Genomic DNA, 144,179 nt, shown 5'->3' with positions numbered 1-144,179 from the left:
CAAGATTTAGAAAAGAAATGACTGTAATTTAGGCAGGTAAAAGATCAGTTTACCACTAAATATACAAACATAAGTATGTATAACTTTCTCATGAGAAGACTCAGTCAAGTTCATGGGTAAAATACATTCCTTCAACATGCTGGTGTGTAATGACTGCTTTCCAGAAGTCCCAGTGTCACTAAAATTCATATTTTGGGCAAGATTAAATTTTTTATTGCTCTGGCTACTGTGGAGATGCTGCCAAGAGAATGAAATCTTATGAAAATGTTTATTTTTTTCAAGAAATATATTGTGTATTTAATTATGATCATAACCCTTTGTTTAGAATGTATTTATAGAAAAGGGAGAAAAACAGACTCTGTAATTAGTTTTCTTGTATCTAGGACAAGCTTGTTATAACAGTCAAGGGACACATTTGACGGGTGCTATTTCAGCATTGACTATTTTGAAAACCAGGAGAAAGATGCTTTAAAGTCAATATTATCCAATTTAAAAACACTAAGTTGGACCATATACCATAACATATATTTAACCATATCAAATCTTCTGTGAATCAGGTATGTGCACCGACTTTCCATTTTAGAGGTGGCTCAGTTATCTTAGTGTTCTTACATTTTTTACAAATCATGTCTAAAAAGATTACAGTACTATTTTTTCCCTCTCTCTTGGGAAGCCTACTGGAGTTAGTGACTAAATCTTAAATGTTCTTTGTGTTCCCCATCCTGCTTATGATAATAGTGACTCCTTAGGGGATACTAATCAGCTTTAGTGATTGGACTGGCCGTCCTCCAGGCCATCACATGTCAGTAACTCTCTTCCTTTCCCAGTTTCCTTTCCTCCCTCTGTCTTTCTCAAAAGTTGGGATATCTCTAAAGATAATATACAGATAATACACAGAAAATGGTAGATGACATGAGAGGTACAGGTAAGTACTATGGGAGGTCCGATGACACACCTGGGTTGGGGGAAACTGGGGAGACTTGCTGCATGAGGTGGCATCAAGTTAAATGATGGAGGCACACAGAGTTTAGAGGAAGGCTTTCCAGTACATGAAAGACATGCGGTCTACTATTTAAGTATTTGTTAAGTGGAAAAAAGGATATTTCAAAAAATGAAATAAGCACATATTCAATGAAAGTGAAAAAACTACCAGGTTCCTTGAGTGACTTTGATTCTTGGCTAGATATTCTTAGACTGGAACCATTCCCTATACATGGGCCTCTGGTAGACGAGTTCCTTGAAGGAAAACATTATTTTCCCTTCAGCTCTTTCCCAGAGGCTCATGGTCCTATCAATAAGGCCCTTTGGAAGCAGCTGTAACTGACAAGAGAGATGAGGAGGTAGGACGTTAACTGGCTGTCACAGCCCAGTTAGATCTGTCATTGTCTGTCCTCATAGCAATTTGAGAAACTTGCAGCACATATCACAAAGACAACAATGAATTATTTATTTAATTACTGTTTTATTGTCTGTCTTTATTGCATATCTATTGAGCTTTGTGTAGTAAAGGACCTGATTGGTTTTGTTTAGCACAGTGCCTGGCACACAGCTGGTGCTCAGTAAATAACTGTGGAATGAATGGCTTGCCTTCACCCATTCATAACCGAGAACGTTGAAAGAATGAAAGTACAGAAGTTGTTCTATTTGTCTAAAAAATAAGTTATGTAGTAGGAGTAATGAGTGATTATGTTGGGAAGACACTGCCAGGACTCTCAGAGGTGAGTTCTTTTTAGGAGTAGGGTTGCAAGCCCCACCAGTGACATCTAGAGCCATATATCTAGGAAGAGTTCACTAGTTCATTCATTCATTAAATAGCAGTGATTGAGCGCCAACCATTTGCTAGGTACCCTAAAAATATCAAAATGAATATATATAGAATATATATTGAATGAAGTTCCCATTCGCAAGATGCTTACAGTCTAGTGGGACATGGAGCTAAATACCAAGTCAGTATGGGGCACTAAAATGAGGATAAGCCCGGAAATTCTGTGGGCCCATCACCTCCATTGGCCTTGGAAAAGCCACGGGGAGACATTCTGGGAGATGTATCACCTAAGTCGTGTCTTGAAGGATAGGGAGAGCTGACTAGACAAAGAAATGAGAGGGAGGGGAAAGGAAGATTATTCTAGGTAGAAAAACAGCATGTTCAAAGGCACAGAACTGAGGGCCCCATTAGTGAGCCTCAGTACACTGGAGTGCCTTGAATAGGTCATCTCAGTGCAGATACTGATGCCTCCTGGTCCCTGCAGCAACTTCTGCTGTTTATCTCAATGTTTCATGGTGGGTAAAAGGTGGAAAGTGCTGATCTAGAAGCTAGAAAGAGCATGATACATTTAGGGAATTGCACAAATGTTGGACTATTTGAGGCATGGGAAGGGATGGTGGCCAAGTGTTGGTTTTCCCATCACACTTACATGCATATACAACAGTATTGTCATCAGTACTATAATCTTCAAGCTAGCAAGGTCAGAAACTACAAAAATCGGGATAGGATTTACTGAGTGAGTATTACAAACTTCCAGTATCCCAACCAGTATTTATATATGAAAAAATAATTTTACTTTTGTCTCCTTTGTCTGTCTACTTCCCTGGACTTCAAGGAACATTTGGTTGTGTGTGCTTGGTTCTTGGACTCTTAGAGGTGCAGAATTAGGGGGCTACTGAGAGAGGGACAGGATTAGAAGGACCAAAAGAAAGGGGAAAGGGGACAAGTGGCAACAACTGTACTGACTCTGAGCAGGAAGAGTCTTGAGGGCACAAGAGAAAACAGGAGTTGGTGTGGCTGTAGAGTGTAAACTGAAACTGAGTAAATCTCCTTTAAGATTGGCAGGTGCACATGTTGGAATACTTTAAAAAATTACTTTGGAATACTGGACTCTTCTTCAAATGTGACACTGAAGAGAGACGGGGCTGTATGAAGCACCAAGATTTATTTGAGTTGCATGCTTCTAGAGAGAAGGAGGTTTAGTGGAAAGTGGGAAATAACCTCTGGGCTTGGAACCTGAATATATGATTCCTGCTTTTGACCTTCAGTCATGGCTTGACTTTGGATAAGCCTCTGTCATTTCTTGGAGGCTTTCTATACCTCAGTCTCCTCATAAGTGAATGGGGATATAGTACCTTTCTGTATATACCTAATTATATAGGATATATACTCATATCATATAGTACCTCATTGGGTCAATGTGAATAATAAATAAGACATGAAAGGGCTATGCAGATTATGAAGAGTCACCGAGAGTTTCATGAAAGCGGTAATAATAGTGAGGTTAATGCTAACAGGAGTATCTTTTAATTTTTTTAAACAGTATAGAATTACACCCTTTGTGGCTTTTGAGAAATGATAGTTGGTGGTGCTAACAATAAAAAGATAACTTCCCTCAATTTGGGAAGGCAGTGGCTTCAATTTAGAGAAAACTAATGGCTCCTAAGGGATGACTCTGAACTTGTGAAGAGTGCAGTTTAAAATCATCGCTGTTTCCTTTTTAACATTCTTCTTGTACATATACGAATTCTTATTGTTCTTCTGGAATTGCCACAATACAGTCCCTGTGTTCTCTGGTTCTGGCATGCTGCAAAATCTTGTGATAGCAGGGTAGCTAATAAATTATTTGACAGGAAATACAGAAAAAAAGTCTTCATAATTCACAGTTCTGACATAATGAAAAGCTTATAATTCACTAGTGTGACCTCACAGCTGTGAATTACAAGTTTCACTGGACTCGTTCACAATTTGTCTTTGAATTTATACTATGAAAAGTGAGAACCATATTGTCAAACTGTCACTCCATATTGATATATTACTGCTGAAGATTAAGAAACATTTTGTCAAAGAGCAGGAAAATAAAACTACCCTAAAAGAAGATGAAGTTTTTTCTTTTTTTAATTGAAGTATAGTTGACTTACAATCTTATATTAGTTTCAGTTGTATAGCATAGTGATTTGATATTTTTTATACATTATACACCATACGAAGTTATCACAATATTATCAACTATGTCTCCTGTGCTGTACATTATATCTCTGTGACTTATTTGTTTCATAACTGGTAGTTTGTACCTCTTAATCCCCTTTACATATTTCACATTCCTCCCATCTCCCACCCCTCTAGGAACCACTAGCTCTCTGTATCTACAAGGCTGTTTCTGTTTTGTTATAATTGTTTTGTTGTTTTAGATTTTACATATGTATAAGTGAAAACATACAGTATTTGTCCTTCTCTGTCTGACTTACTTCACTTAGCATAATACCCTCTAGGTCCGTCCATGTTGTTGCCAATGACAAGATTTCATTCTTTTGTATGGCTGAATAATATTTCATTATATATATATATATATATATATATATATATATACACCACATCTTCTTTATTCATTCATCTTTCAATGGACATTTAGGTTGCTTCCATATCTTGGCTATTGTAAATAATGCTGCAATGAACATGGAGTGTATATATCTTTTTGAATTAGTGTTTTTGTTTTCTTCAGATAAATACCCAGAAGAGGAATTGCTGGATACTGTGGTAGTTTTGTTTTTAATTTTCTGAGAAACTTCCATACTGTTTTCCATAGTGGCTATATCAATTTACATACAGCACTGCACGAGGGCTGCCTTTTCTCCACATCCTTGCCAGTACCATACTGTTTTGATTACTATAATAGTATAATTTGAAGTCAGCATGATACCTCCAGCTGTTCTTCATTCTTTTTTTTTTTTTTTTTTTTTGTGATACGCGGGCCTCTCACTGTTGTGGCCTCTCCCGTTGCGGAGCACAGGCTCTGGACGCGCAGGCTCAGCGGCCATGGCTCACGGGCCCAGCCGCTCCGCGGCATGTGGGATCTTCCCAGACCGGGGCATGAACCTGTGTCCCCTGCATCGGCAGGCGGACTCTCAACCGCTGCGCCACCAGGGAAGCCCTGTTCTTCATTCTTAGTACTGCTTTGGCTATTAAGAGTCTTTTGTGGTTCTATACAAATTTTAGAGTTGTTTGTTCTAGTTCAGTGAAAAATGCCATGGGCATTTTGATAGGGATTTTATTGAATCTGTAGATTGCTTTTGGTAGTATGGATAGTTTAACAATATTAATTCTTCCGATCCATGAACAGGGGATATCTTTCCATTTATTTCTGTCTTCTTTAATTTCCTTCATCAGTGTCTTATAGTTTTTAGAGTAGAAATCTTTCACCTCCTTGGTTAAATTTATTCCTAGGTATTTTATTCTTTTCGATGCAATTGTAAATGGGATTTTTTTTTCTTAATTTCTCTTTCTGGTGGTTTGTTATTAATGTATAGACATGCGACAGATTTCTGTATATTGATTTTATATTCAGCAACTTTACTGAATTCATTTGTTCAAATAGTTTTTTGGTGAAATCTTTATGGTTTTCTATATGTGATATCATGGTATCTGTAAATAGTGACAGTTCTATTTATTTCCTTTCAATTTGGATACCTTTCATTTATTTTTCTTATCTGATTTCTATGGCTAGGACTTCCAATACTGTGTTGAATAAAAGTGGCAAGAGTGGGCATCCTTGTCTTGTTCCTGATTTTACAGGAAAAGCTTTCAAGTTCTCACCATTGAGTATGATGTTAGATGTAGGTTTGTGGTATATGGCCTTTATTATATTGAGGTATGCTCCCCCCTACCCATTTTGTTGAGAATGATTGTCATGAATAGATGTTGGATTTTGTCAAATGCCTTTTATTCATCTATTGAGATGATCATGTGATTTTTATCCTTCATTTTGTTGTTGCGATGTATCATGTAGATTGATTTGTGAATATTGTATCATCCTTTTATCCCTGAGATAAATCCCACTTGATCATGATGTATGATCCTTTTAATGTATTGTTGAATTTGTTGAGGACTTTTGCATCTCTGTTCATCAGGGATATTGGCCTGTAATTTTTTTTTCTTTTCTCTTTTCTCTCTCTCCTTTTTTTTTTTGCAGTGTCTTTGTCTAGTTTTGATATCAAGACAATGCTGGCCTTAAAGAATGAGTTTGGAAGTATTTCTTCCTCTTCAGTTTTGTTTTTTGGAACAGTTTGTGAAGTGTAGGTATTAACTCTTCTTAAATGTTTGGTAGAATTCTCCTGTGAAGCCATCTGGTCCTGGAGTTATGTTTGTTGAGAATTTTTTGATTACTGATTTTTTTTTCACTAGTCATCTATCTGTTAATATTTTCTATTGATTCCTGATTCAGTTTTGGAAGACTGTATATTTTAGGAATTTATCCATTTCTTCTAGATTGTCCAATTTTTTGGAGTGTAATTATAATAGTCTCTTATGATTGTTTTTTCTTTATTTTTTTTAACATCCTTATTGGAGTATAATTGCTTTACAATGGTGTGTTAGTTTCTGCTGTATAACAAAGTGTATTTCTGTGATATCAGTAGTAACTTCACTTTCATTTCTAATTTTATTTATTTTGGCCCTCTTTTTTTCTTGGAGCATGGCTAAAGGTTTTTTGATTTTGTTTATCTTTTAAAGAATCAGCTCTTAGTTTCATTGATCTTTTCTGTTGTTTTCTTTTGGTCTCTATTTCATCTATTTCTGCTCTGATCTTAATTATTTTCTTTCTCCTATTAACTTTAGGCTTTTGTTTTTCTTTTTCTGATTCCTTTAGGTGTAAAGTTAGGTTGTTTATTTGAGATTTATTTTCTTGAGGTAGGCCTGAGTATCTATGAACTTACCCCTTAGAACCGCTTTTGCTGCATCCCATAGATTTTGGAAAGTTGTGTTTCTATTTTTTATTCATATCAAGGTATTTTTTTGATTTCCCCTTAGATTTCTTTACTGACCTCTTGGTTTTTTAGTAGCATGTTGTTTAGTCTCCATGCTGTGTGTGTGTGTGTGTGTGTGTGTGTGTGTGTTTTCCCAGTTTTATTCCTGTAATTGATTTCTAGTTCTATACTGTTGTGGTCAGAAAAGATACTTGGTATGATTTCAATCTTCTTAAATTTATTGAGACTTGTTTTGTGGCCTGGCATATGATCATGCTTGGAGAACATAACATGTACACCTGAAAAGAATGTATATTCTGCTGTTTTGAGGTGAAATGTTCTGCATATATCTATTAAGTCAGTTGGTCTAATGTGTCATTTAAGACAGTGTTCCCTTACTGATTTTCTTTCTGGATGATCTATCCACTGATGTAAGTGGTAAAAGTATATGAAGTTTAATACAAATTTGAAGGGGTTTATGAGGCAAAGAAAAAATGCCTAGAAAAAAGGAGCATTCAGTTTTTGTATCCGTCCAGGGACTTGTTTTTAATTCTCTCATTTAATAACCATAAAGTCCTGTATAAAACTCAATATATGCCAGACACTCTTCTAACCATTTTAGATAAAAACATATTTTAAACTCAAGAAATCCCTTAGAAGTAGATATTGTTTTATTATTTTTTTCGTTCTCTTTTTCCTTCCCCCTTCATCCCTGCCTCTATTCCTCCCTCCCTCCCCATCTCCTCCTCTGCTTCCTATCTCCCTTCTTTCCTTTCTCCCTCCCTCCCTCCCTCCCTTCCTTCCTTCCTTCCTCTCTTTCTCTCTTTCTTTCACAGAATCTGAAGCACAGGGAGGTCAACCAACTTGCCTAAGGTCACACAACTAGAAGCGGTGGAGCTAGGATTCAAACCCAAGCCTCATGGGTCCAGAGGTCAGACCCCCAAGCCTCTGTGCCACATGGTCTTTGTGAGGATGTTGTTGTCAAAGATAAAGTTGGCTGATCGTATACTAATCTTTTATTTTTAACATCATTTAAAAAATCTCTTTGATCAGATCTTTATCTTGGTAGTAGTACCTCAAAAAAATGGAGGGCAAGAAAGAGAAAGCTAGTACTACATTTTACTGGTTTAGATTTAGGATAGATAAATGATCTCTATACTGGGCACACATCTAATATTCTTTTCAACTTTTCAAGAATCTTTAAGTAAAATATGCAAAGGGGATTGTCCTTCTGATAGTACTTTTCTTTGTAATCTTTAATTTTAATATAATTTCAAACGTACAGAAAAGTTTTAAGGATAGTACTACGAACTGTTGTATACCTTTAGTCAGGTTTATAAATTGTTTAAATTTTGCCTCATTTGCTTTCTCTCTCTCCAGAACCAGTTGAAATTAAATGGTTCTTCGTCCCTAAATATTTCAGTGTGCATTTCCTAAAAACAAGAACACTGTCTTACATAATCAGAGTAAAATTATCAAAATTTCACATTGAGAGTTCACATTGACACAAAACCAACATCTGACCTATAGTCCATATTAAAAATTTTCAATTTCCCCAGTAATGTTCTTTATTAAGTATTTTTTTCTTCATTGGAAGGTCCTTTTCCCCTTCTATACACAAATGTTTATGGGAACTATATTTCTTTTTCTTTAAATAATTTATTATTTTTGGCTGCGTCGGGTCTTAGTTGTGGCATGAGGGATCTTTTCACTGTGGTGTGCAGGCTCTTCACTGCAGCGCGTGGGCTTCTCTCTAGTTGTGGCATGCAGGCTTGTCTCTAGTTGTGGCGCATGGGCTCCAGAGTGCATGGGCTCTGTAGTTGTGGTGCGCGGGCTCCAGAGCATGTGAGCTCTGTAGTTGCAGCATGCAGGCGCTCTAATTGTGGCGTGGGCTCAGTTGCCCCACAGCATGTGGGATCTTAGTTCCCCGACCAGGAATCGACCCCATGTCCCCTGCATTGGAAGGCAGATTCTTAACCACTAGACCACCAGGGAAGTCCTGGGAACTTATTTGTAAAGTCTAAGTTGGAAACAACCAAAATGTCCTGCAGTAGGCAAATAGTTAACAAATATTGGTACATTTGTTTATTTGTGACAAAATGGAATAGTATTATACACACAGATTTTACCAGTGTCAATTTTCAGGTTTTGATATTGTACCACAGGTATATAAGAGGTAATCATTGGAGGAAATTGGGTAAAGGATGCATGAGATGATTCGGTATTGTTTTTGCAGCTTCCTATGAATCTATAATTATTTCAAAATGGAAATTTAAAATGGAAGCATTTTGTGACAGATACAGCACATGAATTATGTAAGAGAGGTCTTTAATACAAATTAATTCTTCAGAGGACTGAAAATTATGCATACCAGGCAGAGTGATTTTGTGTGTGTGTATGCACTGTCTACTTACAGTTACTTTATACTATGTTGTATCTTAGAAGAGTTATTAATTGCAAGTGTTATAAATAGCTGGGTATAAAAGTAACATCAGAACAAATAAATGGACAGAATACCAACATCATGATGACTCTTCAGTTATAGTGAAATCAGGTTCCTATCAGCTCAAAGAGTTCCCAGAGTGTGTCTCATGTGGGTTCATAAGCTACTCATTTTGTTTTCAGCAGAGCATCTAACTTTTTCTCTGGCTTGCTCTGGCTTACTCCAGTGTTCTTTCTATGTTCATGCGTTATTGCTGCAATTGGCCAGCTATCTGTAAAACAGATTTCAAGATCTGAGGTGGTGTTCTCTTTGACTCTTCTTTAGCCTAGATATATGCTGGTTGGCTCCATTGCTCCAGCTGCTGACTCTGTTCTCTTCTCCTGACGTACCAATAGCAGCTGCACTTTGGAGGTATCCTTTGCCTCCACTTTAATATACATCATTATATATTTTAAAAAGCAACCTGTTTGGGGCTCCAAATAGTTTATAGAAATTTCAGTAAGAGCCCATGTAGTCTGTAATGGTTTTTTATAGAAACTCTCTCCCATGATTCAAAGTTGAGCCATGGATCAATGAGAAATATGAGTAACAGACACCATACTGTACCTCACCTTGACCCTCCTCAAACTCCACTCTCTCCTCTTTCTAATGTCTCCTCAAAATTGTTGCCAATTATTCATTCATTGAGGACTATTGAATGCTTTATCTTCTTAAAACTCATCTTTGATAGTGGTTCCTAAACAAAATTACACACATCTGTAATTTATAGTGTGATCTAATTTCTACCTTTATCTGCTACAGTGTTATTCTATGCATTCTGTTCGTCCATAAACTTGGAATTCTTGTTCTACCCTAAAGAAGCCTCACACATCCCTCTTCTTTGGCTTTGCTCAAGGTTTTTTGTTCATCTGGATTTTGCTCTCCAGAGCATCTGTAAAATACCACTCATCCCTGGTTGCCAACCTGTAAAATTATCTTATCCAATGATGCTTCCCTGATGTCTTTAGCTAGATAGTCTCTCTCTTTGGAACCTCTGTTGCTGTATCCCTGCTTCTTTTGGCATATGCATTTTGGTTTTATAATTGCTGTTTGTAAGCTCTGGAAGGGCAGGGACTGTGTCTTATTTCTCTTTGTACCTAGTCTGTCCTCACTATAGCCTTGCAGTCCTCAGCCTTGTGTAGGCCTTCATTGTTTCTCACTTAGACTCTTTATTAAACTTACTCAGTATGGGCAATTAAAAAATAACTTAAAAATTCAACCAATGTTTTCAAATTTTCACCAGGTATATTTGGCCCATAATTAGAGTCAAGTAGACATTAATTAATGTGAGCTGTTTGGGGATGATTATTCAACTAGCTATGATTATACTTAGCTGTAGTGTTCATTATAAGAGTTGAGAGGATGGGGTTTGTAGATAGTTCTGAGTTTGAATTTCCACTCTTCCAGTTAGTAGTTACATGATTTAGGGCATGTTATTTAATTTTTTAAAGCTCCATTTTCTTCATGTGAAAAAATGGCTATAGGGAATAACAATATTTACCTCCTAGACTGGTCATGAGCATTACACACTTGACATCACATCTGTCACATAATAAGAGCACAATAAATAGCAGTCCATTATGTTGATCATTATCTTTTTAACCAAGATATTGTAAAGAGTTTGTAAAATATATCCTGCTTAAAAAAAAGATACATTATCAACTTCAGACAGCTTCTCTTGTAATCTGTCTGGTTCCCTAAGAAAATAGGAAATAAGATAGTTTGATGTACTTGTTCATAGTGGATCTATGCTAAATCCTAGTGAAACCTTTGCCTTTTCTAAAGAATAACTCATTCACCAATCCATTTAGGAATGGGGCCATTGGGGATTAATACATTTAATGGGAAGGGCCAGGGATAGCATTTTCCCTGTTTGGTGATAATGGGTATTTTCCCTTGTGCAATCTCTGGCCTCTTTCCCATCTTCTATAATTCTTTGAAAATTACCAATTGTGGTTCTCTGATGCACATGGAAAGTTCATATGTGCTCTGGAATACACCCCAACCAGGTTTGAAGTCTTTAAGCTCTTAAAGTGGTTATATCCTATCTCAATATGTTTTCTTTTCTTTTAGGGTTCAATTCTCTCTACTTTTATTCTACACATTTTAGTTAACAGGCATATTTATCCCCCCCATTAAACTTCTTAGTTTTTTACTTGTACATTTATTTGTTGTTTATTTACGTACATGGGTATAGACTCATGGATTCCTGTTACTATTGAATGAGTTAAAAATTCATTACTACTGTCTTGATGTTCAGATTGCCTCAAGTTTGGCCAGCAGGAGCCCCTTCAAGCTGTCGCTGTGTCCTTTCGACATGTCTGTATCATCTTTCGAGCAGTTCCTTTCCGGCACACCCAAAAAGTTTCAGCTCGTTCTGTAATACCCTCTCCCAGCTCTGGAATCTGCCATTTCTGCAAAGAGTCCTGATTCTTTTAATTGAAAAATTGCATTTACAAATGAAGATCAGGGCACTAGGTGTGCTCACTGCTGTTGGGGTACACTCCTTTCAGGCCTTCTCATTGGACTGGCCCAGGTAACCTGTGCGTATGTCTGCACACACACACACACACACATTTGTATCTGTGTGTATTTCTATACGTGTCTAAATATGTTTAGAACCACGAATTCATACTGACAGTTTGAATTCCAATCGAATACCACACAGCTCATGCTTGTTTTCTCCTTTTCTGTGTTTGCAGTTCTTTTCTTTGACAGTGAGAAATCTGACTCCCGTTTGTCCCTAACACATTCGCTTATTTGATCAATCCCTGACTGTAGCCAAAGTCCTGTCACTGCCCCCTCCGTTCCAATCCCTCATGGACGCCCTGCTCTGTCTCTGACTCCCTTTGCTGGGTTTCCCCTCATGCCCTGTTTGGGCAACATGTTACCCAGCTCAGATACCAGTGTGATGTCACCTTTCTCTAGTACACCACCTTATCCCACTTGGGCTCCAAAATTCCATGCTGTACCACTGCCACCATTGCCCCCCACCCCATGAACCCTCCCCCTCCCCCTTTCACTCTGCTCAGGTTCTGACAGGTGGCATTAGGATGCCCTCCTGGGATCCAGTCTCCTCTCCCTGCTTGAACTCAGACAGTTGGCTCTGGGTCAGCCCCCGTGTTGGACACTCTCTTTACCCCGCTGAGCTCTGACGGCCCCTGACGGCCACCACCACCGTCTCCTGTCCCCTTTCTCTCTAGATGCCCTCTCCTCCCCGTTAGGGCTGTGATATGCTGTACGAGGCCATCCTTTCATGTGGATGCTTCAGCCCTGCGCGGTCCCGACACCCCTGCTGGGCTGCTCATTGCCCCCTCCTCCCAATCTGGGCACACTCCTCATCCTGCTGAGGCTCTGACACCCCATTATGGAACCCTCCACCGAAACATCCTCACCATGCAGCTGGGGCTCAGACACCTGGGCTCAGGTGCCCTCTTCAGGATACCTGCCTCTTCCTTCTGGGGCTCTGGCATCTTATGCCGGCCACGGCTGCCTTCCCCTCCATGCGTGGAGACCTCGTCAAGCCTCTCAAGCTCCCCCTCGGTATCCTCATCACAGACATCTCAGGCTCCAGCACCCTGGGCTGGGTCACCTTCCTCCTCCTGGGTGCCATTCTCACCTGGCTTGGGCTCTACTATGCTACTCTGGGCCACCATGACCTGTGCCCTTCTTCCCCTCTGCTGATACCTACCTTGCTCAGCTCTGGCTAATGGCTTTCAAGCTCTAAATTGCTCTGGAAAGGAAGGGAAGGCAGGGGAGGGAAAGGGAGGGAGAGAAAAGACTGGAAATGGCGTTTGACAGAGCTTACTCGGACCAAGCTACAAACCCAAGGACATCGTTCCTATTTTCCTTTTGTTTTCAGAGGTATTCATTCTTTGAACAGTTTGAACATTTAGCCAACATTTCAATATTCCGTGCCTTCCTCAGGCTACTGGAGAGGCTTATTCTCTGCAAACAGCTGTTCAGTATGATACCACCAGGGGCCTCCAGTATATTTATAGCTTTGGAATTCACAACTACCTATAATTTATACATGCATAGTTCTTCAAAAAAAATGCAAAAATTAAATCCTTCTAACTTATAGGCAGTATGCAATCCCATCCGTTTTAGCAAGCTTTCCTGTATATTAATTATCATTTATTTGAATGCTGTTTTTAAAAACCATAAATCTGTAAAAACTTACATTTTGTAACCTTGATCCAACATTATTTCTAAGCTCCTCTTGCAATTTGGGATTTTGGAAGTCCTGGAACAAAGAACGAATTGTCATAATGAAACTAGTTTTTATGATGAAATGGCGGTTATAATATAACTATTGTAATTAATGCTGAAATCTGGCCATAATTCAACATGTTTGACCATGACACTTCTACAGTGACTCCGGTTGTCACAGATTTACTCCCAAATAATGTGATCAGCGGTGGCTGGATGTTCTCCTTCATGTAGGCAGTGTAATGGTTTATTATAACAATTAGAGGGCTACGGGGGCAAAGCTTTCCGACCATTGTGTTTCCTCCTAGGAAATAATCGGAAAAGAATACACTACTTTGTGTATCAACTTTTAGTGTTTCTCATAACCAAGATTCCCTGAAAAGTGAGGACCAGCTGCAGTAAGACCTATGCTTCAATATAAGAAGCTGCCATAAGCTAGAAACTGATGACCGATGTTCTGTTTATCGCGATAGGCTGAAGAACAATTTTGCACGTTCACCAGGCAGGAAATACAACTGTGATTCCTATTATTGACAAAAGACAATATAGGCAGGATTCCATAGCTTCATTGCTTCAGTCTGTGACATTAAGGTTCAACCTCTGCATGAGACACATAAATATTCCTTGGATTTTCTTCAGTAAGCACCCACTAGAGGTTAATAATGTGGGGATGTTTGATTCCCTGCTGTTTTAAATAATTTCATGGAAAATCTAATGCAGTAGGACACTAGTTTAGAGAGGTTATTACCCTCATCAAATGATAGCACTTCTTTCCTATTATTTTCTACCAATTTCTTGCCCTTACAGCTCCTCTCTCTTCATTTACCGCAAATGATTCTTCAAAACGGCACTCTGTGGTTGGGTGGAGACGGGATTGGAGAAAGCTTAATCCCTAACCAGGGCCCTGTCAGAGCTGGTAGGACTGTGGATCTTTCTTCCGTCTTCTGCTTGCTAGAGCTTAGACAAGATGGAGATGCACACTCATTGGAAGGGTGTCAATGGAACCCAGTCCTTGTCCCCTTGCTGGGGCCATTTTACACGGGACCCTGGGATCCAGAGCCCACAGGGAGCTTCCAGGCAGTTACCGTTTTAATAGCCCACCCCAGCTTTTCTCATCTAAATGGTGCTCTGAATTGCTAAATTCTTGAGTCATTATCACCTCTGTTGTGGCAGGTACTGAGAATTGAACCCTACGAATGCTCCTGGGCTCAGAATAGAGTTTTAGGGTTAAGGAACACTATGGGGTTCCAAGGACTGTGCCATTCCAGGCTCACTAAGTGTGAAAGAGACTACCTGTTCCTCTTTTGTTTACCAGGACACAGTGTTTTGTTAGGTGGCCATGTGCATTTCCCACCCTTCCTTGCAAATGGATACCATGTGACTAAGTTATAGCCAGTGAGGTTTGAGCAGAAGTTTTTAGGGTAGGACCTTTGGGAAAGATCCTTAAAACAGTGAGACAGACCCAGCTGGCTATTGCCCTCTGTTTGGGGTGAACAGTTGTCCTGGTTTGCCTGGAATTGTGGGAGTTTCAGAGGCATGAGACTTGCAGTCTTTTTTAATTTTTTTAACACCTTTATTAGAGTATAATTGCTTTACAATGGTGTGTTAGTTTCTGCTTTGTAACAAAGTGAATCAGCTACATATACATATAACCCCATATCTCCTCCCTCTTGTGTCTCCCTCCCACCCTCCCTATCCCACCCCTCTAGGTGGTCACAAAGCACTGAGCTGATCTCCCTGTGCTATGCGGCTGCTTCCCACTAGCTATCTGTTTTACATTTGGTAGTGTATATATGTCCATGCCACTCTCTCACTTGGTCCCAGCTTACCCTTCCCCCTCCCCGTGTCCTCAAGTCCATGCTCTACATCTGCGTCTTTATTCCTGTCCTGCCCCTAGGTTCATCAGAACCATTTTTATTTATTTATTTTCAGATTCCATATATATGTGTTAGCATACAGTATTTATTTTTCTCTTTCTGGCTTACTTCACTCTGTATGACAGACTCTAGGTCCATCCACCTCACTGCAAATAACTCAGTTTCTTTTTATGTCTGAGTAATATTCCATGTATATATGTGCCACAGCTTCTTTATCCATTCATCTGTCGATGGACACTTAGGTTGCTTCCCTCTCCTGGCTATTGTAAATAGAGCTGCAGTGAACATGGTGGTACATGACTCTTTTTGAATTATGGTTTTCTCAGGGTATATGCACAGTAGTGGAATTGCTGGGTCGTATGGTAGTTCTATTTTTAGTTTTTTGAGGAACCTCCATACTGTTCTCCATAGTGGCTGTATCAATTTACATTCCCACCAGCAGTGCAAGAGGGTTCCCTTTTCTCCACACCTTCTCCAGAATTTATTGTTTGTAGATTTTTGGATGCTGGCCATTCTGACAGGTGTGAGGTGATACCTCATGGTAGTTTTGATTTGCATTTCTCTAATGATTAGTGATGGTGAGCATCCTTTCATGTGTTTGTTGGCAACCTGTATATCTTCTTTGGAGAAATATCTGTTTAGGTCTTCTGCCCATTTTGGATTGGGTTGTTTGTTTTTTTTTTGATATTGAGCTGCATGAGCTGATTGTAAATTTTGGAGATTAATCCTTTGTCAGTTGCTTCATTTGCAAATATTTTCTCCCATTCCGAGGGCTGTCTTTTCATCTTGTGTATATTTTCCTTTGCTGTGCAAAAGCTTTTAAGTTTCATTAGGTCCCATTTGTTTATTTTTGTTTTTATTTCCATTTCTCTAGGAGGTGGGTCAAAAAGGATCTTGCTGTGATTTATGTCATAGCATGTTCGGCCTATGTTTTCCTCTAAGAGTTTTATAGTGTCTGGCTTTACTTATAGGTCTTTAATGCATTTTGAGTTTATTATTGTGTATGGTGTTAGGGAGTGTTCTAATTTAATTCTTTTACATGTAGCTGTCCAATTTTCCCAGCACCACTTATTGAAGAGGCTGTCTTTTCTCCATAGTATACTCTTGCCTCCTTTATCAAAGATAAGGTGACCATATGTGCGTGGGTTTATCTCTGGGCTTTCTATCCTGTTCCACTGACCTATATTTCTGTTTTTGTGCCAGTACCATACTGTCTTGATTACTGTAGCTTTGTAGTATAGTCTGAAGTCTGGGAGCCTGATTCCTCCAGCTCTGTTTTTCTTTCTCAAGACTGCTTTGGCTATTCGGGGTCTTTTGTGTTTCCATACAAATTGTGAAATTTTTTCATCTACTTCTATGAAAAATGTCATTGGTAGTTTGATAGGGATTGCACTGAAACTGTAGATTGCTTTGGGTAGTATAGTCATTTTCACAATGTTGATGCTTCCAATCCAAGAACATGGTATATCTCTCCATCTGTTTGTATCATCTTTAATTTCTTTCATCAGTGTCTTGTAGTTCTCTGCATACAGGTCTTTTGTCTCCTTAGGTAGGTTTATTCCTAGGTATTTTATTCTTTTTGTTGCAGTGGTAAATGGGAGTGTTTCCTTAATTTCTCTTTCAGATTTTTCATCCTTAGTGTGTAGGAATGCAAGAGATTTCTGTGCATTAATTTTGTATCCTGCTACTTTACCAAATTCATTGATTAGCTCTAGTAGTTTTCTGGTAGCATCTTTAGGATTCTCTATGTATAGTATGTCATCTGCAAACAGTGGCAGCTTTACTTCTTCTTTTCTGATTTGGATTCCTTTTGTTTCTTTTTATTCTCTGATTGCTATGGGTAAAACTTCCAAAACTATGTTGAATAATAGTGATGAGAGTGGGCATCTTGTCTTGTTCCTGATTTTAGAGGAAATGGTTTCAGTTTTTCACCATTGAGAATGATGTTGGCTGTGGGTTTGTCATATATGGCCTTTATTATGCTGAGGTAAGTTCCATCTATGCCTACTTTCTGGAGGGTTTTTATCATAAATGGGTGTTGAATTCTGTCGAAAGCTTTTTCTGCATCTGTTGAGATGATCATATGGTTTTTCTCCTACAGTTTGTTAATATGGTGTATCACATTGATTGATTTGTGTATATTGAAGAATCCTTGCATTCCTGGGATAAACCCCACTTGATCATGGTGTATGATCCTTTCAATGTGCTGTTGCATTCTGTTTGCTAGTATTTTGTTGAGGATTTTTGCATCTATGTTCCTCAGTGATATTGGCCTGTAGTTTTCTTTTTTTGTGACATCTTTGTCTGATTTTGGTATCAGGGTGACGGTGGCCTCGTAGAATGAGTTTGGGAGTGTCCTTCCCTGTGCTATATTTTGGAAGAGTTTGACAAAGGTAGGTGTTAACTATTCTCTAAATGTTTGATAGAATTCGTCTGTGAAGCCATCTGGTCCTGGGCTTTTATTTGTTGGAAAATTTTTAATCACTGTCTCAATGTCAGTGCTTGTGATTGGTCTGTTTATATTTTCTATTTCTTCCAGTTTGTTCATTTTATTGGCATATAGTTTTTTGTAGTAATCTCTCATGATCCTTTGTATTTCTGCAATGTCAGTTGTTACTTCTCGTTTTTCATTCCTAATTCTGTTGATTTGAGTCTTTTCCCTTTTTTTCTTGATGAGTCTGGCTAATGGTTTATCAATTTTGTTTATCTTCTCAAAGAACCAGTTTTTAGTTTTATTGATCTAAGCTATTGTTTCCTTCATTTTTTATTCATTTATTTCTTTTTTTTAAAATTTATTTTATTTATTTTTGGCTGCATTGGGTCTTCGCTGCTGAGCACAGGCCTTCTCTAATTGCGGCGAGTGGGGGCTACTCTTTGTTGCGGTGCGCAGACTTCTCATTGCGGTGGCTTCTCCTGTTGTGGAGCAAGGCCTCCAGGCGCGCAAGCCTCAGTAGTTGTGGCATGCGGGCTCAGTAGTTGTGGCTCACGGGTTCAGTAGTTGTGGCTCACGGGCGTAGTTGCTCCGCGGCATGTGGTATCCTCCCGGACCAGGGCTCGAACCCGTGTCCCCTGCATTGGCAGGCGGATTCTTAACCACTGCGCCACCAGGGAAGCCCCTTATTCATTTATTTCTGATCTGATTTTTATGATTTCTTTCCTTCTGCTAACTTTGGGTTTTTTTGGTTCTTCTTCCTCTAATTGCTTTAGGTATAAGGTTAGGTTGTTTGAGATGTTTCTTTTTTCTTGAGGTAGGATTGTATTGCTATAAACTTCCCTCTTAGAACTGCTTTTGCTGCATCCCATAGGTTTTGAGTAGTCCTGTTTTCATTGTCATTTGCTTCTCAGTTTTTTTTTGATTTCCTCTTTGGTTTCTTCAGTGATCTTTTGGTTATTTAGTAGCGTATTGTTTAGCCTCCATGTGTTTGTATTTTTTAAGATTTTTTCCTGTAATTGATTCCTAGTCTTATAACATTGTGGTCAGAAAAGGTACTTGATACGATTTCAATTTTCTTATATTTACCAAGACTTGATTTGTGACCCAAGGTATGATCTATCCTGGAGAATGTTCCATGAGCACCTGAGAAGAAAGTGTATTCTCTTGTTTTTGGATGGATCTCCTATAAATATCAATTAAGTCCATCTTGTTTAATGTGTCATTTAAAGCTTGTGTTTCCTTATTTATTTTAATTTTGGATAACATGTCCATTGGTGAAAGTGGGATGTTAAAGTCTCCTACTATAATTGTGTTACCGTCGATTTCCCCTTTTATGGCTGTTATCATTTGCCTTATGTATTGAGGTGCTCCTGTGTTGGGTGCACAAATATTTACAATTGTTATATCTTCTTGGATTGATCCCTTGATCATTATGTAGCATCCTTCTTTGTCTCTTGTAAGAGTCTTTATTTTAAAGTCTATGTTGTCTGATATGAGAATTGCTACTCCAGCTTTCTTTTCATTTCCATTTGCGTGGAGCATCTTTTTCCGTCTCCTCACTTTCAGTCTGTATGTGTCCCTAGGTCTGAAGTGGGTCTCTTGTAGACAGCATACATATGGGTCTCTTTTTTGTATCCATTCAGCCAGTCTATGTGTTTTGGTTGGAGTATTTAATCCATTTACATTGAAGGTAATTATCAATATGTATGTTCCTAATACCATTGTCTTAAGTGTTTGGGGTTTGTTATTGTAGGTCTTTTCCTTCTCTTGTGTTTCCTGCCTAGAGAAGTTCCTTTAGCATTTGTTGTAAAGCTGGTTTGGTGGTGCTGAATTCTCTTAGCTTTTGCTTGTCTGTAAAGGTTTTAATTTCTCTGTCGAACCTGAATGAGATTCTCGCTGGGTAGAGTAATCTCGGTTGTAGGTTTTTCCCTTTCATCACTTTAAATATGTCCTGCCACTCCCTTCTGGCTTGCAGAGTTTCTGCTGAAAGATCAGCATCAACCGTATGGGGATTCCCTTGTATGTTAGTTGTTGCTTTTAATATTTTCTCTTTGTATTTAATTTTTGATAGTTTAATTAATATGTGTCTTGGCGTGTTCCTCCTTGGATTTATCGTGTATGGGGCTCTCTGTGCTTCATGGACTTGACTATTTCCTTTCCCATATTAGGGAACTTTTCAACTATAATCTCTTCAAATATTTTCTCAGTCCCTTTCTTTTTCTCTTCTTCTTCTGGGACCCCTATAGTTCGAATGTTGGTGCATTTAATGTTGTCCCAGGGGTCTCTGAGACAGTCCTCAATTCTTTCATTCTTTTTTCTTTATTTTGCTCTGCAGTAGTTATTTCCACTATTTTATCTTTCAGGTCACCTATCCATTCTTCTGCCTCAGTTATTCTGCTATTGATTCCTTCTAGAGATTTTTTATTTCATTTATTGTGTTGTTCATCATTGTTTGTTTGCTCTTTAGGTCTTCTAGTTCCTTGTTAAATGTTTCTTGTATTTTCTCCATTCTATTTCCAAGATTTTGGATCATCTTTACTATCATTACTCTGAGTTCTTTTTCAGGTAGACTGCCTATTTCCTCTTCATTTGTTTAGTCTGGTGGGTTTTCACTTTGCTCCTTAATCTGCTGTGTATTTCTCTGTCTTCTCATTTTGCTTAACTTACTGTGTTTGGGGTCTCCTTTTACAGGCTGCGGGTTCTTAGTTCCCGTTGTTTTTGGTGTCTCCTCCCAGTGGGTAAGGTTGCTTCAGTGGCTTGTATAGCCTTCCTGGTGGAGGGGACTGGTGCCTGTGTTCTGGTGGATGAGGCTGGATCTTGTCTTTCTGGTGGGCAGGACCGCATCTCATGGTGTGTTTTGGGGTGTCTGTGAACTTAAAATGATTTTAGGCAGCCTGTCTGCTAATGGGTGGGGTTGTGTTCCTGCCTTGCTAGTTGTTTGGTGTAGGGTGTCCAGCTGTGTAGCTTGCTGGTTGTTGAGTGGAGCTGGATCTTAGCATTTGAGATGGAGATCTCTGGGAGAGCTCTCGCCAACTGATATCATGTGGGGCTTAGAGTTCTCTGGTGGTCCAATGTCCTGGGCTCGGTTCTCCCACCTCAGAGGCTGAGGCCTGACACCCAGCCGGAACACCAGGACCCTGTCAGCCACATGGCTGGTCACTGTGTGATTCTTCAACGAAGGCCGAGTGGTGGCCTACTCCATGGCCACAGGTCCTAGGTCCAAGCAGTGACCTTGGACCTCTACTTTGATTAGGTGAGTGGGCGGCAACAGCCTGTACTGAGGAGGTGGAGTGGAGAGGAGGAGGAGGTCCTTGAAGGTTTGCGCAGAGGCTGAAGGCCTTCTCCCCTCAGCCCAAGGTGGATTCTTTTGCCGGGTCCTATAATCCCGGTCTCTCCCGTCCTGCAGTGCAGAGCGGCGGCAGGGCCGATTGGCCTCTACTGAGGAGACAAGTGCTTGGGACTCTCCAGCTCCAATCCGGACCCGGAGCTGGGTTTCCGCCTCACACTGGAAGGCATTTGTGAGTGGGGCTCAAGCAGTGCTTTAAAACTGATTCATTTTAGAGGCATAGGGAGAAGGGAATTAACATTTATTGAATGCATACTTTGTGGCTTTCAATAAACTATTTAAAAAAATTTTCTCTCTTTATTTATTTTTGGCTGCGGTGGGTCTTCGTGGCTGTGTGCAGGGTTTCTCAAGTTGCGGCAAGCAGAGGCTACTCTTCATTGTGGTGTGCGGGCTTCTCATTGTGGTGGCTTCTCTTGTTGCGGAGCATGGGCTCTAAGTGCATGGGCTTCAGAAGTTGTGGCTCGCGGGCTGTAGAGCGCAGGCTCAGTAGCTGTGGCACACAGGCTTAGTTGCTCCACGGTATGTGGGATCTTCCCGGACCAGGGATCAAACCCATGTCCCCTGCACTGGCAGCCCAACTCGTAACGACTGCACCACCAGGGAAGCCCCTCAATATATTATTTGTATCACTTTTTATTTAATATTTACTCAAACCCTGTGATATGGATGGTACCATCCCTATTAATTTTTCATACCCATTTTATAGATGAAGAAATTGAGCTTCGGAGAGAGTAAGAACCTTACCTACAGTCACAGTGCTAAAAATATAGGCTCCAAGAAAAATTTAACTTGAGTCCATGCTCTGAACCACTGCACTGTATTGCCTTTTATTCATAGTAGTCTGCAACTTTTTTCTCACTTAGCCTATGTGTTTCATGGATTTTTTCAGGTTAATAAATTAATGATTCATTATAAAATACATAACTTGCCATAGTATAAGTATACTCAATATGTTCAGCTGTTTACTCCGCCTGTACCTGCATGTCACTAATGATGCTGCAAACAAAAATTTTTTTTTACATATATTCTTATATACCAGTGTATTGATTTCTGTTGGTTAGATTCCCAAAGGTGGAGAGGTGGAGATGAGCCAATGATTTTGGATATACTTAATTGTAGTAGCTACTGCTAAGTTGTTATTTATTATTATTAAAATGGTTAATTGTGATAAAATACACATAAGGTAAAATTTGCTAGATTATTTTTTATGAAACATTTGTAGCAATTCACACTTCCACCACCAATGTATGAGAAGGGGTGTCTGTCCACTTTCTTACACCAGCACAGCATGTTCGTAATTTTGTAAACTTTATCAAGGCGGTAGGTGAATATGGGTACTTCTTCGTTGCTTTAATTTGTATCACCCAGACTTCTAGTGAGATTAAGCACCAAATCATCTATTTATTGGTCATTCATAGACAAGAAAGCTGAATTTTCAATCTGAAGGGTTCAGAACTTTAAGCTAAAAGAATACATTTCCATTTAAGACTTTGGGCATTAAAAGCAGATAAAGGGGGTATGAATGTGTGAGTGTATGTTTAAAGTGACAGCTTTCTTGGGAATTCCCTGGTGGTCCAGTGGTTAGGACCAAGTGCTTTCACTGCTGTGGCCTGGGTTCCATCCCTGGTTGGGGGACTAAGATCCCATGGCCATTCAGTGAGTCAATCAGTAAAGTGACAGGTTTCTTGCCCACCTTTCCATGGCCCTGAAATAATTTATCCTGCTTATAAATTAGCCTGTAACAGTGGGTGCTTTAACGGTGAAAGGAATTATCTTCCATGTGGATTTGGAAGCTGTAGAAGAAGTGGAAAATGAAAGTGGTTTTGGGATCAGTCACTGTCCACATTGTGTAGACGGAACATAGTTGAGTGTTGTCCTCCGTCGTTGAAGATTGTAATCTATGAGATGTTCCAGAATGCATTTCAGCACACTATGTAAAGAGCCTTCCGCTGATGAATTAGGTGGAAGATGATTTTACACTTTGTAGATGTGAAAAGAGAAAGGCTGAAGGGCTCAGGGCCCATTTGCAGCGGGGATGTGGCTGTCTGCTAGGATGACATGGGAGCTGCTCTCCTTCATGAGGACCGCTAGGAAAGAACTCCTCCAGAAAGTGAAATGAGCTGAATTTTATATGAAGTTCTGGTCAACAAGGTAGAAGAGAGTTGGGCCAAACTAAAGAGTCATTCCCAGGAGACGTTAAGACTGGAAAGAGAGGGAGCATCCCTTCCCACCATGCTCCACAAAGGCAGCTTCCATTGGATCATGGGTGAGTGTTTGGAGTAGGTGGACTTTGCCACTGGGAGCCCCTTACACGAAAACGACATTCCATCAGCCCACCAGTGAAGATTTTTATTTGCATGGAGAGTCAGTGCCCTACCTATGAACCACATTTTAAAATGCATTTTGAGGTTTGAGCTAATAATGTGACTGACATTCAGTGAGATTGCCAAATGCTGGTAATTTACTCTCATTTTCACATTAATGTGGGCCCACCTGTGATGAATTGGAAACTAAATAAGCACATCAGTTTTAATTAGATATTTCAGAGACTGGATCTAGTTAAACAGCAGTATTCATTCTTATCTATTAAATAGTGAAAGAGTTTAGCACAGTCTTCAGAAAAAGTTTACGCCCCTCCCCCCAGCATTTGTCCTTCCCTTTTGTTTTGCAGATATTCTTTTCTATTGGAAACTTTGAGTTAAAAAGTGCCTAGCTTGGTGCAAATAGGGAGGTCTTTTTAAGTCTTAAAAAGCTAAGCAGATGATCTAATTCATTACTTGTTTGTCTTACATTAAGAAACATGAATTTGGGAACCTTTAAAAAAGACAAATCTAAGATTGTGGTTGCCTGGAAGATACTGACTCAGGGACTAAGAATTCTGTGTTCCTCAAACACTGATCTACAAATCAGGATCTAAAAATACCACTAGGTTAGGGCTAATGGGGTATGGCTGAGTGACCTTCTATCAGAGAAAGGAGCCATTTTTCAAAATTCAAGACAAGATATTACAATCCTAACAAAGGCAAAATGTTCTCTGATGCCTATAGGGTCTAAGATCTAATGAAAGAAACAGTATAGATGTGGGGGTATCTTACATTAGTGAAAGATGAGGAATTAGTAGTAGACAATAAGGCTTAAAAATCTGTAGCCCTGAAAAAAAATTATTTATAGGTGCAATTTTTGCGTTGGTACTAACATCATTCTCCAGTGTCATTTCTCTAACTGTTTCTACCCGGTTAGGTTGTGAACTCAGGGAGTGTGAGGCTGTCTATCTTGCTGTGGTTATACTCCCAGCACTTAGCATGGCTTTCCATGGTAGGTATTTAATAAACATTTGTATCTTTCTATGTATTGCGAATCCCTAATTCTAAAATATTCTCTCCCTGAAGATTTTAGGCATTGACTGTGTCCTCACTATCCTTTCACCAAAAAGGATCATGGCTAACTTTTAAAAAATATTCTGGATACATAAGAAAGAAAAAAAAATGAAAAAGGAGTCCATTTATTCTCAGAAAATCGAAGATGCTTAAAATGTTTTTTATTATAGTATTAATTATGGTATCAAAAAAAAGCAAAAGCAAAAAGAAAGAACCAATACTAGAAGATTAATAAACTATGTTAAGAAAATTATAGTACTTTCATACAGTGGACTTCTATGCAGTCATTAAAACAATGTTTTAGGGCTTCCCTGGTGGCGCAGTGGTTGAGAGTCTGCCTGCCGATGCAGGGGACACGGGTTCGTGCCCCGATCCGGGAGGATCCCACATGCCGCGGAGCGGCTGGGCCCGTGAGCCATGGCCGCTGAGCCTGCACGTCCGGAGCCTGTGCTCCGCAACGGGAGAGGCCACAACAGTGAGAGGCCCGCGTACCGCAAAAAACAAACAAACAAAAAAAACACAATGTTTTAGAATAATATTTAAGGACGAAATAATTCTCCTACTGTATTGTTTTAAAAAAGGAGGTAACAAAAAAGCATTAGAGTATAACCACATTTTTAGAAGGGCTCTTTCTTATAGAAAAAAATGAAAGAATTTACATCAAAACTTCTTTCTATTTTTCCAAATTTTTGACTGTGAAATATATTACTTTTGTACGCAGAAGACATGTTATAGGAAGTATAGGATTTCTTGAAGTAGAAATGTCTTTTGCTGGATTTAAAGTGTGACATGGTTTCCCAGGAGTCTAGCTCTGTAGGAAGTTGATTGGGTCTATGGGAGGGGAGGTTGTGGTTTGAATAAAGTAAAGACGATAGTGTGGGGGAAGATCTTGTGCTCTTGGGTATTGGACTATTTTGAGACCTGCTGTGCCAGTTTCCAGATCTCCCTGGAGCATTGCCACAACGCCCTATGGAGAAAAAAATGTGCCTTCAGATTGTCCCTATACAATTACCACAAAGAATCCACAAACTGAGACTGAAAGAGGAAGTAGCATTTAACAGTTCTTCATACCAGCGTCTATGGCTTAATTTTATACATAGAGCTTTCTTTCACCCCTGAGTGAATGGCTTGGAAATTATTTTCAAGTTTACTGTTTTAGTTCTTCCCTATCTGCTTCATGAGTGATCTTTTAAGAAAGAAAATCTGATGCCAGCTCTGCTTAACATCCTTTAATAGATTCTGTTTGCCTTTGAGGTCGCATCCAGACTCTTTATTACGATGCACACACATGATGTTGGTGAACCATCTCCTGCCTTCCTCTTCTGCTCATCTCCCATCACTTCCTCAGATGTGTCCTAGACTTCATCACACCTGACATCTCACAGCCTTTGTGTGTATCATCCCCATTATTCAGGCTGCACTTCCTTCTAGAAGTGTCCTTAGAACCCCCTTCTCCATGTGGCTTCTTCTTCCTCCCTGCCCTCATACCTACCTTCACCACACACTCACCACATGGCATTGTGGTTGGTTGACTTTCTTGTCTGTCACCTTACTGCCAGCTTCTGCAGTTCAGGGACCAGCACTTGGCCATCTTTTATTTTATTACTTACCATGAGACCTTCGGTCCACAATGGTTTTTCAATAACCTTTGTTCAGTGACCATGTGAGTGAATACCTGAGACACTTTAATGGCATGTGCACACAGATACCAGTAAATTCACTCCTAGTCTTGTCTGAAGCTTTGTTTCCTAGCTGATATCTTTCCAGTAGGCAGAGAAGAGGGGCCTATTGGATGTACACTGTGGCCTCTGTCTAGTGAAGGTAGGTGTGGTTGGCAGAATAAGGGTCTCCAAAGATGTACATCCCCTAATATCTCATCCCCTAACTCCTGTGAATATGTTGTTGCACTTGTCAAAGGAAGTTTGAGATGGAATTAAGTTTATAGATCTTAAAATAAGGAGCTTATTCCAGTGTATCTGGGGTCCTTAACAGTGGATGTGGCAGGCAGAGGAAGACAGACACAATGGGAAGAACAGGCAGGAGAGATCTGAAGTGTGACAGGGGCTTGACCCACCACTGCTGGCTGTCAAAATGGGGGAAGGGGACCATGATTCAAAGAGTGTAGGCAGCTCCTAGAACCGGGGAGCAGGCTTCACTTGATATCTGTCAGGAAAACAGGGACCTCAGTCCTACAACTTCAGGGAACTGAATTCTTCCAACACCCTAAGTAAACAGCATGGATTCTCCCTGGAGCCTCCAGAAAGGGGCAACAGTGCTTGACACCTTGATTTTAGCCCAGGGAGACCCATGTTGGACTTTCGACCTACAGAACTGCAAGATAAATGCATTGCTGTAATCAATTAAGTTTGTGGTAATTTGTTACAACAGCAATAGAAAACAAATACAGAGTTTAGAGCTGTTTTAGAGCGTGTGTGATCACCTTGCTCCTTGGCTGCCCACTGGCTTCACCTCTTCTTAGCAGAGCAACCCAACAAAAAGAAGCAAGAATAGACCATCACTAATCATTAGAGAAATGCAAGTCAAAACTACAATGAGGTATCACCTCACACCTGTCAGAATGACCATCATCAGAAAACCTACAAACAATAAGTGCTGGAGACGGTGTGGAGAAAAGGGAACCCTCTTGCACTGCTGGTGGGAATGTAAATTGATACAGCCACTATGGAGAACAGTATGGAGGTTCCTTAAAAAACTAAAAATAGAATTACCATATGACCCAGCAATCCCAGTATTGGGCATATACCCTGAGAAAGCCATAATTCAAAAAGAGTCATGTACCATAATGTTCACTGCAGCTGTATTTACAATAGCCAGGGCATGGAAGCAACCTAAATGCCCGTTGACAGACAAATGGATGAAGAAGATGTGGTACATATATACAATGGAATATTACTCAGCCATAAAAAGGAATGAAATTGGGTCATTTGTAGAGACGTGGATGGACCTAGAGACTGTCATACAGAGCGAAGTAAGTCAGAAAGAGAAAAATAAATATCATATATTCACGCATATATGTGGAATCTAGAAAAATGGTACAGATGAACCAGTTTGCAAGGCAGAAATAGAGACAGAGATGGAGAGGACAAATGTATGGACACCAAGGGGGGAAAGCAGGGGTGTGGTGGGGTGGTGGTGGTGGGATAAACTGGGAGATTGGGATTGACATGTATACACTAATGTGTATAAAATAGGTAACTAATAAGAACCTGCTGTATAAAATAATAAAATAAAATAAAATTCAAAAAAATTTTTTTTCTCAATATATTAAAAAAAAAAAAGACCAACAAGAATAGAGGACCCTTCACAGTTGATAAAAAAGGGGGTGGGACTAAGTACCCTTTGTTAATATGCATATCTTGAGTTCTGCCATTAATATCATTTTAAAAGCTTAGTTTGGCTGTTCATCTAAACTCCTGTCCTCTGTCCCTCTACCTTCTCCCACCACCTACATACATTCCCTCTACCTTCACGTGGTTTTCTCTCTCCGTCGTCCCACTGTCACTCTCATGCTCATTCTCAGCTACAACTGGGCCATTTACCCAGATAACCCTTAAGAAGTACAATCGATATAATGCACATTAAGAGTTCTGAATAGCAGATGAAATTCATACTTTACTCTTGACGGTGACTACCTAGAACTGCCTGCCATCTTTTCACAAAGCCTAATAGGTATAAATTGGTATTTCTAAATACAAATTTCCTGCTTTTGTTCTTTTCTTAATCACATTTTTGAATTTTCATTGCTCGATTTCAGCAGGTGTACAAGTGATACACAATCTCTAAGGGAGCCTCTGATAACCTGATTGAATTTAAGTGGCACTACTCCGCTTCTCTTACGATCTGTGTTACTTTAGAAGATGGCATTCTCTTTCTCATGGTTGTTGCCCCAAATGTTCCAAGATTGCCATCTGTGCTAAAACATGCTACAGGGTACAGAAGAAAGAGCGTTGACCTGGATGGGATCAGACAATCAATTTCATCTCTGACCAAGGCCATCTGACTTCAGAAAAACATCCATTCATTTTATTTCATTGTATATTCACTGAACTCCAACTATACACCAATACTGTACTGGTCATGGAGGTTACAAAGACAAATTAGATGTAGTTTCCCTTTCTTCAAGTTACTCATAGTTTAGTGATGGGGAGAGATAAGTAAAGAAACATTTACAACACTGTGTGATACATGCCATTATGGAAGCAGACAGTTTACAGTGGGGCTTCGGAGGAGGTGGTGATTCTTTTACTTTGCTCAGGGTCAGGGACAGAAGATGAGCAGCATCTTGAAGGATGAGTTGAAGTCACACAGTGTCACCAATCCACGGCCCTGCATAGCCAATTACTACCCACCTGGAGACAGCAAGTTGTTGGTCTGTATGCTCTGGCCCATATGTTGATATATATGCTAAACAGACATTTGAAAGAACAGAGGCATGAGACTAAACAAATGCCCAGAAGGATGAAATCAGGGAAAATGACTTTTGAAGGATTGGCTTTTCTTAGTTATGAAATGTTATTTGCATGGGCCCTTCTAGAGGTAACATTATACAGATCAAATTATGATTATTTCCTATTGTGAATTATACTTTATAATTGCATGATACTGAAAGAATTCCCATGCATAATCTTGTGACATAGGTTGCTGTGGAACTGAGATTTGTGTATGAGATATATGGAAACTAAGACACAAAGACATTGTATGTTTAAGGTCCCATACTCCTTGGATTCAGACTTAGAGTCATTTGATTTATTCTTTCAGCATGAGAAAACACTAAAACAAAACAAAACTCCAACCAATTAATGTAGCCTTATTTAAGGGTCAAATTCTCCAAAACAGGGCTTATCAACTATAATGTATGCATGAATTACCTTAGGGACATATTAGAATGTAGACTTGAATTCTGTAGGTGTGAAGTCCGAGATTATGCATTTCTAAGAGGCTCCCAGATGATGCTGGTACTTCTGGGATTTGAGACCACACTTTGAGTAGCACAGCTCTAGAGCTTCACTGACCAACATGGTAGCCACTAGCCACTTGTGGCTACTTAAATTTAAATGTATTAAATAAAATTCGGGAGTTCTCTGGTGGCCTAGTGGTTAGGATTCCAGGCTTTCACTGCCATGGCCTGGGTTCAGTCCCTGGTCGGGGAACTGAGATCCAGCAAGCCGTGTGGTGTGCCAAAAAATAAGTACATAAAATTTAAAAGTCAGTGTCTCAGTTGCACCAACCACTGTTCAAGTGCTCAGTAAACATATATGGCTAATGGATGTCATATTGGACAGTGTAGGTAAATAAAACTTCCATCTTTGTGCAAAATTCCCTTGGACAGTGCTGCTCTTGAGAATATTATGAACAACCATTTAGTAATGTAAGCTTTCCCAAAGAACTCCTTATCAACAGTGACTATTTTAGGAAATATTTGGAGTGATGTTACCAAGATGGCAAAATAGGAGACGTCAGCCTCTCTCCCCCAACCAAGATCAACAGTTAGACAGCTGTCCACAAGCAAAAACAGCTCTGGGAGAGCTTAGGTGTCTACTTAAGAAACTTCTGCAACACAATGGAACAAAACACCTGAGAATAACCACACAAAAAGGGAAAGAAGAACAGATGCATTTTGCTTGCATCATCCCATCAACCAGGCCAGCACTGCTCAGCACCAAGGGAGACTTTCTCAGCTAGGAAGACTTCCTCTTGCCAGGAAAGGGAGAGTGGGGTGAGCAACCAGCTTCTCTACTCCTGCAACTTTTGGGACACGGTATGAAGGACCTGCTTTGGTTTCACCCCATCTAGAAACGGTTAAAGCTGAGATGTGTAGAGGTGGCTAGGAACAAGGAGGAAGGGCAGGGGCTACCAGTGTTAGCCACACAGTGGAAGTGGTTTCCAGTGACCTGCTCTGCAGAGGACCCCGATGGCCAGCACAGCTGCAGTGGACCTCCTGCAGATTCCACTGTTTTTTGCCCTACATGTATTCACCTTCACCAGTGCCAGCTGCCTGATTCCCTCACCACTCATTTTTCTCCTCCAAGCCCAACTGGAGCCTGATATTCACACCAGCAGCCAGTCCAAGACTCTGTGGCTGCATGAGTGCAAGATGCTAACCTAGATGCTGACCCCTCCTGCTGGGTGTGTGCTTAAGGTTAAGCCCCTCCAGCTGTGCATCTGCATGCTGCCACCCTGACTCTTGCCATGGCCTTCTGTCTGTATGTGTCCTTGGTGAGATCCTACAGCAACAGAAATACATGCTAACAACCAAGGCCCCCACAGTTGGCCTAGTTTTGGCCCCATCTTTAATCACTGGCTTATACCACTGGGCTCACTTGCAGCTAGCACTTCTTTCAGCTGTGCACCTACATGCCCCTGAACTGACCCCCATCAGTGACCTCGAATGCTGCACGTATGCTCAAGGGGAGAAACTTCAGGAACAGGAATGCCAACATCCAGGGGCCTTGTAGCTGGTGAGCTCAGATCCAACCCTAGCTCCTATCACTGGTCTGCACCACTGAGCTAGCCCCTCCAGGTATGCATCAGCATCCCACTGGCCCAGCTCATGTCACTGGCCTCCAGTGCTGGGTGCATGCCCAAAGTGAGACCTTGCACCATAGGAGTGCACACTGGCATGCAAGGCCCCTGCAGCTGGCTCTGGCCCTTGCTGCTGACCCTGGCCCCCACCACTACATGTGTGTCTGCAACCACCCCTGCCACTATACAGGCACCTGCTGCTGGTTCTCGCAGCTGTGTGCACTGGTTCTCACAGCTGGCCACTGCTACTACCTTCCCTGGTCCCTATCCACTGGACCTGGAAGCACCACCGCAAACCTTAACAGCTCTTGTAGCTATTGAAACTCCCCACAGTACTTGCTAAAGACCATGCAGTTGTTGACGTTGTGGGCTTCAGTGTCTTGAGCTGATGAAACATCCCACACCCCTGGACCCAGAGATGCCACATGGCCCTATCACTAGACTTAGGGTAACAACATGCTCCAGCATGCCTCCATCCACAGTTGAACATCTTTCCTTACCAAAGTCTGTCCATAAAGTCTAGAAGAGGTGACTCTTCTTCAAATATGCAGACACCTATGCAAGGCTACAGGAATCATGAAGAATCAGGAAAACATGATACCACCAAAGAAACACAGTAAACTTCAAATAACTGACTTCAGAGAAATGGAGAAACATGAATTGCCTAGCAAAGAATTAAAAATAATTGTTCTAAAGATGCCCAGAGAGTTACAAGAGAACACAGATAAACAATTTAACAAAACCAGGAAAAAAATTAAAAGTTTAATAAAGAGATAGAAAACATTAAAAAAAGGACCAAACAGAAATTTTGGAGCTGAAGAATATAACGACTGAACTGAAGATTTCAGTGGAGAGCTTCAACAGCAGACTAGACCAAGCAGGAGACAGAAGCAGGGGAGCTTGAAGACAGACATTTGAAATTATCCGGTCAGAGGAGCAAAAAGAAAAAGAAGGAAAAGGAAGGAAGGAAGCCTATGGGATTTATGAGACACCGTTAAGAAAAACGATCTATGTATTATTGAAGGTTTAGAAAAAGAAGAGAGGGAGAAGGTGCAGAAAGCTTCTTTAAAGAAATAATGTCTGAGAACTTCCCAAACCTGGGGAAAGATGAGGACATCCAAGTTCATGAAGCGAATATGTCACTCCATGATTTCAATTCAAAACAAACTTCTCTGAGGCACATAACAATAAAATTGTCTAAAATCAAAGAGTGAATTTTAAAAGCACAAAGAGAAAAAATTTCTGTCACACAAGGGAACCACCATAAGGTTTCCAGTGGATTTCTTGTCAGAAACCTTGTGTCTAGGAGAGAGTGAGATGATATATGCAAGTGCTGAAAGAAAAAACTGCCATCCAGAATACTTTACCCAGCAAAATTGCCTTTCAGAAATGAAGGCAAGATAAACACTTTCCCCAAAACAAAAGCTGAGGGTATTCATCACCACTAGACCTACTTACTGTGAAAGAAATGCTGAAAGGAATTCTTCAAGCTGAAATGAAAGGACACTAATTAGTAACATGAAAATATACAACACACTGGTAAAGGTAGGTATATAGTCAAATTCAGAATACTCTAATACTATAATATGGTGGAGTGTTAACTACTTTACTATGAAGGTTAAAGAACAAAAGTATTAAGAATAGCTATAGCTAAATATAATAATTTGTTAATTATTATATTAACAATACACAATACACAATAGAAAAGGATGTAAATTGTGACATGAAAAACATAAAATACAGGGGAGTAAAAGGTTAGATTTTTGTGTGCAATTGAAGTTGTTGTCAGCTTAAAATAGACTGTTATATCAATAAGATGTTTCAAGGAAGCCTCAAGGTAACCACAAAGCAAAAATTTATAGTAGATACACACAAGACAAAGAGAAGGGAATCAAGTGTACTACTATGGAAAGGCATCATTCATAAAAGAAGGCAACAAGAGAGGAGCAAAGGAACTATAAAACAGCCAGAAAACAATTAACAAGATAACAATAATAAATCCTTACCTATCAATAATTACTTTAAATGTAAATGGATTTAATTCTCTAATCAAAAGGCATAGAATAGCTGAATGGATGAAAAAAAGGACCGAACTATGTGTTGCCTGTAAGAGATTCACTTCAGCTTTAAGGACATACATAGGCTCAAAGTAAAGGGATGGAAAAAAGATTCCATGCAAATAGAAACCAAAAGAGAGCATGCGTAGCTATACCTATATCAGACAAAATAGACTTTAAGTTAAAAAAAGGTAGCAAGAGACAAAGAGGGTCATTATATAATGATAAAGGTGTCCATTCAGCAAGAGGATATAACAATTTTAAATATATACCTACCAATATCAGACCACCTAAATGTATTAAACAAATGCTAACAGGTCTGAAGGGAGTAATAGACAATAATACAATAGTAGCAAGGGATTTCAATACCCCACTTTCAACAGTGGATCATCCACAGAAAATCAGTAAGGGAACACTGGACATGAACTATACTTTAGATCAATGGACCTAACAGACATATACAGAACACTGGGCTTCAATGGTGATGTTAATATGCACTCAACAGGGCAACCCTAACCTACTAGCTGACTGTTGATTATTTTGGGAGGGTGGTCCTTGGAGGCTTCACATACTTCCTTCAAGAAAATCAATGCAGCAAAGACTGTGTCCTCTCTAGAATGTATTCATTCTGCTGCAGGAGTATCCTCAGAGCATCTAACATGCCATAATGCTAGAAACAAAAATTGCTAGCTTTTAAAAAATATCTATTTTCTTAAACAATTAGAACATTTATTACCTAACTTAAGAAGTCTATAGTAGGCAGTTCCAGGGTTGGTTCTGTAGCTCACTGGTACCTTAAGGACCTTTTCTGTCTTTTGAGTTGATCATCCATTTATTAAGAATATATCTTTCACAGTTACCAGATGGCTGAAGAAGTTCCAAGTATCTTATATTCATGCAACAAAACCCTTCCTGGTGTTCTCCATTTCTACCTGTCATTCTGTATTTCTATCTGGAATTATCTTCTATTACCTTAAATAACTCTTCTTAGTTTATTATTGTAAGACATATCTGCTTGTGATTAATAGCATATTTTCATTTTTTATGAAAAATATTTATTTTATTTTAATTTTTAAAAGATGTTTTTGGCTTGGTGTAAAGTTCTAGCCTGATGGATTTTTCTTTCTGTATTTTGAAGATTTTTCACTTTGCTTTGGATTTCATAGTTTCTGACAAAAAAGTCAGTCAGCATTCAGTCAATGTTGCTCCTTTGCAGGCTCATTTGGAGAATTTTCTCTGACTGCTTTTAAGATTTTTCTCTTTGATTTTCAGCATTTGACTAAGATGTGACCTTGTGTGGTTTAATTTATATTTATCCTGCTTGAGGTTCATTGGGCTTCTTGATGTCCTTGGAATGTTCTCAGCAATTATTTCTTCAAATATTGCTTCTGATTCTTTCTTTATCTTCTCTTGTTTTGAGACTCCAGTTGCACACGTTAGAACTCTTAAGCATGTTTCTCACATATTATGTTTTCTCCCTTTAATCTTTTTTAACCTGTGCTTCAATTGGAATATTTTCTATTATTATGTCTTTAAGCATATTAATCCTGTCTTCTGATGTGTCCAGTTTGATGATAAGCTCACCCAGTGAGGTTTTGATTACAGATGCTGTATTTTTTTTGTCCCTTAGTTTTACATAATTTCAAACTCGTTCAATGTCAGATTGCATTCCTAAATTATGGCCCTCTATTGAGAAAATGCATTTCATCAAGCTCAATAAGGTCTGATCTAGTGTTTATCATTATGAAAATTAGAAAAAACAAATAAATAATGTGCAACGTTAACCTTTATATAGGACTTTACATTTTACAAACTACCCTCATATTACTGTGCCATTTGAAAGTCACCATGTAAGGAATGTAGGGAAAAGTATTGTTTTTAGTTCCATTATAATTATAAAGAAGCTGATTTCGAAACTGGTAGAGCAAAGGCCCTATATTCTTTGACTAAAAATTTCTTGCTTTCATCTTTCACATCAGGCTGCTTCGAAGCACATATCCTGAGAATGGGGAAAGAAGGGAATAATAATGTCAAATTAAAAGGATAGTGCATTTTCTTCTAACGATTATTACCCAAATATATAGTCATAGAGCTGGAAGAAACCTCCTCAGGAGATTACCTAATCTGTGTCTTCATAATATTATATTGTCTTAGTCAAATATTATCTCCTTAGCTGGGGACCCTGTATCTAGAGCTTGCAAGATAGGGGAAATCCTTTGTCATCTTTCACTTACCTGTTTATCTAAAACCATGCGGTAAGTTACTAAGCAGATTTTTGTGTGTGTATGTGTGTGTGGTATGCGGGCCTCTCACTGTTGTGGCCTCTCCCGCTGTGGAGCACAGGCTCCGGACGCACAGGCTCCGTGGCCATGGCTCACGGGCCTAGCCTCTCTGCGGCATGTGGGATCCTCCCAGACTGGGGCACGAACCCGTGTCCCCTGCATCGGCAGGTGGACTCTCAACCACTGGCGCCAACCAGGGAAGCCCACTAAGCAGATTTTAATTAGTATTTACTCTTGATTAACATTAGAAGTGGTCAGTTAGTGATAGTGACACAATATTTAAAATCTGGAGATACTGTTTGTACTGAGTTCTTAAGAAAACTAAAACTAAAGTTATTTGAAACCTAGAGTTCAAAAGAGATGGTGACATAGCTGTGTAGTTCATTGTTTTTCAAAATGAATGCCGAGTAGTTCATTCTAACTTTATTTAATTTTATTTAGTTTTTATAACTTAACTATATAAGTTTGTACCTATATTTGTTTTCTAGTTCTGTACTAGTTTTTGGTCTAAAGCAGCAAAATTAGAACTTATAAACTTCTCGGAGAAGAGTTCATTGGTTCTCTTTATAATTCTATTTAATTACCATCCACATGTAAGGAATTCTTCTTTACAATCATTCTTATTTTAATACTAATTTACTGAAAATAACATTTTACCTTAACCAATTTAATTTACATACAGGATATAATGTACATAATGTGCTTCCTTGCTTTATAGTGTAGCATACAACATTTTTAAAAACCTCAGTCTATAGGCTATGCAGATTTTGTTAGTAGTAAAAAAAAATCAACCTTGATAGTAATAATAATCCACAAACTTTAACCTATTTTGCTATAATGGCCCCAATTCTGGCTAACTATGTAACAAATGGCGATATTTGTCACCAGCAATAAGAAATGAAAGCATTTCAGCAGCCATGTGTGACCTCATTACCACTGCTGGAGAGATGATCCAAAGAGAAAACTCTGTCACGGGATCTAACAATAACATCATCTTTGGACATAAGATATACATTTGCTGCACCGTAATAACTTCCACTGTGCATATATGTAATTGGTGAATGGATTATCTTTATAATTCATTTGAGGCTGAGACAATTAAGGCTTTCATTTCAGCAAGGTTATTTACTGTGAGATGCTTAACTCATTGTGGTGCGTGGATATGGCTAGCTACATGGGTACAGAAGAGAATACTGCCGTTTGCTTCATCTGGGAACCTTCTGCCTTCATCATGATCTTGAAGACATCACTGTAAGAACTTGTAAAAACTCAGTGATCGGAGTCCCAGATCCAGATCTCTTCTGAAGGCAGAACGTTAGGAACATGCAAACGCTGGCGATGGGGCGGAAAAGGAGGTGTTGTCAGGCTCGTCCGTTTGCCATACGGAGAGAGCACCCAGTGCTCATTTTTCTACTTACTAAGCCGTATCAGTTTCGATCCAGCATGCGAAAGCAACTATCTGTGGAGCACTTCTGAGTATTCAATGCCAGGTTCTAGTTTTGGCAAACCCTAAGGAAAAGAGGAAATATTATTCATTCATCTCTCCCTCCCTTTCCTTCACCTTGCTTGGGGCCCTGCCAGAACCAGGGTTAGATTGCCAGCCCAGGAGGCGCACTTCACACTCTGAGAGGTGCTACTCGTAAGCATCTTATCCTCTTCTACGACTGCAGACTAAATCCACAGCTGAACAGTAGGAAGCTCCTTGCTGGTGTTGATCATTCTGGCAAAACAGACTGTCAGTTCTGCAAATCAATATAAGTAGTAAATCTTGTTTGCAGCGGAAACACCTAAATTAAACTGATAGTCTTATGTATGGTATACAGTGGTTTCTATTCCTGTCCTTTTCTACTTTTCCCTTCAGTCTTTGTCCCTTCTTTCTTCCTACCCAAAGACTCATTTCTTCGTACTGAAATGAGAACATAGCTGAAAGTATTCTTATCAGAAAAACAAGCTGTAGTGGTTGACGTAGATGCAGTTTAGATGTGTCTAGATGATTAGTCTGTTATTTGTTTTTAAATTTCCAGCAAAAGGAAATTAACTGACTCTCCATTGTTTAACATTGGCTAAGTCTAAATGAAATCATGATCATTTTCTCCAGCAGATTTACCTTCCTAATTATGCTTGGCTAATGTTTACACTGCCTGATGGAAAAGGATGGAGCCTGGGAGGATGCCAAATGGCAGAAGGAAGTCTGACCTGAGACTAAAAATGTCCAAGGGTAAATTACTGAGTGGACGGTCTGCAGCAAGACAATAAAAAAGAGCTGATGATCTGAATATCATTATACCTTCAACTCTGTGTCCACTTCTCCCTTGATTTTGAAACAAATTTTTTGGCTGAGATACAAGCAGTGCCCTTTAACCTTGGTGATATCTGAGAGGAATAAAGAGATTTCCTGTGCCTCCAGAGCTTTAGCACAAGACTATGAAAAGGAGAAATGTTTGCAAATGCTGCTAGTATCCCAGCCTGTCAGGGAATGGCCTGATTTCCACGTTCTATAGCTCTTATCTCTTCACATCTAAGTCACTTGACCCCTGACTGCAGTCTCCATGGTCTCAGAGGCCCTGGGTCTAATCCTGACTATGGACAGAAAGAATTACAGGGACTTACAGTCTAGTCTCTTGGGCCTCAGTGCATTTATCAAAACAGGGCCACAGCAGGGAGGAAAAAAAGGGGAGGAGTCTGGTAATCTGGAACTAGATCCTTATGAGTATGGGCTGGGCAGTGGGAGACAGATTCAATTGTAGGTAATTAGGCACTGAAATTTACTACAAGAAAAGAAGGGAGACCAGCCACTCTTTCTGAACACAGTTTTCAAAAGTGACTTATAGCCAGTGCTTTTAAAGACTATGATTAAAATAACGTCAGAGGAGGCAGTATGAATTGAGTGGTTGAAAAATCAGTGATTAGACCATGAGATGTAGAAAAACTAGTGTGATGTTGGCAGCGTTTGTGTGTTTGCTCCCATGCCAGTCAAAGGCACAGGTTCTGCTCCCAGACCTGCTTCCCCTGGTGGTAGAACCTCCTCTGTCTTTGGGTGAAGTCTAGTCTGAAAGGAAGACGTGTGATCTGGAGACCATGGCTGCGGACAACAGGTTGCTGAGGCGTAGTTTTTGGGTGGGATAGTCAGAAAGAAGTGGATACAACATGAAGTAACCGGTGTCCTCAGCACCTCGATTTTAACATGTTCCAAACTGAGCTCAATCCTTTCCCTCAAGCTTGAACCTCCTCCATAGTCACCATGCATTTAATTGTTAATTACATACATACATACGTACATACATACACACATACATACACACATACAGTAAATTGCTAACCAAGTCCAGGCAGTCTTATTCCAGAGATGCCCCCTGTCATTGCTTTAGTCTAAGTTCTCATTGTTTGTCATCTGGACTCTAGGGACAGCATCCTTCCTGACTTTTTCCTCATCCCCAGCCATCTTCCAGCAGGTGCACTAGTATGGCCTTCCTTAAAATACATTTGATTATGTCATCCCCCCGCCACCTGCCAGTGAGCTCCAGTATTTCCTCCTTGTCCACAGGACTCTTTAATCAGTATGACAAACAAGACTTCACACTTTGGCTTTCACTTACCCGTCCAGCCTCATTTCTTGCCTCTCTGCCGTCCTTACACTGTGCACCACGGCTACACTGACCTTCCGCCCTTTTCCAAACTGGCCACGCCCGATTGTCACTGCACAATTCTGTCTGTCCCTTCCTCCAGCTCTCCTTATCTACCAAGTAAAAGTGAGACAGCATGGCTTTTTCCTCATGGTAAAAGGATGATTTAGGATGAAAATAACCACCGTACCATAGTAAGGTACCCCTTACTAATGCCGAAGGAATTACTAGTAAATCACAAGATAAATCCCAGGTTATGTTGAGATATTGATTTGCCTCAATTCGGTAGAACCATTAGAAGAATAAAGAGTGAAGAGAAGTTTAATTCTCTGCTCTCAGGAGTTCTGTCTGTGATACCTTTAGTTTGTCAGATTTTAAAAGGTTTCACAATCCAATGTCCAAGTACTAAACATAAAACTACTGGTAAACTAATTCTCAGGCAGTATGCTATTAAAAAAATTCATATGGTCTGAATAGACCAGTTGGGTAGCTTCTTGTACCTAGAGTCTTTATCTGAAGAAAGAATGCTTAGACTTGAAGCCTAACAAGAATAAAATTTAGACAAATAATATGGTATTAACATCTGTAACTCTAAAAATAATATATGTATTTCTTCAAAAGTATTCACTTTTCACATTTTGTTTCCCATTTCTGATAAAGGATCCTAAACATGGAACTAAAATCAACACCCTAGCAGTTTATCTTAAGGAATAAATGAAAGAAAAAGGACTGGAATGCCCCCGAAAGCAGTTTTCAAGGCAAAAGTTACGCTCCTGATGCCAGTAGGGTTGTGACATGCTCTCTGCAGAGCCCATTGCTCCTGGTTTTTCAGTTACAACTTTGAATCATAGTCCTTGATTAGTAACAAGCAATCAATCATAATTAATTAGTTAAAATGTTCAACCGTTAAAATCATTACCATTAATTAAAATAATTATCTCTATTTTGGCTGCACTTCATTACCATTTCTGGGAAACGCGTTGCTTTACCGTACTGCCGTTCTTACTGCAGATTCTCGGTGAATGCAGTGCATATAATAGATAATCTATGAACTGCTTTAAAAATGACTACTGCAGTAAGGTTTTGGACTTTTTTTTTTTTTTTTTTTTTTTTTACTGTTGTTGCATCTGGGGAAAACATTTTACTATAGCGTCATGAGCTTTATGAACAAAGCTGTTTGAAATGAACGTTAGCTTATCACAGGATGCTGGGAAGTGAGAATTTTTGAAAGAACTTATATGCCTTGGAAGGAAATGTTTGCCTTGTAGGTTAAACAGTAGTCTAGATACACAGGAGGAGAGGACTTGTGAAGTAAAGCAGATAGTAGTGTTGCAGGAAATGACCTGGAAATCACTACTGAGACATAAGGAGTTGGAGAAAATGAAGGTAAGTTAAGAGACATGGAAGATAAGAAGATACAATGAGAAATGACAACTTTTTCTATTAGGGATATAGAACAATAAAATAAAAAGAATAGGAAAGAGAGTACGGAAGAAGTAACGATGGAGAGTTTTCTAGAATGGGAAAAATACATGTGTCCCAAGCAAGGTAAATGGAAGCAAATCTATCTCTAGACACATAATAGTTAAATTGCAGAACTTTAAGAAAAAAGAGGGAAAACATTTATTTAAAGACACCAGGGAGAAAAGACAGGTTACTCTCAAACTTAGAAACAAATGACAATTAAAATTATAGGAGTTAATTACCAGGAACAATAGATGCTAGAAAATACTGGAATCCTGTACCTAAGCACTGAGGGAAAATAACTTGAACCTAAAAGTGTACTAAGTAAGAGTGATGATGACATTTCCAGATATACACAGATGAAGCACATTCCTATTTTCAGACCCTCATTGAAAGAAATACTCATGCAGACACTTCAGCAATGAGGAAAATGAGCTCAAATGCAAGAAGAAATCATGACCAAAGAAATCAACCAAACATGTTGGTCAGCCCAAATACATAGTGGCTAATAAACAGTGACACTGGGGCTTCCCTGGTAGCGCAGTGGTTGAGAGTCTGCCTGCCGATGCAGGGGACACGGGTTCGTGCCCCGGTCCGGGAGGATCCCACATGCTGCGGAGCGGCTGGGCCCGTGAGCCATGGCCGCTGAGCCTGCGCGTCCGGAGCCTGTGCTCCGCAACGGGAGAGGCCACAACAGTGAGAGGCCCGCGTACCGGAAAAAAAAAACAAAAAAACAGTGGCACTATTAGCTGATTTGGGGAGGAAAATGGTTAAAATGATGGTTAAGATACTAGACATCAATTACATGAAAGGTGTGAACATGGGATGCTATTTGGAGAGAAGTTAAGACATTTTAAGATTCTTACCTTGTTTGGGAGAGGGTGGAGATATGTTAACGTGTTAGAAAAACGTAAAATTAAGGATGCATGTTATGTAGCGTAACTTCTAAAAGAAACATGGATTTGTGATGGTGCTGCCTGTGTGAAGAGGGGCTGGGAAGGGGAGACTGGGTGTCAGAAGGTGTGTGATGGGATTTCACTGTTATCAGAGGCAGCTGTGTTGTGGACAACAAGGTCACAGCTTCTTGGGAATGAATGCCAGCTCTGCCTCTGTTATGTGCTGGCTCGTGTCCCCCGAAATTCATATGTTGAAGTCCTAAGTCCCCATACCTCAGAATGTGTCTGTATGTGGAGACAGGACCTTTAAAAAAATGGTAATTAAATTAAAAATGAGGTCATTAGAGTCTGTCCTAATCCAGTATGCTGGTGTCCTTATAAGAAGAGGAAATTAGGATACAGGCACACACAGAGGGAAGACCATGTGAGGACACAGGGAGCAAACAGCTGTCTACAAGCCAAGGATAGAGGCTTCAGTAGAAACCAATTTGGTAGACACTTTGCTTTCAGATTCTAGCCTCCAGAATTATGAGATAATAAATTTCTGTGGTTTAAGCCACCTAATCTTTGGTACTATGTTATGGCAGCTCTAGTGAACTAATATGTCCTCTTAAATCTCTGTGACTTGGCATGATCTTAAAATTCTATACCTCAGTTTCTTCTCTGTAAAACTGAGATAATAACCCTATCTCATAGGGTTTTTGTAAGATTTAATCAAATTAATGTATGTAAAGAACCTGGAATACTAACCACACATGGTTAACCCTCAATAAATGTTAGTTATTATTTCTTTTATCAAAAAATGTTAAGTGTGACAAACTAGTAACATTGATTAATTTTGAGTGGTGGGAATATGGATATTTGTTGTACTCTGTATTTTTAGGCAAATTTAAAAATTATTCTGAATAAAAAGGTAAATCTATTCTCTATTCTCTATATCATATAAGAACTTGATAGAAAATAGAAGAATATTGCAACTGATGTCATGGTAGAGGGTTTATTAACAGCATTTTTTACTTGGGAAATATTTTTAGAGCATTATTACCTGCCAGGTGCCAAGCAGACCCTTTGAGTATTATATCTTGACCAATTGCCTTTCCTTTCTGAGAGTGTGTTTACTACCAATAAAATAGTTTTCAGAACTTGTGATTGTTCTATAATTCCATGTCTGCCCACAACTTGGCACATGGGTATTTGCCTAGAGGAGCTTATTACAGACAGACAGCCCAAATCCTCTGTAGCCTTGCTTAGAGGATTTGATGCATCTGCAGTAATAATAATTTTAAAAAGTTACCTGAGAAGAATTAAATATTTTGCTAATCAGCCTATTAGTTGGAGTTATCAGGTCTCCAGAAACAAAGGCAAACAGAGTAGGTGACAGTGAGACCAGAAACATCTCGGGATGTTAGAATTCATGATGTACAAACCCCGGTCCTTTTGTGGTTCTCATCCAGATGCCCCCAGCTATAAAACAATAATGCAAGAACTCATTAATTGGTAATTCTGTACAACTTCAAAAACAGATCTCCACCACAAGTGTGAGTTTTCTGACCACCTCCTAATGCCTCAAAGTTGTGAGGGAAGGCTTTGTCAAACCCATGACTCACCATGATAGCTCAAAGAAACACCCAGTAGGGCCTGGGAAGAGCTCGTCTCGTTGAAAAACGTGTCCATCGTTAAAACCCTTCGCTCGGTTTTGCTAGAGTCACTCTCCAGTCCTTGTTTCATTCAGCTGCTGCCTCACAGTTAACTCCAGTGACCTTTCTTCTTCTTTTGACCATAGTCACATGGAGACCCAGTAACGACTGTAAGGTGTCGGCTGCCCATGAAGGTGGGGCAATATTGACACCAGGCTTTCCAGCCTCTTCCCCACCCTGTCTGCTGCCCACTAGGACAGAAACTTTAAGTCACTAATGTGAGTGGGTGCTATTAAATTATAATCACGTGAAAAGACGTTAAAATATAAACCATGGTTGACGTGGTGTTATTCTTACTGTGTATGAACCTTTCTACAGGGAGCAGAGAGCAGTGTAGACACCTCTGATGTGAAGAGAGACCTCCCATTTTAATGGGAAGATGTGGATTTTGACCCTGGCCCTTCACTTCCTAGTTATGTGTTTTTGGATGATGGTCCCTTCATCCTTTCTGAGCCTTGGACTACTCATTTGTACGCTGACAGCGATAACGCTTACTCTTTATGTTGGGGTGAGGATCAAAGGAGATTGTGTATGTAAAAGTGCACAGTACAGTTCCTGGCTTAAAGAAGATCTCTTTTTTTTTTTTCTTTTCTTTTAAATTAATTAATTAATTAATTTTGGGCTGCATTGGGTCTTCATTGCTGCATGTGGTCTTCTCTTCATTGTGGTGCATGGGCTTCTCATTGCAGTGGCTTCTCTTGCTGAGGAGCACAGGCTCTAGGCGCACGGGCTTCAGTAGTTGCACTGTGTGGGCTCAGTAGTTGTGGCTCATGGGCTCAGTAGTTGTGGCTCGCAGGCTCAGTAGTTGTGGCGCACGGGCTTAGTTGCTCTGCGGCATGTGAGATCTTCCTGGACCAGGGCTCGAACCCGTGTCCCCTGCATTGTTAGGCGGTTTCTTAACCACTGCACCACCAGGGAAGTCCTTAGAGGATGTCTTAACAGAAACACTTTGGGGCTTTTCTAACAGAAAGATTAAACTGTTTCTATTTTGCCAATTTCTATAAATCCACTTCAAAAACAGCTATGAGAGCCTATTCTTAGCCAGGTACTGTCTTAAGAGCTGGAAATGCAGAGATGTGTAAGGTGTAGTTTTCAGTCTGGTGGGGAAATAAAGTCAAATACAAATACCCTCTGAGTTCTACCACAGAGAAATAGGCAAGATGCAAGCAAGTGAATGATCAGCTTTGCCTAAGAGGCTGGTGAGCCTTCATAGGTGGAGAGGCTTGGGTTAGATCTTTTAGAATAGAGTTTATCAAGTGGACAAGAGGATAAAGGCTCCTTCAGACACAACTGCAGGGCAAAGGCATGGGGGTGCAGCCCAGAATGTCACCTCTGGGGAACCAGAAGTGGTCAAGCAGTGCAGGGTGCCATGAGCCTCTGGTGTCAGGGAGGGTGGGGAACCGGCTGTAAAGTTAGGCAGGATCAGATCAGAAGGTGCATGTGTGCGCCCATGCACGCGTGTCTGCCTGCACGCGTGTGCCTCTGTACCGGCCTCTGTTGCAAGGGAACCCTCTGGCACCAGCCGCTGAACTCATGGTCTGTTCCCTGGTGGTCGGGGAGGGCCTGGGGCTTCTCCTGCCGGCTCGGCCCACTGCCCACCCCGCCTCCCGGGGTTTACCTTGACTCCCTTCAGTCCCCAGCCTGGTCATCTTCCCCATCAGTATCCCCCAGCCCTCGTCAGGCAGTGCCATCTGCTGACTTCTGACCACCTCCAAAGGCTATGCAGGAGCTGAGGACAACCACGGGAGGGAAACCAGGCCTCCCTGAGATTCTGTTCACCCCATGGGACCATCTCCTCTCAGAGTCCTAAACAGAAGACAGGGAAATCCTCTCTGCTTTTGGTTTTCACCTGGGGAACAGAGGTGGCCTTGAGGCGGGCTGAGTCAGGACACTCTGACCCTCCCTTCTCCATCTCTCCCTCCTTCCTCCACCCTCCTGGGCTGGAAGGAGTGAGATTTCCTTCCACTTGTTCTCTCTGGAGGTGAGTCCTGAGTCACAGCCTCTTCTCAACCCCAGCCTCACAGGGGATGGGTCTTCCTGGGGGATGGGCTGGGTGGGTGGGCAGAAAATGCCTTACCAGTAAAGTCACATCAATGAGGAATTGTCTTGAAAAATACCATAGCCATTAAGATTCTGTTAGAGAATCCGTGTCATTCCTCAGTGAACGGAGGGCACATGCGGGCTCAGCGCCATCACTCAGCACAGCTAGCAGGGCGTGCTCAGGGCTAACTTGGCTCTAGGAGTTCCCCCAGCTGTCCCCTCCCCAGTGAAGAGGCTATTTGGCTGACTCCTTGCAGAGGCTATGGTTTCAGGCACTCCAACATTTTGATTGCTGCTCCCTCAGGAAGCGGGTGAGGGAGATAAATTTGCACAGGGGCCTAAAAAGGAGGACATCTCTGTTGACCCATCTTGCAATTTGAAAAAGGCAAAATGTGTGAGGTGTGTTGGGGATGGCGATTCCGACATTTTTGTGGTGGGAGACAGTAATTTAAGCTTGGATGACCCAAGTATATGTGGGTCATGTAGGCAGTTAGTACCATTGAGAAATGAGCCCATTTAGGTTTTATTATATGTTGTTTTTGCTGTTAAAAACAGTGCATTTCTGTTGGTGGGAATGTAAATTGATACAGCCACTTTGGAGAACAGCATGGAGGTTCCTTAAAAAACTAAAAATAGAACTACCATATGACCCAGCAATCCCACTCCTGGGCATATACCCGGAGAAAACCATAATTCAAAAAGACACATGCACCCCAATGTTCATTGCAGCACTATTTACAATAGCCAGGACATGGAAGCAACCTAAGTGTCCATTGACAGATGAATGGATAAAGATGAGGCACATATATACAATGGAATATTACTCAGCCATAAAAAAGAATGAAATTGAGTTATTTGTAGTGAGGTGGATGGACCTAGAGTCTGTTGTACTGAGTGAAGTAAGTCAGAAAGAGAAAAACAAATACCATATGCTAATGCACATATATGGGATCTAAAAAAATGGTATGGATGAACTTAGTGGCAGGGCAGGAATAAAGACGCAGACGTGGAGAACGGACTTGAGGACATGGGGGGTGGACTGGGAAGCTGGGATGAAGGGAGAGAGTAGCAGTGATATATACACACTACCAAATGTAAAATGGATGGCTACTGGGAAGCAGCCGCATAGCACAGGGAAATCAGCTCCGTGCTTTGTGACCACCTAGAGGGGTGGGATAGGGAGGGTGGGAGGGAGACGCAAGAGGGAGGAGATGTGGGGATATATGTATATGTATAGCTGATTCACTTTGTTATACAGCAGAAACTAACACAATATTGTAAAGCGATTACACTCCAATAAAGATATAAACAAACAAAAACAAAAAAACAAAGAGGGCTTTAGCTGCAGCCCACACCATGGTTACCACCTACCCAGATGGACTGTCAGACAGTCAGTGAAAAGGCAATAATAATTGAGTACCACCTCTATACCATCTTCTGGAGGAAAATAAAGGCAAAAAAGATACTTTGGGAAAAAAAACAAAACCCCAATGCATTTATGTACATGTATGGCTGTCACTAAAGTAATTTCTGTCATCCAAGAACATGAAACTTAATTGCCTTGGGCTCTCTCTTTCTTTCAATCTCTGTTTTTTTCTTCTTTTTAGGAAGTTGCTCATTATGTAACTATAATGATGGGGTTACTTTTCGTTGTTAGTCTATTTTGTTTCTGAAGAGGAAAAAATTTTCAGAGAACTTTGTATTGCCTATTTTATTTTTTAATTAAAAAATTTGGAGAGAAAGCATTTATCTGGGATTAAATAAGGTGAAAATCAGGCTAGAACACTTACAAAAAATCTTTATAATTCAATCTTCTGGTGAAATTCTCCTCTCCCTCTGCTCTCTCCCTCCCCGCACCACTTGCTTTCCTGAAATGTTACAAAATGTCTCATTCATTTCGTGTCCAGCGCAGTTAGAGGGCCCTGAAGATGCCCTCCAGACTTCCATGGGCAGGCGGGCTCTGTGGATTTAGGTTCACCTTGTGACAAGTTTGCATAGTGGCTGGTGCACATTTAGATTAACTTGAGGACCATACCACTTTCTCAAGATCTGTTTATTTATTTCTAATGGAAGTTAGATTATATACACTTCTAGGACAATCACTAGGTGTTTGGGCCTCATATTGTTCTTCTTACCCCAGTGTCCCCTGTCCCTTTCCTAGAGGTCTTAGTAACTCATGCTTTTGCTCAATAATTGTGTTTCTTTAATACTGTGATTATTTTCTATTCCCAAACATTTGCTGGTAGCTTTGTCTTGCTGTTCCTCAAATTGGACATATGTTCTTCCTAAGTGATATGGCTCTTTAAAGAACACTCAAGTATCCAGAGTTCCTTTGGGTTCTCAAACAGTTGTCATGGTCTCTTGGTCCTACCTCTGTGGAGGATTTTAGAACATATTTCTGAATAGGTTAGAAGATGTTTGAATGAAGCTCTCAGTATGTTCTCTGGGTGTCCTTGGGCCTGTATGCTAGGATACAGGATGGGCACCGGTCCTTTATCTGTCTCGTGCCTCTTGCTAAGTTAGTTTCTGGCCTTCCAGAGACATCTTCTATGAAAACCTTTATCCTTTGTTTTGGATTTAAGAGTCTCAGTTGTGTGACATGACTGTGAGTGTTAAAAAATTCTTGATAACATTTCTGCGGGGCACGGTACTTCACACAGGATTCCTGGTCATCTGACTTGATTTTCTGGAGTTCCTAACTTGGATTCACCTGACCTTGACCAACTAGGGTTTTAGTCATCTGATTTAGGCTTGAAAGTATTTGTTGGCTTTAAAAAAATAGGACCTCCCTTTTAACTGGAATACACCAGGGTTTGGAATGTATTTTTATGGGTGAACATTTAGCCTCTAGGAGGATTCAAGAATAGGCAAATAAGGTCCATGAAGAGAGAAACAATGTTTGTGTTGTTGAGATACGATATCCTAAACACTTAGTGCTATGTCTGGCAATAGGCAGCACTAATTAAACATTACTATGGGTGGTGTGAAACAGTCACAGTTTAAAGAAAATATATTGCTTTCTCAATAAGATGTATGATCCTATTGGTTCCTCTTTCATTGGTCAGAGAAGTTAGGGGTTGCCAGTGGACATCCCTTCTTGTTTCCTGGTCATTGTTAAGCCAAGTGCAGTGTTTGTGATAATGGGGTAAGTATTAAAATAACCTTTTTCAGGCATTCATTTGGAGGGAGGGAAGAAAAGTTCCTAAGAGATCGTCATCATCTAGGAAACCATGGTGCTGAATGGCACGAGGTCCAGAGACAGCATTTCCATGGACTGGTAGAAAAGTGTACTGCATACTGTTGCTAGGCAACAGCCCATGCCAGCTTCTCTTGAGTGACCGCCAAGAGAATCAACAGAAACCAATGGGCTTATGAGGAGAAGGGGGTTTTCACCCAGAATACTAACTTCTGTGTTCATTTTGCCATTACAGATCATGGAAGTCTTGACCAGTATTTGGTGGGGAGGGACTCTGTACGTGGCAACAACTTAGCAAATTGTCCCCCAAACCATTTCATGACATTTTGCTTATGGCCTAGTATTAATTATATGATTTGTGTATAAAATGTAAATTCAGAGAGAAAGAACACATTTCTCTACATGATGTTCCATTTACACCAATATGTAGCCACCCACCTATTTTTCTCTATTTGAATATTCCATTCCATTCCTTTCTCACTTTGGCTACATGTTTCATGCAGAGTAGATCTGCTCTAGACAGCATGTTCAAAGTACATTTGTAACTAGAAAATTCTTTCTTTCAGCAGGTGTTCAGGGTGCTGTGGTTCGCCATGGGTACCTTAACAAATCCATTACTTTTGTTGCCTGGAAGCATTCCAGTGGAAGAAATTGTGGCTATTACTATGTTGTAAATTGCACCCAAAACCTAGAATCACAGAATATAATGTCTCTTGCCTTAAATCCTATTTTATCGAAGGTTCTGAATGAATCAGGTACCTATTCACTTAAGCTGTATTGCATACGTACTATGTATTAGACATGGAGCTTTCACATATGCAAATTGTGAAAATTGTGTGCATAATCAAGTCATATTAGTAAGCACATTTTACAAATTAAGGTTAAAATATACCCAAGGTTTATTTCCCAGCTTGCCTTTGTCTTATAGTCAAGCCTAAATAATGGGTTCTTTTTACTTTGATTATGTTGAATGGGATTGACACTGGACGTTTTTCTGCCATTGGTCATAGAGTTACAGACTTCTAGAGCTGCTTCCAAGGCTGCAGTCAGAGTGGGGAGAGGAAGAACCAAAAACCAAGTCTTGGGGCCTCCTTCCCAACACTAACCAAAACCCTCTTGTTTTGATCCTTTTTACAAACTTTTTTTAAAAAAATAAGATTTCATTTGAGAAAGTCCATAAACCTTTGGTATAAACCTTGATAACTCAGGAAGAACAATCTAGTATTTCTCATAAGGTGGTCCACGGCCCTGCATGGACCACCTGCAGGTGCGCCTGGGATGTTTGTTTAAAAAAGCTGAACCTGAGGTCTCCCTTTACTCCCCAGACCTGCTGAAGCACATTCCCCGAGAACTGGTCCTGTTAATATATGTTTTAAAGAGGAATTCCTATGCACACTAAATTTAATAATTTGTGTATGAACTTTATGTCACATACAAAGGAATATATGTAACGTATGTACATTAAGGGCTAATACCCCATTTGCCCACTACCCAACTTAAGAAATAGAAGATGACCAATTCCTTTGAGGCCTACCATATTCCCTCCAAAACTGCATCCTCCTCTTTCCTCACTCCCTAACTAGCCACTATAATGAATTTTGTGTGAATTATTCTCTTGCTTTGCTTTCTAGTTTTACTCTATGTGATTGTATGTAACCTTAAACAATGTATTGTTTGATTTTGCCTGGGTTTGGCAAAATGGAATTATGCTCTATGTATTATTTTGTTACCTGCCCCCTTTTTTGGTAAGTTCATGAGATTCATCCATGTTGACATGTATAACTATGGCTTATTCATTTTTATGTGTATTGTAATCCAGGTGTGAATGTTCCAGAATTATCCAGCTTCCTGTTTGTGGGTTTTAGTAGTTTCAGCTTTTGCTTTCACAAACAATGCTGCCATGTACATTCTTATATATCTCTCTTAATTGTGAAAAAGTTATGGGTATATATTTAGGATTATATAGTAGGGTATATACCTTGGTGTAGAATTCCTGGGTTGTATGTGCAAGTTCAGATTTACTAGGTGATGCCAATTTTTCCCCACTGTGGTTGTATCAGTTATTAAAGTATAAGAAATTCTGTTGATTTCATTGATTTTATCTGGTTTATTGTATACATTTCAAAGAAAACATGGGAGATTAGGGATGGCATGATTCTGTTTGCATTAATCTGGTCAATGCCTTCTCAAAGAATCCTGTTCTTGCCTTGGCTACTGATAGTTAAAATGAAGATCTTGAACTTTTAAAGATGTATATATGGAAACTTCAGCATGAGGCCTTTAACGTCTCACCTTCCATTTATTATTCTTACTTTCAGCTTCTCTGTTCATTGGTGAAAATTCACTTCTGCAGAAAACTAGTAAGTAGCAAAGGTTGCTCATGGTTTTGTGGCAGTGAATTGAGTTTCCGAAGTCTAGATCCCTGAAAATACTGTATATTCTCATGGTGCCCACCTGCATGCTCTAAACTGAATGATCGATCCCTTAATAATTGAGAATTATTAGTGCCTTTATTAAAGAGGGTATGGTATACCTGCCACAACTGTTTTTCTTTTCTCTTTTCTTAATTTCAAAGTAATTAAGACACTCAGAAATATTACTGATTGCTACCCTTTAAACATTCTCCATACTGTAGAGGGAAGAATGGCCGACAGTGGACAAATCTTTCCCTTCCTCTTCACAGGGTGCTTGTCTGGGTGGTAGAAATATTACAGATCTGGAAATAGGACAAGGGCTCTCTCAGTTAAGACTCCTTGGGAAGTCCAAACCAGGACTGCTCACTTGAGCAGTCCAATGAAATATTTACAGTTCTGGAGAATAAGGCCAGGTGTTCTGAAATGTCACCAAGATAATGGGCTTAGGCAGATAAAGCCAATAGAAAGAAGCTACTATCTCAGGCGAAGAAAAGGAGAAGGATGCGATTTCAGAGGAATACACAAAAACTTTAAATTATTTTGAGATGATTTATCTCTTAAGAATTACTTTCTTGTGATTCTTCTGTAATGCATTATGTATATTCAAAAAGCGTGCTATCTTGGAATTGGGTCTATGAAGAAATAAATAGGAGGAATTAGATTGCCACTAAAATATGTGTATTTTTTCCAGCTTTATTTTTAGTGAATTTTCTTGGATGAGGCGCATGTGCTTGGGTGGACAGGGAGTTTCCTGATCCAGGAGACAAAATGGGCAGATAGGATCTTACATTGCATATGAAGTCTAGCCATGTATACCAAATAACAGACTGGATGGAAAAACCCTTTTTATACCAAGCAGGGAAAAGGCTACAATTTATGAAGCTCTAAATGAGTCATCAAGGTTTCTCTTTATGGAGGAAGATAATATTAACAGCTGTTCTGTTGGATTCCATTTGCTCAATTCAAAAGGACTACTCTAATGGTTTACTTATTTAATGTTGTACATCATGTAAATATTTTGGTCTGATTGCAATATGCATTTGTTTATCACATTTCAAATTTATACTTTTGCAATGAGGTATTTTTAAACGTGCTTTTTTATCCAAGGAAATTATTGAAGCAGAGTGAAGCTGTATTTAAGAATAAAGGGTTGATGGAATGATTATCATATGAAGATCAAAATCCTAGTGACTTGGGCTTCCCTGGTGGCGCAGTGGTTGAGAGTCCGCCTGCCGATGCAGGGGACACGGGGTCGTGACCTGGTCCGGGAAGATCCCACATGCCGTGGAGCGGCTGGGCCCGTGAGCCATGGCCGCTGGGCCTGTGCGTCCGGAGCCTGTGCTTCACAACGGGAGAGGCCACAGCAGTGAGAGGCCCGCGTACCGCAAAAAAAAAAAAAAAAAAAAAAAAAAATCCTAGTGACTTTTTCCTGTTAAATTGGTGACAGATCCCTCACTGCTCCTTTGACTTCCGTGATGATATGATCCTTTTTTCCGTGCTATCTTCTCATTTCTCTCACTGTTCCTTCTCAGTTTCTCTCACTGGCTTCTCTAGTTAGTCAGGGTAGACTAGATTATGCTCTGGTAACAAAAATTACAGTGGCTTAAAAGGACGAACATTTATTTCTGGCTCCTGTTACATGCCCCACGTGGGTTGTCAGGAAACTGCTCCAGACACTGGGGGCCCCAGGCTTAGAGAGGCTCCCCCATCCTGTGGCTGCACTATTGGAACAAGTGGTCACTTTAGTTGTCAGCGCAGGAAAAGGAATCTGGAGAATCATCTGTGGGCTTCTCTTCTTCTCAGCCTGGAAGTGACACATAACGTGTATTCTCTGCTGGCCAGAATGAGTCACCTGGACCCACCTACCTGCAAGGCGGCTGAGAAATGCCTGCAGGGAGTGAAGACCAGATGCCGTGGGCACATGTAATGTCTGCCTCACTTGTCTTTTTTCACCAGTCCCCTAATGAATTGACTAACTGGCCATAATTGGTCTTTTTTTTTTTTTTTATATTTCTCTCTATTGTCTCAATTGTTTGTATTCATCCTAGTATTTCCTGCAACATTTAGTACAATGCTTTCTATTTCTTAGGTGCTTAATAGACATGGAATTCACTTGAGCTGTAGTCAGTGAGTAATATTGGCATCTCTGATTACAGAAAGTAAGCCTGCCATCTTGGATTTTGTATGCATGGGGAGCTCTACTGTTTGTTTGTTTTTTTTTAACATCTTTCTTGGAGTATAACTGCTTTACAATGTTGAGTTACTTTCTGCTGTATAACAAAGTGAATCAGTTATACATATATCCCCATATCCCCTCCCTCTTGCGTCTCCCTCCCACACTCCCTATCCTACCCCTCTAGGTGGTCACAAAGCACCAGGGAGCTCTACTGTTGAGTGTTATATGCAGAGAGGCAATTATGTGGCAAAAGGGGTGGGCAGAAGAAAGGAACTTACTGGTGAGGGAAATTGTTCTGGTTTATTGGTCAGTAAACAGAAAAGGAGAAAAAGAAACAATCAGAAGGGTAGCAAAGTCATAATCTAGGTATAAAAAATCTGGGTTCAAGTTCTGAGTGTATCACTAATTCTGATATAGCCTTGATGAAATAGCTTCAACTCCCAGGGTTTCATGGGGCCTAGGGGCCAACATAAGATGTTGAACTAGCTGATCCCTGAGTTCCCCTATATCTCTACTTCCCTTGTGATTATTTATTGATCTTTGGGAGTCTTGGTCAGGACTGCAGCCTCTAGGTCTTCCTCCTCCTGGTGCCAGGCTCTTATCTATGTAGGGGGCTGTTAGGTGGGGTGTTAACCCACCTGGAAGTCAGGGAGTGGCCAAGTGAGCAGGGCTGACCTGCTTGCTGATCACTTACATGTGGTCTTCCTCACCTGTCCTCAGAGCTGGCAAGGTACATGACTTCATGAGTGTGGACACATTTTTAATTTTTCCATTAAACCGTGGAAGCTTTTAGCATCCCAGTCGAGGATTTCAAAATACCAGAACATCGTTCAAGATGGACAGCTGAGCATAGATATAATTTCCCCTGTTTTCCTAAGTCCTGTTGAAGTGCCTGAAAAGATGCTTAAAAATAATGAATAAAAGTAAATAAAGGCATAACAATACTGGAAATCAAGGAAAGGGAACAGACAGCAGACCAGAAGATTTGAGGACATTTTAGAAGATGAAAAATGGATTGGATCAGATTGAGAGACAATAATAGGGAGTATGTCTGTACTGGAGGTATGAGCCATAGTGACAAGAATATACCAGGGAAGAGTGAAGCTCAGAAATAAGACCAGGAACGGAGCATGAAGCAAGGGGCAGTCACCAGAATCACATATCACATGGCTGAGCCCACAGGGCCACTCTTCTCAGTTTGTGACACTTATCGAGCACATGGAGTGGTGGTTTTAGCATCAGACTAACGTCCATTGACACCCTGGGTGGTCTGCCTGAGAAGGATCTAGGAGTGGGCTTGAGAAGGAGCTAGAGCAGAGTTGAGGCAAATCCACGGCAGCCACACCAGACACTAGGCAAACTGAAATGAAAGGGCAGCTCCACCTAACAGTGAAATACAATAAGATACTAGTGATTAAAAAAGAGTCACTAGGAGACAGTCTCATTACCTAGGAGCTTGGCCATTCTGCTCACAGGGTCATGTTTTGTGGCCATTTCTACCCAGTTAGACCCTCGTCCAGACCTGGATGGTCAGTTTGGCTGTCACTTCCTTGTGGACAAGGAGGCCTGGGTGCTGTGCAGGGCAGTCAGGAGCAGCAGGTCAAGGCGGAGAGGGGCCTCTTAACCAAAGCCGCCTCACAGCAGAGCCAATCTACTGACACCAGGTTTGGGTTAAGGACATTACAGTGTCTTTTTGCAAGGTGCCAAGTAAGGAGAATGGGCAGCTCATGCTCAAAAGATCTGAACTCAGTGAGCTTTCAGGGAAGTGCTTTTAAAGGCAACACTTGGGGAGAGGGCTGCAGGGTGCATGACTTTCTTCTGATTGGTTGGTGGTGAGGTAACAGGGTGGAATTTCAGAAAACTTAATCGTCAAACTTCTGATTCCAACCAGTCTGGGGTCTATGTGCTTGTGGTCAGCATGTAGTCACCATCCTCCACTTGGGCGGGGAGGGGTGCTAATCTTAGTTTCTGCAGAACAACTCAAAGATGTGCATCCGATTGTTACGTTTATTCCCTGAGGAGGAACGATGTCTGTTTATTGCTGAACTATTATGATTACTTTTCTTTTCTTTCTTTTTTTTTTTTTTTTTGTGGTATGCGGCCCTCTCACCGCTGTGGCCTCTCCTGTTGCGGAGCACAGGCTCCGGACGCGCAGGCTCAGCGGCCATGGCTCACGGGCCCAGCCGCTCCGCGGCATGTGGGATCCTCCTGGACCGGGGCATGAACCCGCGTCCCCTGCATCGGCAGGCGGACTCTCAACCACTGCGCCACCAGGGAAGCCCTACTTTTCTTGTTTAACTGCTTTTCCTTTGTTTCTGCACTCCCTCACTTCCCTAATTAGTCAGTGCTTAAGTCTGCTCTTTGGAGCTCAAGGAAGGTCTAGGAGACTAAATAAAGCCTTTTACTACAAATAAGAAACAGGGGACACAGAGGGGCTGCTTTTGTCCCTGAGAGGGCCCCACAGGGTCCTGCTGGGTTTCAGCCCCCCTTTTTCTTTGATACTCCTCAATCCTGAGGGGAACAGGGGCACGACGAGAAAGGGAATAAAGTTCTGGATAGAGAGGTCAGTCATAAACTCAGCAGGGAAACTTGGTTTTAGGGGGACCCAGTTTCAGGTCTAACTTGGATATGTTACAGTTTATCAGTGCAATTTGACTAGTCTCTTGGATCTGGCTGCCTCAGTTTTTTCACCTGTAGAATGGGGAGGTCAGACTAAATGAGTGCATTTTAGACTGTTTGCTGAGCTCTAGGACTGAAGATGAAGTACTTGGGTGGCAGCTCCTGAGAATGAGGGGGATATGGGGGAGGTCTTAACTCCCACCTCCAGTTTCACCAGCGCAGTTGTGCTTTGACCTGTTTGAAGCTTTGGGCAGTGTGTTAAAATGGTGTGAATTCCATGGGACTTGATTGGCGGGGGGCGCCCTACCCCAACCCACCCCCACCCCCAATTCTTTAAAAAATTTTTTTTTAATTTTTGGCTGCGTTGGGTCTTTGTTGCTGTGCGCGGGCTTTCTCTAGTTGCAGCGAGCGGGGGCTGCTCTTCATTGCGGTGTGCGGGCTTCTCATCACAGTGGCTTCTCTTGTTGCGGAGCACAGGCTCTAGGTGCGTGGGCTTCAGTAGCTGTGGCTCATGGGCTCTGGAGCGCAGGCTCAGTAGTTGTGACACACGGGCTTAGTTGCTCCGCGGCATGTGGGATCTTCCTGGACCAGGGCTCGGACCTACTTCCCCAGCATTGGCGGGCGGATTCTTAACCACTGCGCCACCGGGGAAGCCCCCCACACCCCCACTTCTTTGAGCTCTAAGACCCTGTGATTCTGGAAAAGACAGTCATGCACAAAAAGAGACTTATCAAATATCAACAATCTTTTTTTTTTTTTTCGTTCTGTTTGAAAACAAATCCTAGCAACAAAGGATAAAAGATTCTTTTGGCATAAATACACAATATGAGACTTAGGAAGAATATGTAGTGTTAAGTACAGTATCCGATTTTCAGCTCAGGTCATCTTGTAAACACCACTTCTCACGTCTGCAAAGTTTTTGTTTACCAGGCTTCCTGATGTGCATACTACTCTACTCACCGGCAAATTTATAGTTGTTTTTTTTTTTCCACGTTCAAGGAAAAGATATGTAATAGTTTAATGAAATCTCCCCCTACTTACTCTATCCTAGTGCTTCTTCACCATACATTTTCCTTTTCTCTGCTGTCTGTGAGATGATAGAAATGACAGAAAGGAGAGATACTGCTTGGGCTGTGCAAATGCCTGGATATAAATTAATCTTGAATTAATCTGGAAAACATTAAATTAAACTAATATCTAATGAAGTTTAACTTTTGGGAAGTAAATTGTGATTTGTGCCCCTCAGCGAGGGGGACTTTGGTGGTGTAGGACCTGGGCAATTAGATGTCACACTGCAGCATAACTGTGCTAGAATATCAGAGGCTGGGATTTCTATTGGGTATTTCTCATTTTCTAAGCTACAGAAGAAACCTCTTTTTTTTTTTTCCTGTGATACATTAATCTTTGCCCTGCTTTTATGCAAATCGCTTCTCTACCTAAATTTCATTCTTTCAGTTATTCATTCATCAAATGTTTGCTCAGCACCCACTCTGTGTTACATGCTGGGAATGGCAGTCTATCAGAGTTTACAGTCTGTTGGAGAGTCAGACTGATAAGCACTCGTGTGACAAGGGAGTCCAGGGCACTAGGCGTGCATGAGGAAGGGGCCTCCAGCTGGGTCTGGGAGCTCATGTCCATAACCACAAGGTGCCCATCTGCCTGGCTTGGAGGGGTCCACAAATAGCCCGCACTGGCTGCCGCAGTTACTTGGTGTTTATGGTGGTCAAGATCAAAAGGGAGATACACATTATCTAGTCCTCACTTCAGACAGAAGGTAGCTGTGATGGTCACTCTGCCAAAGCAGGAGGAACCCCCCGCCGACCCAAAATTTGTTTTCCTCGACATTGGTGATGGCCCACGCACACCTAGAGCGTATAGGAGGATTTGTTACTGACGTAAGTGAGATCTCGGGGGAGAGCACGGCAGGCCTCTCCAGCAGGCCGAAAAGGCTTGAGAGAGGAAGAACAGGAGGCTGGACTGGGTTTTTACTGTGGTTAGAGGTGGGGCCTGGTGAAGCCCTGTGTTGTCTTAATCTCCTGCAGGTGCCAAAGCAGAGGCTTTGTTATCAGCTGGCCCAGAGGAGGGCACAAGGGGAGGGGAGGTGGGTAAAAGCCATCAGCCTTCAGAGATCAAACGTGGAGTCAGATTTCTCCTTACAGCCAATCCACTTCCCCAGATGAAACTAAGCTTTTCTGTCCCTTGATTTCCAAAGCAAATCACTTACAGACGGCCCACGTCTGACAGTGGACCACATCCTTCACCTCACCACGATTTTAATCACAGATGCAGGGATGAATTTCCCTTATTGTGAAACTGCAACTCAGGGAGAACAGTTGTGAGGGACTTAAATACTATAGTTCCCAGAGGTCGAAGGATAGAACCGAAGGAGATCTGCTGTGTACCATTCAGAGAATTTTTTTGTTTGCTTGTTTATATAGCTTTTAACAGCAGGAGTTTTGATAGGAACTGGGTAGCAGATAACTTAAAAGTGGCTCACTGATGATGCTTGGAGTATTTTGTGGTGTTGATTGAAAATAAATTCTTACATTATTAATTACAAAGCAGTTAGTGATGTTTATAACGTGCTGTGAAGATTGGGGGATTCAAACAGAACTACTTCGTCTTAAACCAAATTATTGCAAATTTCCCTCCCTCCCTCCCTTCCTGTAGGTGGTAGTGGGCAAGGAGATGGAGGCATGGGAATATAGACTGAAAAATAAATTTTTTGACATAGAGTAGTATCTGCATTGGACATTTATGCTTTAAAAATTTTTCCACCACCCGATGTATAATGATGACAATCCAGATTTAGATTGTTTTGCTTCATATATTCCTAGAAAATCTTCTTCTGGTCAGTTTTCTTTGGTCCTTTATCAATGCTCTGGACATGAACCTACCTTGGAAACAAACCTACTGCAGTTCAGGTCCAGCTGGCACACAGCATGCTGTCTGCTCAGGAGAAAATGATGTGCAAATCAAGTAAGAATAAGGAATGGAAATATTTGGGGAAAACATTGGACAGCTTTGAAAAAGGGTACATTCTCTTCCAAACTGCTCAATGAACCCTGAAAAATCAGGGAGGTACTTGTATTGTGAAAAATGGAAACAGAACCACAAATGTGAAAGCAACTGATCCCATTGCCAAAGATTCCACGATTCCTAACTTTTGCTTAGTCACGTAGCATTTAGAGGGGCTTGTGTGAAAGCCTTAGTGCTCTCCTTAGGCCTTAGTCCATTTTGGTTGCCCTAACAAAATACCATAGGCTGGGTGGCTTATAGACAGTAGAAATTTGTTGCTCACCATTCTGGAGGCTGGGAAGTCCAAGTCCAAGATCCACGTCCAAGAAGGCCCTGGCAGATTCTGGTTCACAAAGCACCTTCTGGCTGTGTTTTTACGGAGTGGAAGGGGCAAGGGATGTCTCTGGAGCGTCCTTTATAAAGCACTAATCTTGTTCATGAGGGCTCCACCCTCACAAACTGAGCATCTCCCAAAAGCCCCACCTCCTGATACCATTAGATGAGGCATTAAGATTCAACATATGAATTTGGGGGGAATGCAAATATTCAGTCTATAGCACCTTGATTCAAAAGTTAGCTTGTTCAGACAAGCCTGTCACAGTGTAAGAGGAAGCTGGCCAGAGAGCCCAAAAAGGGTGGGGTAAGCATAGTAGTCCTCTTTCAAATATGAAAAGGGAGTTCAGCCTGGTAGGAGTTTTCCAATTTCTGTTCAGTAGCAACAGATTTACATCTCATTTGCATAGGGCCGGGTCTCTGCTGCACATTTTAAGATGAGCATTGAAGTGTGTTTCCTTCCTTGAGTTCCTTCCTTGATATCCTCATGGCAGAGACAAAGGTATATTGTTTCTCTCGTACCACCAGATCTTCAGCACAATCCTGGCCCGTTCCTGGAAGAATTAGACTATCTCCATAAACATCATCTCTTCCTTAGAACGAGTAGGATGCTGTACTTGTGCATGTGAATACACCAGACATGAAACGCACGTCTCTTTGTGAGCTTCACTGCCTTTAGAATGTTCTGATTCGGGGGAGTCTGGGCCCTGAAAAGATGGAAGAGAAGCCTCCCAAGTGTAATTTCATGATATTCATACTTTTTTAAACAAACTTACCATATGTTAGATACTCTGCTCAGTGTTATAAAACATGCAGAGAGGAACGAGGCATAGATCCTGCCCGCCCTCAAGGGGTTGACAACACAGCTGAAATAATGTGTGTGTGTGTGTGTGTGTGTGTGTGTGTGTGTGTGTGTGTGTGTTTGATAAGGGTAACAGCAAAGGCTGAAACAGCAAGTTATGAGAGTTCCATGGAGATGCTAAGTGAGGGAATATTGAAAATGTTCCAAGGCTGGCTTCAATAGATGGGGCAAGAGTGGTGGATCAGCAAGAGAGTATTAGTATCAGAGGGGGAAGGAGATGTGGGAACATAGACAAGCTGTCTAAGAGCCCTTAAAACTCATCAGACTCTCTCAAGCCCAGAAGAGGGAAATTGGAAGGGTTTTTTTAGGTCAAGGAGAAAGGCATGTGACCTAAAGTTACCAGACAGTATATTAAATTGGGAGTTCTATGAAAGGCCTTGATGAGGATTTTGTAATAATTACAACTGAGAAGTAAAAATGTAATCAACCATGGCGTGCGTTCAGAACTGTGTAATGAGGTGGATGTTTTTGTAGTATGAGATGAAAGTACCAACTCTACTTGGGATCCACAGACCTAAACCACATGGGAATGGGGAAGAGAAAGGGTGAGGGGTGAAACAGAGGACGAGGGGTGAAACAGAGCAGGAGGGCCTCTACGTGTGCTGTGTACCCAGAGAGGTACCTGAGGAGTTCTGAGGCCGGGCCGAGCACTGTGCTCTTTGAGTGCCTGTTAGCAGATGACTCTTCCCTATCCCCTGGACGTGATGCTTCTCTGGAACTACTGTCAGATTGGGGCATGTGTAAGGATCCGTCAACTCTACCCTTCCACTCCCCATGACTCCCCACTCTGGGCCAGCAAAGAGGAGCCAAAGGCCTTCTATGAAGCTATCAGGTGAAAGTGGATTGTCTTTATTTCTGTAAGCCTGTCCGTTAATGACTCAATTATTGTATAGCTACTTTGAGCTTCTCATAGTAAAGCACATACAAAGTATTCAAGGATATATCGGGACCTATTGTGAGTTGAATCGTGTCCCTCAAAAAGATACCTTGAAGTTCTAACCCTGTGAATGTGACCTTATTTGAAAATAGGGTCTTTGCAGGTGTAATCAAGTTAGGATGTGGTCGTACCGGATTAGAATGGGCCCTGCATCCAATGACTGGTGTCCTTATAAAGACAAAGAAATTTGGAGAGACCCAGAGACTCACAGGGAAGAAGGCCATGTGATGACAGAGGCAGAGTTTGGAAAGACGCAGGTACAAGCCGAGGGCTGCCAAGGATTGCTGAACCACCGGAAGCTGGAAGAGGCAGGGAAAGATTCTTCTCTAGAGCCTCCAGGGGGAACATGAGCCTGCCGACACCTTGATTTTGGATTTCTGGCCCCCAGAACTGTGAGAAAATAAATTTCTCTTGTTTTTAGCCACTCATTTTGTGGTCCGTTGTAAAGGCAGCCCCAGGAAATGAATTCAGAGCCCTGAGGCTGTACAGTGGGGCACAGAAGCCAGTTGTCTCCTGCATCCTTGGTGCTGCACCTGTTTTTGCCCATGACCACCTGGCATGCAGAACTCCATCCCCTACCAGTTTCTGTAAGAAATCTCGTCACGCTAAGCACGTGTGATCTGGGGTATGCTTTAATGAGCATCTGAGAGATCACTAGAAGGGGGTCACATGATATTCGGTACCACATTCCGTCATTTATTTTGACCCACCTCTCCCTTTTTCCCCTCTTCTCACTCTTCTACTCCATCTCAAACAAACTGCAAATTCTTCTTCTTTTACAGTTACTGGAACACCTTTGGTTCTTGAGTCTGCTTTTGCTTATCAAGGTATTTCTTTCTAGTAAATACAGGCTTATTTTATGAGGGATTCTGGAGAATAACATTTCTCTGTGTTACTACAACTGTGCCCGTTCCTCCTTTAGGAGACAATAAAATGGGCTCAGAGAGGTGAGGTGACCTGCCTGCTGTAGTTCCCTCCTGTGCTGGGGCTCCTCTGTCCTCGCTGATGGACCACGGCAGGAGCCCCTTCCTCCTCCATTTTCTTTCATCCTGAAGGGCCTCACAGGCCAGCCTCAAGCCTCATCTCACCTACCGGCCCTTTATTCACATCTCCAGTCAGCTTCACCTTCCCTAAATTTCCAGGGATTTCATCGTAGCACTTGATGATGCCCTGTCATGTCTCTAAGTCGTTTCATGTATTTCAGTGGCATCTTCCCACTCTGGATTCTAGGCAATGTGTGTAGGGGAACATGGCTTTCAAGTGGAGAGGGATCTAAGCAGGGGATGAGAACACAGGGCCTACAACTAATTACAATGTGGCTATTGGAAAGTCTTTTGACTTCTCTTGTTTCTTGGATTCCTCATATATAAGCAGGCATGTTAATCATTGGAAAGTATTATGTTGCCAGGCCTCACCTCACGTTGTCCATCAATTACTGGACATGGTCAAGTAGACCTGATAAAATCAGATTAATTTTTAAACATGAGCAGGGCTATGGAGCATTGAAGGTATGGCTTTTGCACATATGTGCAGCATGTGATTTTTAAAAAGTCATGGTTTAAATGCTGGGGTCTCAAATCCTGGTTGGCGTGTTTATCTTCATCTCTGAACAAGCTTAAGGATCAAAACTCTTTATGAGAGAAATGTTTGATAGAAAAAGATGTCTAAAGTCAAGCCTCAGAAATAGGTGACAGGGAAATAAATAAAGCTCTATCATTATCTCAGAACATGAGCATAAAGAAGGGAGCATGATGGGAGCAAGGGTCTGTCCTGACAGCAGACTCTTGGCATACGTGAGGCTGACCCAGTGCTCTTAAACCAGAGCCAGCCTGTTGTCACTCATGTCAGTAGTGGCTTTCACAGTACAGGACGGCCATCCAGGGCACACAAGATGACGAGACAGTGGAGAATTCAGAAATGATTATAAAATCGACCAAAAGCTGGCCTGCTTTTTTGTTTTAATTAATTAATTATTTATTTTTGGCTGCGTTGGGTCTTCATTGCTGCGTGCGGGCTTTCTGTAGTTGTGGCGATGAGGGCTACTCTTTGTTGTGGTGCGCAGGCTTCTCACTGCGGTGGCTTCTCTTGTGCCAGAGCACGGGCTCTAGGCTTGCAGCCTTCAGTAGTTGTGGCACGCGGGCTCAGTAGTTGTGGCTCGCGGGCTTAGTTGCTCCAAGGCATGTGGGATCTTCCCGGACCAGGTCTCGAAACTGTGTCCCCTGCACTGGCAGTTGGATTCTTAACCACTGCGCCGCCAGAGAAGTCCTGGTCTGCTTTTTATTGTCCCATTTAGCAGCAATCTAAAGAATGTCAGTAACAAAATACTCTGAAGAAAACCTTTGTGATCTAAGTTCTGACGATTGTTGGGGTTACTGTTGAGTTTAAATAATATTTTAATTAGCATATTGCTCTTCCTTATCCTCTAATAAACATGATATTCTACACTGAAGTTAGTTTAAAGAATTCCTGGTTGCACAATTGGCCCCTGACACGTAAACACTACATGTTCATTTCAGGAGAAGGATCTTATGGTTCCGAATGGTCCTGCCTTGCTTTGGGTGTAGTGCGTATGCTCATCCCTGGGGTGTGACACATCCCTGAGTTTAGAAAATAGATTAGAAATAAACAACAGTAACACAGTGATTGTCAAGATGAAGAAAGAGAATTTGCATTTCTTTAACTCTATCCATTCTGTGTGACAGCTTGGAGTTTTTATTAACGTCTACAATTTAAAACAGTAAAACCAAGGGCAAATGGCAAGTGTAAGATTTTTGTTGGTAAAGACAAAGTTTAGCTCTGCATGAAACATTTTACTGAATTTGAATATGCATTTAAAATTAAAAGATATTAAAATACATTTAAATACTTTAATATTAATTAAAATTATTAATTTCTTTAGATCTATTATAAAATCAAGAAAATGAAAAGTTACATAAGTGGCACTGTTCAATAATTCCTAAATTGTACTCTTTGCTGACATTTTGGTTTTATTAAAATTTATAAATTATGTACCGGACAGTGATTTACATAAAATATTATTATATCAAACTGTAACTAATGGATCAAAGTTCAAACTGTTAGGTACATTTAAAAACCATTGGATAAATAGTTGTGCTTTCATCCCCCTTTTTTGTACTATGATATTTATTCTCATTTAAAATTTTTAATGTTTTTCCTGGCGTAATTATACTTACGCAGTACATACAAATTTTTTCATTATTTGCAATTCTTTTCTGGCTTTTGTCTTTATTTGTTTCATGTCATGGTTACTATGAATATATTTTTGCTGTGTAGAGGACGAGGGTGTTACAGAACGACCCTCTCTAGATATCGAATTGCTGTCCCTCGGTGTGCCATGCTCCCATCAGATGGTGGAACTGGTCTTGTGGTTCAAGTTCGCCAGCAAGAGAAGCGTGGTCTGGGTTCAGGATGGAGTCTGCCACCACCTGACAGCAGAATCTGAAGTTGCTGATTATCTCATTCGTCATAATCAAGGGTATGGAGGAGATGAATTCCAAGCTGCTCTCCAGCTCTGGGAGTCTGTGATTCAGACTGATTGTTGTGTCCATAATGGACACACGTACCTACAGCGCTGGGGGGCTTTCCAACTCAACATTCATTTTAAGAAATTTCTGTCATTGCTTTTGACTCACCTACTGTTTAGATGGCTGTGAAAGTGAGCCATACCCGTTCTTGTTCCTTGGCCTCGTCTATATTCCATTCTAAATTCAATGTCATTTTCAGTATAAAAGTTATCTGCAAATGCCGTTGTTGTTTACTCAGACTTTTGGGGAAATCTTTTAATGTGTCAGTTTGTCTACATTCTGCCTGCTGTGAACGGCATCCAAGCTGCACTTGTGTTTCTGAGAACTCGTATCAGTATGATTTCTTTCAAATCTTATTGGCCCATCTCTTAGACCAAGAGACCAGCTCTAGGAAGGCTTCTCAAGCTTGTGGAGCAGCAGCGGGATGGTGCCCGCCTTGGCTGCCCTGTCCCGGGTGGTGCTGATGCTCCGTGCGGGACAGCCAAGGAGAGCGCTTGTCACTCACACATTTGAGGTGCAAGGAGTTAATCCCCGTGGAGCTCTCTCTGACCGGCGGGGAGCAGCCGCAAGCGAATGAGAGCTTACTCCTTTCTGTCGCTTGCAGTCAGAGGGTCTGGTACTGGCTTCTCTCCTTCTCTGTCTCCCTCCTCCTGACCCACAGAAGCCTTTGTCCTAGTCTCTGCTTGCGGTGGGAATTGAGGCCAGTGTCCCCTCGGGTGAAATTTTGAGAGGGGGAGACCCAAAGCAGGGAGCAAATTAAGGAGGTAGCGCATTTCCCTAAAACTGTCGTGCTGCCTGGACCCAAGGGCTTGGTCCACATTCCAGCGGACCAGCCCCTCCATTTGTACTCCCTTAAATGCCTCACCACCTTTGACAAGACCAGTGAAAAGAGGAACTCGACCCTTGCAGAAACTAAATTAAAGATAACAGGACTGTCCTCCACACGTGAAGCCTCCCATCAGGGATGTCTGTAGGTCAAGTGTGAGAGTATTTATCACGACTCCACTTAGAGTCCACTCTCCCGAGTGACTACAGACTGGTGCTCACAAAATAAAGTCGCTCTTGCATTTTACCTGCAGGTGTGGATGCCTGGGAGGCTCCTGTGCATCCAGCCTGCGTGAACTTGCTTAGATGCCCCCTGGCTTGCTCCTGTAGCTAACTCACACCCTGTCTTTCTCTGAAATGCTCTACCTGGCATGTTGGAGCAAATGGCTTTCTGAGGCCAAGCCCAGAAGTTTTCCAAGCTGCTTTGTTTTTTTCCTGACAGACTAAAGAACTTATCGGGGCTATAATGAAAGGCAGGCTGCGATCGCTGTCATGTCAAGAGCGCTGCAGTTGGGAAAGTCGACATGATTTCATGGCTAATGATTCCCTCGCTAATATCAGTGTGGGCTGCCGTGAGGATGACCAAGTGGAGCTGTCTTAGATCAAATGATTCAATTAGGCCAGCTGTCCGTGTTTGTCATGGCTCAGCTCGCTTTCACATTACCTTTCCAGAGTGCATACGTGCCTTAGCATAGACGTTCACAGCTCAACTGTTTTACGAAAAAGGGATACTTAGGCACGATTCGAAGAAAGTCACCTTTTTCCCATCCACACAGGCTTCTGCCCCTCCCCCAACCACTTCCCATAGGAGATACAGTGTATATTTGCTCAGCTAACCCTGCAGCATCCTCATCAGCTACTGTCAGTGTGCTTTTGCCTCTGAAGCCTTTTGGGGCATCTCTTGGCAAGACAATGTTCGTTCTAAAAAGGAAGGCTTGGTCCAGGGATCTCGAAGTTGCTGGGGGAAGTCGTACCAAGGTTAAGATGTTTTTTCTGACCAACCTCGAATCCCTCCCTTGGCAATTGAGCAAGTTTAGGGTCAGAGAAGAGTTTGTGTTATGTATCTGGATTTTTTTCCAGAGCTGATGGTAAGACTCAGGGGTGAGAAGTAAACTGGTAGCCTCAATGTGGCTTCAGGTCAGCAAGGGAAGATATTACAAGAGACAGTGGTGTAACTAAGTGTCATTTAGAAGGTAAGAGAGGTCCAGGATCTTAGTGTTTCCATGTGAGATAAGTGAAGAGTCCCACTGCCCTGGGGGAGCAGTGGCCCCTGGCCACAGATAACCTGCATGAAGGAATGAGTCAGGTACCATCCATGTGAGGGAGACGCAGTGGGGAAATGGAACAAAAACCAGAAACCTGTTTTCTACCCCAGAGGGGCTTACAGCTAATGACTGTGAAGTCTTCTAGTGTATCTGGGGATTGTGTCTATCAAAAGGATGAAGGCAAAATTGAAGTGAGTCCAGAGTGGAACAGCAGATGTGTGCAAAGAAACAGAGGGCTTAATCTAAAAGGGAAAAAGGTAAAGAAGTATAAGAAAAAAAATCATTCCTTCTAGTGCAATGCCAAAGGATGGAATGTAACTGCTTACAAACCTAGAGGTACTATCATGAGAAGGACAGATGGGTAATTAATTGCCATGTAACGGGGTGAACTAGAAGCAAGGAGATAAATGGCATTGGACTCTTGAAATTTCTCCATTTTGAAATGTTCTCAGAAGGACAGTGAAGAATACAATGCAGACGGTTGGGGAGGACATTCATGGTAGGTTTGTTGAATGAATCACCATTCTTCCTTCCATCCACTGCATTTGAAGTGAGATTTGTCTTATACGCAGCTCAGGATACAGGCAGAAAGTGTGCGGTCCACTGCTGTGTGACCATCGTAGACTGCTTCTCCAGGCTCTTGTTTCCCACGTATTCTCCCATGTTTGCAGGGAGCAGGGTGATTTCAGCTCTGTTTCAACGCCTCATGACTTTCACAGTCTCAGAGAAAATAGAGAGCATATGCGTGAGTTTTTTCGTGGCCACAGGGAACGAGCATTTTCTACATGAGAAGAGCAAAAAAGAGTGATCTAGAGCAGGGTTCTTTTGGATGCCACGGATATTTCAGGTGGTGGTTACATTCATTTGTTAATTGGATTTTAACATCAAGATACTCCTGGAAGTAAGGAAGATCACACACCAGCAGCTTCAAAGCCCAGGCACAGCTTGGGGGCCTTCCCGAGCTGGAGCCACGTGGGTGTTGGACGTTCACCTAGAGTCCAGCCTGGCCCTGGGGTCCGGGTTTTTTCCTCTCCTCATCAGCAGGGCTATGGCTCTATCCAGAGCACACCGTTCTGTGGACCCTGCTCTCCTAGCCTGACCCTTTGCTTCTGCTTAACTAAGATCCTGCTCAGTGTTTTCTTCATGTCTTGAATTCAGACCACCCCCAGAGAGCCCAAGTTGGTCCAGCCCATCATCCCTGCTTGCAGAGCTGTCACAACAGAAACTTCCTGGCTGCTGGGCCGCTGGGTGACAGAACCCTGGGAGCTCATTGGTCCCTTCCTATCAGGGTCCTGTGGCACCAGCAAAGCAGGGCATGGAGCAGGAACTCCTGAGAAAAGCCTCTGGGGGGATGTTATTAGCTGGATCCTATCCCCTCAGATTCATATGTTGAGAACCTAACTTCCGGTACCTCAGAACGTGACTCTGTTTGGAGACAGGACCTTTAAAAAGGTAATGAAGGTAAAATGAGGTCATTAGGGTGGGTCCTAACCCAATATGACTGAGGTCCTTATAAGAAGAGGAAATGTGGACACAGACGTGCACAGAAGAAAGACCATGTGAAGATACAGGGAGCAGATGTCCATCTACAAGCCAAGGAAAGAGGCCTCAGAAGAAACCAACCCTGCTGACACCTTAATCTCAGACTTCCAGCCTCCAGAATTGTGAGAAAATAAATTTCGGGGGGGTGCTTTGTTAAGGCAGCCTTAGTGAGCTTATACAGGGTGCCAGGCAGTCTGAGGCAGAGTGATGTTGTGAAAGAACTTTGAATGGAAAGTGTTGCCATAAGGTGTTTATGGTGATTCTCCCGCCGGGAGACCTTAGGTACGTGTCCTCATGTCTCGAGCCCTCAGTTTCCCCATCTGTAAAATAATTAGATGAGTTGACACCTGTGACATGCAAGCCTCCTAAGTGACCCCATTTGAGGTCTCCTCTGTCCTGCTTCTAGAAGTTCGTCTGAAGTGCGAAGGCGAAAGCTCTGGGGAGGCGGACCTCTGGGGAATTCATTCACTGCTCACTCACCATCCTGTCGTGGCCCACACTTTCCTTTCCACAGCAACTTTCCTACTTATGCCTACGTTCCCCTGAAACTAGGGGAATACCTGCCCGGAGACATAATTAGCCTAATTCCCCCACTGGCAGGAGGGTGACCGCCGACGGGTGATGCTGTGCTGGTGTGACTGACCGAATTTGAAAATAACACTCGGCCATGGGCTCTAGCGTCTCAGACAGGGCGGGACCAGGTGACCTCCGTTCCTCCTCCTCTGCCCTCCTTTCTCATCCTTACGTGGCCTGGGGGCTGGAAGGAGCCTGCTTTGCCTGATTCGGGAGGGCTGTCTGACTTCCTCGCTGGCTACAGGGGCACACTTACAAACTGCCCACCTCCGGGGGCCCGCACTCCATCTTCTGTGAGCCAGTGACTAGGACAGGTAAGACGCCAGCGTGGAGGAAGGCGCTCCCCAGGGGTTCGAGGCTGAAAGGGAGAGTTTTATTCTTTTTTATTTAATTAATTAGTTAATTTTGCAGCAATTAATTATTTTACAGTAGCTCCTTGTTGGTTATCTATTTTAAATATAGCAGTGCGTACATGTCAGTTCCAAACTCCCAGTCTAAGAGAGTTTTATTCTTTTTTTTCGTTGTTGTTGTTTGTTTCGTTTTTGCGGTACGCGGGCCTCTCACTGCTGTGGCCTCTCCCGTTGCGGAGCACAGGCTCCGGACACGAAGGCTCGGCGGCCATGGCTCACGGGCCCAGCCACTCCGCGGCATGTGGGATCTTCCTGGATCGGGGCATGAACCCGTGTCCCCTGCATCGGCAGGCGGACTCTCAACCACTGCGCCACCAGGGAAGCCCCGAGAGTTTTATTCTTATGCTGGGCTTTTCCTGTTGTTCCCTGTCCCTGTCACCCTGGCACCCTGAGGTCCTGGCTCCAGGGGCTGGATGCTGGTCCCTTCCACTCATAGGCGTCATTAGATGGTTGTTGCTGCCGCTGCTGCTCTGTGGGGAGAAGCAGGAAGGACGTTCCCTGACTCTGCCTTATATGAGGGTTTTAAGGGTTGAACTATGCCCCCTCAACCCCATTCATATGTTTAAGTTCTCACTCCCCACTACCTCACATTGTGACCTTATTTGGAAATAGGGTCATTGCAGATGTGATTAGTTAAAATGAGGTCATACTGGAGTAGCGTGGGCCCCTAATCTGATATGACTGATGTCCTTATGAAAAGAACACCTGTGAAGAGAAAAAGACATGTACAGAAGGAAAATGATGTGGACACACAAGAAGAACACCATCTGCAAAGAATGTCAAGGATGGCTAGCAAACCCCCAGAACAGACTCTCCCTCACAGCCTTCAGAAGGCAGCAACCCTGCCGCCATCTTGGTTTTGCAATTCCAGCCTCCAGAACTGGGAGACAATACATTTCTGTTGGTTAAGCCACCAAGTGTGTGGTACTTTGCTATGGCAGCCCTAGCAGATGAACACAGAGGGAGTCCTCGGGACATACACTCTCCCCAGAACTCGTGATAGTTTTTTCATACACTTTTATGTTACAGCCTTTCTGTCCCAGTTCTAAAAATAGGTCTTTTGAGGAGAGTATACAGAAGTGCTTCATTAGGTTGACTGGCTGAAAATAACTGGGTGTGGCCCAGTCCCTGCTGCTCCACAGCTGTCTCCAGTCCTACCCTGAGCCACGTCGTGTGTATCGTGCTCCTCTCCAAGTCCCTGCCACCCTCTGGAGATGCAGGGTGTCCTATTCACTGACATGCCCTGAGCACTCAGGTGCTGGTGCAAGTTAAGTCGTATTGTCCAATTTCTCGTCTCTGGGAGTTTAGCAGAGGCTTCAGCTTCTCTGGAAAGCCTTTCCTTACTCCCTGTCCACATTGATCTGGGCTAAATGCCCGTCCTACACGCTCTCCTAGAACATTAAACTTTTCCTCTCACAGCAGTCACTACACTGCCCTGTAATTGCCTGCGTACTCATCTACCTCGTCTTCTAGATTTTGAGTCCAGAAACTGTGTTTTGATCACTTTTGTGTCTCCAGACCTGAGTAGAGTATCTGACAGCTAGTCCACTCTTGATGAGTATTTGTTGAGTGAATGAACCAACGAACGACTAAGTTATGTTCAGCTCTGAACCCAAAAGCTGCACCAGCGCTGGGAGAGGATGTGGCTCATTAAGTAACGCTGCTTTCTGGTGCCTGAAGAACTCAAAACAGCTTTGATTCAAAATGTTGGCAAAATAGACTGCCTCCACTATTTTGACTTTTTCAGAAATGAATTGATGAGGTAATACATTTTGAAGCAATGCCACGGAAATATACCATGCTGTGCTTTTGAAACTGAAGTACGACAACGAGGTGGTGCTTTTGGCTTATGTCCTTGTCAGAGTTTAAAGGAATTTATTTACTGCTCTCAACTTATAACTGCAGACCCAGAACTGGCCTTCCTCTTTGAATGCTTTTTTTTTTTTTTTAAGTCTTTATTGAACTTGTTACAATATTGCTTCGGTTTTATGTTTTGGTTTTTTGGCCACACGGCATGTGGGATCTTAGCTCCCTGACCAGGGATCGAACCCGCATTGGAAGGCATTGGAAGGTGAAGTCTTAACCAGTGGACCTCCAGGGAAGTCTGGCCTTCCTCTTTGGAGATTGGTTTCTCTTCCCTCATAGGTGAAGGAAGAGAGTTGGCACATGAAACTACGTAACCTGCTAGAAGGAAGCAGCCTGCCAGGCCGTCCGTGGCTATTGTAACACTCTTCCAATATTTATGAATATTTCCTAAAATGATCTGAATACTTGATTGTGAAGCTTGAGTGTAGAGTCTCCGGGGTTCTAGAGCACCTAAACTACAACCACCCTTGTGGAGAGGCCCAGTTGCAAACAATGACCTGAATTTTCTGGGTGCAAGTATTAATGTATGCAGCTCTACAAAGTTAATTTCAGTCACCCAGTGAACATGTGGCATGATGTATTCCAGGCCAGGCTGGCTTTTGCTCTGTAGTCTTGCATTGTTAATGTGTTTCCTACCGTTGCATGTTTAACTGCATATATAAATATAACTGCACTTTAAAAAATCTCCCCCTAGGGGATAAGGCAGGGAAGGCAGTGTGTGGGGCTTGTGCCTCCACTTCATCCTCCTCCATCTGGGGAGGCTTCACTGATTGATAATATAGTAGCATCCTTTCTGCCACATCTGAATGCCGTCTCAGAGTTTCCTACTTAGAACTTTTGGCAGTCACTGTCCATCACGAGAGATGAAAGCCTCCATCTCTGAACTCAGGTATTGTTACACTTCATTAAATAAAATAAATCAATAAAGTAAAAGAAAATCATTTTATTTGCAGCTCGTCATTTAAAATAGGTCACTAGGGGACTTCCCTGGTGGTCCAGTGGTTAAAACTTCGCCTTAGAATGCAGGGGGTGCTAGTTCCATCCCTGCTCAGGGAGCTAAGATCCCACATGGCTCAAGGCCAAAAAACCAAAACATAAAACAGAGCAATATTGTAACAAATTCAATAAAGACTTTAAAAATGGTCCAATAAAAAAAATCTTTAAAAATACAATAAGTCACTAAACTTTTTCTATAGAAGGCCAGACAGTAATATTTTAGGCTTTACAGACACATATGGTCTCCTCCTTTGCATAGTCTTGTTTCTGTTTACTTTTTTGCTTTGTTTTTTGGATTTTTATAAACAATTACAATTGACCTTTGAACAGCATGGGCTTGAATGTGCGGGTCCACTTATACACGGAATTTTTTCAATAGTAAATACTATCGTACCACACGATCCATGGTTGGTTGAATCCATAGTTGGTTGAATCTTTGGATGCGGGACCAGGGTTCGGGAAGGCCAACTGTCAGGTTATAAGGGGCTTTTCAACTGTGTGGAGGGGCAGTGCCTCTAACCCCTGTGTAGTTCAAGAGTCAACTGTTTTTAAAACTCTAAAAACTATTCTGAGCTCCTGAGCCACATAGAAATGGACTGTGGGCTATATTTGGCCCACCAGCCATAGTTTGCTGACTGCTGATGTGAAACATTGTGCTTTTTAAGTATGTGACGATGATCATAGTGTTTACCATTGAAAGCTTTGGTAGGTATAATTCTAAGAAGGGCTGGAGTACCTGTTTCATGTGTAGGATTATATACAATTATGAAGTTCTAACATGCATAATTCATGTTACGTTGAATACTGAAAATATAATGCTTCTGTAAATAGGGCATGAATCATAAACTCTTATTGGGTTTTCAAGTTTGCAGCTTAGGAAGTGCATAATTATCCCTAAATCTGACTGCTTGGAAGTAACTTTACAATCTTGTTTTGTCTGAAGCTGTTGAATAGGTGGAATTTGGAAGTCTAGGCAGGGCTTTGAGTGTAGACATCTGTGAATATCCGTTGGCATCAAAAATCATCTCACAGGGCTTCCCTGGTGGCGCAGTGGTTGAGAGTCTGCCTGCCGATGCAGGGGACACGGGTTCGTGCCCCGGTCCGGGAGGATCCCACATGCCGCGGAGCGGCTAGGCCCGTGAGCCATGGCCGCTGAGCCTGCACGTCCGGAGCCTGTGCTCTGCAATGGGAGAGGCCACAACAGTGAGAGGCCCGTGTACCGTAAAAAAAAAAAAAATTATCTCACAGTGGGTGCAAGTTTAAATTGTTGTGGAGAAGTGACTAATGTTCTAGAAAAATCTGTCTGCCCTGAATATGAGATCTGACTTTGAGCTAAGAGGCTTCAGGAATTTGCATTTGCTCCAGGAACCACGTCATTGGTGCTCTCTTCATACAGCCACTCGTTTTTATCTCCTAGTTGCCGTGAAACTTGAGAAACTTATTGCACATGGTTGTGTGTCTGCCTCTCATCTGGTATCACTTTCCTTTGTTTTCTGAAGGGAATTTTGGTTCTTTGCTTTTTAATCTGTAGAAACTGGTGATTCCAAACTTAGTGCTGTGTTTCCATGCATGTGTGCCTTTTTCTTTGGTGCCCTTAAATCAAGCCACTCTCGTGGTTACCTGTGGCCAAGGTGAGGACCGAGAGGTGAATAAAAATATATACCACGCAGAGACTTATAGAAATGTTAATTAATTTAATTTAAACATAGATTGGCAATATTTCTCCCCTCTGGCTTCTTGCCCGGCAACTCTTCCAGGCCCCAGAGATCCGTGCTGGCTGTTTCCGTAAGACATCGGTGCAGATGAAGCATGTGCTGGCGGCTGAGTTCTCCACTTCCATCTGGATGCTTTTGGCATCGTGCAGACATTGTTTCAGCATGCCGAAGTCACCATGTAAGCTGATCTTTTTAAGAAGTCCCCACACTAGGTTAGCTGCATGTAGTCCATGCTCGCTGTTCAGGTTCTTGTCCTCTAGAAACTTACCTTCTAGGACTACCTGACCCACTCACCCATCACAGGTAATGCCATGGGGAGACAGCACTTTCATCTTCAGGAACACACTACTGTTTCCCTCAATGGGATTCATATCCTCAAACATCCTGACAGAGAGGCATTGGGAAAATTCATATATCAAATAACTATGCTTCAGAAGTTAAAAAAGATGATAGAATATTCTCTAATCAAGAAGTTACTATTTAGACGTGATAAGTACTTAATGGTGATGACGTGAGTGATACCGTTGGAGGAAAGGGTTTGGGTCCTTAAAACTAGGCCACCTAAGAATGCCAAAGTCATAGGATTGAAACAGGGTGGCAGGCAGAGCTCAGGGTCAGGCATCTAACTCCATTCAAAACATGGAGCTCTCACTCTTGAGAGAAATAAACTCATCTGCTGGGAAGTAGATAAGTTCAGGGACCCAGCACTAGTACAGGGTCTTGTGTAGTCAGCACTATTTGTTGACTGGATTTATTTATTTATTATTGGAGTATAGTTGCTTTACACTGCTGTGTAAGTTTCTGCTGTACAGCAAAGTGAATCAGCCATACGTATACATATATCCCCTCTTTTCTGGATTTACTTCCCATTTAGATCACCACAGAGCACCGAATAGAGTTCCCTGCAGTCTACAGCAGGTTCTCATGAGTTATCTATTTGTTGACCTTAAATAGGTTAAAAGTTGCCTGTTGGCCCCTAGTCAGGAACATAGACCCTAGAATCAGGCAGTCCTGCCTCTCCATCCAGCTTTCCCTCCTTCCAGTGCTCAGTTCATCTACCATCTACTCCTTTCATTACACCAAAGAACCAGTCCTCTTCCCGTGACCCAGCAATCCTGTGTAGACATGGCTGGGCAGCTGGGAGACCCAGGTTTTTGCTCTGCATCAGTACCAACTAGGAGTATGGTTTTAAGCCTCAGGGCTTTGGTTTCATCATCTGTATGAAGAGGGGATTGAGCTGGACACCTCCTGGGATTCCTTCTTTTTTTTTTTTTTAACATTTTTATTGGAGTATAATTGCTTTACAATGGTGTGTTAGTTTCTGCTTTATAACAAAGTGAATCAGTTATACATATACATATGTTCCCATATCTCTTCCCTCTTGCGTCTCCCTCCCTCCCACCCCTCTAGCTGGTCACAAAGCACCGAGCTGATCTCCCTGTGCTATGAGGCTGCTTCCCACTGGCTATCTGTTTTACATTTGGTAGTGTATATATGTCCATGCCACTCTCTCACTTTGTGCCAGCTTACCCTTTCCCACTCCTCGTGTCCTCAAGTCCATTCTCTACATCTGCATCTTTATTCCCATCTTGCCCCTAGGTCCTTCAGAACCATTTTTTGTTTTTTTTAGATTCCATATATATGTGTTAGCATACGGTATTTGTTTTTCTCTTTCTGACTTACTTCACTCTGTATGACAGACTCTAGGTCCATCCACCTCACTACAAATAACTCAATTTCGTTTCTTTTTATGGCTGAGTAATACTCCATTGTATATATGTGCCACATCTTCTTTACTGGGATTCCTTCTTGATTACATTTCTCTACCATGGGTATGTTGTCAAGGTAGGATGTGCTGAGTTCAATTCTCAGTCTTATTGCCCAAAAAAGTCTATAATGCAGGCAAATAAGTTTTTAATTTACTGTTTATTGACTTGTGCCCCTCCCCCATCCTTAGATGTATAAGTAAAGCTGGTAAGTTTTTTTTTTTTCATTTACCTGCAAAGTATGCAAGTGTCACTTAGAACGGGACACATGATAATACCAATATAGGGGCAAGTCTAGTCAACACAGTCAATTCTCATTTTTCACGATAGTTACGTTCTATAAAAGGCCACGAACACTGAGTTAGTGAATAATGAACCATCACTTTCAGGGGAAATAGAGGATTAGGTTCTCGCAAGCCTCTGGTTACAACATTTTCATCAACTAATCATACCTAACTTTGTTTTATGTGTGTTTAAAGACACCTTATTTAATATATGTTGTTGACTCGCTAACACTGAACGCAGGGCCAACAGCTCTTTATCACTCATGCCAAGGAACCTTATCTCGTGGATTTTCTCTGTAAGGCACATCACAACCTTTTGTGCTTGGAAACACTTAGGCAGTGCTTCAGCAGTGTGCCTGGGGGCCATTCTAAACAGTGGAATTCCCACCCCAAAGCACAAAAATGTGAAAAATGTGGCACTAAATATACCATGAAAAGGACACTTGTTTGTGGCCAAAGAGCAGGAACAAGAAGGCCCAGTGTCACCTTGTTCAATCTCCACAGGGATCGGGCAAGTTGGGAAACTCAGAGTTTTCTCTGCTCTGTGAATGTTCCCGAATGACTGTGAAAGGGCCACGAGTTTGGATTTGGGGTTACAAATACATTTCAGTGAATAGGTGAATTTGCAGATACGGAATCTGTGAATAACAAGGATCAGCTCTACGTTATATGAGATTATACCGCGTTTTAACTTAAGGGAACACAATTCTTTGCTTTGTTTGAAGTCCATGTGTATTATTCTTATTAGTTAGGGTGAGGCCTAATTGCTAAACAAAGAGGATCTATACTAAAGTGGCTTAAGGAAAACAAAGGTTTATTTTTCTCTCTTATGAGACCGTACAAATGCCCCAAAGTGAGTTGTCCTGGTTGGAGAATAGCTCACCCTCATCCCTGGGTTGCAGGTACCACATTTGTGTCCCAGCTCACAGGAAGGGTAAAGAAAAATGAATCCAGGACAAAGGATCCCTTCTTAAGAAAGTGATGTACTGGGAATTCCCTGGCGGTCCAGTGGTTAGGACTCCATGCTTCTATGGTAGGGGGCACTGGGTTCGATCCCTGGTCGGAGAACTAAGATCCCACAAGCCATGTGACCCCCCCAAAAAAAGGAAAGTGACGTGGATGTCATGTCACATGTGTCATGTCACATGTCACTTCTGCTTGCATTCTAATTTACCAAAAGCAGGGAAATATGTTTCTCATGGGGAAGTCACATGTCCAGGCAGAAGTGTCAAATGGATTTGGGGGGTCAGATAATATCCTCAGCAACACTGTATAGAAATACCACTGGACTGCATCAACTGTCCTCAATGATCTCATTCATTTGAGAGCCACAAATCAGCAATAACAGTACAGCAGTGAAACTGACAGACTGAATGCCATGCTGATCCATTCTTACAACTTGCTTTGGATTTTTAAATCCAAGAAGCCTCCACTAAGCATCTGACATGATAATTACGTTTATAATAAGTCCTTGATCAAACATCAAAACAGCAGCTCTACCTGGCGGTGTTTAGCTCAGATACGCTGTCTGTTAAATAGTTAATAGCAAACTGCTGTTCCCTACATTTAACATAACAAATTCATGTGTCAGGCACGTTATCTGAAGAGAGTATTATCAGATGCCGGAACAGTGAGCTTGGAGGAAAAGAGGCCCAGGTGGAGAGGAGATGGGTGCTCTGGAGATGCAGAGATTAAAAAGTCGTGGCAGAGGAAATCCCTCAGTGGTGGAGAGGCAGGAGTGGTGGTGCCCAGGCTTCTCAGCCTGGCAGCCCGAAGGCCTCTCACCAGTCTCTTTGGGTCAAACACCTGGGACAACTTACTGCTCATTTATTATTATTCTTTCGTATTCAAGGTAGAATGTAAGTTCTATAAGACCCTTCAGGGAAGATGGAAATTCCCATGACCAGGAGTTAAGGACCTGGATTCGCCAGACATTGCAGCAAAGACGTACCCTCTCCAAGTCTCAGGTCCTCATGTGCAGGCTGGGGTTAGTGACAGCCTCTACCACCTGGGGTTTTGTGAGGATTAACTGAGTTTATTGTGAAGAACGAGTACTGCGTCTGGCAGGTGGTAAGTGCTTTTTAAGTGTTGAAATGGGAAAATGGTGCTAAACAGATGACAGATAATCTCACACTTCTGGGTTGGACATTGCCCTGGCTCCAGTAGTGAACATGCTGATCTCTGGCTGTATGAGTAATTCATCCTATCCAATCAGAATAAGTCTTAGAGTTTTTCATGGGACACTAGTAAACAGGCTTCTTCTATTTTGCTGTACTTGAATCTGGGAGGGCAGGAAAGTAAAGAAGTAGGAGCTATCTTGCATTGAAAAGTTTAGAACTTGCCTGAGAATAATGCCCAAAACTCAGAGGAAAAGAACTAAGCCAAGAGGTCAAGTTCTCATGACTCCTTTGGGCAGCTGAATTCAGCCATGTCTGAAGCTAATGCTGTTACCTGACTTATCAATCTTATGAACCAATAAATCGCCTCTTTGCATAAGCCATTCGGGTTAGGTTTTCTGCCACTTGTAACTGAAGACCAGCTAGAAGATCATGGTAATAGTCCAGTTTCCATTCCACAGATGTTTATTATTGGGATACAATAATTAATACAATATAGATCCTGATCCTCAAGATCTCATTAACTAGACCATTCACAACTAACTCTAATCCCAGCAAAAGAAAATCATCCTTGATGTCTCAATTTTAGCCCAAATGAATTAAGCCTGACCGGTCTTGAATGTGTCAGAAAATCCAAAGGTGGGACACCCTTGGACCCACACAGCAAAGAGCAAATGGACTTGTCTCTGTTGTCCCAGAGGTTCCATGGTTCCTCTGAAAAGTGACCCACCATAAACAGTGGTGAAAGTGAAGTGGAACAGAGGTATAGATACAAAAATCTGGCCATGAATATTATTTTTCAAAAGCAGCTGATTCCAGAAAAAGGAAATCCTTCAAACCCAAAGCTTTGTTACTGCATTTTTTCCCTCCTTTGCTCTTTTACACCCTCAACAAAATGTTTTAGTGGAAGCATAGGCAGATTGACCATCATGGTTTCAGAAGATGTCATGGGGAAATGGTAATCTTATCTTGAAGGTACAATAAAGACTCAGTCTTTCTCATCCTCTTGCAGCCCTTTAAGTGGAGGGATATCTTTTGTTGCTGTGTATGCATGTATACATGTGATTTTATGTACAGTTGGCTCGTGAACATGACCTTGAACTACACAGGTCCACTTATATGCAGATTTTTTTCAATAAATATGTACTGCAGTGCTACACAATCCCCAGTTGGTTGAATCTGCAGATGAAGAACTGTGGATATAGGGGGCCAACTGTAAAATTATACCAGGATTTTCAACTGTGGAGGGTCAGAGCCATTAACTGTATATATGTCTATTCTTACTGTTGAAGTGAGTGGCAATAGTGCTGGACACCTGGTCTTGCTTGGTAGCTTTTTGAAAAGTATGTGCTCATAGTACTGTCTGGTAGGCCATACTCACAGGAGATGTGAGCTCCAGAAGAAAAAGAAGATTTGGTAAAGCTCCATTCATAGATGACTTAACCTGGAAGGTTGTTTCTCTATGGGCAATGCTTATCTTAATCAAAGAAGAAAACATTTGGGCAAACTCATTCATAACTATGACTCAATATTATTAAATGTCATTCCATGGAATAGATTGAATCCAAAGGGAGATTTTAATTAAGGAGCCAGTGTTACACTTAACTGATTGCTTGCTTCTCTTCTTCCATGAGCAGATTTCTTGTCGTTGTGGAAAGTGTCTCTATCACTGCCTTTCTCTCTTCATACGACTGCCTCTAAGTCACACTGTCTGTGGACTTCGATAGGGAGAGCCTGGCGTTAAGGAGGCTGGTTAGAGCAACGGCCTTTCTGCTCCAGATACCATGTATGGGAGGCTTTCCTCACAACCAACTGATTCTTCTTTAAACACTGGGAAATGTCCTGACTGTCTCGGGTAGGAATTAGGATGATGATTTGGAGGGGTATCTTTTTTTCTGGGCAACAGTAGAGTCATATTTCTTTTATTTCCCCAATTTTCATGAAATCTCTTTCATCGGTTCATATTAGCAGGAAGTTCATTTTCTGCTTCTTGTGGTTTTCCTTGACTCTGAATTATCCAAGAGCTCTAGACATCTACTAGTCTCAAGAGGTGACTTGTGCTTCCAAATACAGGGCAAGGAGAACACTGGAAATTCTTTTCAGCCCACCAGTGGGTTCAGGTTCTAGATGGCTCTTAATTTTAGGCCGCTGAAAGCTGATGCTGCCCGGTTTAGTCTCTTCTTTTTTAGAAGAGACCATCCACTTGTTTTTTAGGTTTTCACGGTTAAAGGTCTTAATTTACGCTTTATGTGCTCTGCCATCATTCCCAAAGTACAAACATCATGCTATTATATGGCAACTACCTTTCTGCTAATGAACTTCCAGGCTTCAGCTTTGATTCTAGGTTCCCAGTCTAGACTCCTTGGAATGTTCCTTTTTGGGAAACCAAGGGGTTTCCTTTCCTACCAGCAAAACTCAGCTAGAAACTCATCAGAGAAGTATAATGTGATTGACTCTGAACATGGAAGATATCAACATTTTAATCTCTTTCCCCCCAGAAGAATGCTTGATCTTTATATAAATATACCTGCTGCCTTGTATCCAGCTCTGTCTACTAAGGAGCATGAGGGACAGTCTGACAAGCTACAAGGAGTCCCATTTAACTTTTCCTCCAGGGGTATGGGTGACTTCATACTTTACATGTGTTCAACCAAGGGAGGCCATTCATCTCTACAGATAAGTTGACGAGAATCAGCTCCAAGGTGACTTTATGCTTTTGCAAAGGATTAGCATTGATTGGTAGCTTCTTTCCCAGAGAGTGTTTTTTCTCACCAGGCACTGCATTAAAATATAGTTTCTAAAATGGTATGTGTTGATTTTCATACAAATTCTTATCCACATTGGGATAATTTTGAATGAGAAAGGGGAAATTATTTAATAATTACACTGGACAACAGGTCTAAACCAAGACTATTAGAGGCACACAGAGATGTCTGGTGATCCTGTGTGTGGACCTACATCTTCCCTGAGTGATGAAAGGTGTGTGTTGAGGGTGATGCAGGATTAGCTCCTTCATAGCCTTCTCTGTGCAACAGCCCCAAAATACCACAGAATTCAAAAAACCTGCAAAACGTTTAATGGGTAAAAAGTACCAACAAAAGTGATTTTGTTAATCCAGAATCCTGAGGATAAATATACTGATAGAAGATACTGATTTGGCTGTCAAGGTGCTTGAGCAGATTTGGAATCATTATACTCATTTAAAAAAAATAAATTTATTTATTTATTTGTTTTTATTTTTGGCTGTGTTGGGTCTTCATTGCATTGCGCAGGCTTCTCATTGTCGTGGCTTCTCTTGTTGCGGAGCACGGGCTCTAGGTGCGCGGGCTTCAGTAGTTGTGGCTCGCAGGCTCTAGAGTGCAGGCTCAGTAGTTGTGGCGCACAAGCTTAGTTGCTCTGTGGCATGTGGGATCTTTCTGGGCCAGGGCTCGAACCCATGTCCCCTTCATTGGCAGGCGGATTCTTAGCCACTGCACCACCAGGGAAGCCCTATTCATTGGTTTTGAACTAAGTTGTCCTTTTCTTTTTTTTCTCTTAGATAAGAAATTAATAAACAGTAAAGGTCAATATGTTCAAATAAATAAACTTCCCAGTTTGCTGAAAACAGGACCTAGTTTTTAACTCAGTGTGTGTTGTGTTAATTTTCTGTCATCGAATATGGCTGGACTTGAACAAGGCATGATATGTCTTCTTGTATTACCATTTTAAGCTCTACTTCAAAGGCTTTGTTTCATTCAATGTCAAATTCTGTGAGCTTCTTCATCAAAAATCTGTACGCTCTTTAGCTGTTTCAGTAATCTAGGCATCTATTTAATGAACAACATCAAGAACTTAGAAAATATATGCAAGTTATAAAAGAATGAGAGGGGGCTTCCCTGGTGGCGCAATGGTTGAGAGTCCGCCTGCCGATGCAGGGGACACAGGTTCGTGCCCCGGTCAGGGAGGATCCCACATGCCGTGGAGTGGCTGGGCCTGCGCGTCCGGAGCCTGTACTCCGCAACGGGAGAGGCCATGACAGTGAGAGGCCCGCGTACCGCAAAAAAAAAAAAAACCAAACAAACAACTTCTAGAAATGCATATTTGTCTTTTAAATTAAAGACTCAATTGTTGGCTTGTTGGTTGGTTTGCATCTGCAAATGGACAGCTCTGTGCTGTGTAATGGAGACATAACTGTGAGACCCTATACTTACTCTGACAGAGCTTGTAGTCTTGTGGGGGATGATTGGCATGATTCCCATCACCAGAAAAACAAAAGCAGTTAGTAAATCCATTGATAAGTTATTAGAATAACTGAATAAAATTGAAGAAAGAATTAACACACTAAAAGACATATTGGAATTAGAAAACAAAGAAATAATTCAATTACCCAGAATATCATTGGAAGATACAAATAGATACAAATGTGAAAAGAAGTTTTAAAAATATGGAGGATAAAATTAGAAAGATCAACATACATTTAATAGGAGTTCCAGAAAAGGAGACTAAAAGAGAAGAGACAATATTCAAAAAGACAATGAGAATTTTCCAGAACTGATATACAGACATGAAGCTACCAACTCAAGAAACACAACATATTCCAAGCAAGATAAATGAAAATACATCCACAGAAATAGATCATAGCAAATGTGCAGAACACCAAAGACAAAGAGAAGATTGTAAAAGTAGCCAGAGAGAAAAGACAGATTTTCTAAAAATGAAGAAAAGTTATACTGGAAGCAGATTCTAATTAGTAACAGTATAATGCAGAAGACAACAGACCATCTACTTTCAAAATATAGTTAAAAAACCGTCAACTTAGAATTTAACACATACCTAAAATAAAAATCAGGATTGAGGATAAGATAAAAGTATCTTTAGTAAGACTAAGATCTGAAATCTCAGAAAATACTTCCCAAATGTCTAGTTGACTCTAAGCTATGTGTATAAACGAGAGACTCCCCAAGTGCCCAGAGAAAAAGCACACATAGATAATAGAGGTCTCTCCTTGAAAGGCAAGATGCTCATGATGAGGGTGTGAGTTTCCTTAGACTTTTACAGATTGAGTTCCCTACCCATCACAAGGCTGATACTGAGTATATCCCTCCCAAATCCTTGGGTGATCACTAGATTACTAGGAGGAGGGGAGATGGCTAGGGGGCCAGGCTAAAAATCAGAAGCTGGAAGGGAGAAACATAAGCAGAGACATCAGTGGCTATACATCACAGCCGATACAGATTCTTTATTTAGAATCCAGGAATTAATTGCCAGTTGTCAGTAGAACACAACAGAGTCTATAGTCTCTCCAATATATTATGTACAATTTCAAGTTTGACCAAAACTTCCTAGACATCCAAAGAAGCAGGAACTTGTGGGCCTTACTCAAGTAGAAAAAAATATAGTTAATAGAAACTTACTCTGAGTGGCTGAGTGGGTCCAGATATTGGATTTAGCAGATGAAAACTTCAAAGCAAATCTTATATTTGAAGAAGTAGATTAAAATATGTTTAGTGAATTAAAGCAAAACATAATAAGATAAGAGAAATAACGGGCAATCACAGTGGCAAAATGGAAATTGTGAAAAGAACCAATTGAAACTTTTAGAGCTAAGAACTATGTTAACTGAAATGAAAATCCACCAGATGTACTGAAAAAGATATTTGAAATATTATAGAAAAGAATCAATTAACCTGAAGATAGTTTATTTATTTATTTATCTTAAGGCTTGTCTTATTTATTTTTTTAACATTTTTATTGGAGTATAATTGCTTTACAATGATGTGTTAGTTTCTGCTTTATAACAAAGTAAATCAGCTATACATATACATATATCCCCATATCTCCTCCCTCTTGCTTCTTGCTTCTTGAGGTAGGATTGTATTGCTATAAACTTCCCTCTTAGAACTGCTTTTGCTGCATCCCATAGGTTTTGGGTCATTGTGTCTTCATTGTCATTTATTTCTAGGTAGTTTTTGATTTCCTCTTTGATTTCTTCAGTGATCTCTTGGTTATTTAGTAGTGTATTGTTTAGCCTCCGTGTGTTTGTATTTTTTACAGATTTTTTCCTGTAATTGATGCCTAGTCTCATAGTGTTGTGGTCAGAAAAGATACTTGATATGATTTCAATTTTCTTAAATTTACCAAGGCTTGATTTGTGACCCAAGATATGATTTATCCTGGCGAATGTTCCGTGAGCACTTGAGAAGAAAGTGTATTCTGTTGTTTTTGCATGGAATGTTCTATAAATATCAATTAAGTCCATCTTGTTTAATGTATCATTTAAAGCTTGTGTTTCCTTATTTATTTTCATTTTGGATGATCTGTCCATTGGTGAAAGTGGGGTGTTAAAGTCCCCTACTATGATTGTGTTACTGTCGATTTCCCCTTTTATGGCTGTTAGCATTTGCCTTATGTATTGAGGTACTCCTATGTTGGGTGTATAAATATTTACCATTGTTATATCTTCTTCTTGGATCGATCCCTTGATCATTATGTAGTATCCTTCTTTGTCTCTTGTAATAATCTTTATGTTAAAGTCTATTTTGTCTGATATGAGAATTGCTACTCCAGCTTTCTTTTGATTTCCATTTGCATGGAATATCTTTTTCCATCCCCTCACTTTCAGTCTGCGTGTGTCCCTAGGTCTGAAGTGGGTCTCTTGTAGACAGCATATATATGGTCTTGTTTTTGTATCCATTTAGCCAGTCTGTGTCTTTTGGTTGGAGCATTTAATCCATTTACATTTAAGGTAATTATCAATATGTATGTTCCTAGTACCATTTTCTTAATTGTTTTGGGTTTGTTATTGTAGGTCTTTTCCTTCTCTTATGTTTCCTACCTAGAGACGTTCCTTTAGCATTTGTTGTAAAGCTGGTTTGGTGGTACTAAATTCTCTTAGCTTTTGCTTGTCTGTAAAGGTTTTAATTTCTTCGTCGAATCTGAATGAGATCCTTGCTGGGTAGAGTAATCTTGGTTGTAGGTTTTTCCCTTTCATCACTTTAAATGTGTTCTGCCACTCCCTTCTGGCTTGCAGAGTTTCTGCTGAAAGATCAGCTGTTAACCTTATGAAGATTCCCTTGTATGTTATTTGTTGTTTTTCCCTTGCTGCTTTTAATATTTTTTCTTTGATTTAATTTTGGTAGTTTGATTAATATGTGTCTTGGCGTGTTTCTCCTTGGATTTATTCTGTATGGGACTCTCTGTGCTTCCTGGACTTGATTGACTATTGCCCTGAACATAGTTTAATAGAAGTTACCCAATCCAAAAATCAAAGAGAGAAAAAATGTAAAGGAAAATGAACTGTCTCAAGAGCTAAGAGGCAATATTAAAAATTCCAATATATATGCTATTGGAAACCCAAAAGGAGAAGAAAAAATTATATAGAAATATTGTTTGATGAAATAAAGGCTCAAAATTTCCCCAAATTTTTCAAGAACGTTAACTTACAGTTCTCAGAAGTTCAATAAATTTCATGTAGGATAACGTTCAAGGAAACCACAGCTTAATCACCTCATTTTAAAATTGCAGGAAGACAAAGATTTGGGGAATTATGGAATATTTTGATTACTGTGGTAGTCACATAAGTATATACAACTCCCCAGACTCCTCAAACTGTACAGTTAAAATAAGTGAATTTTATTTTTCGTTAGCTATGCTAAAACAAAACTATAGAAAAATATACATGTGTAATACATATATGTATATGTTTATCACATGTATCTATTTTATAGTTAATTTGGATTTATCTCAAGAAAACAAGGATAGTTTAGCATTAACATGAGACAAATCCATTATTTTAAATTAGCACATAAAGAGATTAAAGGAGAAAACCATATGATCCTTTTAATAGATTCAGAAAGAGTATATGATAAAATTCAACAGTGATTCATGATAATCTTGTCTAGTAAACTATGACTAGAAGGACTTTTCCTTATCCTGAGAAAATATATCTTCTGAAAACCTGCAACAAATATTTTAAATCATGAAACTTGAGAAGCATTCAAATTCACCGATACCATTGATCTCAGCCTTAATTGAACTTTTCACTGGAGGTCCTGTAACAATTATCTTGGAACAAATTTACACTTTCAAAACATACATTGTAGCCGAACCGATTGTATAAGAAAATACAAGAGTGTATGTTTATTTTAGCATTGTTGTATGGGAAAATAATTTTCCTAAGTAAGACACAAGAAGTAAAAGCCATAAGACATGCATAGATTTGACTATATTCAATAATAATAGGAATAATGATAATGATGATGATAAAACTTTACACATAGCAAAAATGATATAGCAAAAAACAAAAAAATAAGCTATTGACTGGCTTAGAGAAGGTGATACTATTTATATAGAACTTCTACAAATCAATAAGAAATATACAAACAATCTAAAAGAAAAACTGGCAGAGGCAATTTACAAAGCAGATAAAACAAATGTCTAATAAGCATAAGAAGGGCTGCCCTACCCCTCTAATAATTAGGGAGATGAAAACTAATTCAGCAGTAAGCTACCACCTACATACCAGTTTGGCAATTAGTAAGTTTGATTGCACCAAATGTTGGCAAGAATGTGGGAAACAGGAACTTTTATAATTGATGATGAAAACAGGAACTGTTATAATCACTTTGGAAAACAATTTGTCAGTCTAGTAAAACTGAAGATGCTGATAATTTAGGACTGGTCTCCACACTAGAGAATATATGTCATACGTGTATATGATCGAGGCTGTTCAAAGCAGGATTGTTTGTGATAGCAAGAACATGGAATAATCTGTCTTTTATTAAGGGAATGTATAAAGCTTTGTTTATTGAAATGATGGGAAAGTATAGAGCAGTTAAAATTGTGCCCTAGATTCGTGGATATCAACATAAATAACTTCCACGAAGAAACACAATGTTGGGACTTCCCTGGCGGTTCAGTGGTTTAGACTTTGCCTTCCAATGCAGGGGGTGTGGGTTCAATCTCTGCTCGGGGAGCTAAGATCCCACATGCCTTGGGGCCAACAAACCAAAGTAAAACAGAAGCAATATTGTAACAAATTCAATAAAGACTTTAAAAATGGCCCACATCACAAAAAAAAAAAAAAAAGGAAACAATGTTAAGGGCAAAATATATGTAAATGTTACATAGAGCATGGAAAATATTCATGGAAAATATTCAAAAGACAAACTACTAGTATCTCTATGTTTTATGGATACATGTGTGTATTAGAACACTTGGGAAGGGAATAAGGCACAGCAACTTCAGAGTCGTGGTTAACCAGGTAGAGGAGGAATGTGGTGTGGGGTCTGATGTTCCTGAAACATTTTGTATCTTATTTTTTTAAAAAGAGAGAGTCATTGGATGCAATATGGCAAAATTTGCTTAAGCTCAGTGGTGAATCCATGGGTGTATGTCTTGTGTTATTTTCTGCATTTTTTGTATGTTTGAAATTTATTCAGCAAATATATATTGAGTGCCTTATTTTATGCTAGGCAATTTTAGGAAATGAAAAACAAAATATAAGGGAGTGGATGCAAAGAGAAGTCTTGCATTGACACATATATAGAAACATCTAGCTGGAAGTGTGTTTGGGCCGCCTGGGCTCGCAGGGGGCATCCTGCAGTGTAATAGGGCTAAGTGTGAGCATTGCCTCTGTCAGCAAAGACATCTGAACCTGAACTCAGTGCTTATATCTGTGGAGGGCGCTGGAGATGTGAACAAGTTGCTTTTTCTATTTAGAGCACGTGTGCAGGCTTTCTTCCTTCAGGACCGGGGCCAACAGTGTGCTCGGGGAGTGGGCAGTGGGCCTGCCTTTGGGTCCCCATGGACAGCAGGATGTTAGGACAGCTGTGTCTGAAGATACCTCTTGTTCTGGGAAGCTGAAAGGCTCTGGGGTGCAGGGAAACAAGGTGGCTTATATTTCATAGCCAGGAAGGTCTGAATTTTCTAACATAAAGACAACTCTGCCTGGAAACGCTGAGAGTCGTCCCTTCCTGACGGACGCAGGGACGGGTCAGAAGGCCTTTGACCACTGGTTCTCTCTCTATTGGCCTTAACCCTCTCGCAGCTGGATGAGAGGATCCTGGGAAATAGCACATCCCAGACGAGGGCTGTTGGGATGCCAAGGGGTTAACAGGCACTTGGTGTGAAGTTTTAATATTCCACAAATGAAATGTGCATGTGAAATGGGAAAAAAAGAGGAAAAGATTATATTTGTCAGCTGGGCTGCCATATGCTGTTCTGGCCGGAGCACAGCAAAAATGGTGACAATTCTTTCCTGAATGAGAATCTCTGTCAACTCCTGATTTCATGCCTTTCTTTGGACAAGCAGGAGCTTTCTTCATGACCAGGCAGAGTCTAAGATTTTTGTTTTTGTGGGGGCAATCTGTGTCTACCCCTAAAAGGTAGAACGTTGGCATTGCTTGGCTTGATTTTTCAGGCATATTTCAGCATATTTTCTTCTTCTTCTTCTTCTTTTTTTTTTTTTTAAAATGAAATTGGCCCTTAGGGTAAAAACAGCCCTCCGAAAGAACAAATAGCTAGCTGAATGACACATGGAGAGGAGGTTATGTTGGCAGATCTGTTAGTTCCCACCAGAGTCATCATCACACAATTTTGCAGAATTGACTTTGTCACACAAAAGGCTTTTCTTATTCATATTTGGTAAGTTATGATGTATGTTAGTAAAAAATATCTGAGTCTTTGTGTTGTAAGAAAAACAAGATTCAGTCTTGATGTGAGGAAGTAGGTCTTTTCTAATTATATATTTCTGTCTTATTTTGCATTTGAAAACGCTAAACTGGGCACAATTACTTTTTTCTTTAAATAATGTTTTATGGATTCTGTTTGCTGATTGTCTAAGTAACATAATCTAGAAGATTTGAAAGTTGTAGAAAATTTAGAAAAGAAAACAAATATCTCCCGTAATCATACAATCTAAAGATAATACTAAAATATTTTAATATATTTTTCCATATTATAAATAAATAAATGTATAAATGATTTTTACATAGTTGAGGTCGTATTATTAAAGGTTGTGTTATCAATAGAATTCTTAATAGTTCCATATATCCTATTGAGAGGATGTTCTGTTCATTGTTAACTATTCCCTATTATTGGGCATTTGGTTTCTTTCTAAGTTTGTCTTCCTCTCACTGACAAGTAAGACAAATCATCCTTTTTCTTGCATGACTATTCTTTGCAGAAGATGGCACTGTTTGCTAGAAAAGCAAGTGAAGTTGCCCTTGACCAGTTAAGGTAGAATTGAAAATCTTGCAGGGTTAGTGCTCACTGAGCTGAGATTCTCTGGGAAGAGGAAGCATTAAGAGAAGTGGCCACGCGAAGGGTCTGGAAAAACGAGAGAGTGAAAAATGGTGGCAGAATCGGACGGTGGTGAAGATCTCCAGGATCCACCCTGAAAGGCGAGATATAATCTGAAGTAAAAGGGCATCACCGCAGGGATGAGTTCCTTTCCTTCCCCCACTAAGTGGAGTGAACCGGGTACTACAGATCGTTTCCTGAAATCTAGGAAGGGAGAGCAGAGAGCAGGCGCGCCCCGGCCAGGACAGCACGGCGCCTCTGCTCACTTGTCCTCTTCTTCCCGTGCTCTTCCCAGGCTGTCCGATGACGCACAGGACACTAAACACTCAGCACGAAAATACCGATGCGAGGAAACAGGACAGAACAGAGAGATGGTACGGAAGACAGGTCAAAGGCAAGTCAGTCACGCCATATCAGAGAAAAGAGAAACCAGAGATGAGCAGCTGAGATGAGCGAAGGGAGAAGCGAGAGCGAGGCAGATAGGTGAGAGCCCCGGGAGGACGGAAGGGGAAGAGAGCGGGGGAGGAGAGGAAGTGACCCCTGAATGCAGCCCGTCAGGGAACGAAAAATAAGTCCCCGGGAGCACTTCCCACGTTAGAACAACCGGAGTCACTCTGTCGTACACCTGAAACTAACACACTATTGTAAATCAACTCTACCTCCATAAAACAAGAGGAGAAAAAGAAAATAAATAGCTAACAGATGATAAGGAAACAACAAAATGAGAAGAAAAGGGAGATAGCAGAATTGAGAAAATAATTTTAGGATCAAACCAATATCATGAGTGGGCTGATGAAGCAAATAATAATAGCAAGTAACCTTTGTTGAGCATTTAGTATGTTCTATACCCTGCCCTAAATGCTGTATACGGATTACTTCCTTTAATACCTACAAAAATACTATGAATAAGTAGTATCTTCCTTATCAAATGAGGACCCTGAGACACAGTGTGGATAAGTCATGTTTCCTCACTAGAAAGTGGAAGAGGCAAGATTTTAACCCCAGACATGTTCTATGTCACTGTGCATGTGTAGTTTGATCTCATTATTAAAAGGCATTGTTTGCATCCATCCATCCATCCATTCTTCTATCTTATATATGCAAAGATGAAATTCAGCTAATACTAATGATACCTATTTCTGGATGATTTTTTTCTTTATACTTTTCTGTACTGATTGAATTAAAAATAATATTTTTATGAACTTTAAAAAGCAGTTGAATGAGTACTGTGATATAACAACAATATAGTAAGCTCTTGCACTCGTATTCCTATATCATACACTTAATAATTCACTTCCTTATTTATCTTCCAATGACCTAAACTTTTTACATCAGTCACTTCCTAAACGAGGTTGGTGATTAATTGTGATATGATTTCTTTTTAGCATTTGAAGATGTCTCAAAACATCAGTCAAGTCAGATTTTAGTTTTAGACATTTTTCACGTTTGAACTGAAACTTCTGAACCTGAGTTCCACCTACACTCCGAAGTTTCCTATTTTCCTTCTCTATATGTATGGTGGAATTTTCCTTTTAAGTTTAATTATTGTCTCTCTTCTCCACCAGAATGTAAGTGAAGGCAGGCAAGTTTGTCTGTCTTATTGTATCACCAACACCTGGAATACAGCCTAGTACATAAGGTGTGCCATACATGTTTGTTGAATGAATAGAAATGGAATTTGTTAACAGAAAGTAGAGTGGAGAAAGATTCATGGAATTGTTGAATCCTTGAAGTGAAATTCACGTTTAAATACCATTCAACTTGATTTTAATTGTTAATATGGCAATTTTCCACATTTAATTAATAGAATACAACAAAAATATGCAATAAATACTTATTTTATAAACTTAAAATATTTCAAAGCCTGCATATCACACCCACACATACCCACAAACACTCCTCTTAAAACTTTTCCTTTTTGAGGGGCTTCCCTGGTGGCCCAGTGGTTAAGAATCTGCCTGCCAATGCAGGGGACATGGGTTTGAGCCCTGGTCCGGGAAGATCCCACATGCTGCGAAGACCCAACACAGCCAAAAAAAAAAAAAGTTTCCTTTTTGAAAGGATCAGATGTAAGGCAAAAGCAAGTGTTCCTGGCCGTGAGAGAAAAAGCCCTGTGTTTTTCTGCAGCCTTGTGCCAGTCAAAGATTTTCTCACAGGAGTCCCAGACTGGCAGCCCTGAAGACTGGGTTTGGTTTGCAGAGGTTTCCATTTGATTTCATTGCCAACATTAAACAAAAAAGATTAAAAAAAAATACGGTTCTCTAGATTTTTTTGAAAGCTGGCAGAACTGGCTACACTGGATCCACAGTTTCACATGGTTGGCTGTTGCTCAGTAGCTGCTGCCACTTTTAGCTAGAGCACAACTCTGCAGTTCGCCTCAGTCCACACCCTGTCATAGTGAGTTCCTGACCATCTTGTGCCTGAGTCACTTTGCTCATTCACATCAGCTGCCCATTCTGGTAGGCATTTGAGTTTGCCATCCATGCCCTATTTTTTTATTGAAGTATACTTGATTTACAATGTTGTGTTAACTTCTGGTGTATAGCCAATGATTCAGTTATATATGTGTGTATATATATTCTTTTCCGTTGTAGTTTATTATGAGATACTGAATATAGTTCCCTGTGCTGTACAGTAAATCCTTGTTGTTTCTCTATTTTATATATAGTCGTTTGTATCTGCTAATCCCAAACTCCTAATTTATCCCCCACCCCTTTTCCCCTTTGGTAACCTTAAGTTTGTTTTCTATGTCTGTTGAGTCTCTTCTGTTTTGTAGATAACTTCATTTGTATCTTTTTTTTTAGATTCCACAATTAAGTGGTATCATGTGGTGTTTGTCATTCTCTGTCTGGCTTTCTTCACTTAGTGTGGTAATCTCTAGGTCCATCCATGTTGCTGCAAATGGCATTATTTCGTTGTTTTTTTATGGCTGAGTAATACTCCATTGTATATATGTACCACATCTTCTCTATTCATTTATCTGTCGATGAACATTAGGTTACTTCCTTGTCTCGGCTATTGTAAATAGTGCTGCTATGAACATTGTGGTGCATGGATATTTTTGAATTAGAGTTTTCTCTGGATATATGCCCAGGAGTGGGATTGCTGGATCATATGGTAGCTCTCTTTTTAGCTTTTTAAGGAACCTCATACTGCTTTTCATAGTGGCTGCACCACTTTACATTCCCACCAACAGTGTAGGAGGGTTCCCTTTTCTCCACACCCTTTCCAGCGTTTATTATTTGTAGACTTTTTAATGATGGGCATTCTGACTGGTGTGAGGTGATACCTCCTCGTAGTTTTGATTTGCATTTCGCTAATATTTACATGCTCTGTTTTGTATATGTACCCGCCTGCCCCCATGATTAGTTGCCTCCCTGGAGCTCTGTCTGTCTGCTTTTTTTGTTTTTGATGGAATATTTTCCTTCTTTAAATTTCATCCTATTAAGCATATAATTTTTAAAATCTCTTTCAGGGTTTCCTAAGGAACCAGTCTTTGTTTCTCTTTTCAGTTTGACTTAGCTCGTTGCATGTATGTTTTGCCATTTAAACCTGGATTTGAGATGAAACCCAAAGACACTTCTCTCCCACAAACTTTAACCACACCCTTGTAACCCTGACTGCCTGGCTGCCTTCCTTCCTCTGTCAATAATCTTCTATGTTGGACTTGGAGAAGAAAAATAAAGGAGAAGTAGAAAGAAGGCAAGGAAGTACGAAGAGACATTCTGGAGGAATTTATCATGACTCAGGAGTGGGAAAATTGAATTAAAGCCATTTGCAGAAGAATCATGTCAGCACTCCTTTTTCTCCTTATCTCACCATAGGTGCTTCAATGCTTTAAAAACATTTATTTGTAAAAGTATTTTGAATAATTTAAAAAATACTTTAAAATAAAATATTTTAAAATAGTGTTTAAATATTTTAAAATTTTATGAGTATATATAAGTTTTTCCAATGTTGTTGAAGCAAAAAAAGGACAGGGATTTACTTGTTCACATCTTTGTATCACCAGCACCTGGCACAGTACCTGGTCCAATAAATGTTCATGAAATGATTTCCCATCCAGTCTTTATTTTGTGTAAAACTGATGGATATGAGGGACACAGTCTCATTTTATTCCTGGCCAGTCTCTTGTGGATACTACCTAATAAGAAATAAAATGGTTTATGAAGTCAGGTAGCAGAAGGAAGCAGAAAAAGGGGACCAATGTTGTCTTGGTAATACTGAAATTAGGTAATCAATAGGGTGACCATATGTCCTAATCTGCCGGGGACAATCCCAGTTTATTCCTTCTGACTTGGCACAATTATTAATAGCATCACTTTTCACCCTCAGAGTGTCCTTGTTTGGATGATAAATTATATAGGCACTCTATTAATCAGGCCCTAGATAATCAAAAGCTATTTGTAATCTAATTGCAGGGACTTAGGGTTTTGTATTATTTTGGTGGAAAATGAGGGTCTAGATACCTATATAAGATGCATTAACACTTTTTAGAGATTTTATACACACACACTTGTATGTAAGGCACTTTTATAACACTGCTTTGTATTTTAATTATTTGTATGATTATTTCCATTGGTCTCCTTAGGGACATTCTTCCACACTTAGGAATATACTCATTTTTATTTTCTCTTAATGCCTTGCAAACAGTTTTCCACTTTGTAGACATTCAATAAATATTAGTTCAGTGGAATTGAAGAAAACAAAATCAGATTGTTAAGTTGTCCCCTCGGGGATAATTTGTGTTGGTTTATCTTCCGATCCACAAACTGGGAGGAGTCAGCATTCCACTATAAATTTTTCATATCTGGCAACACGAAAGTAATTCTCTTGTGCCTTTTCATCCTTGGTCTGCTGTTTCCTTGAAAGCTGTAGTTGTGTATTGTTGCAAAGTGTTTCTTTCCTGATACAGTTAAAGAAAGTTATGTTCATTGAGGCAAAATGTCCACCAGTGGCTTTGATTTCTTTGGACGTGTTGGACAGAAATGGTATCGGTTTTTTTTTAAATTTTTTTGGCCAAGGTTTCCATCAGAAGGACAACGGGGGACTACCAATAGGATATTGGCCATAACTTGCAATTTTCATTAGTCAGAAATTCAATGAATAATTTTCTGGTCCTGTAAAGATTTCAAGAGACTCAAATAAGACCAACAGAGAAGACCAACCTTTGAGAATCTGTGTATTTTGTGTTTGAGTACTAAACTCCTGGCCAACTGGCAAGGCACTGAGCTCTTCTAACAAGTTATAGGGTGGAAATTATTTCTCTTCTCACCCATCTGCTCTAGGAGCCATAGCTCAGATTTAGAAGTAGTACTACTTACAGTGAGGAAAAAAAAGACCATCAACGGAAGTTAAAAAAGAAGAATAAAAGGCCATCATCGAAATAATAGCAAATACAACAGCAAAAAAGGAAGACAGATCACTGTGTAATATTCATGCGAAAGTCCAAATTTTATATTATCACCACCTGGCATAATCAGTCTACAGAGGTTCCTGTACTACCTTTTCGAAAAACTAACAGGCACTTACTTTTAGTGATATGTGAGAGTATTTCTCTGTAAAGGAAAAGCAATAGCCCTTCATTAAGTACTTCAGCTGAGGCAAAGCAGTGAGGGTTGAGCTACAGAAAGAGAGTCACCATAAATAGAGGTAAATATTCAGAGAAGGAAAGAGAGCAGAGAGGGTTGGGAAAGAGGATAACTAATGAAAACAGTTCTCTCTATAATTTTCTTTTGTCAGCTTTGAGCCACTGAAGGAATCAATCACATGTTTTCTTAGCTGACTACATTCCTTAAACAGGTAAAAGCCCTCTGCAAGAGGCAGAGAGGAATGACCTTTTAAACCCCTTCTGCTGCTGCATTTACAGGTGATAAAACTCTTCAGTGGCTCAGCCTAGTTGAACTGGGCAAGTAAACCTAAGCTAAGAGACTTGGCATATAGCAACTTCAAAGAGCCTATTATTCAAAAGGATGGAACATCCTATAGTAAGGCAACTTTTCTTTATTAATATAAGACCTTATAAATTATAAAGTAATTTTCAGGAAGGATCTTGTATTAAGAATCATATGGCAATACTTCTTAAGTATTTTCTTAAAATACTAACGTTTTGTGAAACCAATTGTACTCAATGGTGTAATGAGTCATACGGCTTTTAAATAGATGTGTTTTCATTTTAAAATTATCTTTGGTCGATTGTTGAATCCTTCATCCTTTCATACAGGGATCTATTGATTCTATCTGAGAGAAAACGGTACTATTAAACCCCTGGCCTAGAAGATGAGAAAAAACAAGATCCAGGTAAGATATGTTGTTTTAATGAGATTCTTCACAGTATATATAGTTTTTATTTCTTGGAATTTTCTCCTGCATTTGTCTACTGCTCTCATGACATTTGATCTACAAAGAGTGCTGCTTTTTTTTTTTTTTTTTTTTTTTTTTTTTTTACTAGTTGAGGACGTCTCTCTTGATTGAGATGTTCTAAAATGTTGTCTGCTTTGCACACGTGAGTCATTATTTAAGACCCAGGCAAAATGTCACCTCCTCTCACGTCTCCCCCGAGTCTCTTATGGAATCAATTGCTCTCTCTCCTGGGCTCCTGCTGCACTTTACCTATAATGCTATAGTCGAGTTATTAGGAACGTGTGGGGAAGGCCCAGATGTGGGCCAGCTTTGCCTGGGGGAGAAAGGAAAGGCTTCCGAAAGGTGACACAGGAGCCTGATCTAGGAGGAAGTGGGCTTTGCCAGGTGCAAAAAGCATACACTTAGAGTTCAGTGCTGATAAGCCTCTCCTTTATGCATAGAAAAGAGTCCCACAAGAATATCTCCAGCAATTATATGGCACGTGTAAGTACCTGGTATTTATTGATGGAGAGTTGATTGAATGAGTGCTAAGCTGAGGTGGGCATGTTCCTTTATCATCCAGTCCCTCAAATGGACTCATTTCATTCTCTTTCATTTCTTCATGTATAATCACAAAGCCCCTATGGATCTGGGAGTGCCAAGTGCCTTTAAATATATTCAGTATCTCCATTTATCTCTCTGCTCCATCCAAAGGTTTTCAGTGAGAGATTTTATCTCCAAACATTCTGAAAGGTGTTGCTAATGATGCCTTATTCGATGTATGGTTCAAATAACCTGGCATTGTTCATTATTAAGGGTAATTGTCAACATGTTTTAAAATGTCGTGTTAAAAAATAGTGTGTATGGCCTTGTACTAACGTGATTTTAATATTTGGTTTTTGGCTTGACGAATTTCAGATTTTAAAGAAAGGCAGGACAAATTTATTTGGATTTCACCACTGTATAAGTGACAGGGGGTTGATTTTAGTACCTCTCACTGTGACTAGATCAAGGGATGGCCACATGGCTGTGCTCATATGCCACGACTGTTCTATAGGAGACATTGAAACGTGTCATCTGATGGGCCTTGATCCTAATAATTCATGCTCCCTTCAGCCGGAGACATAACTAGAAATGGGAAGATGCCCATTTTGGGTGGGTTTTGTGTTGTCCTTTGCAATGCGACATTCCCAGATTTTTTTTGAGTGCTTGATACAATCATTAAAATATTTTTTTTTCATATCCTCTTGATCTTCTATCTGTCGCTGAGAAAAAACTCTTCTTTTCTGCAACATAAACACAAGTAAGGAAAGTGAGAAATCTTCTTTAGGTAACCTCAGAACAGAGGAACTTTGTGCATTATGCAGCCGAGGCCATGCCAAAATGCAATTTGGAGGGTGTCCAGCCCTTCATTGGAAAGTAATGGTTTTCACTGAACTGAGTTATGACCAGCTGTTTACAGACAGTCTGTGACATACTGATAGAGCAGAACACCGTATGTTGCTTTCCAAATCAAATGATACAAGAAGTGTGACAGAGTGGAGAAACATCTGTCATTAGCAATTTTCAGCACGCTTCACTAATTCTGGACAAAATACGAGTAATGAACTTACCGCAGGAAACTTCAGATACTACCACTGCTGAAACAAGGATATAAACAGCGAGTCCTCCTAAAGGCTGCTAATTTAATTCATTTGCAGTAAGAAACAAACAAAGCGGGTTATTTGTTTTTGATCATGGGGTAGTTAATACTAATGCTGATCACAGATGCTTATTTTCATCAAAGAATATGGATTGCAGATGCAACTTTCCTCAAGTTCAGATAGAAAGCTTTATGCCTTCTTCAGTTGTTGAACAGGGTGGGTTTTTGTTTTTTTGTTTTTGTAAGTAGAGTTGGAGAATGCCTCCTAACAGGGATGAAATCTTTTCCGTGTGCTGTCTGAGTGTGACAGTCTGAGCCTGGGGTGGCTAGGGTTCTGACAGATTTGTTGGACCTGCGGTGATATTTACATAATATTCAGTGTTCCTAGTCTTTCTACTAAGAAGCTTGTATAGAAGAATGTGTTAGGTCTGTCTCAAGCTGCTTTCCCTCTACCACGACTCATCTTGCTGTTTTTTTTTTTTTTTTCCCTGGCTGGTAATTTTCGTTTTGCAGTCCCACAAATTTTCACAGTTCTGTAACGAGCGCATGGTCCTCATACAGCATCCACATGGTTCTCTACCGGTCGACGTCACACTGTTGATGAGATCTCGGAGCCAAACCATGTGAAGGCTGCAATCTGTGAGCATTTTTCTTTTGTATCTTTGCAATCAATTGAGCTATTAAGCCGTTAACATTCAAGGCCTACTCCGTCGACTCCCGGGTAGCGCCAATCCGGCAAAATTCCTAAATGGACAGAATTGAGTTTGACTTACAAAGAAAAAAATAAAGAAAGGTTGTTATTCTTCATCTGCAGTTTCGACTGATGTTCAGAAAAATGGCAATGGAAAATGCAGACATGAGATCTTGCCCATCCGTTGGTGTTCTACCGATGGGACCTACTTTGGACTATGTCCCAGAACAAAAAGACTGAGTGCTATTCGGAACTGATGACTGTAAAATGAGTGTAGGAGGTCTTTGAGGAGCTCCTTAATTACAAAATTATTCATGATGAAAATGGCACTAATCTCAAATTCTCAGCTTCTTGTATATTTTACTATGGTGCCATATAAAAATGGTTTATAGCTTTCTAACATCTTAGGTAAACCAGATCCAGCCTCGGAATGTTGTGGAGGAAATTACCTCCAAATAACTTTAAGTGTTTCACTCTTCTTCTTTTTCCTTCTTTCTTTCATTTTTTTTTAGAAAAGGGAATGACACTGATTTATCTATCTTTTCTTTAAGCGATCCCTTAAATTATTTAAGCGGTTGAGAAGAAAATGCTCTAAGATATGTAACTGCTAAATTCCTCTGGTTTTTATAGACATCTGCATTGAAAAACAAAACAAAGTGAAAATATAGATGCCATTGAAACCCATCATTACGTTTGTGATCTAGATAATAAAGTAAGCAGACCCGAGCAATTCGCTAACACTAACGCTATTCTTTACATAAACAGTAAATGTTTAGATTTTCCTGTTCACTGACTAACAGCACACATATCATAAACACTAAGCTGTTATAGTACGTTTCGTGTGTTGATTCACTTTAACAGTTGTTAGTGTGAAGACAGGAAAAGAAAAGTGGGTGTAATGAGACCATGTGCAGTATGCTGTGAAAACAGAGGCCCTTATTTGGCATAATGGGTTGCACCATAAGGGCCATAAAATTGTGCATGTGTTAGTATCATTTTAATTATTACGGGTGCCACATGTTAAGCAGAATAGCGGAACTACTAAAACAGCTTCAAAATCCTTACTGCTGATCGCTGCATTTAATTACAAATAGGAACATTTGGAGATAGGTCACCATAAAACCCTTCTGTTGTCAAATGAGCTCAAATCTGATTTTTGTAATTATGTTTTTATACCACAGATCCTGTTGAATAACTGTAGGGAATAAAATTTTAATAAGTGCTGATTAAGTGTAGGTACATCTTGCTTCCTAAGAATATTTATGAATGCTCATCACACTTAAATCAGGGTACCGTCACTACTTTTCTGTGGCCAGTGCTTTGATCATTCAACCTTAATGCAAATAAGCTGAATAAGTTTATGTGCCATGAAATATTGTTTTTTTTTCATTGAAGCATAAAAACTCTGGATTTCAATTATTCATTCTGTTTGTGAGCACTGTGTACTATACTGTAATTCTCTAGAAGCAAAGTGTTTTCATTACCCCACTACATGTCAGACTCAGTGGGATCTTGTAATTAACTTTTCTAAGGCAGGGTTTTATCAAGGAAGATGACAACTTATATCGATCTTTTGTTCCCTCCTAGAAGAAATGTGGTTAGAGATGGCAAGTTCAATTTTTTTATCTTTCTTTTCTTTGGAATTGTTTGTTTGTTTATTGGTTACTTGGGCTCTAAAATCACGGACACACTGTGTTCACCAAGAGAAATGGTGCTTTGGGGCGCTTCCTATGTGTCACTTTCCTGTCTTGTGAAAGATGGTTGTGAAACTTTGCATAGTGGTTAGGCCTTCTAGCTCTTTTGAACATGAAATTATCACTGTGCTTCCAATAGAGATGAGAAATGTAAGATGAACTGAAGAAGGAATTGCTAACGGGTTATGGCACATACAAATCATGAGTTATCACAAGGAAAAAAGCCAGATACAGAGCTGGCGTGTTTTTAAATCGGTATCTGTTAACGTTGGTATGTGATCTCACAGATATTAAAGCAGGTACACTTACGAGCCACCCATATGGATACATACATTTGTGGTCTTTGTTAAGTCCAGAAGGCATGAAGCAATCCTTACTCTATGGAACACAGGAGTTTGATCCTTTTGATCAGTAATATTTCTTTGGAATAGTCACATCCTTCTGTATATTCCAGAAGACCACATCATTGAAGAAGTTGCTCATTGAATTTGGAGGGTGGAATCTAGTTTTCCAGCAAAGATATTTCTCAAGATCATGAGAGAGTTCTCTTTGCAAAACTCCCTCAGATTATCTGTTGTTGTTAAGGACTTAATACACATTTTAGACAGCTGTTTTAGTCTCCAAGTAGTTTTGCAATGTAATCATTCAAAGAATAGTACATGTGCTCCAGCCCATATCTACATAGCCCCTGTTTCAGATAAACATCAAGGCAGTACTTCAGTAAAGACCTGGAAGGCTCATGTGCCACTACGAGACAGATGCCATCCCTGCTGGCAGCTGGATATCACTCCCTGTATACATCATTCTGATCCAATACCCAGAAACAGCCTTTAAGGCTGGAAAACACAGACAGGGGAACAAATAGTGCTTCTCTTTGAAGTAAAACTACAATATATATGAATGGCCTTCAGGACGTTGGGTGGTCCCTACTTGAGGTTTGCACCGTCCTCGATGCCGTATGTTTATCATTTGGAGCTGTAGTCTCAGAGTCACTGTCATCTCTAAGGAATGGGGGAGGGGAACTCAGGCAATGCCAAAGGCAGTGATTGCAAAGTTCTGCCTCTATCATTGGAAAGCATCATTTGACAGTGTCAATTTATTCCGTCAGCTCAGTACTGAGAAATGAACTAGATGACTCCAAAACTCAGGAGGCACCGTTTTGAACTCTGGTAGTGTTATACTGTAGGAGGTGCTAAGTGTTAGTTAGAATTTATGAGCAAATTAATTAATTGTTGTGGAAAATCTGAGAATCACTGAAGTCATTCATGTGAATGGTTAAGGAGGCAAACCCTACAAATATAAGAATCATTTACCAGGGGCAATATTCAGCATAGTAAATCCATTAATTTATACCCCTATGACATAGGAGCAGGTTTTTTTGTTTTTAACTAAATTTATTTATTTTTGGCTGTGTTGGGTCTTCGTTGCTGCGCGTGGACTTTCTCTAGTTGTGGCGAGCGGGGGCTACTCTTGGTTGCAGCATGCGGGCTTCTCATTGCAGTGGCTTCTCTTGTTGTACAGCACGGGCTCTAGGTGCATGGGCTTCAGTAGTTGTGGCACACGGGCTTGGTAGTTGTGGCTCACGGGCTCTAGAGCGTAGGCTCAGTAGTTGTGGTGCACGGGCTTAGTTGCTCCGTGGCATGTGGGATCTTCCTGGACTGGGGCTCGAACCCGTGTCCCCTGCATTGGCAGGCGGATTCTTAACCACTGCACCACCAGGGAAGTCCAGGAGCAGGTTTTCAAATCAATAGGAATAAAAGGAACGGTGAGCAAAGGTGAATGGCAGGTTGGTAAGAGAGAAGAAATGTCTTGTTTTCTAAGCCATTGTTGCCCACTTTTCTAATATTTAGCTTTAAACAAAGATTGATCACAAATTTTGTTTTAAACAATTTTGTAAAAGGATGCAGAATGTTTAAGCTAATAGATATTTACTGAGCAACTCCTCTTTCTGGGGGTGGTGTGTGGAATACAGCACTGAGCCGCTCAGACTGGACCCCTGCTTTCTGCGCGCATCCTCTGGGACTGCAGGGCACTCAGCCACCACTAGATGTTCACCGTGTTAGTATTTAGAGAGGTTTTCCTTGCTTGTAGAAGAAGGGTTTGGATGAACATCCTGATGCCTTTCCAGCTCTAGATCCCTTTTATTCCTTTGAAACCTGGAATCTGCCTGGTGCTGGAAATGCAGATGATTAGCCTGCATTCAGGGACCCAAAGAGATAGAAAGACCAGAAAACCTGTCAACCTATATCAATCCAAGAAAGTATGTGTCAGATCAAAATGATGTGGCCATGGTTATAAATTTTAAAATGTGGCCATGCTTACTTCCTGCTCTGTTGGACAGGCTTCATCACAGCCATCAGTTGTAGATCAACAGTTCAGAAACCAAAAGTAGCTTCACTTCTGCATGTCCCCTCTGAGTTCTCAAGAACTTTTTGATGGAAATCTTTGTCTCGTTTGAGAAAAATTGATGATTTACCCATACCACAGGGGGATCAATAGGGAGCACTGATAACTCTAAGAGGAGTTATCTCATAATTATTTTCTTCATGTCTTTGGGGTCAAGAGACCCAAGTGCCAGAGGAGAATCTGTTTCGTAGAATCATTTGCTTCAGAAATACCTTATGTCTCTTGTTATTTCTAATGGGAAAGTTTCTCTGTTTCTATTTTCATTTCTTTAATTAGAGGACATAACTACTGGTGAACTTGGTCAAAGAGATTATTAGCCAGTTGATAAGATGTTTTAGATACCTGCCACTTCCTGGCTGGCTGGCTGTGCTTGAGGCGAACCATGCTAGCGGAGAAGCAACAGGCAAATGGCATCGTGGTTTCTGGCTCCCTTTCCATCCTGGTGTTCAGAGTTCACTTTAAAATCTTTCACAGATAAAACAGTTCACATGCTAGGTTTTTGTAAAAATTTTCGACACTGTAAACTGGATTATGACTATTTCATACAATCAAAGTTTTTACTGTCATGAAATTTAATTGTTTTCCTTTTTAGTGGGAAATTTGATTTCCATTATCTTACATGGCTTTCTTAAACTCATAAATGATGGTAACTGCAGTTTCATTTTCCTAAGACATACGTTTATTCATATATCATAAAGAGCTTCAAAGCATTTTCCCAAGCTAAGTTGGAGAAAGAAAATCTGCTACTCCAGAGAAACTTAAAAGAAAAATTTTCTAGAAGCAAGTCTTGTAGTGGTTATGCTATAAGGCATATTACATTCATTGGTTGACCACAGATTTCTCAAGGCTCATATGTTTCCATATGTTATTTCTTGAACTTGCTGTACAAATTCTAAATTAGAAGTGAAACTATTCTTACTAATATTTGACATTTATAATTATTTAAATGTTTGACAGCAGACATAAGCAATTATATAGTCAAGGATATTAATATTATCCGTGTATTTATATGTATATTTATATATCCTTAATATAAACATACATAATGATCTCTTGTATGTATATATAAATGTATACATTATTATGTTTTTATGTACACACAGTTCTTTTAGTTTCAGATCCAGACGATGATTTACATCAAAAACATTCTGTAAATTCAGGGAGTAAAGATGTGTAGTCATGATAACTCTTTCTTTTAAAAAATTTTTATTGGAGTATAGTTGCTTTACAATGTTGTGTTAGTTTCTACTGTATAGCAAAGTATACAGTATATATGTCAATATACACTACTGATACTGTGTATAAAATAGATAACTAATGAGAACCTACTGTATAGCACAGTGAACTCTACTCATTGGTCTGTGCTGACCTAAATGAGAAGGAAATCCAAAAAAGGGGATATATGTATACATATTGCTGATAAACTTTGCTGTACGGTAGAAACTAACACAACATTGTAAAGCAACTATACTCCAGTAAAAATTTTTTAAAGTTCTGGATGCAAAAGAAAGAAAAATAGTGTCTATATGTCCATCCCAGTCTCCCAATTCTTCCCACCCCTGCTCCTTTCCCCCTTGGTATCCATACGTTTGTCTCTACATCTGTGTCTCGATGTCTGTTTTGCAAATAAGATCATCTGTACCGTTTTTCTAGATTCCGCACATATGCGTTAATATATGATCATTGTTTTCCTTTCTAACTTACTTCACTCTGTATGACAGTCTCTAGGTGCATTAGTCATGATAACTCTTAACTAAACAGAATAAACCTTCTCAGGAGATTTGATTTATCAGATTTTCCCTCTACTGACCTTTTAGGAGAGGAACAAATCAAAAGGAAACAAGCGGATACTGGACATTTTAAGAACAGCTTCTAGAAGGTGTCCTGGGTTAGGACCTCCTCAGGCCTCTGGAATTTATGTCCCTTATGGAAAGAGGCTGCTTGACACACTCCCCTTTGCACTGCCCCTTTCTCTAACCATCCTGATCAGTTCCCAAGTCTTGCAGATTCTTCTGTTGTTCCTCTTCTTACTCGGAATTACAGCTCCTTTGTACTAGCCCACTTTTTTTGTCCCGGCGGGTGGATTGCCATTAACCTTTCCTTCTCCCTCCCATCCTGGTACCTTCTCATCCTCGCATCCCCAGTGCCTAGCATGGCGCAGAGTCTACAGTAGTGACTCAGTGCTTCTGTTGGGTTGAACCGAGTTCCAGATGTTGAGCTAGTTGGCTATTACCTGAAAGAATGAAGCACTGAGAGTGAGCTGGTTTCCACTTCATTGAACTTTCTAGTTAACTAAAAATGAACGACAAGTTTGGTGTGTGTGTTTCAGCCCTTGCTGAGACATGTTCCTGCTGAATTAGGAAAGGTATAATTAACATGTCAGCTCTTCTACTGAGTATGAATGAGTTTCTTTTAGGTCCAGACCCACAATGGACTCACCTTTAAATCTGGAGCAGCTCACGGTGGGGCACATCTCAGGGGCTTAATAATTATTTGTGGAATGAAAGAGTTGGTTATCTTATTTATTCCGATCACAGATATTTTTTGATTGCCTGTGTTCTGCTGGATTTTCAACGAACAGGATTAGTGACATTATAATAAATCTCAAAGAGAAAATTCAGTTTGTTGAAACCATGCCCCCACTAAGCTTTCAGTTGCCTTAGTGTTATAATAATTGTGGCTTTAAAAAAATTTTTTTTAATTTTTAAATATTTTGGCTGTGTTGGGTCTTCATTGCTGTGCACAGGCTTTCTCTACTCACGGTGAGCAGGGGCTACTCTTCGTTGCGGTGTGTGGGCTTCTCATTGCAGTGGCTTCTCTTGTTGCGGAGCTTGGGCTCTAGGTGCGCATGGGCTCAGTAGTTGTGGCACACGGGCTTAGTTGCTCCGTGGCATGTGGGATCTTCCCGGACCAGGGCTCGAACCCGTGTCCCCTGCATTGGCAGGCGGATTCTTAACCACTGCCCCACAGGGAAGTCCATAATTGTGGCTTAAAGATTAAGATTTTGCCCAGAAATACTTACTTTAAGGAAGACATAAGTAGAAAGTGCCTTGAGGACAGGGATTTCAGATGCTGATTTGTACACCAATCTTCGACAAAAGGAATGTTGGTGAGGATCAGAAATGTAAACGTGCTTCAAAGACACAGAACAGAAATTTTAAGTTGACACCAAGTACAGATATACTTGCATGTGTGGTGGATTTTTTTTAATTATTACAAATTACACCAAACTAGAAAGATGTTGAGGCTCCAATTTAATTTCGCCTTCATTCACGTTTCTTCCAACCTGCATGTTGGTTGACAGTATGTTGCATGACTGTTGCCCGTAGGTGTGAAAAGTCAAGATGAGAGTTCACAGCAGGATGATGGCCTGGAGATAAGTCTGTCTGAGGACACTTCAAAGTTGTAAAGGTATTATTCTCACATGGAGTTATTTCTCAGTGGGTGTGAACAAAGCTACTCATCAAGCTGGTGTAGTGTGAAATAGAGTTTCCTGAAAAATGATGTGCAGACATATGCAGAAAGCCACATGCTTAGTACATGCACAGACTGCCTGCCTAGCTTCCAAGTGTGGGAATAGTTGCCACAAGAGGAGCTAGAAACGCAAAAGTCCCTATAGCATAAGTAGCCGGGGAGAGGCCCGGCTTGGAATCACCACCTATATGTTGGGTTCCAGGCAAGCACGTGTTGGAGAATAAAGAGGGAGCGGTGCAGCTGCATCGGAGGAATAGGAGGGATCTGGTTTTATACAAGACACTGGAAGTCTTTCTATTAATGCTTGAGGACCTACCACTGTGAGGAAAGCAATGGTGTTCATCCTGCCACGCACTGTGTCACAATTTGGGGGTCACAACCAGGTTTTATTCATCTCCACTGGTGAATGAAGAGATACACGTGCAGAGGGACACCCGTGCCCACCGTGCTGTGTGTCTGCCGAGCAAGTATGTGTCCCAGGTCACCCGTGGCTCCCCAGGCCCAATGCATTTGTATTAGATTTGTCTGCATCTCTTCTCCAGATAGCTCAGGTGCTGCGCACAGACCTTTACATGAATATTTTTCTCAGCTGCCTGGCTCTCAGTTCGGGGAGTGGCTAGCATGACGTATGATTTTGAATAAGACATAAATAAAGCGATCTACCTGGAATGGGGGGTGGGGCTTGAGAAAAAAATCCAAGTGTTTATGTATTTATTTTACCCCACATGTTTAAAAAAGTTTTCGAGTGGCTTACCAAAAAAAAAAAAAAAGTATGTATGCCCTAAGGCCTATGCAAATACAAACAGAAAATACAAATTTTGAGGACATAGACTCAAATATGCTAACCGTGAGGGTTAATGAGAATAACGATGACTCATCTCACTACACAGATGGAGGTTTGCTTCTGTGGTTTGGTTGGCAGGTGTGCCGACGCCTTGGTGTTAATCTCCAGGTTTATTGTGTGGGAGGCCCTAGTCAACTCTTTCCTTCAGTTAGAAAAGACCCAGAGGGCTTCCCTGGTGGCGCAGTGGTTGAGAGTCCGCCTGCCGATGCAGGGGATACGGGTTCGTGCCCCGGTCTGGGAAGATCCCACATGCCGCGGAGCGGCTGGGCCCGTGAGCCATGGCCGCTGAGCCTGCGCGTCCGGAGCCTGTGCTCTGCAACGGGAGTGGCCACAACAGTGAGAGGCCCGCGTACCGCAAAAAAAAAAAAAAAAAAAAGAAAAGACCCAGATAAAGAGATGCAACTCGCTAGGAATCCTGAAACTGGGCAGGTTGGGGGTCAGCTGTTGCTTCATATTCTAGAGTTGTCACTTGCTGTTCTGCGAGGCTTTGATTGTCGGGCGACAAGAGGCGGCTGACCAAAAAAATATATACCGGGGCAGTGTTTCTCATTCTCGTTGGCATTGGTTTATTTTTTTAAAATAGCTTTTAAATTATTGAAGTAACACATGTTCCTTGCATAAGCCCAAACAAAAGTACAAAGATGAGAATAAAGATCTGTAAAGCACTTAGTCAGCAGCCACCCTGTTATCTGGGGGGACACGTCTCTTGTGCTTGGGGCTCCTCGTGCGCACACACACCTGCTTAATAAAAACCTCTTTGACTCTTCACTTTCTCTCACACCCAATGTCCAATGTATCCTGCTTTCTTGACCTTCATTTTTCACAGACTTGGAGCCCTTTTCCCCACCCCCCATGCTGCTAGCACCTGCTCTGAGCCATCATCGGCCCTCCCCCGGTGTACCCTGCCATAGTCTCTCTTCAGCACTACGTCAGAGCGAGCCTTTGAAGATGCAAGTCAAATCCTGTCTCTCCCGTGCTCGAAAATCTCCAATGACTTGCTAATTCACGCAGAGAAAAAGCCCAAATTCTGCGTTATTGTAGCCTTCTAGGTCCTACAGTATCTGGTCTACCCCACCCATTCCCAGCTGGCATTCCATTATATTTTCATTATTGGTGACATAGTATTCCAGCTAACAACTGTGCCATAGTTTAGTTAACCAACTACCTATTGATTAATAGAGCCTCCCTTCTAATTTTTTTCCTGATATAAACAAGGCTGAAACAAACATATTGGCATGCACCTGATTGCACAATTCTACAGTTTTGCCTTCCTTTGTAGAAACTTTACACCAGTTACACTGCTCCCAACCCGCTTCTTTTAGAAGCCGACTCTGGTTATAGTTCACCATCTCTGGCGGCCAGGGCAGACTACGCAAGTCTTGGAATTTTGCATCTGAATTCCTATTTTGATGGTGGTGAGATTTTGAACTACTGTTGGCATCGAATTCAGTGCCAGTCTTCCTGCTTTGCCTTGTCAAATTGGACAGGGAGACGGCTGTCTTGCAAAAGTGGAATTGTCACTAATTGGCCACAGAGGAAAGATTCAAAATCTTGCCAAAAGTCTTCTGCCTTCTAAGGGAATAAAATCCTCCATAAAACTTTCCCTCTCATTAAAAAGAAACCAACCCACTATGAAAAGCACTTTGTAAACTCGAAAGTAGCATAGAAAGGCAAGGCATTGATATTCTCATTGAGGTGCCGCTGGTACAGCCACTGTGTGAAGAATGCTAGTGGGGCTCACGAATGCACGGATCAGGAGGCCTGTCTGTCCAGGTTTCCCTTTTTTTTACCAGCTTGTTATGTCCTGTTAAGAAATGTCAAGGAAGAAGCAACAGTAAATAACTTTTGACTTCACTTTGGCGTTTGCGTTTAGATTAAAGCTGAGCATTTCAGGTGCAGTCTACATGCAAAATGCATGCTCTGTAAAATGTTTTGTCACTTGTAATGTTTGGAATTCAGGTTGGTTTTCTTTATCATGACAGAATGAATTTAGCAAGAGGTAAACATCGCTTCATACTGAGAATGACAACGACTTATTTGTGTCCACTGAGTAGATACGGTGGAAAAATTCAGGTTCCATAAGAAATAGAGTTAAATCATTAATTCTTGTTCCTAAGTAGCATGAATTCCATAGTATTTTATTAAAAACATTAAATATAATTTATAAAAATCAAGCCAGATGATACTCTCTTGAATATTTCAGAGAACCGGATTTTAACAAATCTATTTCTGTTTAAATTTAAAAGAATGCAAATATGTTTACAAGTTGAGAAATATGTATGTTGGAGTTTAAAATGTGATTGAATAAATTTTCAGGAGTTAAACCACTTATTTTTAGAATTTAAAGTAGGTTTTAATTTTAGATTTTCCTAAAAGGAAACAAAAAGACAAATGCTGCCTTATATAAGATGTCAGAGTTTGGGGGGATAGTTAATCTTTGAATTATTCACTGAGATAAATAATTTATATTAATATATAAATTCCTTGCTTTTGTCTTATTAAAAAAATTTTATGGCAACTCTGACTTTGACTATGAATATCTCTTGGCTACACCTAGCAGGGTATCCAGCTTACCACAGTCCATTCTTTTCAACTTCCCAACATCAAAACTGGAAAAGGAAGGGAGGAAAAAAAAAAGTGAAACATATGGGAAGGATAAACCATGACATTTGTTTTGGATTAATACATATTCCTAGTCCAATATTTATGATTTAAATAACATGCAAGATTGCTAAAGATCCCTCTCCCCATTGTTTCATTGTCAAGTTTTTGCGTGCAATCATAAATAATCTTACTTTGGAGAATTCCAAAAAGTTAGTTTAAAAAGTAGTTTGAAATTTTAGATTAAAATAAAATAAATCTTTTGTTTTACTTCATGAACCTTTAGAGATCAGAAGAATCTTAAGATAACGCATTCTGACTTTCTGCCTGATTAAACTCAACTGTCCATCCCTCCCGGCCTGGGCCAAGGGAGCTGAAAGTTGATGGAGGAAATGACACCATCAGGATAGCTGAAATCACCTTAACTTTATGGCCATGAATATCAACTAGGCACTCAGCACTGCCAGAAATTACACTTCCCACCACCACCACCACAACAAAACAATGACCTCCCTCTCGCCAAAGACAATGTTCGATACTCTCTTCTTCGTTCCACAGCAGATGTTGGCTCTCTCTTCTTGGAACACATCCTTATATCCAGAACTAGGACACAACACATGCCTCTTCTCTTCTTTTCTACCGAATCCTCTCTCCACTTCCTTTGCACCTTTTGCTCACGCTCTCTTCTAGATCTGCATGTTGGCAAGCGTTAGTATTGCTCTTCAGCTCTTTTATTTTCTCTGCATTCACTCTTTTTCTAGTCAAAGTCATTTAACTCCGTGGCTTTTTCTATCAACATTCTGATGGTTCACAAGAGGAGACGGACTCAAGAGGTGATTCCCAGACTCTCCCGTGAGCTCTAGACTTACCGAATCCACTGCCCCCTTCGCGTCTCCATTCAGATGTCCAATGATGGCTCAGTCTCAAGGCTGAAACCTCTGCGGCCAAATCCACACCCTTGCCCAAGCCTCTCCCACCTCCGTGTTCGTCCAGTGACTCAGGTTCAGTGCTTAGCGATCATTCTTGATGAATTTCTTTTCTTCACTCTCTACATCTAATGTGCCGGTGATTCATTTTAGCTCTACCTCCAAGACATACCTGACTTTCTTCACTTCACTGCCACAACACTGCCCAAACCATTGCATCGCTCACCTGTACTATAGAAGTCTCTTCCTAAATGGCTTTTCAGCTTCTACCCCCTTTAACAAAATCCCTCCTCCATATGGCAACCAGGTTGGACTTTCTAAAGTATACAGCAGATTATGTCAACTGCCTAAAATGCTGTGATGTTTTTGTGTTGCAGCAGAATAAAATTCAGACTCCTGCAAAGCCCCGTGTAATCTGCTGCCTGCTCGTGGCTCTGACCTCATCCTTTCCCTCCCCCACCGTGTCCCTGGGTCTCAGTCACTGCTGTCTCCTTCTTCCTCTTTGAACACACTTAGAGCATTCCCCCTCTAGTGTTTTTGATGTTTCTTCCCCTTGGAACATGGATACAAAGTTTGCCTCTGTGTCCAGTTCTGTTCTCAACTGACGTGTCCCTTCCTTGGAGCGGTCTTGCCCTTCTACCTGGGCTAAAGTCCTCCCTCCCTCATCACTATCTACAGTATCACTTATTTTATTTTCATCATGGCATTTCCCAATAGTATCTGAAATTGGTTTTTGTTCATAGATTTAATGTCTGTTTGTTCTTTCTCTCCTTTCTAGTGGGATGTAAGGAAAAGGGGGCAAAACTCTAGTCCTGTTCACCAGTGTGTTCTCAAAGTCTAAAACAGGGTCGAGAATAGTGCATGAAAATATAACTGTAACTAACCATTCCATCTCCTAATTTTAAAGAGCAGAAAACCAAGACCAAGAGAAGTAATTTGCCCAAATTAGTGAACAGAGCTGTTATTTAAACAAATAAATTATTGATTCAAATAGAATTCAAATAGAATAGAGATAGAGGTGAAGTTCCATGGGCACTCAGGATGAGGAGGCATTGCTGAGCCTGGCGGGATAGGAAATGTGTGTTGATGAAAACTGCAGGAAGAGAGGCCACGTGAGCTGTCACGAGGTTGAGGAGGGTGTTATAGGCAGAAGGTACAGCCTGTGCAAAAGCCCGATGAATTAAGGTGTATGGGTCCTAGAAGAATGCCACATACTCTAGTGGTTTTTATTTAAGAGAGTGACATGATCAGAGCTGTACTGTAGACAGATAAGCTTGGGGCATAAGAGCTTTTCAAGATGTCAAAGAAGACAAACGCTATGAACTTTATTCTTATGTGTGATGACAGGACGTTTTAGAGCCTTCATGGAAAATACTGGTCACCTAGCAGGTATAGAGAAGAAATACGCATGTCATGCCTTGATAGCTGGGCAGGATGAGGAAGGACTCTCTCCTCCTCAAGGACGTGCTCTTCTAGCTGCTGTGAATATACATCTTCATTCTGGAATCTCTTTGGATATAACAAAGAGGAACCTCATCTTTGACTGAGTCTTGCATTCAAAGGCAGGGCCGCCCAACAGCAGAGCCCAGGCAAGTCCTGTTGGATTTACACCCTGGGCAATTTTGGTCTGGGTCAGCCCCACCATGACCGGGTAGAACTCATTTCACATTCCTGATCTGTCTTCTGTAAGCAGTCATATAGCAGTTGTCTTCCAGGCCAACTTATTGAATGTATACTTCTCCCTTTCTGCATAATTTAGTGCTTATCTGAAATTAGAAAGGAACCCACAAAGAGAGCTCCTCAGGAGTGCTGAGGGATTTGTCTACCTGCTCTGATTGAAGTCAAGAGAGTTACTTTTCCTCTTTGATTCAGGGGGCAACGCATCGTCTGTCTTTTATCATCTGAAAGGGAGCTGCATTGAGAACCTCTGCCAGTTCTTTCTTTCCAAGAACCTGTCATCACTAAACCTCCCTTAATGAGAGGCTGTGTGTAAATTTCTCAAATTTTTACTTCCATAAATTCCAACCACAATGCAAATTATACATTATATATATCGTACACATTCATGCCTTGATATAGTATTATCACATTTATTTTTACTTTAGATAATTTGTCATATGTTTTTTGTTATCTTGTCAAGTGTTTTAAAAAATCTTTTGTGAAGATCCTATACAAAATATTCTTCTGTCCTACCACATATGTACTTTACTCAAGAACCTGGGGTCTGTGTAATCAAGAAAGACTTAACTATCCCACAGATTTATACTTTGACTTTGAATATGTTTTGGCACAAAAGGAGCATATAAGATTGAAAGTAATTTTGGCTTCCACACTCGATTTATATTTGTTTGTGAACTATGGTTCCATTGGCTGAAATGCTTTGAAAACTGATGCTAATGAGATTCAAGTCCCTGTGAAGTCTGCTTCTCAGATGCCATCATGTTCTAGAGTGTGATTTTTCTTTCGATTTTTCAATTTTTATTTTGAAAATAATTATCTTAATCTATTTCCAACAATCCAAAAGAGGCTACTAGCTTTAATTCCATAACTCTTTATAAGACAGGCAAGAAACAAGCATAATTAACCCTTAATCACTATCTTAGAGAAATGGAGCAAAGATCAATAAAGGACTTTTCCAAGTGAAGTATAGTATGTACATATCTACAAGCAGCATTAATAGGTGATCATTCTAATAGATAATGTTCTTTCACCTTTAATATAGAAAATGACCAGGTAGTTGTACCATATCTTCATGTCCGTGCTTCTGAGACTTTCAATGGACAAACATTTTGGAGAATTGTCAATTCTATATCTTTTGAAGCTGCATTAAAAATAACAACTTAGGTAAACGTCTTGTCTAACCAACAAGACAAATTTTGATATGCTGAGTTTTTGTTTATGCAAGAAATACGTATTAAATATTTATTATATGCTTGCCTGTTCTAGCCAATGCAAGCAGAGTAGCAAACTGAACAAAATTGTACCCAGCGTTTATGTGTTTATATCTAACCAGATCTCCTTCCCCCACCTTTCCCTCGACAATTATTTGTTTGTTCAGCTATGTTTCATGCTGAGCATGTAAAATCAAATAAACATGAAGTAAAAACTGTCTTGTTTTGTGAATTCTTACTCTCTATTTCCCTTTTCCAGCTTATACCTTCCAAGTTCCATGTGAATTGAATTACACTTTGATGATGATATCGTCCAAGGCTAATTTTAGACCATAAAAGACTCTTTCTTATCCTTTTTCAAGATGGCATCTTTAGAACAGATATAAAGCAATCCCTAATCTAGAACTTACATGACTGTATCCACCTTTTATTTATTTTATTTACTTAAAATATACAGTTTGGGCCATATCTGAGGCAGCCCTGAGGCCACATACCCCAAAACTCAGGTCTGAACGTTGGGGCTTTCATTTCGCTGCCCATCCTGTTTGGCTTGAGATGTTTCGGGCAATAGGATATTTGACTGCTAGGGGCTCAGAATTGACTACCATCTTCACGGTCACTCTTAAGAGAGCCAGAATTTGTATCTAGAACCATAGAAATAAAAGACAAACATGTAAACCCAAGGAGACAATTAGTTTCCCATTACAACATTTTATCATCCAGTCCTGTGTAGGTCTGTGTCAACACAGATTGACAAAGTCGTAGAATTTTATTAGACAATGTGAAAACTCATTCGCGAATTTCACAGCCGTCCATCACTGCTCGCATTCACAGTCCAGAGTCTCTCCACTGTTGTGAATAACAATGGGAGCAGTGGCTGGCTCAGGCCTACCTAGACGTTGCGATTTCTCACCGCCAGGCGTTCTTTCCTGATAGCCTCCGTTCGTTCCCGTTTATTGCGAGACTCCATGTCCTGATTCGTATTCTCTTTACTGAACAGCAGACCAGAACTAACAGCTCCAATGTGCAGTGAGACAGTCATCCTCCCACCCTCCACGGACTGTTTCAGTCCAGGGGTCATTGTCAACAGGACTGTCCTGAGTGTATGGTCTGATGCCTAGTTTTCTAACCTGGGCAGGACGTCAGGCTGCAGGGAAAAACACTGCCAGTGTAAAGTCAAACCAAGACGTCTTTAATCTGTGAAAAGTGCTAACGAAAAAAGACACATTCTTTGGAGGGGGTGGGTTTGAGCTGAATGTCCTAGAAAGCCAGACCTGCACTGCCACTCAACAGGAGCAAACAGCCGTTGTCCTGGGGTGCAGATTCTGCAGTTCATCTCAAGGCGATGCTTTTCCTAAGTATTCGAGCAAGAAAGCATGGCTCGTTTCTTGGATATTTTTTCAATAAGCAGAGGACTTTAACAGTATTTAAAGTACCATTTTTATAAATCATATTTATTTATATAAATTTTGCATTGTATATACTGCTTTCGAACATATTATATAACTGCTACCCTATGAGTTCCTATCTGCTTTTCTCCCTCCCTTCCTTCCTTGTCTTGTTTCTTCCTCCTCCTCCTTTTTTTGTCTTCCTTCTCCTCCTTTGTTAACAGATAAGGAAAGCTGAGGGTCCTGTAGGTCAATTCATTTGCCTGAGGCTATACAACTTTTAAGTAGATGAGCTGGGACTAAAATCCAGCCCTCTAGATTCCAAAGACTATACTTTTTCTGCTGTCCCATAGGTCCTATTCCATAGACTGTTCATCAAGGAAATGATGACAGCAAACATGCAGCCTGTAGCCTTCATGTATCTAAGTTCTTGAGTATCTGTTACTACACAAGGGAAGCATAGAAGTGACTGACTACATTTTTTATCTTCCTGTGAACAGGGTCTGAATTTGATCAGTCTTAAGTGTTATACTCATGTATAAGTCTAAGTGCTATACTCCTGCTGAAGTTCTACATCTTTTTCTTTTCTTATCCAGGGGTACCGTTTCTTCAGCCATGGCCCTGCTCTTGTAGGAAATAGGTCAAGGAGAATTACAAGATGAAACACAAAGGACTAAAAAAGTGAAAGTCAGATATCAACAAGGAGTCAGACAGCACAATATATTGGGGTCAGAAATTTAAAGTGCCAGTGTTTGGAGGTGTTTGGATGTTACCATCGCAAAGGAAAATGCTATTGATTCAGAGCAGTTGGAGGGGGCAGGGGTATACAAGTGGCATGGATGAGTCTTTGGCAGTGGCTCCCCAAGGTCATGTCAAAGACATCGCTCATTCTTGGACCATGAGTTTTTAGGCTTTGCAATATTAATCTCATAGTAAGTTACCATACTGCTCTATTTTGCTGTTTTTATTCTCTTGGTATTAAAAAAAAAAAAAAAGTCTGGTGCTGTGTGCTTACCTGAGCTGCCACAGAACAATTCATTGTGTCTAAATCAGTGATTAACTTAAAATGGGATGTGAAGTCAGGCGAGCAGGAAAAGAATTCTAGCAGGGAGTGGCAGAATGTGAGTGTGTGAATGTCTGCTTCTCTACCTTTGACTTAGGTGTCGCAAGACCAGAAGTCTTTGCTGTTCCAGCGGTAATGTCCTTTCAGTTCCAGTACTATTCCTTACAGCTGCTATGACTCCTTTTTGCTTGTGTGGGGAACTTTAAATTGATATAAATAGTGCACATAGTGGAGTGGGTTGCCTGCAGGATGTCCTCTCTCAAGGCGGGCTTCTTTCCCTTTCTCTTGCTTCCTTTCCTGATGCTCCCGTCCTCCCCAGCTTCTCTACCGCCTGACATCCTCCTAGTTCCTCCAGTACTGCTCTGGTCCCCTCTGTGCTCAGCCTACATCACAGAACAGCTCCCACAGAGAAGTCCTCTAGTTAGTTTAACCACCTGCAGAAAAACTCTACTGTTTTCTCTGCTGGTAAGCTTGTTATGTTCTGGTTTATAACTTCAAAAATATTTAGAATTGTTTAAAGGAGGCTCAGCCCCTTTAAAAAGCCGCTTCAGCAAGCAGGATGACACAGGCAGTGATGAAAACCAAAGCTGTTGAGAGCTACAGCTGTCTGGTCCTTTCGTATGCAGATTTATGGAACGAGAGGAGGGGGGTTTGAGAAGGAGATGAGGGGAGACTCACAAGAGAGTCGGCAAACACACAGTGAAGAAGAGGGGCTCGGGGCTTCAGTCTCCCAGGAACTGCAGGCAGACTCAGGAATCAATAGTGTTTACCACTGGGCAGCACTTTTATAATCCCAGTAATGTGATCCAGTCCAACCTCCTTATTTTACAGAAAGGGCAAATGTTTTGCTGAAGGTCACAGAGCCAGCAAACACAACTTCAGGAAGCTTCTGAGGCCAAGAGTCGTGTTCTTTTCACTCTCTCTCGCCCTGTGCTGGACACATAGTAGGTTGTCAGTATATATGTGTCTAATGGATCAATGATTGGATAAAAGCATTTATGATAACCAATGGGTGTCTTAAACATCTAGCATCCTCCTGTACAATTTTAAACAAGTTAGGCATTGAGCTGAGAAAAGGTAGACAAGTAAGTCTTGTGGCATTGGCATTTTTGTCTGGATGAAGTCACATTTATTTGATGGTTTCATTAATTAAAAACCGGGAGTGCCTGCAAATGCCTGCATGGGCTTCAGTGGGCACTGACTATACCCTGAGCCACACACATGAATGTGAATAAAGGTAAGCAAGCAACTCCAGGTTAAAGTAAAAAGATTTTTATAAATATTATGCTTCTCCAAAGCCACAAGGTTCTTTGATTTTAGATACCTTTAAGATGGCACCTTATTTTTTTTTCTTTCCTGATGGAGTAAAATGTCTTACTTATAATCATTTCCTACTTATTTCTCAACTTGATCATTGCAATGCACTTCTGATGCCAACTACCCAGAGTTAGGACAGAAGTCTCCTCACTTCAGACAACAGCTGTAAATTCAGGGGTTCCCAGGCCACTCACATTTCAGACCAACTGGTTACAGATTTGGGTGTTTTCATTACCCCTTCAGGTTTGTCAATTCACTAGAATGACTCACAGAACTCAAGAATTCAGGATTACAGCTTTGTGGGTTTTTTTTTTTTTTTTTTTTTTTTTTTTGGCTTAAACAGCAGAAATTTATTTCTCACAGTTCTGGAAGTTGGGAAGTCTGAGATCAAGGTGCCAGCAGATTTGGTGTCTGGTGAGAACCCATGTCCTTGTTCATAGATGGCCATCCTCTTGCTGTGTCCTCACATGTTAGAAGGGACAAAGGAGCTCTCTGGAGTCTCTTGTATATGGGCACTAATCCCATTCATGTGGACTCCACCCTAGGATTACAGTCTTATTATAAAGGTTATAAATGCAGACTAGTCAAAAGAAGGAGTCTGGCAGCACCCCAAATATGAAGCTTCCATGACCTCAGGCTGCATCTCCTTCCCAGAACATCAACATGTATCACCAACCAGGAAACTCATCTCAGCTTCAGTGTCCAGAGTTTTTATTTGATGTCTCATTATGATGACATAAATGACTGAATCATTGGCCACATGTTTGAACTCAATCTCCATCTGCCCTCCCCTCCTGGAGGCTGGGCTGATCTCATGTGGCTCAAAGCCACACCCTCCAGTCACATGATTGGTCTTTCTGATGTGGCCAGCCCTCATCCTGAGTCACCTCATTAACATAAACTATCTGGGTCCATTATGAATAACAAAGACACCCTTATCACTGGGGAAAGTCCAAAAATTTAGAGGGTACCTCCCAGGAACAAATTCTTTATTATACATAGTCATGTTAGTCTGTCACTACGTTATTAAAAAATACTTTGTTTAGAAAGAGGAAAAAATAAATCTGTGTCAGTAATGGTCCTGACCTGCAGCCCTTTGAAAGGGAAGACTAGCCACTTGCTGCGCTGCCCGTTAAGGCAGTTCTGCTCTCTAGTCCCAATCATTGGAATTTATAGACACCAGATCCCTTGATTATTAGTAAACGCTGGGGCCCGTGCCTTGCTGACTCACCACTGCAAACGACAAAATACCATGGTACCAGTTGGAAGGTTTGGTACTGCAGCTGGGAGAAGGGCGGTTTCCAGGAGAAGGGGGTGTTTTACACCTCCACCGCAATGCTCTTTCACTTCTCTGGCATTCTCTTCCCATTCTAGGTTAACTCTTACACAGCCCATCATCAGCTTTGTAAAATAAACAATAAAGTAATTAAATTCCGCCACTATTATAAAGAGCTGACATTTATTATTCACGTACTCTGTGTACGATTCTGTGCTAAGTTCGGCATATACATTAGCACATTTAATTCTCAAAGCATCCTTCTGAGATGAGGACTACTCTTATCCTTATTTGACAGATGGAGAAGTGGATGTCTCCAAAACTTAAGAAAAGGGACCCAGGTCCCTGTGGTAGTATGTAGCAGAGCTGCCAGGGACCCAAGTTCTCATTTGGCTGATGCCAGGAATCTATTAACCATGTACTATTGTGCCTTCAAGAGACTGTACTGGGAGGCCATATAAGAGTATAAATCATATGTAAGAGACAAATTTTACACAAAAACGCTACTCACTTCAGTTATTATCTATTTCAAGTTTCTATAGTTATTTCTAACTGTTAGTCTTAATTCACCTTTACTGCTAAGGGCATTATAGTGTACTAATTAAGAGCAAAGACTCTACTGCCAGATTATTTGGCTTTACTTAATAGCTGTGTGACTTTGAGCAATGTTCTTAACCTCTCTGTACCTTAATTTTCCATCTGTAATGGCATAATAGTAATATTTATTACATAAGGTTGGTGTGAGAAAATTTAATGAGCTCTTAAATGTAAAAAACATAGACCAGAATCTGGCAGAGTAAACACTATGGAATTGTTAGCTATTGTTATTTTTTCCCCAACATTCCAAGGTGGGACTGTATAACTTTAATATTTTATAACTTTATATTTCTAAGCATTTTGACTTTTTTAAGAGGAAATCATTTTTTCCTTGTCCAGAGCCAAAATGTTGTGTTAAACCTCTCTCCTCAAAACTATCCCCACTACTCCATCTTTTCTGTTAATAAATTCCTTTTCAGTCTTTCAAAATCCAACTCAACTGTCACCTTCTGTAAAGCCTTCCAGACTTTTCTGCTACCCCTAAAACCCCACACAGAATGCATTCCACCCTCTACCAGTCACACAGCTCTTTGAACACTCACTGTTCCTGTACTTGTCGTGATGTACTTCTCGTCAATGTTGGTTTGTAATCTGCCTCTGCCAATGGAATACAGGCTCCAAGAGCCAGATCCTATGTAATGCATGCCTCCAGGTCTTCAAGGCTGAGCACAATAAAGAACACAAAGTAGATTCACAATTAAATTCACAAAGTTTCATCTAAAAATGTGGCCTAAATTAGACTCATCTTTGGGCAAAGGGTTCTCAGTGTCTGCTCTGTGAGGCTACTATAGCTCTAATACTTTTTGCCCCCAGATTATCTCTCTTTGATTAATCTCAGCTTCTATTTCATTTTCAATTCTAACGCATATTTATTGAGTTCCTAATCTAGAGGGCTAACAGGGAAGCCTAAGTATTCACATCCTGGAATGAAAGGATGGTCTCCTAACCTGTGGGCATAATGACCTCTCTGATAAAGTATGTAGTATCAGCAGCAAGAGGCCTAGAAGTGATCAAGGAGGAAAGGGGCTGCTGATTTTTCTCCCCACCCAAGTGTATAAAATAAAAAGTGACACATACCTTGGATCCAATGGTGATGTGCCAGACTGGAGGAGTGCAAGTGTGTAACAGATCAAGTTGATGCATTAAGCAGCCTACTATCCAATGAGAAAGGCTTATATATATATATAGATAGATAGATAGATAGATATCTATCTATATATATATATATATATTAAACACCCAATTTTCTTCATTATTAACAATATGTCAGATCCTGGACATTTGTCTCTCTCCTGAATTGCCATATTCCCAGTGTTGAAAAGTGAAAGCATCATAAGGATTTAGAATCAGACAGACCTTGTGTCTTAGTTTAGGTTAGTTCTGAAGTAGACTCTGAGACAAGTAGTTTATTTGCAAGGGGATCCCAGGAAACCCTGGTTGGGGGGAGCACAGTTTTGGATAGTAAAGGTATCCAATGAAGGGTATGCTATCAAGTAAGTTATCACTATGGGAAACAAGTTTGATCCCACTAGGGAAACCTGGGAGCCAGTGTTATTCCCCGCAAGAGTGAGAGACCTGGGGTATCTGTATACCAATTCCCGTTCGTTGTTGGTCGAAAGCTGATCCACAGGGGAGTTATTTCCCAGGCAATTCTGGCCTGTCTCAAGAGCTGGTAAAGCAGGGAACAGAGGGAGGAGAAATCATCAGGAAAAGAAATGCAGTTGTAGGTTGGAAGTTGGAAGTCAATGATAGGATTAAGAGGATATCAACACAGCCACCAACAAACAGCCTTTACTACAACTAAGTTTGAATCCTGGTTCTGCCACTTACGACTTGGGACAAGTTAGTTAATCCCTCTGTGTCCTGGGTCCTCGCTTGTAAAATGGGGATAAGAACATCTGCTTTACAGCAGTGTTTGTTAGGATTAAATGGGATCCTGGATGTAAGTTACCAGGCATATAGTGAAGCCTCAGAAGTCATATGGTCTTATTAAATCAGTGTTTGATGTGTGAGTATTTCATTAATTGCCTGAGTAGTTCATTCACTTATCAATTACCTGCTTTTCCAGGAGGTTTATTACCGAGCAGCATAAATATCTCAATAGTTTTAGGCTTTAGGCTTTGGGTGTCAAGTTCTGGAGCCCTGGAACATTGTGATGTTTAGTTTGGAGTGACGGATGGTGTGGCACCATCCCCTGTACTTGAGGGGCATGTAGCGGGCATCACCTGGGAAGTTTGGGATCTGATTTCAGTTGTAGGCTTGTGTAGAAATATGTTTTCCCAAATTTTCAGGCTAATATCGCATATTGGTCATTTTTTTCCCACTGATTGCTATGCCCACATTGTTAAGATTTTGCCACCTCAAGGGGTATCTCAATTTATAAAGGAAGAATTGCTTCAGCTTTCCTCATTTCCCGGGCAAAAAGAATGCCAAGAAAGAGCAATTTACCTGGAATCCCCACAGAGAAAAACTTTTCTATAGCCAAGTTATAATTACAAACAGAATTTAGTAACATAATCTCAAATGGCTTATTGAAGATTGGAGGGTCAGTGATGACCTTGAAATGCTGAATTGTGGGAACTCTATGTTGACTTTTGTGACTACTAATCTAATTTACTATAACTTTATAAACATTGAACACTAAATATTGAAAACATTAAGAAAAATGAGCCACATGACAAATTGTCTTTGCTAGTCATCCCAATTAGCAAGGTCCTGAAAGTCATTAGTCTAGGCTGAACAGAAATCAGGCAACAGGGGAGTGAAAAATTTAATCAAACTTAAAATTCTGACCTATTAAACTCGAACAGGTTTAAAACCTCTGATTGTGCTACTTTTCACTTTGGAGCCTATTTACTTGAATAACCTGCTAAATTTTGCAGTGAATAGATTAATTTTAAACGGCAGAGTTTTCCATTCCATGCAGTTGGTTTCAGTGCCCATTCTGTATCATAGAGTCTGTCCCATAGATGCAGACTGCGAAATCTTGACAAATTTTGGAGCTTTAAATGAAACAACTCACTCCCAGCAATTCCTGTAGCCTGTGATTAGTCACCCCTGGTAACTTTTAATTTCTTCCTTCTAAGTTTTCTTTTTAAATTTGTTTTCCTCTCCTTTACAAAGGAATTTCACTGTTGCTGGACTATATAACCTCTCAGTAATTCTGTTTGTAGAAGTAGAGATATTTCTGAAAAAGGAAACAATAGAAATTGAGTTATAAACATGGTAAATGAATGAGAAATCCTTGTTAATCTTAGTGCTATTTAGTTATGTTTCATTTTTGAAAATTTTTATAATTTTCATGGGATTTTCAAACCTATACAAAATTAGAGAGCATAGTATAGTGAATTCTCTTTTACCCAACACCAAATTTCAACAAGATGTATTTTAAATGTGAAAAGAGCCTCAGTAAATTTTCATCTCCATCTCCCAAAAGTAAAAGCCTGCAATTACATTTTTCAACCCTATAAAAATTTCTTAATTCTTAGAGATATTACATTTTCAGTTTGTTAATTGTCTATGGATGTGTTAGAATCTTGTTTATTATTTTTTTCCTGGGTCAAATGCCATCTGTGTCTCTGCTTCTATGGCTTCCTCTCTTTCTCTCTCTTGTTGGCTGGTTCAATCTTATACACCTGGGGCTTTCCGTGGATTAGAAATGGCCTAGAACACATTACCTTCTCCTGACCCATGGAATGCTCCAAATCCCCCTTGATATGAAGACAGCAGCTGGTCAAGAAGAAATGACCAGAATGGCCAACAACCTGGGACAGATTTCCAAGGTCACTGAGGAGAGAACCGTATCTCTTCGAACTTTGCTTAACTTGAGGGGGAAAGGTTTCCAGATCAGTGAAGAGTTTCCATTAGAGGTTGGAGATGACTCTTCATTTCTTTGGGGTAGTTTAGCCATTTGCCCATCAGAATATGTGTTTATTGTGAGTCATGAATGAGAGAAAAGGAGTTGGGGACGCCAGAATATTATTCTTGTATTTCACTGGAACTATTTATGCTGAGCTGCTTTCACTTACTACCTCCTGCGCTGCCACCTGCCAGAAGCAGCCTGCCTCATCGGAGCGCCGTCTGCTATTGCTGGAGCATGAGGGCCTTGGCCTCCCTGTGAAGGTGCTGTATGTTGGCACTGCGGGCCAGCAACCCCTCATGCTTGAACGTAGTTGGCACCCACAGGATGAACAGGAGTCATTTATTTTCTGGTCCAAGTATTCTAGCTAAACCATATCTACTTACTATGAAATCACAAAGTGATAGACAAAATATGCAGCCTTTTCTGAAATGAATATATCTCTCTATTTAGAGAGTAATGTGTAATTTATTGGTGAGCTAGCATAGGGCTATAATGTGTGTGTCTGTGTGTGTGATAATGTCAGCTTTATTTTTACTTCTATCAAAATGTATTTAAGTGTATTTTGGAGACAGAGTGAAAGGGACTTTGAAAAGCATCTTCCCAGTCTTTTGAGGCAAATTAGTAGAAGGTGAAGAGAAGAGCTATAGGTAAAAACAGGAATAAAATAGGTTTTTTCTTAAATTTTGACGGCTACTCTGGTTAGGTCTAGACGAACTTCAGCCTCAACAGTGAGCCTATGGCAGTTTGGAAAAGTTAACTGTATTCAGTTTTTCCCCAGCTTTGGATTCCTGAATGCAGAAAAAAATAATACTTCTATAAATGATCATTCACTTTTGCTATCACTTATTTGACTATAAACATCTAAATGAGAATGAAATCTTTGATTTCGTGATGTTTGGTGTTTTCCAACAAAAGCAGTCATCTACTGACTGCAGATAGTGGTGGTTTATGACCCAAAAGGGAGACTTCTTTTTCCAACATTCAGTTCTGTCACTTAGCATCCTGAAGTTTCCTCTGTACAAGGTGCAAAGACATTGATTAATTTGGATAGACTTTCTGTTACAATAAATAGACCAAAGATCACTAATGGTGTATGCGGAATAGAAGTTTATTTTTCATTTCTATAAAGAGTCCAAGACAGATCTAGATGAGTAGGGGAGCTCTACTTCACACAGTAATTTTATGACATTTGACAAGGTTTCTGCTGACTTTTGATGACTTTGTGGATGTCACATCCAACAGCAGGGAGGCTCTCTCATGAGAGGATTTTATGACCAGGCTTGGAAGAGGCACATTTTGAGTGAGTTACTTCTCTCATACTATTGGCTGAAAGTTAGTCATGTGGTCTTAACTGCAAAGGAGGCTGGGAAATGTAGTCTAGCTGTGTGTCCCAGCAGAAGAGTACATCTCTGCCACACTATCTTTCCTCAGTCACTAGGATAGGAAGAATACGAGGACACAATCAACTATAATATGAGGTGGAAAGTTGAAATTCTACATAGTAAATAATTGGTAAGTATGTACATTCAAGGCTGTGTGCTCGCACCAAATAGAATACAAAAGATGAATAGACGCTGGAGTTTACAATTTAGGAGGAGGGATACTGTAGTCATACTGGCAGTGCTGGGATGAAAACAGCATGCGAGCAGGGCTCTTGTCTGAACTGTTTCCAGGTGAGTCCTCGATGTCCAGCACGCTGCATGACGTATATTAGAGTTTAGTAAATACGTGATAAATAACGAATGAATTCTAAGTCAAGGTAGATCATCCCTCAAATTAAAAAAAAAAAAGGATAGAATAGACATGATTGTATTAAATTAGCTTTTGGAGCTGACATCACAACCACACAAAAGAAGGCAGCTAAAATCATTTACTAATGCTGAATTTTAAAAAAATTATCAAGGACGTGGTTTTTCTTCTTCTTAATGAAAGCAAAGTTTTCTGGACCTTGACTCTACCTTTCATGCAAACTGAGAAGCCTCCCATGGAGGTGCTATAATGAAGGTAACTTACTCAGTGTTTTCAGGCAATAAGAGTCTTCTTTTATCACTTACCACATCAATAATATTTAAAGGACCCTCTAAAGGCATACGTATTAGTAGACAAATGAGGTAATAAGAATTTCTTTTACTTAAGCATGGCTACAGACTGGATTCATCTCCCCAGTATGGGTCATTACCAATGTCATAAGTGTTTCCAGAAAAGACTTCTGACATCATTACCAAGTCTTTATTAGCACTTGCGGTGTGGGAAATGTGACAACAGATTTTCTGCTCAAGTCTGGATATTTCTCATCACCCCATATCCTCAGTGACCCCAGCTCTAAGACCCTCTTTGTGCTTTCCAGATTCTAAAAGGTGTTCACTCTACTTTCTAAGCAAGAATTGTTAGGTCCGTGGTACCATAATCCAATGCACTCAGGAAACACATGGTTTGAAGTTGTGGGTGTCATTGGAATGAAGGAATAAGGATCAGAATTTGGGAAATTTAATCTAACTATTTCTTCATTTGTCTCTAGAATATAGCACAAATGGAGTTTGTATGATTCTATTCAGGATGGAGTTGAGAAGTGTTTTCAGTTTGGAGTTCAATGTAAAGTTTATTTCAGAGTGACTAAATTAAACCTTCAAATGGCTGCTTTGGGATTTTGATATAAAATAATCTCATTCATTGAAATTTGGTCAATAAAAAGAAAAATCACTTTAAATATCCAAGCTGATTCAAGCCTTGCTGACTCTGTATGTTTGTGTCTTTGATCAGGGCTGTCTCTCTTAGAAATCCTACTGTTCCACATCTTTGACCACATCCTGTCTGCTGGGCAAGGCTCATGGTAAATCCCTCCACCTTTCCCAAAGCCTTCCCAAATTGATCTCTTCCTCTTTTAAATATGGTTCAATCCTGTTTGACAGTTATTTTCCTAATTCTCCCTCACCCTGTTACATCATAAAGTCTTTGTGGACAGGCATTGTTTCTTCATCTTTTCCTTTCTCCCAGAATCTAATCACTGAACCTGTCATATAATAGTGATGCAAATACATGGTCAATTGAACTGAAGCAAAAGGATTTGTATTTGAAATGTGGACAGTTTTAAAAATTCAAGAACACAGACTTACGGGGTCCTCATTACTAAAGCTAATTACAGCTCTGGGATCTGATTACACTTACTGGGGTAAAAAGTTGACTGTCCTTATTTGTACTGCTGAAAGAAAGACGTGAAACTGTGTACTCAGGACAGCCAAAGGGAGAAATACCATGGAAATTCCAACCATACGCTAAAGAAGCAGCAGCTCTTGATGGGTATTTCTATAACATTTTTTCCCCAATAAAGCACACCTGAAGGATGTGAAGCTCTCCCATCAGTGGCTGTTGTTGAGTAATGACTCTCAAATGGAGAGACACACACCCTATCAAGGGGCATATCAGATTCACGTTTGTGTTTTTCATTTGTTTCCCATATGCATATGTAGTCCACAGGCACAGCTGTAGAGTATATGCTACATTGAATATCATTTTCACACTTTATATCACATAACAAACAATATTACAAGAATCTGGTAATATTGGCTTTGTTCTATTTATTTAGAGTCCAGCACTCTGGTTTCCCATGTTCTGTGTATGAATGTGAAGGAATGAAGTGCAACTAAAATAATTATGCCTCACAATATCTTCTCGCAAATCGATTTTTTTAACTCCACTTCTTAATTCTGCCTTCTAACCTGTCCTATTGACTGAACTAAGATTTCTCTCTGGGATTTCAATGACTGTTCCACTCCTCACTTCTGTAACTTCCTTGGAATATAGTTAAGCCTATGGTTTCTTCTTCTTTGCTTCTTCCATTAATACAAGGTGGTACAGCCATTAAAAGCAGCATTTGGCAAACTACAGCCTGTGGGCTTAGTCCCACAGCCCGTTTTTGTTTAATAAAGTCTTATTGGAAAAGAGCCACACCCATTTGATTATGTATTGTCTACAGCTGCTTTTATCCTACAACTGCATGGTTGAGTAGTTGCAAGAGAGACCATATGACCCACGAAACCTAAAATATTTATTTTTTTGATTCTTTACAGAAAAAGTTTCTGAGCTCTAGTTAAGAGCGTAGATTCTAGAGACAGGCTGCCTAGGTTCAAATCCCAACTCTACCATTTCTTATTCACTTTTATTTTTTTAAATTTAATTTTATTTATTTTTTTATATAGAATGTTCTTATTAGTCATCCATTTTATACACATCAGTGTATACATGTCAATCCCAATCGCCCAGTTCATCCCACCACCACCACCCCCCCCCCACGGCTTTCCCCCCTTGGTGTCCATACGTTTGTTCTCTACATCTGTGTCTCTATTTCTGCCCTGCAAACTGGTTCATCTATACCATTTTCTAGGTTCCACATATATGCGTTAATATACGATATTTGTTTTTCTCTTTCTGACCTACTTCATTCTGTATGACAGTCTCTAGATGCATCCACATCTCTACAAATGACCCAATTTCGTTCCTTTTTATGGCTGAGTAATATTCCATTGTATATATGTACCACATCTTCTTTATCCGTTCATCTGTCGATGGGCATTTAGGTTGCTTCCATGACCTGGCTATTGTAAATAGTGCTGCAATGAACATTGGGGTGCATGTGTCTTTTTGAATTATGGTTTTCTCTGGGTATATGCCCAGTAGTGGGATTGCTGGGTCATATGGTAATTCTATTTTTAGTTTTTTAAGGAACCTCCATACTGTTCTCCATAGTGGCTGTATCAATTTACATTCCCACCAACAGTGCAAGAGTGTTCCCTTTTCTCCACACCCTCTCCAGCATTTTTTGTTTGTAGATATTCTGATGATGCCCATTTTAACTGGTGTGAGGTGATACCTCATTGTAGTAAAGGTAGAAAAAGAGAGCATACTGTGTGATTCCATTTACATAAAATTCTAGAAAAAGCAAACTATAGTGACATAAAGAAGGTAAATGATTGCTTGAGAAGGGGTGGAGATTGCATTGAATTACAAAGAGGCACAAGAAAACTTTTGGGGATGGAAATGTGTGTAGTTTTGACTGGAGTCTGGTTTCATGGCTGTATATGTATGTCAGAAGTGGTCAAATTACCCAATCTGTATAGTGGCAGTTTATTTTACTTCGATCATATCTCAAAAAGTTGGGAAGTATTCCTCAGTTAACTAATTATATACTAACAAACTGGTCTCTTATTCCTTTTTTGGGTGGCAAGGCATTTGGTATTTTTCCCTTTTCCTCTTCTCCTGGAATGTCCTTCACCTCCCAATTTTCATCAATCTTTAACTTAAAAACCTCCATACATTTGATTAATCTTCTTATTTTAGGAACTTTATATTCTACTTCTGCTGTTCTGATATCAACATTTTTCTGATAGTATTTGTAATACTTCTCATTCCACTAGTGGTGAGTGTTTGTTTGGTTCCTACTTTAGTGTTTATAGCCTGTTCTGCTAAATCACAGCTTCCTCAATTATGACTTCCTCCAGTCATGTCTCAATGATGAGAATAATGTTTGCAGACAAGGTGGTCTATTTTCCAACCATTGACAAATCTGAGAATACCACCCCCCCTTTTTTTCATATATGAATGACAAGTTAGAAAGGAAGAGGAAAGGAAACTACATTTAAATATCTACTATATTTTAAGCACTTGAAAAAGCCATTGTCTCATCTATTTCTTCTATCAACCCTGTGAGATACGTATTTTCTCTATTTTACAAGTGAAAAATTGTTAATGCTTGGAAAGATGAAGCATTTTGTTTATATACCTAGTAAGTCAAAGAACAAGGGACATGATTTGAACCCTGGTTGTTGTACTCCAGCCCCTGCTGTTTCCTCTCCATCACACTTCACCGTGATTTGTTTTCCCATGTGGAGGCATCGATTGGTCAGTCTTTGCCTTCCTCAGGCCCTCTCAGCATCAGGCATGCATGTCTTCATCCTGCTGACTCAGAACCAACCACTCACACATCCTCACCAGGCAATCTGTTAGCAGCCTCTCAACTAGAAGAAGCTGGAACAGTAATAGCCATCATTCATGGAGCATCTACAGTGCTAGGTATGGTGCCAGGTGTTTTACTCTTTAGGTACATACTTTCTGTTTTCCAGATGGAAAAACCGAGACTGCCTATTATCATCTAGGTGGTCGGTGGTAGAGGCAGGATTAGCCTGTGTCTCTGCAACTCCAAAGCCCATGTCTTAACCAACATGTTACTTTGCCTTCATAGAGTCAGTAGCTGGTGTCCTTGGGCACACATATGCCTACCTAATCAAATTCTTACTTTCCATAGTGTTGGCTTATGAAGACTGATTGAATCTCTACCTTGGCGCTCTCATGAGCTCTCAGTTCCTCCTGTTGAGTTTGGAAGTTTACGCTGCATCTCAGCTTGTTCTGTGGAATGTCATGTCTGACCTGCTTTCTTCTTTCCATTATTTTTCACTGGGCTGTACACCTTCAGCCGTTGACTGGGAGCACTGGATCTGGTACATGTTGCTACCTGCTTGTCTTCTAGTATCTCCACCGGATAGAATTTTTCTTTCCGTGATATAACTCCCAGATTGGACTAGCTTGAATATCATGCTGAGACACCATTTGATCTCCACAGCCAAGTTTAGTCTCCTTGCCTTTGTTCTCCATGTAGTCAGAAATAACTCTTCCTGATAATTTGAAGATAAGATGACTCTAGAGCATGACTAGTAATAATGAACCCCAAAGCTATTTAAAGCAGAAATACACATAGATTCTACATGTCAGTGGGTGCACAAGGATGACTGGTCCTAGAGAAATATCAGTACAATTATTTGTAAAATGAAACAAGTTCAATTAAATTGTGCATTGAGAGAGAAAGTAGTAGTCTACAAGGTATCTAGGATAGGAAAATCCAACACACAAGAATTTATCATTGTTTATCCAGCATTAACAAAAGGGGAAAGACAAAAATATCTGGTCATTCCATTGAGGGCTTGAGCTAGTTCATCAGGGTTTACCCCATCTTGATGAAATTACCCCTGTTGACTATGACATTTCTTTTTCTCCAATTCTAGTTACAGAAAGAACCTTCTGGTTATGAAATTAGACTCTCAAATGTCTTAAAAAAAAAGAAGGTAGTCTAGAGAAGGCAAATACTACAGGCAGCAGCACAATGTTTCTTTTATTGTACATTGATAACTTGGTGTTCTCACATATATAGAAGAATATACATCAGTCCTAGGAAGCTGTTTGACTTTAGGTATTGTAACAAAATTGCATTTGAGAGCCAACAAGGCAGAGGTTTAGACACTGAGCTACCAGTTACTACGGTTACTATATCAAAGTATTGCCACTTCATGGACTGTCTTCTGAGTGCATATCCATTTCCCTTCCATTGACTACTCTCTCAGTTCTCTCAACAATGAAAATACAACCCAGTAGAACTCACGTTCCTTTCTCCACCCTGCATTGCCACTGGGGGCCCTCAATGCTTTGCACTTAGGTCCATGCGAATCATGAAGAAAGTTATGTACGGAGACATGAAAGCACATTCTGTGGATCTAAGATGAAGTATGAATTTAATTTTATCAATAACTAGATTCTAGCTTAAACTGGAATGGCATCTCATTTTGCAGGGTATCTGCAGCACTGATTCTCAGATCTCACAGGGCTCTCTTGACCTGGGACTCTTTAAAAACCTCTATTAGAATATTTTTGTACTTGACTCTTCAGAGCTCTTAGTTATAATGGCAATTTAATTTTGTTTCTAGTGTTATATGACAGTGAGAATTATTAGTCTTTAATTTTGACATCATTTCTTCCTTGGAGCAAAAGTTAATCCTATGAAAGTTTTCTTTCAAACCTCAAACATAAACATTGAAAAAGAAAAATAAACTTAAATATTGAGCTAGAGAAATGTAGAGGCTGAGGGCGTCCTCTGGTCCTGCCTCTGACAGAGGCGAGGACTCAGCTGGAGGTGTCACTGTGATCAGTCCTACTGTTCGGGCTGGGTCCATAGTCTGATGCTACAGCCACCTGGCTCTGCTAACTCCTGGCGCCCACTGATTGGCTGAAAACATGAATCCTGGACAATAAATAGCACAGTGCCCTGAGAACTATCTTCAGGCACTACTTAAATGTCACTTGGACTAACTGAACAACTTGACTCAGTGCTATTTGCTTTCTAAGAAGAGAACTGAGCTTAAAGTTTCCTACTGCAGTAAAGGAATCATTACCCTTCCACCTCTTTATCCCTTCTAGCCCCAAACATCCCAACCATGGCATCAGCACCCTCGGAACACTCTGCCTTCTGACTGATATGGTGTTACCTAGGAAGGTTCAAGATTGAGGAGGAGAGCAGGAACAGGGCTGGAGAGTTTCTAATACTGTCTTTCCCTTATTAATTTTGAGATATTTCACTTGCTAAGTCATTTTCATGAACACGAGGAGAAATGGGCCTTGTTGAATGAATAAATCCTGTTAATTGAGAGTGTAAATTCTGACAGCATGTCATGGAGTTAAATATTTGAAAATCTGAGTATAAAATAAACATGCCATTTTTCTAGGTTTCTCTTCTCACGGTATATAGCTCTACATAGCATTCATGATGTTGAAATTCATTGATATTTTGGTCTAGTTTTCAAGGATGTGAACTCCTTAAAGAAGCTCAAGACTGTTTAGATCACTGCTTTATCTCCAAAGGCTCACTCAATAAATGTTTATTGAATGAATCACTCTAAAAGGAATACCCTTACAAGGCAAATAATTATAAATATTTAAACAATACCTTATTGCTAGCTTTTAAAGTAATTTCTCAACAGATGTAGTGAATGAGACAAGACTGTTGAACAAATTATAGTTTTCAGCCTTAATTTTCCCATCCTTAGCGCTCTGTCTTCTTTTTGGATCTGTGTGCGCGGATTTGGTAAGCTTTTCCATGAACTTCAACCTTTTGTTAATTTTTGTAAGAAAAAATTGTGGAGCACGGTTGAAATTTGAATCATGGCATATACTTTAAGAATCCTAGCCTATGAATAATGATTTTCCTATAATATATTCATAGTAGTTCTCAGGTTTGGAAATTTTATAAAATTACTTATTTGCTCTTGTATTAGTATGCTATTGACACCATAACACATAGCCACACGAATTTATTCTCTTATAGTTCTGGAGGTCGGAAGTTGGCAGTCAGTTTCACTGGGCTGAAGTCAAGGTGCCGCAGGGCTGGTTCCTTCTGGCGTCTCCAGGAGAGAATCCATCCCTGCCTCTTCCAACTTCTGGAGGCTGCCTGCCCTCCTTCCTTCATTTTCAAAGTCAGCAGTGCAGCATCTTGCTTCTGTTATTGCATCGCCTTCTTCTCCTGTAGTCAAATCTTCCTTTACCTTCTCTTATAAGAAAACTTAAATTACATTTAGTGCCCACTCCTATAATTCAGGATAAGCTCCGCATCTCAAGATCTTTAATCACATCTGCCAAGTGCCTTTTGCTATATAAGGTAACGATCACAGCTTTCAGGAATTAGGACCTAGATATTTTGGAGGGGCTGTGAAGGTCCATTATCCAGCCTACCTCACCCTTCTCTATTAATTTATTTTCTGTACTGAATCTATGATGCTCTTCTAATAAAAAAGTTTTAAAATATGTACTAAAACATTTATTTTTATTGATGCTATTCACTCCTTTGTGTCTTAAAGAACAAAGTAATTTCAATAACAACACGCTAAATTACATTTTCACAGGAAATGTAAATTTTTATCAAGGTGTCATCTCCAACATATTCTGAATCTGTTCTTAGTGGTGGGACTGTAGAAGGTTGTGGAAGGTCAAAGGGTTGGAGAGTGGGTTAGTTTAGTCAGCGTACTCTTCACACCTCAGAAAACAGCAACAGAAATTGATATTATTTCTTTCTTTCATCTGATACTTCTCCCCTTCTGTTAGCTTTTTTATTCGTGGAAGATGAAAATGTTAAAAACAGAAAACATATGCTTACTCAATTTTACATTCCCACTTGGACTGCAGCATTGTTCTGAAAATGCCACACCTTCTAGCATGTCCTTCTCTTTCCTAGGCTGGTTCTGCGCCTCTGAAAAGCTCTATCATCTGTCTCCTTCACTGATAGCACTTTCTGAGCCTTCAGAACATACCTGGGGAATGAATCCCTGTCTCGGGAAGCCTCCGTAAACCCCTCCCACATGAGCTCAGCTCACCTGGCTCAGTCACCTTCCTGTCACTCATCACCCTGAATCACAAGTACCTATATTCATTGGTCTACCTTTTCTTCTAGATTGTGTGCACCATAAGAGTAGAGGCTGTGCCCTTCAGACTGTAATACCTAATGTTCTACCTGGCACAGAGTGGGTGTTCACTAAATGTGCGTGAATAAGTAAAGGCTCATTCAGTAACTGTATGCTGACTGAATGAAATTTCACTTACTGATGAGTTTCCTAATTTCACTAACTTTTCTAACACTGCAACTTTTGACACCTGCACATTCCATAGAGTGTGAAGTGTAGTAAGAAAATGGGGAAAGTTTCTCATTTGTCAATGCTGATATTATAAAAACATAAATCTGTAAACTATTTTGTATGTTTTGGGGGTGGGATCCTATGGATCACATCATGCATGAATTTGTGGTTCTGTCCAAATGGGGTAGTCAAGATGGAACAAATATGTGTCATTATCTCTCTGCAAACAGTATCAGCCTGTCATACAGATTCCACCTAAGAACTCTGACCAAGGAACTGTTTTTACATAAGGGTACTGCAGTTACATCTGTTATCACACATAGCTAAATAAAATTTTACTTCCAATGAAATCACTTATTGTTTAATGCTTTGGTAGCTAAACCAGTAAATATACTTTAAAATAATCCTTGTAGAGTCTCCAAATACTGGGACTATAGAGCTCATTGATTTTACTGTGTGTGTGATTTTTAAGATGAGGACACTATGCCGATAGGAAATTGATTCGCCCCAAAACATAGAGTCACACCTGGAACTAGAATCCAGTCCTCCTGCCTGGTTAGTCTATTGCCATCTCTACTACACCATAATAAATTCACTTAAACAAAGTTTTCAGAAATCATTAGGTCTTCCCAAATTCTGAACCAGATACAGAATTTGCATTATTCTCCACCTCGTGGTGAGAAGCCGTGAAAAGAACACCAGGTTGGGATCACACAACTTGGTGGAGGTTCACATGGGTGGAGGTTCTGCATTGCAGCCTACAGAATTCACCCTAGCCAACAGGGGCAGAAAGGGAGGAAGTTCCCCAAAACGTTGTAAAGCAGCCCCTATGAGGCAGCTGTTGTCCCTGCCATGCTGCAGAATCAGGACTCCGCCTCTGCCTTGAACAGGAGGCTGCTGAATTAGAAAACTGCTTAACAAATCAGGAAGTTGCCACCACGACTGCTGGCTCCCAAATCCTGCTGCTTCTGTCACAGTCTGGTGCCCCCAAAATGGATGCCCTGCACCCTGCCTCTCTCTCCGTGCAACTCAGATCTCACACATATGCATCCGAATGGCAGTGCCTAAATCCTGCGCAGAACCCTTGCTTCCACAAAGGAGTCTGGGAAATGGTGTTTTCAGCATCAGAGAGAGACCCGCTAGAGTGGCTGGTGAGCGAGCCAATCCCCGGCACCCAACACACTGGTTTTCATCTTTCTTGGATATTCACGGGACAAATTTAACCTCTCTAAGCCCCAAATAAGACAATGGATGTGAAAGCAGTTTGTTGTAAAAGATGCAAAATGCCAGTCATTTAGTATTATCCTCCATGCTGTTTGTACCCTTCTAGTTATTCCTCCCTCTGTTTAGCTTCTGTGGAGTTCTAGTAGGATGAAATACAACTATCTTACTAGAATACCACTCTTTTATCCAGCCCCTGAATATATCTGCCCATGAAAATAGTACCAAAGGGAATGGGGAATATATCTTTAGCTTGGACTTATTTCCATGGCTAAGTTTAGAAAAGTGTTTTAATGAGTGTTCTTGTTAGCAGGCTATAGCTTAATGCCATTTGGCTCTCCCTGAAGACTCTTCTAAAATTATTCCTGATCTTGAGACTTATTTTACTTTAAAGTAAGCTGGCATGCTCTGAGTCTTCAGCTGGTTCATTAATTGCCTGGTCCTCACCTTAGAAAACTTAACTGGTGTCCTTTAGCAAAATTTTGGCTTATTAAGAATATTTTAAGACCACATGGAGGATCTAACTTGCTGGCCCGGGGAAACAGACCCTCCATACGGGCCCTCACCATTTTCTAGTGCTCTGGGCTGTTTTGTGCCCTCTCTGATGGTCCATCTTGATCTCAAGTTGCTGCGCTTTCTTCACACCTGCCTTCCACCCCCTTCCCACAGTCTTTGCCATGACCTCCCTCAATTATTTTTATTTCTAGGGCTACGTAAAATAAAAATGTCAAGTACGTCCGTGTATGTGCTCTTTAAATCCTTTTAGATAATGAGGCATCGTTCTTGTAAGTGAGAGAGATGATCACTGATTCATTTTGTGGGGCAAACATGACACAAGTTAATTTTCAGCATTGGCAGGTATTTGTACTTACACTTCCCTGTGCTTAAAATAATACTTCTTGCCGTTTGAAAAATGTATTCAACATCATAATTTGTAAATATTGCTCGTAAGGATTATAAAACTTCCTGTAAAATGTAGGTTATCTCAACTGTGATTGCACAAGGATAACCTGAACTCTTTCTGATGGTGCTCTGGTCCTTGGGCAATCTCACTGGCCTTCCACTCCCACGTGTGTAAAACAAGAGGAGCTTCATCTCTAACGTTCTAACAGGCTATGAATCAATGACTATTCAGGTACCCAGTTAAATGCGATGACTCTTGCTGACCTCACCAGTCCATCCCTGGATGAGGATATTAACATGGAGGACTGCAAAGGGCACGAGTAAATCCTCTTTTCTCTCTTTCTCCTCCTTCTCCTCTGCCCTCCATCCCTGCACTAATAGATTTTAAGATGAAAACGGTAGACCCTGAAGGGTGGTCTTTCTTTACATGATCAGAGCAGGAGGTAGACAGGGCCGTTAAGATGTATGAGTAGAATTGTTGTTGAGTCTTACTTTTCCTTAAAGGAAGTCACAGGACATACCTCACCAGAACATGTCAACAGGGCCAGTTTACACTTTCTTCCTTAGCCTGGTGGCTCATCACGAGCAGTTACATATTCAAATGAATCTGTCAGGGACAAGAATCTGGTGCTTGAGTTCCTACTCGGCCGATGACATTGATTTGTGAGCATAATGCTCGGCTGCGGGATGTGTGACAGATAAATTTTATCAAAATTAAGGCACAATTAAACATTTCATCTTCCTAATTACTGGCTGTAGATTCAGCCTGATGACCATGTGCTGTAAGGAATCAGCGACCATTACACATTTTAATGGAGCACAGCTGTCTTACAGCTTGGTAATATTTGCACAGTGCCACAGAACTGTAATTTATGATAAAAAGAAAAAATGTGTATCGGCGCTTTTTTGCCAAAATAGATTAAGGATTCATATACTTTAATGAGATTTGGACCTAGTCTTGGATTATCGTTATAAATGATTTATGTGCATGTTGGTGGACCCCTGGAGTTCAGAGTTGATTTGTGTTTGGGTCTACCAATATGGAATTCAATATTTATTCTTGAGCCAATATCTATCACTTTCCCCCCTTTTCTCTTTCTTGTGTGTCTTGCATTTCCTTGGCCTCTCACAAAGAAGGACAGATGGGAAGGGAAACAAAGCAAAAAGGCAATGGCAGCAAAGGGCCCTGTTGAAAAAAACTGTAGCTTATTTAAACCTCATGGGGAGCAAGTTTAGGGAAGGGAGGAGGTGCTGCTCATGGCAGGAGCAGAGGCAGCCTGTGGGCCCCCCTTCAGCAGCCCCGGCCTTAGGTGCAGCCACAAAACTCCACGCTCGCTGGGGCAGATGGACCCACAAGGAGGAAGGCTGACTGTGGAAATGGCCTTTGCTCTTCTGAGACGGGGGATGACTGACAGTTAAACTCTCCTCCTCTGTTTCTTCATTTGTAGAATGGGGTGGGGGGAAGGACTCGTTTCACCCCATTAACTGGAATTCATAAGAGTACAATTGAGGATGATTATCAGTTATTTATAATTATAAAAGGCAACGTGGCAGAGCCGCATCTCCTTACTACTACTGTAAGGGCTTCTGGGCTGTGAATTTGACACCACTTGCTGTTAATCACTGTTGGTATATGTCTCTTTATCATCATTCTTACTGAAAAAAAAAAAAAAACACTTAAAAGTGCATATACTTGTGAATGAACTGCCTTCAACAGATTGGTCACCAGTAGGGTCATGAGTAGTCCAAAAATGTACGTGGAAAGTGTACGTAAACTGTCTGTGTCTGGTGAGTACTGGTTGTTAATAAATTGGGGAGTGAATGTAACGTGTTATATCTGCTTAGTAATTATTATGATGATTAAATTTGTCCAGGCACATTGATGCCATCATCTCCAATCCTCCTGATATGAAAAAGATGCCTATCTCTTCAGAAATATGTCTTTTCAGAAAGCACACTGTGGAGGAGAGAAAAAGGCGAGATACCAGAATCTACATGAATCTGCTCAATTTAGGTGTTAACTTGCCTACTGAAAACAGAGAACATATCCTAATGAATTCAGAAGGCCTAAATATATATCTGCAACAGGGAAAGAAGAGCCCATCTTTTGATCATCCCGATCTTCTCCAGGCTTGATTTATTCCGGCGCTCAGATGCTGGAATGTTTCATACTGTACCAGGTTGCATGTGCTTGTACACTAATTCTCAATTGCCGTATGCAGTTTGTGACAGCCATCTGCTTCGACCTCCCTTTGAGTTCTTTCTCCCACTCAGCCCAGCTGAAGTAAAAATATGGACAGAAACAACTTCTGGGAGATGAAAAAGTTAATAGGAGAGTTAAAGTTATACTGTGTATCTGCCTTTCGCACGGATGTGCTCCTGCAACTTATGCTCCACTTATCAAATATTTGAAGTGCAAAGCCTGACACTTAGCAGAAAGCTGTAAAAAATGCCATGTTTCCTCTGACAGTCTTGGCTGTGGAGGAAAGGTAATAATAAAATATGTACATCTAGCGCACATGCCAACGCTGGAGCCCACTGGTGCTGCTCCAGCACCTAGACTCACAGTATGTAGCACCTTGTCACTTACCAGAGGGCGGGGGGGCGGGGGGCTTGGGAGTGGGCGGTGCACGGGAGGGGGACGAAGGAAGAGACAGGCGAGCAGATTTGAAAATGCCTGAAAAAATCAACACCACATTTTGGAGTTTGATTTGGAAAGGAGAGTTGGTATATATCTCCTAAAAATTGTTGACTTGGGATATGGGAGAAAGAGCCCCCTAATTGTGGAGCTCGGATCTCATATCTTTGTGCATGGAGTGACAGAAAACAGGGAGAGGTGTCTGAGAATTTTAAAAACAGACATTAAGTTTGTGTATCTGTGTTTGACAGAGAGATTTTTAAAAAGTGCTTGAGTTACTAGAAAACGTACCACTGTCATGGAAGTGGTTGGATTTATTGTAAGTCATCCAGTCAAAGGCACCACCAGTTATATCAGACCTGATCTCATGAATGCTGACATGTGAAATAATCACGTCTTAAAATCAGTGAAGCATCAGTGAAGAGTAATCTATTTATATTCTATCTATCATCTATCCATCATCTCTTTCTATCATCTATCTGTATCTATATACTACACCTAATCTGTATCTGTATCTCCTAAAGTGATCAAAGGGTCAAAGTATGGTATCTAGACCTTTCATACCATGACCGTGTGTCTAACTGTACAAACAAAAGAAAAATGACCTTGGGACCATAAGAAGAATGGCTGGTATGGGACATTTATGGGAGAAGAAGAAGGAAAGAAGAAATAACAGGAGGATGAGAGAGGAGGAAAGAAAAAACTGGATATGTAGAGAGAAGACTGGAAGAGCGTCTGGAATAATGCTGGTATATTCAGAAGACTGCCATCATAGCCTCTGTCTTCCCAAATCATTAATATGTCTACAGGAAAAGCACAAAGCGAGACCACGGGATGAAACTGGCAGATAAAGAAAAAAGAAATGTCTTGGATATAGCGCTGATGAGTTTCAGATGGAATCAAATATAAAGGCTGGTGAATCATTACTAAAATGGGCAGAATACAAGTTCAGTGTGTTCTTGTGCCGTCTGAACCACCAGATTCTGTCTAGTTATAATTGATCAATTCTTAAAGCCACAAGTCATACAAATATTGTTTGTTTCATTTTACCTTTCCCTTTAAACGTAGTGTTTTATCAGAAGAATTTCAGTAAAACTATATCAGAATCAGATTGTATGGCCAGAATACATTACCTTACCATTATTGAGAGCATTTTAGAATCCTTTTAAGAAATCCAGAGGTTATAGTTAATGATCAGTTATGTAATGATTAAGAGCATGGACTTTAGAATCAGACTGGGTTAAAATTCAGGTAGAGTTTTGCCTCTGCCATTTATTAGCTTATGAACTTAAGCCTCAGTTTCTCCATTTGTGAAATAACTAAAAAGAGCACCTATCTTATTGTTGTTAGGATAAAGTGAGAAATGTAAGTCACCTAACACACTGGTTAGTACATAGTAAATGCTCGATAAATGATAGTTACTCCTATTACTGTCAAAAGTCTGGAGGGAACAAATGAAAAAAAGCTTCATGGGGTTGGGAAGGGAAATGCTGAGGAATGACCAAGGACAGTTTGGGGTGAACGGGGCAGAGTTCTTTCTCGGGAAGGTAGGGACGTGAGACGTTAAATCTGGTTATTTGAGAAAATGTGACCTTTTGTCATCATATGATGGTGAAGCTTAAATATAAGGATAACACATGCCATTGATTCTTCTGCAAATATTCTGTGAAACCATAGCACATGGTTCCATTACTGAAAATGTAATTGCTCCTCTACCGAGCAGAACTGGTTTATCTTAAGCTTTTTGCTACATTTATTCATTAATGCTTGAGATCACCTGAAATATATGTGTGTGTGAATACACACATATTACATATGTGAATACATTGGTACACGTATTTCTTAATATTTTTTAAAACCCTTTTGTAATTTGGATTTTCAAAGGTGGCCTCTAGTTTGTTTTTTAGTCTCTTCCAGAAATGGAAAGGCTTGCTCACCCTCATTTTTAATTTCAGCTAACTGGTTTTATCTACTTTGATTTGTGTTGTGCAGCAGAATTTTTATATCCAGATGCCTAAAACACATAGGTTAAAAGCAGGTCAATTTCAATACAAGACTATCGTTTTACAGTTTAGTGAATATATTTACAAATTCCATAGTAACAATCCTGCTGACAGAGGCACGGTGAAATTATTATCCGCAACCAATAATCGCATACAAAAATGTTTCCTTCAGACCCTGTGTACCTGTCGGTCACTGATGAGAGCCCAGCCCCTGACTGTAGGGTTTATGAAAGTTTGCAGTAGAGGAAGAGGAGCTATAGCTTAGGGCTCTTGTTAATGACTACAGAATCCTCACTCTGCAGCCAAGGCTGGCAAAGTCCACAAGAAACAGCAGGGCTTAAATAGCTCACTGCTAGTCCCAGCAGGGTTCTTGTCAGTCAGATATATTCGCTGCATACCTATTGTGTGCAGAACACGTCTTTTCACTTGCCAACTCAGCACTGAGAGGTTGGTTTAGCTCCTTTTATCTTTATGACCTGCAGACTGGTAACAGCATTTCTAGCAGTGTGTTCATTTTAACAATAATTTATTCCAATAAAATAAGGTGGATGTTCCCTAGATATGGCCACCATATGCCCTGAATTTTCTGACATAATCCTGATTTTATGTAATTTTATTTTCATTCCAATAAAGGCAATTGGTGAAACACATAATGAAATGCGATTTCAATTTTTTATGTTATTCTGAGATTTCATATAATGAATTGGCATATCAGAAAAAAATATTTTGCTAGATTATGTTTATGGACTTCTAGATTGGAAAATGTGAGTAGGCCATGGTATTCCTGAAAAAGGAATTTTATTTTTTTACTTCTTGCACAAAAACCGCGGTATTTCAGGAGGGTGTGCTAGCACCTATGTACTTCTGACACCATTGATGACTTCTTAACTCCTCTATCTGTTTCCTCAGGGACCACTGAGGGATACTTCCTGATACAGTCATGGATCTTACATCTGTTAGGAATCTTTAAGTTTCAAGTAACAGAGACCCCAGCACAAACTGACAGAGCAGAGGAGATTTATTAGGTCACATACTCGAAAAGGCAAGTCAGGGCTGGAATTGAGACTTAATATAGAAACTTGTATGATGTCAGCAAGGACTGACTTAACCTCAGTTTGTCTGTCTTTCATGTTGATTTCATTCTCAGACTCCACCCAGGGCCTCTGATAACCCTCAGTTGCCTCATGGTCTCAAAATGGCCCAAGCAGTTATAGACCTTACATTTTCACACCTCACTGGCAAGAAAAGGAAAGGTTTCTTTTGGTGGCCTCCATGGAAGAGAGATGCTTTTCATTCCCGGAAGCCCCAGCAAACATTTCCTCTGCTTCACTGGCTCTGCTTAGGTTCTGTGCCCTGTACTCAACCAATTACTTGGCTAGAGGGATGGGATTCACCTGTGGGTTTAAGCCAGTCAGACTCCACTTTAAAATTTGGGGGGTGAGGTCAATCGTATCCGCCATGTGATTAAAAATGGTTCTTCCAAAGCAAAATTTGGGTTCTGTTACCAGGAGAGGGGAGGGATGCTGCGAAGGATAAAACAACAAATGTCTACTACAAGGCTCTGTGATTGTGCATACCATTAAGACACAGTTTCCTAAAATAAAAGATCATGCAATGCAAAAACAGTCCAATTCTGTCATCTGAAGACGCTGAGTGGTCAGCTAGACTCCCACACTAGCTGCAAGTTTTTTTCTCAAAGACCGGGCACATAACTCATAAGATTAAATTTCATGCCTGAGCCAAAGTGCTGTTTAGTTTCAAAATTACAAATGTTAAATCAGGAAATTCCAAGTGGGCAGAACAAAGAAGTATAACAACATCAACAGTTCTTTTAATGAGCATGTGAATTCCAGAAGTCCTTTGATCACTGAACAGAGAGGAACATTCTAGAATTATGGATCTAAGGTAGTATAAACCTTGAACATGGTACAGTATCTCCCAAATTTGCTCCATTTTAGGTGACCCCTAGGGTAGCTGGTTTAAAACATCAGTGCTTGGGTTCCACCCCAAACCCTCTGAATCAGTATCTCCATGGGAAAGATCTGATAATCTGTATTTTCAAGGTCAGGCAAATTGAGGAAACATCGACTTACACCTCCCACTAATCGACTGTAAAAGTCACATGAATTTATGAAGAACTGGGAGGGTGCCACTTGGCATTGCCTCCTTCATTCATTCATTCAACAAAGATCTATTTTACATTTATTCTGACACTGTGCTTCTAGTCAGTAAATATACAGAGTCAGATATAGCCTCTGGTTTCATAGGATTTATGGTGTTATAGGAATACAGTTAATAAACAAGAAATATATAGATGTATGAATACAACTGTGATACTGCAGAGGAGAAGTCTAGGATGCTAAAAGAATGATTAGGAGACCTAGCATCATTGGGATATCCTTAAATATTTATCCAAAAGTCTGTCCAAGTATGGGATACAACTGAATCTCCAGTAGTAAATGACCAACATTAGGATAAGTCCAAGATAGAACAAACTCCATTGTAGCATGACTAGGGAAGCAAACCAGCCCAGATAGTGTAAACTGAAGAACATCGCAAAAAGAAGTCTTGAAGTAACAACTCCATCACTGGTGCCTATACATCTCCCTAACATTTATTTAAACTGAGAGCTGAAACTATCTCCTGATTTCAAAGACCAAATTCCTAGAACCAAGGGACTGTTGATTTTACCATCTTTGACATTTACAGTGGCAAAAGTCAGGCTCATGTACGTAGATATAATACTACTAATAATAACAATAGCAATAATAATGTTGATGCTATGTGTTTGAAACAGGCCTTGCAGATCGTTGCAGTTTAGTCAAATAAATCAAACTTTCTTTTGTTGTTTCTCCCACATTAAATTTGAATATCACAAAGGATCAAAGTAGGAGATGTTTTGTCACTTGTATTCACAAGAATAGATGACTTTCTATCCTATGTCTTTTCTATTATTACTGTTGCAATGTGATGATTCAATAGCAAGTGAAACAATGCTATTATAATCCTTTTGTAAATGAGAGTTATTGTTGGGATATATCACAAGTTTTCATTTTAAATACAAAAGTCTTTAGGTTTGTTGATTCAAATAACAGAGTAGAAACGAATATTTTGACCTTCTGAATTTATTTTCAGCTCTTAAGTTGGTACAGAAAACTGTAATTCTATTAATTCTAAGTTGAGATTAACATATTGTTCAGTAAAAATGTTATTATTTTTTTTTTTGCTTTTCTTCCAGTTTCACATCATAAAGATATAGCTGTAGAAAATCCCTATACTTAAGCAAATGAACATGTTTCTCTTTCTTGTTGTACAGCTTAGATAAAGGTGACTATAATTATATACTTGTTGACAATTATTTAACAATCTTTTGTCTCAATAATACCTGGCTTAGAGGCTACAGTATCAGCATAATAAGATGCAATTCTTAGAGGGAAAACGTTGGGGAAAAAAATAAAAAACAAAAACAGAAAAACAGAAATAAAATGATTGTTTACTTATGAGTACTGGGTGTTTGGGGGTTCAGATGGTATGCTGTCAGTACTTGCAGGCAGGAGAGGATGGGCAATAAACAAAAGAAGACAATTGCAAGTTGAAGAGACAGTCCTGATAACATCATTTGAATCCCTAGATCCAGCCATGCTATGTGCAACTAGTCTCCAAATTAATGAGCCGATAATTTTTTAAAAATTTAAGTTACTTCGTGTTGGTTTATGTCAGTTGCAGCTAGTCTCAACTAATATATCAGATGTTGAAAAAACTACCAATGATGCAAAGTTCTATTTGTGGTTATGAGAGAATAAAAATACAACACAATGTTATTATACATTCATGATCATTCGTAGCAATATTCTAAAGTTTGATAAGATATGTTATTTCCTTATGAATGGAAAACTAGTGAGTTAGAAAATGGGTTAAAGGTGATGACAGTTTTATTGAAGGCAAAATAACAAACTAAGATAAAGCTTTTATGCCTTTAATAATTACTTTTGTAATTACATGGTATAGGAGCCTCTGACAAAGCACATTCTGCAAACTCTTTTTATAAGAAAAAGACAAATGAACAGAATTCACTCCAAGATGTATTATGGTTGTTTACAGTGTTTAATAGAGAGTCAACTTAATGTTCCCAAACATCTGCCTCTGTAACACAGATGACCCTAAATTCAGTAAGTTTTGTTTACTAACACATAGAACTGTGTACTATACATCTTGGAAAGGTTGCTAGTTAAAAAAGGAAATTAAAAACTCTGAGAACTTGAACTATCCATAAAATTATTGACTCATTCCCACATAACTGAGATCTTGTAGAAAGATGACAAATTTTAATGACTCCTAAGCAAGAAAAATACAACTTGATATGTAAGAAGGATTGCAGAATCCTTGGAGCTTTCTTCTTCTTTAGTATTTATTGCACACATGGAACAAATATCTTTAACATTTTAGTCCAGTGTGTGTTTCCTCACACCTGTGTCATTAAATGACAGTTTGTATTTGTGCTTTCTTTATATGCTTACTATAAAAGAGACATACTACTTTGCACCTTATTGGATAAATGGACTTTGTTTTCATACCCAACTTCACTTCTAAACCATGACCATCATAGGGAAGCAAGCCATCAGGTTCATCCCTAGCACCAAAGAGAAGGTAAAGGATGCTCAGATGTTTGAGGTAAGCTAGGGAGCCACCTGTCAATCCCAGGTTCCCTCTTTGGACAATTTCTTCTCATCTGATAAACATGCTTTCCTACAAGAGGCTGCATATGCTCCTTAAACTTGATCTATTCCCTCTGCTTTTTTTTTAAAAACAATCTTTGCTTCTTGCACTTCCATGTTCATTGTTAGTTTCTTCTTTCTTACTAATGATGTGGCTCCTAGTCATAGCTAATAATAAACTTCACCAATTTTTATTTAATTAATTTTTGCTTACTGTTTCTCCTAACACTCACTATAATTTTTATGATTATGATTATTACTAAAGTACCTGGTTAAATTTGACTATGTACTGGTTATTAAAATAAAAAATTATTTGGTGAATTAGTTCAAAGCACAGGATGGTGATGTCTTCCTCTACAGAGAGTGTTACAGGTTGAGGCATGTCTGCCAAAATTTCACATGTTGAAATTCTGACCCCTAGCACCTCAGAATATGAACTTATTTGGAA

The sequence above is a fragment of the Hyperoodon ampullatus genome (assembly GCF_949752795.1).
Source record: "Hyperoodon ampullatus genome assembly, chromosome: 17".
Taxonomy (NCBI): domain Eukaryota; kingdom Metazoa; phylum Chordata; class Mammalia; order Artiodactyla; family Ziphiidae; genus Hyperoodon; species Hyperoodon ampullatus.
Note: the sequence above shows the minus strand (reverse complement) of the source record.